Source organism: Lacerta agilis, chromosome 3 (assembly GCF_009819535.1).
Source record: "Lacerta agilis isolate rLacAgi1 chromosome 3, rLacAgi1.pri, whole genome shotgun sequence".
Classification (NCBI taxonomy): Eukaryota; Metazoa; Chordata; class Lepidosauria; order Squamata; family Lacertidae; genus Lacerta; species Lacerta agilis.
The window spans coordinates 13632394-13776572 of NC_046314.1; the positions used below are offsets into that span (position 1 = coordinate 13632394).

The 144179-nt window shown below is 43.2% G+C and overlaps 2 protein-coding genes across 2 annotated transcripts; both read left to right on the forward strand.

The window, feature by feature from the left end:
* Positions 1 to 7674: 7674 nt before the first annotated feature.
* On the forward strand, positions 7675 to 70629 carry SPTLC3 (serine palmitoyltransferase long chain base subunit 3). Its single transcript, XM_033142873.1, has 12 exons — positions 7675 to 8180; positions 35219 to 35410; positions 39123 to 39277; positions 41254 to 41402; positions 47555 to 47679; positions 48487 to 48580; positions 50902 to 51007; positions 55302 to 55521; positions 57547 to 57673; positions 66839 to 66974; positions 67715 to 67844; positions 68651 to 70629. The coding sequence occupies exons 1-12, from the start codon at positions 7935 to 7937 to the stop codon at positions 68762 to 68764; spliced, it is 1794 nt and encodes a 597-aa protein (XP_032998764.1). The 5' UTR covers positions 7675 to 7934; the 3' UTR covers positions 68765 to 70629.
* Positions 70630 to 97763: 27134 nt separating this feature from the next.
* Positions 97764 to 129868, forward strand: ISM1 (isthmin 1). The gene is made up of 6 exons (XM_033142874.1): positions 97764 to 97987; positions 118044 to 118283; positions 120694 to 120967; positions 121784 to 121927; positions 125243 to 125332; positions 127144 to 129868. Exons 1-6 carry the CDS (start codon positions 97865 to 97867, stop codon positions 127659 to 127661), a joined length of 1389 nt encoding a protein of 462 aa, XP_032998765.1. The 5' UTR covers positions 97764 to 97864; the 3' UTR covers positions 127662 to 129868.
* The last annotated feature ends 14311 nt before the right edge of the window (positions 129869 to 144179 follow it).

A 144179-nucleotide genomic window follows, 5' to 3' on the forward strand; every position in this document is an offset into this window, starting at 1 on the left:
TGGGCTTTCCATTTCGCATGCCGTTCAGTAAGAATACACATAGATCAGGGTTTCCCAAACTTGGGTCTCCAGCTGTTTTTTGGCCTACAACTCCCAACAAACAGTGGTCAGGATGATGGGACTTGTAGTCCAAAAAAAAACAGCTGGAGACCCAAGTTTGGGAAACCCTGATTAGATACTGGTATTTGCCGGCTTTTAACACTAAGCTTTTCTGTGCTTCCTGCTTCCTGCAGTGTTTGGGACTTTTTAGTTTAGAGAAAAGATGGGTGAGAGGTGTCAGGATAGAAGTTACAAAAGTATGCATTGCATGGAGAAATTGGAGAAAGAAAATTCTGCCCATCCGTCCCTGCTACCTCCTCTTATAAACACTAAAATTTGTGGACCTCCACTGAAGCTGAATGTTGGAAGATTCGGGACAGATAAAAGAAAACACTTTGCCATTCAGTGCACAGTTAAACTATGGACCTAACTACCACAAGAGGCAGTGATGACCACCAACCTGGTTGGCTTTCAGAGAGGATTGATGGAGAGAAATAGCTTTAAGAAATGGCTGGTGGTGGCAACTGGCCATGACAGCTATGCTCTGCCTCCGCAATCGGAGGCAGTAACACTTCTGAATGTCATTTGCTGGAAACCACAGGAGAGAGTACTCTTGTGCTCGAATCCTGCTTGCAGGTTTCCTACAGGCATCTGGTTGGCCTCTGTGAGGGAATAGGATACCAGACAAGATGGGCCATGGGCCTGATCCAGCAGACACTTATATTCTGTTCTGACTGTATTGTGGATTGCTGTAGTGGCTGTATTTAACAGTGGTGCATTGAGGTTTTGTGCATACCGCCCTGAGTATGTATATATAAAAGAGATAGCTTGCATCCACTGAGACTGAGCTTCCCAAGTGTTAAGGCACTCACAGTCGCTATGGGTGATGGGGAAACAGGGAGTCCAAACAGGCTGTGGGGGTTGAGGTGTGGGAGGCAGGTTTGAAAAGGGAAAGGGAAAGCAGAGATTCAAGCTGCTATATGAGCAGTGCTAACAGGGAGCCTTCTAGACAAATTATATTTGAAACACGCATAATTTACTTGACTATGTGGCATACCAGAAACTAATTTGGGGTGGGGTGGGGACAGAGAAAGAATTACCAAAACTGGGTATCCACACTAGAACATGACCCAGAATCCTTTGCAAGGTAGGCCTCAATGGGAAAGTAGGCCTCAATGGGAAAGAAGAGAAGCAGGACTTCCACTTGCTGATTCTTGCCTTGCCTCCTCCTCTGGCCTTATGGCTGCTTTTGAGGTTACTTTCATGGATATCCGATTGATTCACATCCGTCACGGTGCCTTGCGGCATTATTCATTCAGATTTCTATATAAATTGCCCAACAACAGGCTAATAAATTTACATGCTTATCCTCCTCTACTGCAACAATACAGTTGGGTAAGTAAAGCTGAGAAACAACATCCCATAGTTCACTGTGAGAACAGGATGCTAGACTAGATGGTTTAATCCAGGCACATCCAACAGGCAGATCGGGATCTACCTGTAGATCATTGGATGTCTGTGGTAGATCAATGGTAGATCACTGGCTCCCCCCAAAGAAGCTAAACAACTTTGGCTCCCCTGAAAAAAAGCCCTGCACCCCCCCCCAACAGGCTTTCCTCCGCCCTAAAAAGGGGTAGATCACTGCCAGTTTTTAACCCTGTGAGTAGATCGCAGTCTCTTGAGAGTGGGCCACCCGTTAATCCATTGGTCTAATCCAGCAGGCTCTTTTTAATTTCACCTAAAGCTACAGAGTGAGTTTATTGTTATACCAGGCATTTTAATTAGGAAATAAGTGGAAGCATGAGCAAGCCTTCCCATTAATCCCAAGCAGAAGGTAAACATTTTCCACCGCTAGTTTAATCATTTGTGGTCAAAGAGAGCTCCATTTTACTACCTGAAGCTCAAAACAGAAAGATCAGAACATGTGGAGCTGTGTCTCTCCCTGTCTCTGTATGATTAGAAAATATAATTATCACCCTATACCTGGACTGTAATAGGAGTTTCACATTACATTTTTAACATGTGCTATTCACACAAAATGTGTGGGGGTTTTTCAACCCCTAAAAATGTGACATTTGCGCTTGTAGTTCCGCAATTGTGTGCCAGAGCACATATAAGAGGGATTGACGTGAGTGTCCAGAAATTAAACTGCCATGTTTGATGCATTCACCACTCTAAACCCATTACATTAATGGAAGCCCAGGCGGCCTTGATTTTTCACCACTACCAATATAAGGGCAGTGACATCACTGCAAAAGGTTGAACTGAGATTCCTTAACACAGCCTCCGGTACAGCTAACAGGGATGAGAGAACCGCAGAAGAACCACTATTGCCAAAAAAACATAGTCTCGCCCCTGACCTCTGACTGACTATCCAAAAAAAGGACAGTGGGGTGCTGGGAGGCAAGGAACTTTTTGCAAGTAGAATGTCTGCCTGATTTTTTTAAATTTTTAATTAGAAAGAGAGGGAGAGACATGACAAACTATGTGTCTGTGTCTGCATGTTTTGAGGTGGGGTGGAGTGTGTGTCTAATCTGAACCAAGAAAAGATGTTTGGGGAAACCTGCATCGATGCACAGCAAAGAGGCGGTTCTTATTAACATATGTATTTGATTTTTGTCCCACCTTTGGATCCAAAAGGATTCCCAACACAGCTTCCATTAAAATAATACAATGCTATCACATATAAACGTGCTTACAAAAAGGAATCTGACTTGATTGCTAAATGCACACATGATAAACATTCTTTTACTTCTGTGTATAGGATTGCCCTAACTCCCACTTTTATCTGACAGCAAAGTTCAGGAGAGGTTTAGGGTTCATCCACACCGACTTTTGCTCCGAGTGATTAGTTTCAGTGCCAAGTCTGTGATTCTACTGGTTAAGTTTTCTTCCCTGTTCCACCGGGTCACGGCGGAGCAAATCTGAACTTCGGTTGAAGGATCCAATGAGTGTTTGTCATAGACTTGACTGGATCTCCACATTAACAACAGCCACCATGTTTAAAGTTTTTTATGTGTATCTACCCAGTAGTAGTAGTAGTAGTAGTAGTAGCGTGGGTGGCGCTGTGGGTTAAACCACAGAGCCTAGGGCTTGCCGATCAGAAGGTCGGCAGTTCGAATCCTTAAACAGTGTTTCTGTGCGCTGCTCTGGTTTGCCAGAAGCGGCTTAGTCATGCTGGCCACATGACCCGGAAGCTGTACGCCAGCTCCCTCGGCCAATAAAGCGAGATGAGCGCCGCAACCCCAAAGTCGTCCACGACTGGACCTAATGGTCAGGGGTCCGTTTACCTTTACCTTTTACCCACTAGTAACTTCTGCGGAAGGTTCTGCGATCTTCCAGTTCAGAAGGAAATATTTCACTTGGCCAACCTTTTTGGTCCAAGAACACAACTGGATTTTTTTTGGGGGGGAGGGATCCTATGGGCACCACCTAATCTGGTTGCTTCTCTCCCCACCCAGCAAACATTCCACACCCCTAAGACAGAAAGAGAGACAGCACAGGCACACATTGCTTTTCCATGGGATCTGTGTGAATATCAGATCCAATAGATTTAAAATATATCCTTTTGAATTTGCATGATTTTACAAATACATACAGTTGTACTTCGTGTTGCGTTCACTGCGGATTGCGAACGGCACGGGTTACGAACGCGCTGAACCCGGAAGTAACAGAACGGATTACTTCCGGGTTCGGCGGGTCGTGCATGTGCAGAAGCGGTGCTGCAGGTTGCGGACTTCTCAGGATGCGAACGGGGCTCCGGAATGGATCCCGTTCGTATCTAGAGGTACCACTGTAAAAATTAAAAAAACCCACCATCAAATTAAAGCTTACATTGAATGAATGAATGAATGAATGAATGAATAGTCAGTCTTTATTACGGCCAGCTTACATTGGTAAACTGCACAGTAAAAATCACAGATCTGGTGAATTCCAAGACCGCAAAAATATTGACCCACGGCATAGGTCCTCATAGGTCTCCACCAACAAATCAGTAAATACATAAGTATACACAGAGGTAACCTACAATTACCCAAAGCAGCCATTGAGTGGTGGCTTTTGTCTGTTTCCTCCAGTGGGCCAGCGTCAGATGTTGGTGTTGGCCCGTCTTTTCCTGTTTATGGTTATAACTGGATCACTTTAGGTCTGTGGAAATACAATTTGTATACCAGCCTATGAGAACTATCAGGTTTGCAGGGATCCTGGAAAAGACTTTGGTGGCCCTCATCCAATTCCTAATGAAGTTTTGTTGTGAAGATGCACTTGTTCTCTGCCACTTTTGTGGAATTATTTTAATTGTGCTGTGGAACTGCTGAATCTGCTTTTATTCAGCAGTATTGTTCTATGACTGAACAGAGCAGAATGCTTTTGTGGCTATTTTATGAATATTAGAATCATAGAATTGTAGAGTTGGAAGGGACCACAAGGGTCATCTAGTCCAACCCCCTGCAATGCAGGAATCTTTTTGCCCAATGTGGGGCCCGAACCATGTCCCTGAGAATAAGTGTCTCATGCTCTTCCTGAATGCTTTAAAGTTTTAAACTATGTCATTTTTATATTGTTGCTATGTGTTGTTTCGTTCACACATTGTGCTTTGTGGGGATACTTTCTTGAAAAGGGGGATTAAAATCTATTCAATTGGATTAAATTAAAATTGCACAACTGCATACCTTCTGGAGAAAAGACTTCCAGAAAATTTTCTAGGAATAAGATCCTGGCATTCATATGAACTTGGGCATAGTTAATTTGGGAAGTGAATACAGGTATCTGAAAGTATAAACTAATAAATATCATAGTGCGTAGGAAGAGTCCCTGACATCAGCATCCCATTAGCCTGGATGCGATATAGCATGGTTGGGAAACTAGCAACAAAGCAACGCGGAACAAAAAAAGCTAGTGATTAGGTAGGAGTGTTCCATGTGCTCACCAGAAGTTTCTAGGCACCCAATTTGTAATAGCAGATATTAAGAGTGACTGTGCTACAGGAAAAGACCCATTCCACAGAGCTTGCTTGCTTTTGTCATCTGCATTGTTAAATACCTTCAGGAAAAAAGGTAATATACCTTGGAATCTTATGTCTTCACATCTGCCCAACCCTGACTTTTGAAATGCTCTTACCTTTGACATTTCTTTCCTTATAATAGCAACAGAAGGATAGCAACAGAAAGACACGAGGCATTTCATTTCTAATGTAAATATTACCTTCCTGATGTATGTAGGCACTGCAGATGTGTGAGCCTTAAGACACTACATACCCGAGCATTCATCCTGGTTTGCTTGCACAAGCTTACATAGAGGTTAGATTATGTCTAGTCTTTATTGAGCATTCGTTCTGATTTATGTGGAGGTTATGTTATTATGAGCATTCATCCCAATTTGCTTGAATAATGTTTATATTACTCCCGTTACTCATTTGCTCATCAAAACCTTTTCAGTACATTTCTGTCACTTTCCTTACTGCAAAGTTGTTGTTTTTTTAGTGTATTTGTTGTGGTAGTATGCCAAAACACTTTAATATACTTTAATTATGCAAACCTTAATTTCTGGTACGCGCTTTAATTCCTCCTACAGACCATCTGGAGGCAACCTTTTTCCTTGCTTTTTCCTGTAAGACCAATTGCAGTCATTAGCAGTCGTCAACAGGTTTTCCACATCTATCAGCCAATCACCCATTCCCACCACCCTTCTGAGTAATACCCCTTCCCACTCTCTCACTATATATTAGGGTCTGGTGACTTCTGTTTCAGTGTATCTGAAGAAGTGTGCAGGCACACGAAAGCTCATACCAAGAACAAACTTAGTTGGTCTCTAAGGTGCTACTGGAAGGAATTTTTTATTTTATTTTCTCAGTATTCAGTTGATTTTTAAGATGATCTATGAAAAATAATAATAGAAATCAGAAAAAGAGTAACAAAAATCAATAGGAAAAACTTGAAACATTTTGAGTGGAGACCCAGATAAATCATCCCTTTGCATAGTACAAAACAACTGGAAAGTACATCAATTTCAAATAATTAAACTGTGTCTCCGTTGTTGAAGATCTTGGACTTCGAAGGAACCATTAAAAATCCAGACTTCTGTTTTATTTATTCTCTATATTTTCATTTAGATGGATACAAATTTAGTATATGTCTGCCACATGAATAATAATAATAATATTTATATCCTGCCCATCTGGCTGCGTTTCCCCAGCCACTCTTGGCGGCTTACAGCATATATAAAACATACTAAAATATCAAACAAAAACTTCCCAATACAGGGCTGCCTTCAGATGTCTTCTGAAAGTTATGTACCGGTAGTTATTTATCTCCTTGATACCTGAAGGGAGGGCGTTACACGGGGAGGGTGTCACTACCAAGAAGGCCTTATCCTGAAAACACAGGATGCAACCCTGCACTTAACTTTGCATAATAAGCTTAAGGGTAAATCCTACTAGGATCAGCAGGAAGGATATGAGACACATGTATAGGATCATGGCACACATCTCATTTGTTCCAATGAGTAAACATGTCCGTATAACCGTTAAGTGCTGAATTAACATACCGAGGCTTGGGGCACCTGTTCTTTTCCTCAGAAATGGGGGATTTCTTTCTGTGAAGGCTTTCCTTAAGGTGCTGGTGAGGACGAAATTGCGCTTGCCAGAATCTTGACCCAGCAAAACCCCATTGCCAGGCTGGCGCCATTAAAGAAACATAGGGAAATGATATCCCTGGGATACAGCTTGCTTTAAATAAAGAAATAAATAAAGTTGCCTATTGACAGCTAAGGGGTGAGGGAAAGGCCTCACTCAACAGCATTTGCTCACTGTTTTATTTGTATTTGTTTATTACATTTACACGCCTCCTTTATCTTCCAAGGAGCTCAAGGCGGTGCATATGGTTCCCCTCCACACACACACACACACACACCTTTTCATCTTCACAACAACCCTGTGAGCTAGGTTAAGGTTAGGTGACCCAAAGTTAGGCACACCAGGCCAACCTTGGGCCTAGGAGGGAAGCCTGAAATGCCGCCTGGAGAGTTCAAGCATGGTAAAAAAAGGGGGGGGGTTGCAACGGGCTCTTTGCAAGCACCTCGAACCCAACTTCGCTCCCCACCATCCGAATTAACATCGAAATCGAGCTAAGCCTATTGTTTAGCAGCTCTGACATGACCCGAAACTGACCTACTATTCCTAGGCTTTAAAAGGAGGCGCGGTGCTCAGTGGAAGCTTTTGAGGTGTTTACTTCTTGCAAATAAACTGATCGAATTGGGTTTCTCCTTTCCCCCCTCTCTCTCTTTTGGTGGGGGAACAGAAAAGCGAAGAAACCCAACTGTGCAGATTAGGGGCCAAGAGATATCAGGTGTCAGATTTGGATGTGACCTCCTTGGTCTGTTCCCAAAATAAAGGGCTAGTTTCCAAACGCGTAAATTTGACGCTGAAGCTACATAATCCTAATCGCGCAGATTAAAAAAAAAGTGAGAAACAATCGCTGTGCTCCCCTGCTTTTAAAAAAATAACTAAATACTGTAAACTTCGGATCTTGCACGCCCTCTTGGCGCGAGACCAAAAGGCGCGCACAGGTTGCGCTTTGCACAACGCGGAGCAGGGCGTGTGCATTTGGAGCGTTCCCGCCTTCCTCTCCACCCCCTTTCCTTCTTCTCCTTCTCCTTCTCCTTCTCTTCATTTGTACGATCTTCGCGACTCCAACTGAGTCACGCAACTCAGGTGCCCGGGAGGACCCAGCATGGGCTTTGCGTCTTGCTCCCTGATTTCGGGAACAGCAACTGCTCCGCTCCGCTCTGGCCCCGCGCAATCCGAGGCAACCACCACCACCACCACCGCTCGCCTCTCGGCCGCTGCGACTTCGCTAAAGCGATAGCTATCTCCTCGAAAAGCCAGCCGGACCAGTTGGATGCCTTCTTGCGCTGCAGGTCCCTCTCGTCGGAAACTTTCGCCTGCTGCTGCTCATCCCCGCTCCGGCTTGCTCGACTTCGAAAGCTCCCGGGACCCTCCGCACGGCTTGGCGGCCGCCTCTCCTGCCAAGCAAATGGCTAACCCTAATGCGCTCTCCAATGGACACTTGCACTGCCACCAGAACGGGCACACCTTACGCAAACGGGACATTCGCAAGAAAAACGGGGTGGTTAAAGAGACCAAGGTGAGCTTTGCATTTCCGGTCCCACTCTGGGACCCTTGGCTAACCAAACTAAGCCATATACTTTTAAGCATTCTACTTGTGTGTATTGGGGCGATTTAGCCTTCTTCCCCACCCCTTAAAAATAATACACTGTACATAGGAATGGGGTTAACTCTTCCAATGTACCAGAATCTTCAGAGCAGAAAGGCTTGATTTGCATCTGTTTTAGGCCCATCTTTCCTTCCCCGCCCTCGTTCTGATTAGTTTTTGGCATGACACATAGCTGTTATACATGTTTTAAATATATGGTTATTCTCCTAGAAGCTCATATGGGGTTAGCGCATGAGACTCTTAATCTCAGAGTCATGGGTTCGGGCCCCCACGTTGGGCAAAAGATTCCCGCAATGCAGGGAGGTCGGACGAGATGACTCTCGATGTCCCTTCCAACTCTACAAATCTACGATTATTAGTAGCTTGAAACACTGCTTTTGTAAAAACAAACAAACAAACAAAACCTGAAACATCTCCCACCCCCAGCATATGAATGCAGGGTGGTCTTATTGTTTTGATTGTCACATACAAAAACGAGGGGCAACTTGTGTGTGATGCGTATTTGTGTTCGTTTCACAGCTGGACCCCAGATCAGGGTTCTTGTTAAACTATACTGTCCTCATTTGATGTCTCATTGAGTTGCCTCCTTCGCTTTATCTTCCTCTGATTCAGCTTCTCACCGGCTGTCACACCTCTCCACGGTTTTCTGATAGGTTGCCGGGTGTCAGCTTGTAAAACAGGTCTTTGCTGAAGTTTGAGAAGCAGGTGTGGGTGGGTTGGAGGGAGGGAGGGAGAGATCTTCCCCATATAGGAAAAAAAAACACAACAATGCTTGTGTGGTTGTGGTGAAGATGAAAGTGGAACATGGGGAAGTTTCCCATGTCTGCCCGGTGGTCCACCTACCTAGCAGAGGCGGATTTAGAGCAGTGTGACTGGTTCCGCCACACTGGGGGCCGAGCCTAGGGGGCGTCACAACTATGACGTAGCAAATTGAACAGAATGGAAGGCTGGGGGCATGTGTGCCGAATTTTGGCGCCGCACAGGGCCAAAGTCTGCCCCTGCTTCAAGCTTGGTGTGGTCTACGTGATGGGTCTTCAACCAGTGTGTTTGGAGTCGCTAATGTGTTCCAGCGACGTACTGCCATACAAATCAATGGTGTGTGCATATTTGTGTGTGTTTGGTCTCCAGACGCATGTTTGGGTTAACAGCGGGCCCCAGATCTGAAAAGACTACTGCTGCAATGATGGTTAGTAACTCTTCAGAGCTTCAGGCACAAGTCTTTCCCACCTGGAATTGGATGGAAACTTTGTGCCCTTTCCATGCAAAACACTTGCTCTTAACACTGAACTACAGCAGTTTCCCCCCCCCCCCAAGGCAGGAGATGGGGAACCTGTAGCCCTTGTGATGCCGTTTCACTACATCTCCCAGCATCTCCAGCCAGACCGTGTGGTGGTCAGGGATGATGGGAGTTGCAGTTCAAAATCTGGAGGGCCTAAGGTGAAAACCGAGTTTCTTTATAATAAGTCACAGCTTCAAGAGGTAGAAATAGATTGTGTATGAGGCTTCAGCGCTGTGGTTTTGTTCAATGAAGTAAAAAAAGGTGTTAGTTCATACACTAGTGTTGCTTGTCGAATAGTATCTTGTTTCTTACCTGTGAAGAAGCAAAATACCATGGTGGTAGAACAGCTGTTGATTAGATGGCTTTCCAAACTTGGAGGCTTTCCAAACACAAACTTCCTATCTAGAGTCTCTTCCTACTGTGAACTGCATACATGGCTATGCTTACTAAGTAGACGCACCCAATGCCTTGTTCAAGGAGTGTCTATGGGTGTCTCCTGCTTGCTTGGCATAAAACTTTAGTGTGAAGATGGGATGGAAGAATACTTGTGCTAAATGTAGGTGTGGTTAAGGTTGTATGTTGTTATAAGTAAAAATGTCAATAAATTCTTATAAAAAAAAGGAAGAATACTTGTGCAACTTATGTGGAGAGATGTTCTGAGTGACTTCAGTCTGCGAAGTTCAGGATTCTGATACTGTGCTCAGCCAGCAGCAGAACAATGGAAGAGGACTCTATGCAAGGAAAGAAATCATTCAACAAATCTATTGATCTGCCTTAAGGGAGATACAGGCAGTCAATCAAATTTTATAAGTGATCAGAATTAGTTTCTAATAGGAGTATAGTTGCAAACCCCCCCCCCCTTTTGGGGTACCCTTTAAACAGTTTTATAGATGTGGACGCTTCCTGACAATTATTTCACCAACAACAACAGGAAAAATTGATGTAGAAGACAATTGTGTTCTGAACTCCTCCTCTCCAAACTATTAAGCAGATGGTGGTACAAAGTGTTGTGATTCCGTAGTAAGATTTTATTCCCATTGTTAAATCTACCCTAAATAGGATGTGATTTTTTAAAACTGCTTCATAAATCCATGGAACAGACATATCACTCACCACACTTAAGTTCCAAGTAAGTGTTGTGTGTTTTCAATGTGATATGTACACAAATATGTTCAGAGTGATGGGTGAGCCTTGAACAGGGCGGCCCAACTTTACATACCAACTGGGCCTCAAGAGTACTTCGACATGGAACTGCCTTGTCGCACAAGGGGAGGAAACAAGGCCAAAATTTGACGTACGCCCCAGCTTTGGGGGGGGCCTTAATGGAAGTTGGTTGGGCATGTATCACGAGCATGTACTGGATATTTCCAGTATAATATAATCATCACTGCCTATACCTTTCTGCATTTCATTTCCTTCTGTCCTCATTGCTTGCTGCTCCTGCCCCAGTTGTGTATATTGCGGGTGAGTGATCTGTGGTCCTCCAGATATTGCCAAACTAAAACTCTCATCAACCCCAGCCATTATGCCCAGTGACAAATGAGGATAGGAGCTGGTGTCCTTCGGTTCCCCATCTTTGGTGTGCGTGCATGTTATCTGAAACTCGGGATAACACTTCATGCGTTTGACAACGTTCATTCTAGCTTATGTCACAATGTGTTAGTCTTTAAGTGTTTCCACAAGGGTATTTGTGTTAGTCTGTTGTAGCAAAAACAACTTTGGATATTCCCTGTAACCTTTTACTAGTAATGTGTGGCACAACTCTTCATCTACCTCCTGATAAGCCTAGAACACTTTCTGAACAATCCTGTTCACCATTTTTACCCCTTTGCTATTCTGTGAGCCTTTAGGATAACTAATTTTTGACTCAACTGTTTCTGGAGTCTGTGTACTCCCCATTTCCTGTTACAAAGCTTGGTTTCAGAGGAGAGCAGAGGGTCGCCCGCAAACCATACCTTTAAAGCACATGGCTTTCCCCCAAAGAATCATGGGAACTATAGTTTGTTAAGGGTTCTGGGAATTGTAGCTCGGAGAGGGGTAAACAGTTGTTCCCAGGATTATTTTCGAGAAGCCACGAGCTTTAGATGTATGTGGTGGATGTGACCTAAGAGGGTGATTACAAATTGCAATGAAGTTCTCCCTTCCCATCAGAATACTGAGCATATGCTGCAAGACTGAGTGACGCTTGTTAGAGCTTCGCGTAAAGGAACATGTGTTGTTAATGCACAGGTGGTTTGATGAATGTTGTAACGGTGCATTCCTTACTTTTATAGTATTGGGCTAGACTGAAAGTCTGTTCTCAACGGTTTAGCTTGAAGCTACATGTGGGAATGATCCCGACCACCAAGTTACCTAGGGAAAGTTTTGCCCATCCAACTCGTTTGCTCTGAGACACTGTGAACCAATGCTATTTTAAGTGAAGCAGCAGTCACATCAACTAGGTGTGTTCCTTCTCAGTCTGGAATGCCAACCTCAAACCAGTCAAGGATCTGCTGCTCTCCTTTGCCAAAAGAGGGCATAGCTGTTTTGTAGGATGCCTCTTTGATGTAGTTCCACCTTGCTTCAACGCTGTCTCTGGGACAGTTCAGTAGTGCTTGTTTGACAGAATCGGAGAAGCGTTCACAAAGTTCAGATATGACTGATCGGGTAGTGTTGATTTGAGGCCTCGCTTTGTGCTTATGGGTCTTCTGTGGCTGGAGAAGGATCTTGCTCGTCACTGGGGAGTGATCCATGTCGCAGTCTGCATCATGGTAGTTCCTTGTGACAGTGCCAATCACCTGGTGACAAGTCCAGCCAGTGCCCATGGTGTGACCTGGGATGTCTCCAGGACAGTCACTGTTTTGCCTTAGTAGAGGAGAGCATGCTTGTCTGTTCACATTCATGCTGTCAATACCAAAGTGGCCTACAGAGTTGTCTCATATGTGATGGTCGCCCTCAACTCTGCCACTGAAATCTCCTAGCAGGAATAGGCGCGGCCAGCCTGGTCTAGTTCCTCATATAATAGGTATTTGGTCTGTACGTCAGAGCACATACTGGGAGCATAAATGCTCAAGGTGTTAACCGGACTGGAGGTGGTTGAGAAATGAATGGAAAGCAAGCATTCTGAACCCTCAGTTGGCAGTTCTATTGCAGACAGAAGGAAGTTCCTTACTGCTAATCGTATGCCATGAATATGTGGTTCTTCGGGATGCCCTCCTTGCCAGAAAAAGGTGTAGCTCTTCTCTCAGAGGCTGCCATTCAAAGCAAGTCTGGTCTCCTGTAAAGCGTTGATGAAAGAGTTGAACATTTTCAGCTCACAGTCAATGATGGCCATCTGTATATGTCGTTGACCTGCAGCAAGGGGGGTTGTTTCTTTTCTTTCTTTATTGCCTTGTGCAGTTTTTCGGGTAGATAATGGCGGGTCAACATTAAGGCTGCCTGGCTTAAGTCAAGCAGTAGCTGACACTGAGACATGATGAGCTCTCCCACTGCCGAAAGCAATCCATAGCGCTCGTACCTTATGCCAATCTGATCGAGCTTATAACTCGTGACGGCTGCCTCCCACATTGCTTTTGCTGCATTAGCAGCACCAAAGTGACCTCTCTGGGGTGCAAGCCTGGGCAGTGTATATGGAGGTCCTGGGCTGCCCAGAGGACAAGCCCCCCACCCTCGGCCTCACTGATGTCGTCCAGAGGAAAGCAGAGCAATGCGTTTGGCACCAGCTTGGCTGCAGGAGTTGCCAGAAGGAGGCGTACAAGGCACCATCCAACTGTCTTAGGGACTCCACTCTGGATCTACATAGAGTTTACTCCTTAGCCTTTTCTTTTCCCGAAGATGTCCTGCAAGGCAGTGCTTGATTCTTAACGGAAAGCACAACTAAGCTTATCATATGATCATGGGACATCCAGAAAGGGCAGCTACGTAAGGACATGAATCATGCCCCAAATATAATATTAATTGTCCTTGAATCTTCCTGCCACACTTGAAATCCTCAAAGCACCACATCCTTTTGAGAACCACTGGATCAAGACCTTGGTTTGAAAGGGACCTGGAGTTCCCCTGCTGAAGAAGACATGCTTGCAGACAAGAGTTGCCATATTTTGATTTCATAAATATTGTTTGAGACCAGCAGGTTTTCCTCACTTGCCAGGCTTCGGGAAGGGAGTAGAAGGGCTCTGACAGCATCCCAGAGCTCTCTCTACACCTTCCCAGAGAGGGAGGGCAGTTCTGCGGGTTCCAGGCTTTGTGCGATGTTGTCTTTGTGCAGAAACCCCCAGAGCCGAACCCTTGCACACTTGGCAGGCCCACTGTACTCCTTTTCTCCTCCCATTATTTTTAGTTGCTGTTTTTTGCCTTTTTGTACATATGCAACAATGGACATGTTCAGTTCAGATGGTGGCTTGTTTAAATACGACAGGTGTCTTTGTCTCCCTTTTTGCCTAATGCAATTACTTTTTTCGAAAAAATTACTAAACAAATTTAACAAAACAAATTATCAATCATTATAATCAATTACATTTCCCCCTCTTTTTTTGTTCCCTCCCTCTCCCACCCTCCAAAGACTTCCCTAAGCTCCCCTCTCTGATTTGTTTATACATATCATTTTCTGCGTGTTATAAATTTGTACATATCATTACTTTATCTGTCATAAGTTCTACTAATAAGTTTGTGAATGTTTATTTCAAAACCTGCCAAGGAGTCCAAACCCTTTTGTTGTCTTTTTAAACAGTTTGTAAAAAGTTCCCATTCTTCCTTAAAGTCATGATTGTCCTTCTCACGCAGTTTATATGTTAACTTTGCCATCTCTGATAGTTCATCAGTTTTGCTTGCCATTGTTCTTTCATTGGGATTTCCTCTTCCTTCCTTGTGCTAACAAGACTCTTGCTGCGGTTGTAGCATACATGATTAAGTTCTTTGTTTTCCCTGGCAGGTCTTTTCCTAAGATCCCTAACAAAATGCTTCTGGTTTTTTTTTTTTTATAAATGTCATTTTAAACATTTTTTTCAATTCATTGTATATCCTTTCCCAAAACTTTTAAACTTCTCTACATTCCCACCACATATGATAAAAAGTACCTTCTTTACATTTCCAACATATGTTTGACTCGGTTTTGTACATTTTTGCTATTTTTACTGGTGTAATATACCATCTGTACATAATTTTCATGTAGTTTTCCTTCAAAAGAGAACAGTCTGTAAATTTCAAATCTACCTTCCAGTTTTTCCCAGCCCTCAAACTGTATATTATGTCCAATGTCTTGTGCCCATTTAGTCATAACCAATTTAACCTCCTCATCTTTCGTTTCCCATTCTAACAGAATGTTATATGCTTTCTTCAGTAGCTTCACATCTTCTTCTATAACTTCCTTTTGGTGTCTAGAGATTGTGTAACTAAATCCTTTTTTAAAAAATCTTCCTTATACATCTCATTTAATTGTCTTTAGTGCAACCAACTCTGAAAATGTTCTTTGATTTCATCATAGTCTTTTAATTTCCATCTTCCTTATTGGTCTCTCAGACCACCTTCCTTTTTTGCCAAGCGGTTTGAGCAACGAAGCTTCGATTAGTGATAACCACAAAGATGTCTTTTGTTCTATTAAGTCTTTATACCTCTCCCTTTCCAATACCATAAGTATGCATGCCATCCATATCTGTTGTCATGACCTCCCAGATCCAATGCTTCTTCTTTCTCCATTTTTATCCAGTCCCTGATCCAAACCAAACATCCAGCCTTGCCTAATGCAATTACAGGTGGAACCTGCCCCCACAGGAGATCATATTGTCATGAGGGCTTGGCAAAGCAGATGGAGGGACTAGCTATTTATGTAGGGCAGGGGTGGCCAACTCCCAAGTGACTGCGATCTGCTCACAGAGTTAAAAACTGGCAGTGATCTACCCTCTTTTTGGGGGTTCGGGTCAAAGTTGTTGAGTTTTTTTTCAGGGAGGAGGTAAAATGTTGAGCTTTTTAGGGGAGCCACAGTTGTTCAACTTCTTTTTTGGGGGGGCAATGATCTACCAGTGATCTACCGCAGACATCCGGTGATCTACTGGTAGATCATGATCTACCTGTTGGACATGCCTGATGTAGGGCATCTACAATTATACAACCAATTTTTATGACTCAGCAAACTGCAGGGAAGAAGGTTTGAAGAAACCCTCACAACCACTTAGTTTTGTTTTCGCAAGAGCTATGTGCAAAAATAAAAGTGTAACGTGATCTCTGCCCAGAGGGTTGATGGCCTTCATGAGATATGAAGAGGCCAAGCAATTGCCTTATGTACAGGCAATCCTTCCAACTCTCCTAATCCATTTGCGGCTCTTGTTAAGGATTATCTACCGGTATGTTGTAACAAGGTGAGTTTAAAATGCATGACAGTTTTAATGGATGTTCTCTGTGCTTACCTGTGAGGAGCAGACTGTGTTTGGAAACTGAAATGGATTAACGGAATGAGCCAGAGCCTACTGTTTCTCTCCATGCATCCCGTTTCTCCATTTGTTTCTTTCTGATTGGCTTCTTGGTGGCCTGCCTTCTTTTTTTGTGCAGGTATACTCTGCCTCTCAGAGATATTAGATTTCATGATCTAATTGTCATTGTCTGCTCCCTCGATGACTTTACACAGGGACACATGAATCCATTTGCCAAGTTCACCACTGCAAGGCCATCACTTCTCTCTGGCAAACGCCACAGGTCACCAGCACTCATTCACGGAGCTACAGGCTGCTACTTTCTCCCTTGACCCTGCTGTCCAGTGTTAGAAACTCAGATATATAAGCTAGGTGCCAAATGGCTCCTTAAACCAGGGTTACAGTCACCAAAATGGAATGCCTAGTGGCTATTTTGGGGCCAGATGACTCGAAAGCCTTATACAGCCGTACCTTAGTTCTTGAATGCCTTGGTACTCGTATGTTTTGGCTCCTGAATGCCGAAAACCCAGAAGTAAGTTTTCCAGTTTTCGAACGTCTTTCGGAAGCCGGACGTCCGACGCGGCTTCTGCTTGAGTGCCGGAAGCTCATGCAGCCAATCGGAAGCAGCGCCTTGGTTTTCGAACGTTTTGGAAGTCGGAACAGACTTCCGGAATGGATTACGTTCGAGAACCAAGGTATGACTGTATTTCAGTACGGCTTTTTGGTTTCTGAAATTCATTTCGGTAAAGTATAACAGGTAGAATTCTACAGGATGTGGGATAAGTGTGTGAAAACAGTCAAGATCCAAGGATCCCCAGGCATGCACCTCCAGATGGTAGAGATGTGAGGCACCATCCTTGTGCCCAGGCACCTTCAGTTGATCGCAAGTGGACAATAGCCAGGTGCAAAATGCACCTGGCACCTGGTGAATTTTGAACACTGCTCCTGGCACCACCATCAGGACTAGCATGTGTTGCATGCTTTCTTGGGAACTTGTGGGTAACAGTAGTGTTATTAAATCCGACTTGCTGTGCCCTTGAGCTCAAGCTTCCCTATGCTGGAGTGTCCTTTGAGTGCAGAGGCAGAGAAAGCACCTGTTTCTCTGCACCCTCTCCAGCTTAGAAGTATTATGGGATGAGAGCTTTTTCTCTGATCCCACCATCCGCTTTCCCAGCTATAGAGCCTGACAGAGGAGCAGATCCACACCCCACAAAAAACCCTCCTGTACATCTGAGATGTAGTATGAGGCCTATGGAGTAAAAGGTCATGGTAACAACCTTTTTTGGGGTTGTGAGGGACAGAGGCAAACCCAGGTGGTAGAGGCTTGTCACCGTGCCTGATGGGCATTCTGAGCTTGGGTTGCGTGTCAGGCACAGAGGCAGGTTAGTAACAGTGCAGCATCAGCCGCCTCCTTCCATTTCTGTGGCGTAATGGTTAGAGTGGTGGACTCTGACCTGAGAGATCAGGGTTTGAACCCCAACTCAGCCATGAAGCTCACTGGGTGACCTTGGGCCAGTCACCATCTCTTAGCCTAACCTGTCTCACAGGGGTGTCATGAGGATGAATCGGGGAGAAGAAAAACCATGCACACTACCTTGAGCTCCTTGGAAGAAAAGGCAGCATAGAAACCTAATTTTAAAAGCCAGACAGGGTTGTTATCATCTGTCTTGCTTTGCGCACTGTGAGCTGCAGAGGCTCTATATTTTTGCCTTTCCCCTTTATATAGCAAGGGTTGTGGGAGAGGGGAGGAAGCGAGACCCCTTCCATTGGCCAGCCTGGGACCAGCTTGCATATGGCTTCTCTCTTCCCATGGCTGTCCTACCGGGTCATCATAAGAAATTCTGTAACATTATTTAAGTATCAGTAGCTAAATTGCCTCTATTTTCCCATGACTCCGGCATCTTTTCTTCTTTTTGCATCATGGGTAAGCCTCTGCGTACAACCTGTGTTGTGTTTTTATATTAGTTTATAAATAAAGAGTACACCTTGTATTCATTCTCCAAGCCATACTTGGAACCCTTACTTTATTAGAGTTTAGCGACTGCTTGTGTCAGAAAACTTGTATACTACAGTACCTAGTGTGCAAAGCCAGCTTCATAATTAAGCTTGAATTAGTCGCTTAGGTTTTTATCTCTATCTCTTAAACACTTCCTGCTGCGCTAGAGGTACTATCAGGAATCTGTGTCCATGCTTTTACTGACAAAAATGTGAGTTGCAACACTCTTTCGTCGCTGACTTTTCTGTAGGTCGGTGTGGGTGTTGTGAGCTATGAAGGAACTAGGCGGTGTTGGCATGGGACCTTTCACGAGAAGCAAAAGGGAGAATTCCGTCTTAAAACAATGGGTTTTTCTAGGTGCTTACTGCCTTTCGCAGGTATGACAAAACTGGATGGCAGTAGGGCTTTATCCCAAAACATGGAGCACTGGATTGACTCCTTTTAAAATATGTCTAGTGAAATGCACACGAGGCAGTTTTACACTTGTGATGTTTGAAAACTTCTTAATGTACCTGACTACATGTCTCTTTTATGGCTTGCTTTGCTTCTTCATATTCAGTTTCCATGGTACACAGGAGCACCAGTTGAATTAAGTGGAACAGGAATTCTTTGTGCTCGGTAACAATAAAACTTGTAGAGCAACCGGTAAGGGTGGCTTAACAAATGCTTGCATAATTTGTCAGCTGAAGAAGAAGAAGAAGAAGAAGAAGAAGAAGAAAAGTTTGGATTTGATATCCCGCTTTATCACTACCCTAAGGAATCTCAAAGCGGCTAACAATCTCCTTTCCCTTTCTCCCCTGTATTTTATTAGATGATATTGTCAGTTTGTCCCTTACCTTGTCATATTCCCTACCTTCGCCTAATGTTTTTTTGTACTGAAATCCATTGAACTGAACAATACTAGGTAGTACTTCAATAAGCTTGTGACAACTCATATCACATTCTCAATATACTGTAGGTTTGTGCAGTTGTATTCTTTGTTTCTGAACATGGTACGGGGTACTCAATATTCATATAACAAAATCATGCTGTGTGTGTGTTTAGATAGATAGATAGGTCATTTGATTTCTACTCTTCAAATACTTTTAATTTATGAGATATCTTTTTAAGAAGAGCAGTTTGTCAAACCTTAGATTACCAACAATTCAAATTATTAAGGCTAAAGGTCTTCCAGGATTTGGCAATACAATCCCTGCCTGTTGTTAAACAATGGGAAATAAGTTCTTTACTGTTCAAATCCTGTTATGTTTCCATAAAAAGATTCAAAACTGCCAGGTAGAAAGATGGAATAATACCGGTAGATAGAATTGAACAGAATTTATTAATTTCGGTCACAGACCAGTTCCAGCTCACATCCAATATCAGGGAAGTCATAAAACATGATAGGGATACATTTGAATTTGCAGTTGGGTATAACGGGGGCAATACAGATATAGCAGCAGTTAAAAATATGTAAGTTAAATCTTAATCACTAAAATATAACCTAAAATTGTCATTTAAGGCCTTAGACATTATGGTAGCGCAAGCTTCTTCCCTAAGTTTTATGGCAGTCACAAAGAATTTGGCCACACTTAGCGTAATTTCTGGGTCCTTGTCCTCTGCCAGGGATTTTAGACATTGAAGTTCGGACCCATTTGGAGATTTTTGTATAGCAGGTGTGATAAATGCTGAGCGTATATCCCTGTAGAAACGATAGCGTAACAAGGCATGAGAGAGTTTCTACCTCCATCAAGCCGCAGGGGCAGACTCGTTCCACCAATGGTTTACCCTCAAATAATTTCACTGTATTCATCAAAGAATAGTAGGTTACCTACCAAACAATAGTTGCAAGATCACACTTGTCCTTGAAACATGTGATGTGATGTGTTGTGCTGGTGCCATCTCAATGTTAGAAGATTTTGTTTATTTATTTTTTTGCTTGTTCTGTATCGTGAGTGCCTCTTAATTTGGTAGAATTGCATGCCTCATTTATTTTAAAAATTTAAAATAATTACCACCTATGTAAAGCAAAGGTCCCTGACACTTTTAGGCCCAGGGGAACCTTTTGAAATTCAAGTAACTCTAGTGAGCACTGCAAAATACCCATTTTATAGCAAAAAACAAAAACAAAACCCAACAACTGGTGGTGCTCAGAAACACCCCCCCCCAAAAAAAAACACAGGTAAAACATTTGCACGCACACCCCAAAAAAACGAAGATGAAATAGTAGGCAACCATATCCCCAGCATAAATAATAATATGAATTAAGTAAATATAAAGAAATGGGTGAGGAGCCCTGGTGGGTGTGTAAAGGTGTCATAATGGCCACAAGCACCAGCTTTGGGATTTCAAACTTATGACAACAATAAACCTAAAAGCTAGTGCAGGGGTAGGCAACCTAAGGCCCAGGGGCCGGATGTGGCCCATTCGCCTTCTCTATCTGGCCCGCGGATGGTCCAGGAATCAGCGTGTTTTTACTGAGTAGAATGTGCCCTTTTATTTAAAATGCATCTCTGGGTTATTTGTGGGGCATAGGAATTCATTCATTTTTCCCCCTTCAAAATATAGTCCGGCCCACCACATGGTCTGAAGGACGATGGACCAGCCCACGGCTGAAAAAGGTTGCTGACCCCTGAGCTAGTGCATAGTATTCTTGTCAAAGGCCTATACCACCATTGTGACCAGAGTATTTGAATGAACTTCATTACCCACTAATAAAACATACAAGGATGAAAGGGTTTGTGTATGTTCATCTTGCAACACAATGCATTACAACATTACCAGCCATACTAGTTAATTTCCAGATGGCATCTGTGGCCTTTGCTCATTTATTGCAATGCATGTACCTAGTTTATATGCTCTAGTAACCTCAAGATTGGAGACTACTTTGGTGCACTCTGTGGGGAAAGTGTTTGGAAACTCAGCACTGCAGAATGCGGTGGCAAGGCTGTTAAACTGGTATCTGCTCAGGAGACTATACAACTTGGACAGGGGTTATTTGGTTAGGCAACCAGTACTTTCTACTAGCCTGGTGTTAGGTTTCACCATAATACTGCCTTGGCCAAGGGGAGTCAGTCTTTGGCCATCAAGACATATCAAAGGCTTCTTCCAAACCTAGGGCCAGAAAGGAGATGAACCCTGCTCCATCTTCATCTCTGTGTTCATAGAGTTGGAAGATGCCACAAGGGAATGCAGGAATCTTTTAACCAATGTGGAGCTCAAACCTATGACCCTGGGATTAAGAGTCTCATACTCTACCGACTGAGCCATCCAACTGAAACCTGGGAATGGTCTTCACTGTGCTTATTAACAGCCATAACAGTGTCTGTCTTGCATCTCAAGCTTCAGAGATGGATGGAGGAGGCAAGGCACTCGCTGACTTGATCTGGCATGCGCTCCACACCCGAAATGCCCACTGGACACAGAGACAAGACAATCAGGCAATGCACCTCCCCCTTCCATTTCCAAGTGAAAAGGAAAGAGGTGTGTGGATTTGCCCACCGAGTCGCACAGGTGCTCTTAGATTTGAGTGCCCAGGGATGTAGGGCCAGAAGAAACTGATGTGTCTCTACTTCTCCCTTCCAGGTTAAGGTGGAGGTGTGTGGGTTTGCTGCACCGCTGCACCCAAGCATTCTCATGTTGGAGTGCCCTTGACTGCAGAGGCAGAGAAAGCATCTGTTCTTCACCCTGCTACAGCTTTTGAATTGTTGAGGGGTGGGAGGCTAGGTCCTAAGAGAAGACCAGGAGAACTTCCTCTCCTCTCTTGTTGTGTTTCAGAGTTGTAGTACAAGATCAGGAACAAGCCTTGAAGTGGGGGTGGGGTGGGGGTGGGAGGAGCCATCCTGGCCATGACAAATTTTTGGTTGGTAAGGTCAGCAAAAATGTGTTGACCCTGTGATGAAGCAAACAATGAAGTACAGAAAACCTGCCCAGTTGTAGATACCAAGCAAATAACACACATTCCTATTCATTGAATGTATGGCTACTAGTCAATATTTATAAACTGCTTCCCAACATGTTTCCGAAGTGGTGCATATTCACTTCTGAAAATCCTACTGAATACAGTAGGGCTTGTTACTGAAACTTGTGCTGGTTATGGGAGAGGAAGCAGGAGATAGCAGTGAAAACTCTTGGATTGCACATCCAGAGTTAAAGTTACATCACCCATTAACATGCAGCACTCAGTATATTATTAGGGATATATAGAAAGCACAGAACATAGTGCAAGTGCCCTGAGAGGTCTATCTCACGGCCCAACATCCAAGCAGCACACTCAATAGTATTGGTGCACAGCTCCATGTTACGGGATGGTACCACTGAATGGCATAGAAATACATTTGCCCTAGCTAGGAGTGCCTTTTGCCAGCTTCAGCTGGTAAGACAGCTGCAGGTGTTTCTGGACCAGGATAGCCTGACAGCTGTTGTTTATATATTATAGGGATGCGGGTGGTGCTGTGGTCTAAACCACTGAGCCTCTTGGGCTTGCCAATCAGAAGGTCAGCGGTTCAAATCTGTGTGATGGGGTGAGCTCCCGTTGCTCTGTCCCAGCTTCTGCCATCCTAGCAGTTCAACAGCATACCAGTGCAAATAGATAAATAGGTACCTCTGCAGCAGGAAGGTACCGTATTTTTCGGCGTATAAGACGACTGGGCGTATAAGACGACCCCCAACTTTTCCAGTTAAAATACTGAGTTTGAGATATACTCGACCACAGATTTTCCACCCGGCGTATAAGACGACCCCCAACTTTTGAGAAGATTTTCCTGAATTAAAAAGTAGTCTTATACGCCAGAATATACAGTAAATAGCGTTTTTGTGTGCTCTGACACTTATCATGGTCCTCTGTGCACCAGTAGTGGTTTAGTCATGCTGGCCACATGACCCGGAAAGCTGTACAAAGGTATGCTGGTAACCTGTAGATTGGATCTCTACAATGCATTTTATGTGGCCTGCCCTTGAGGTGCAAAATGTGGCTAGTGCAAAATGTGGCTGCTAATGGCCAGGGGTCCCTTTACCTTTACCTACCTTTAGAACTCCCTTCCATTACATTTCAGACAAGTGCCACTGTTATTTTCTTTTCGGCACCTGTTGAAGACTTTTAACAAGTGGAGTTTTTAAAAATCCCCATCAGTCTGTGAATTGATTTGAAATTGTTAAAATTGCCAGAAGAAATATCAACAACCTCAGATATGCTGATGACACAACCTTGATGGCAGAAAGTGAGGAGGAATTAAAGAACCTTTTAATGAGGGTGAAAGAGGAGAGCGCAAAATATGGTCTGAAGCTCAACATCAAAAAAACTAAGATCATGGCCACTGGCCCCATCACCTCTTGGCAAATAGAAGGGGAAGAAATGGAGGCAGTGAGAGATTTTACTTTCTTGGGCTCCATGATCACTGCAGATGGTTACAGCAGTCATGAAATTAAAAGACGCCTGCTTCTTGGGAGGAAAACAATGACAAACCTAGACAGCATCTTAAAAAGCAGAGACATCACCTTGCCGACAAAGGTCCATATAGTTAAAGCTATGGTTTTCCCAGTAGTAATGTATGGAAGTGAGAGCTGGACCATAAAGAAAACTGATCGCTGAAGAATTGATGCTTTTGAATTATGGTGCTGGAGGAGACTCTTGAGAGTCCCATGGACTGCAAAAATATCAAACTTATCCATCCTTAAAGAAATCAGCCCCGAGTGCTCACTGGAAGGGCAGATCCTGAAGTTGAGGCTCCAGTACTTTGGCCACCTCATGAGAAGAGAAGACTCCCTAGAAAAGACCGTGATGTTGGGAAAGATGGAGGGCACCAGGAGAAGGGGACGACAGAGGATGAGATGGTTGGACAGTGTTCTCGAAGCGACTAGCATGAGTTTGGCCAAACTGCGGGAGGCAGTGAAAGATAGGCGTGCCTGGCGTGCTCTGGTCCATGGAGTCACAAAGAGTTGGACACGACTAAACGACTGAACAACAACATTATATATGTAATTGTTTCGTATATGGTTTTCATTTTATTGTGAAATGGCTTCAAGATACTTCATAGGCAGCAATTCATAAGTGAAATAAATAATAAGAATGTGCTTGAAGAGGAGGCAAAAATGATGTCTTCCCTTGTTCTAGTTTGTTATTTCTAGAGCAGCTGCAGAACCAGCCAGAAAGTGGTTCCTACAGAAAACTGAGCTTACTACAGAAATGCTTCTACCCTGTTGGAATCCTGGTTTCTGTTTGAATTCTGTTGTGGGTGGAGCTCTGTTCAGACCTTCATTTTTGATAATCCTATTGCTGTGGTGACATTACAGTAGTTTGTTTTGATGGACTACTTTTTAAAAATCTTAAGAACATTTTAATTTTAAAAAATATTGTTGAACTTGTTCTATTTTAAACAAGACTTATGGTATCTTTAAGTAAAACTGTATTTCATAACAAGTACAATGGAAGTTGTTATGCCCTAACCTGTTGTTATCTTTTTATCCTGGCTTCATTTGGAAATTCAACTCTTCATTTCACTCTTCTTTACTATATCAGCATCTCCAGCTTTATGGATACCACAGTTCTACTAATGCTGTATGTACTCTAAATGTATGATACTTCTGAAGTATTAAATCTATGTGAAATCAGCATTCACTACAAGGAAAAAAAGAAAAGAAATACATTTGCCCCAATTGAGGTGATATGCCAAAACATATATTGTTGGGTATATTGCATTTTTAGCATTATTTTGAAACTTGGCTTTTTGTTTTCTGAGTGCTGCCCTTCACTTTTATTTTGAGCTTTACTTGCCTTTAAATTATCTGGGCACTGGATGTCAGAATGTCTGAAGGAGTACCACTTAATGTGTATACCACCGCCACCCCCAACCTTGTGGTCTGGCACCTTGACGTTTTCTGTAGATGCTCAGAATTGGGCCCGAACCATTTCCTTACTTGCAACTTCCCTTTGAAACTCCTTTCTGAAATAGGTATGTCTTCCAGGAGAAAGGTTAAGTCTTTTTTGTTTTTGTTTCTTATAAAAAAATATTATATAGATTGATGCTGGTGCTGATTTTATTTACCGGTATCTACAGTATTTTGTTAGTTTTGTTCAATTGAACTTTAAATGTTTTGTGAGTTGGGTTGCGGAAAAAAAGAATAAAAAGATCTGTCTTGTGCTTCTGTAACAATCTATAGCTTAGCTTCCTCATTTAGTTTTATGTCTGTTTAACGTCCAATTTGTGTCTTTAGTCAGCTGATTACATGTTACGTGACTACATCAGTCTCTCTCCCATGGCTTTTTCCAGAACCCACGAATGTGGTTTCTGCCTACAACAGTATTCATGCATTGTGTTCATTTGTATGCCTTGAACCCTTTTAGGAGCCTCTGCTTTGCTTTGTTTTGTTTTGTTATGTTATGTTTTGCTTTTTTTTCTTAAACCCTAATTGTGTAGTTCTAGTATCCTACAGCAAATAAATAGGGTGACATTGCCAACAAATACAGCAAGTGCTCATCCTCATGTCATTCTAAAGTTTGTGTAGAATGGGGCCAAGATGCATAATACAGCCTGTTCATAAGACATGATGTTTGATCACACTCTGCTGACCCATTCAAAGGTGAGAGCAGGATACTGAGAAATGTGTGCTCTTTCAATCAGTGTTGTGGGTTTTCCAGGAAAAAATGTTGCATTTCAGAATATTATTTTCAGTCACTAACATGTTTACATGATGGATTTCAACTGTATTGAGTAATGCAAGTATACCACATGGTTGATTAAAAGCAGCTGAACTACTAACATGATTTAATTAATGAATTGCCATTTGCTCCAGTTGAGCGCTAAAGAGCAGTCTTCCCTGAGAAAAAAGCAACGGGACTAAGAGGAAGTGTGGATAAGCCCTGTGTGGGAGCACATATGGTAGAAAACATTCTGCTACACATCATCCTTTCGACCTACCTAGGACAGTAAAACACTTTTCCATGACTGTACAGAATATCCAGATAGCATGCAAACTTTTTTCTAGTCCCTATTAGGCATGCACACATACACTTATTTCAAGACTTTCTATAGACCTGGATTATGTTAAACATAGTGACAAAACAAATAAAAGAAATGAGTGTGTGTATAACCCAAATCGCCAACCAAGTCTAATTAAAGTTTGTCAGCATGCATGGGCTAAACTATCTCTACAGTTGCTGGTCCATGAATGTATTGCCTCTGCGTTCATAACTTTAAAAAAAAAGTGTGCAAGTCTCTAATCGTTTGTTTTTTAAGGTCTTTGAATGAAAACATGTCTCTGTTTCGCATCAGGCCTGCATATATTATCATATAAAGATAGGTGTATTGGATGTATGTTAATAGCCCAGCAAATTTAAAAACGCCTTCCAAGTATGTACACCTGACCAACACTCCTGCTTTTCTCGGTGGAAATGTGTGATCAGGGTGGATTTAACTATGAACAGTGCTGTATAATGCGCCAAAGCTAGTAGAATTCTTTCTGAGCAAACTTCAAGCGTACATTTCATCTGAAGCAAGTGCAAAGTGTTCCGTCTTTCTGAAGGGTTAATGGATCCACGAGCAGCTACTATTTAATATTATTATTATTTATTAAATTTGCATTCTGCCCTTCATCTATAGTAGCGCTCAGAGCGGTTCGCAACAAGCCACTAGGCCTGTTACTATGGGAACAGGCGGGCCCTCCTATTTACCCCTCAGGGACTCCTCAGAGTTTAGCACAGGCTTTTGTAGGTTTCCCACCCAAAAAAAAGGGTGCTGTGAATTTGACGTCTCGCCTCCCAAGAGACAGTTCTTCTAACGCCGCTCAGAAGATGAAGGGAGCCTTAAGCGTCCCTTTATATTGTTTATATAACTAAGTTATTTTTAAAAAAAAAGCCTGAAGGGATGAGAAGACACAAAAGAGCCTTCCCCTCCCCTTGCTGCCGCCTTTCCTTGAAATGAGCCATTTTTAGTGAGGGTCCTCGTTTTCTAATGAAGGAGCTTGTTTGAATCCTAGAAGAGCTTGAAGGAAAGGCTGTAAAGGAGGAAAGGTTTATAAAGGCCTGAGGAAGGTGAAGAAGAGAGCCCGAAGGCGCCAGTTCCTTAAAAAAAAAAAAAAAGCGTTTCTCAATGGGGTTGAGAGGACTGGAGAAATGGATGGGCCGTCTCCCCAGGGATACATGGAGGGAGATCATGGCCTACGTGGAAGGAGGGCACGCGCCTTCGCGGCAGGGAGGAGAACGCCAAGAAGCACCCAGGCAGCACGGGGCAGAGCTGGTGATCGACGTTTTGAAAGAGAAGAGCGGGCCGAGCTCGCTGAGGAGAGGCAACGAAAAGGAGCAGCCCCGAGGCGGGGGAGAGGGGCAACCCAACGGCCAGAGCGGAATAGCGTTGTCTTTGGAGGGATCCGCAGAGGTAACCCGTGGTCCCAAAGGGTTTTAATGCAGGCCTTCTCAACGTGCCACGTTATTGGCTTCCGTGGTGCCCAGAATAATGTTCCCATCACACGCCGTCCTGTTTGCAGGCTTTCCTTCATCATCCTCTGAGGACAGGATGTTGGGCTAGGTGGGCCTTGGGCCAGATCCGGCAAGGCTCTCTTTACGTTCTTAATGCGCCATTTGGGGGGCACCAAATATGGAGAGTAGTATTGGGAGAGTGCCTTTCAGCGCATTGACGGCTAAGTTACGTGGTGCTGCAGGACACTGTCTCCCTCCGCCCTCCCAGTGCTATCTAATATCTATATGAAACCTATGGGAGTGACCGTTGGGATCATTGCCATGAGTATGCTTTGTCTCTTTAATGTCTGAATTGAGAAAGGTTGCACGGCCCCTGGGGCATTGTTTGGATGCAGTGGTGAGATGGATGAAGAAGAACAAGATGAGCTGAAATCCTTTCAGAACAGAGGCACTGTGGGTGAGCAGTTCCCACGTCCAATAGATTGGTCAATTGGTTGCTCTGGATGGGGCTGCATTCCTCCTGAAGGAGCAGGTTTGCAGTCTGACAGGTGCTCTGTCACTGGAGGTGCAAGTAGCTAGGAGTGCCCTTTACCAACTACAACCATTCCTGGACCAGCAAAGTCTTGCCGTAGTAGTTTATGCATTCAAGAACGAATTAGTGGAATGTGCTTTATTGTGGCACCTGATCTGGAAGCTGCGGTTCAGTCAGAATGCTGCAGTGTGGTTGCTGACAAGAGTGAGGCCTTGTCAGCATATAACACCTGTGCTCAGAGGTAAGCACTTGTTGCCAGTTTGCTGCTGGGCCAGGTTCAAGTGTGTTAGTATTTTTCAAGCCCTTAACAACTTGGGGCCATTTATTTGTCAGATTGCCTTACCCCATATATGCCCACTTTGACAGTTTTGATCTGTAGAACTGGTCCTGTTAAAGGTGCCACATAATACCTGTTGCACATTTGTAAGAAATTGATATTTAGTAGTGGCAGCACCTACTCTCCGGAACTCCCTTCCTATTGACATCAGGCAGGTGCCTTCTAGAAATGTGCCTGTTTCAGCAAACACTGGTAAGACCTGTGTAACCTTAATAAACCCAGTTACAATAAGGAAGTGCCTCAGGGCAGTTCAATGATTTTTTGTGTTTTATATAATGGAAGAATCTTCAAAGCACAGTACTAGGGTGAGGGATACTTGGCCTCCAAGGGAAGAAAAAAATGCATAATAAGGAATTTGAATATGAAGATAGCAGAGAGACGAGGACGAGGTAGAGTACAATAGGCAGAAAGTAAGACAAATGGAAGGTCCCCTTGAAAAAAAGGAGACATTCACCCAGTGAGATCATGTCATTTTGTTAAATCAATGCCGGCTTAATAATAATAATAATTTATTTATACCCCACCCATCTGGCTGGGTTTCCCCAGGCACTCTGGGCAGCTCCCAACAGAATATTAAAAACACCAAACATTAAAAACTTCCCTAAACAGGGCTGCTTTCAGGTGTCTTCTAAAAGTCAGATAGTTGTTTATTTCCTTGGCATCTGATGGGAGGGCATTCCACAGGGTGGGTGCCACTACCGAGAAGGGCCTCTGCCTGGTTCCCTGTAGCTTCACTTCTTGCAGTGAGGGAACCGCCTGAAGTCCTCGGAGCTGGACCTCAGTGTCCAGGCTGAACCATGGGGGTGAAGACGCTCCTTCAGGTATACTGGGTATATTCCAGCCTTGATGCAACTTTGCTAATACAGTGGTACCTCGGGTTACAGACACTTCAGGTTGCAGACTCTGCTAACCCAGAAATAGTACCTCGGGTTAAGAACTTTGCTTCAGGATGAGAACACAAATCGCGCGGTGGCGGCACGGCGGCAGCAGGAGGCCCCGTTAGCTAAAGGGGTACCTCAGGTTAAGAACCGTTTCAGGTTAAGAATGGACCTCCAGAACGAATTAAGTTCTTAACCCGAGGTACCACTGTATGGTACATTTCTATGACTAGGGGATATTGTATTTATATATTTTGAATTGGAAACTAAACCACTCATCGCTTGTAATCTTTCTGATTAGGATCGAAACATGATGTTTATTTATAGATGGTGAGGGTTCGATCTTTCATGACCTAAACAAGACAATTGCAAAGTACATGTTGGCACTTCCAGTTGAAGGCAAAGTAAGGTGACTGCCTCTGGTGACTGCCTCTGTGTGGGGCTGGGGCAGCACCTGAACCTTTCTGGCGCCCTTTTCTGGCCTGCTGCTTCAGATGCAGTGAAGGACACTATGCTGTCACCAGTGTTCAGCCCAGCTAGTTTTTGTGCACCATGTTGCCCTTTAGCTTTGAGCAGCGAAAACAGGATGGACCAGGTGGGTTATAAGCCTGATCCAGTACATTTCTCCTTAGACTCTATTTAAATATCAGGTATTGCTAGATACCAGGTATTGTTTCCAAATACTAAATTGAACATAGAAACACCTGGCATGCAGGGCTGGCCCAAGGCATTCTCACAGTGGCCAACTAGGTGCTGATGGGAAGCATCAACACACAAGTTCAACAAGGATAACATACACAAGACTTCTATATGCAACTATGTTCTTGGTTCTTTATGTTCTTTATTCTTATTGTTCCTGGTATCTCGGGCATCTAGTTCTCAGCTAAATGAAAAAGTCCAAGTTGCAGGCTGTCAAACTTAGCTCTTGCTTAAGAATTGTCATGAAGACATTTTTGTGCAGATCAGCTTGTCTAAATTCAGAGTCTCCCTTTTGTCATGGTGAAACTAAATTAAAAGTCCATTCCATCTTATTGTCAGTAGCTGGTATCTTGCTATTCCTAAACATCAGGCGGCAATGCAGTACTTTTCTCTGACATTTGAAAGAGTTCAATATCTGGATACCCTGGGTCTATTTTTTGGTATAAAAGGGGGCAGCATCCAACAATATATATGAAAAAAGGATACCACCAGGACTATTGGTGTATTTAGGCCAAGCTTAGTGTACTCCTTCAGGAGAGAGTGTTTCAACGCTCCTTGATAGATAATCTGAAGCAGTTGTTTTGTTATGCCATCAACAATTTCATGTATGGCCTAATGATCTAACAAGTGATTTCCTGGGAACAACAGCATAAGGAGAAAAGCATTGTGATGTAGGAATTCATACAGAAGAATGCCAAGTGGATGGGTGCATGGTGAATCTGTAAAAGCAGGGGTTTTTACTAGACAAAGCTTGTGCAATTTGTGATTAGTGTTGCCAGATTCTGAGTTCAAAAAGTCCAGGTTTTGTCCCCAGGGTATCTCAAGACTTGACAAGTGAAGGTGGGACTAATAGCACAAACTTTTGGTTTTGTGCTTGGTATGGTGGGCACATTGGTTTGTTCTTGAAATTGAATTCTGATGGACAATGTTATGTACTGAGTTGAATAGGATCCAAAATGCAGCAGTCTGATTGGTCCTAGAACAATAGGATTGAGATTGTAGCAGTCTGACTGGTCCCAGAACAATAGGATTGAGATTGCAGCAGTCTAATTGGTCCCAGAACAATAGGATTGAGATTGCAGCAGTCTGATTGGTCCGCAGGAGCCACCCAATCCAGCTCCAGGTGGAAGTGAACCCGCACTCCGATTGGCATACAGGAGTATCCCGGAATTAGCCAATCACGTGGGGCCCATTGTGTAAATAGTGTATATAAAGCAAACGTTTTGGGGAAAACTGCATTCCTCACTACTATGAGCTGAATAAAAAGCATGAAATTCACACTTGACTCCGAGTATATTTCAGACAAGTTCGGCCAGCAACAAATGGTTGTAGTGTTTGGAATGCTCCTATTCAGAATTCCTTCTGGCTATCTCTGCTCTTTTCCTCAGTATTCTACACCACTTGTTACTTCGCTTACTCGGTTTTCTATTTCCTTCCTTCTCCCCCAATAGATGGTCAATATTCTGAAGCTACTGAGCATGTTTAAGTCTTCCTTGTGTTGTTTTGGGGTATCCCCCTGCACTGGGTTTTTTTCACCCTAAAGATGTTTGTACTTCTGTAAACATTTGGGTTCCCCCCCCCCCACCTTCCCTCTTGTGCATGGATGGTGTGGTTGTGGCTACATAAGGATCCACACTCAGAAGTGAGTTTTCTGTTAATATAAAAGAAAGAGGGACATGCAGGGAGGTGAGCATTAGATTCAAGTAAATATGGTACTTCAGAGTAATAAAACATAGGTAAGAATTGTGTTGCATAACAGGCACCTTTGCATCGAAATCCAAAAGGACTTTTCAGATACCTGTTCCAACAAGAGCAGTGAAAAGCCCTAATCTATTCTTCCAAATAAGACACTTGTATGACATTTTTAAATTTGCCACGGCCATCTGTCAACAAGTAATAAAGTTTAATTTTGCAGACTTGACTATTGAGAAACATACTAAATAATCTGGCAAAAGTAATTTCAAGATGTAATAGGAATAGAAACTTGTGTTTGAAAGCATCCATTTGTCTTTTATAGCTATGTGGTCAAGTCCTATAAATCGCCAAAAAAAAAAGGAAAAGGAAAAAAAGGTTTATAGCTCCTTTTCAAAAGCCTTGAACTTAAATAAAGGGCCCTGCACCAAAGAATATTTTGTTGCATACTGGGGCTACTGATAAAGTACCGGTACTCTAGTTTACTAATAATCTCAAGTTTTTGCAAGAAGGTGCTTTTAAGTTTCTTTGCCTTAATTAGGGGGTTAATACAATCATATCCAGCCAAATAATTCTATATGCATGTGTAATAATGGTTCATTTTTAAATGATACTGGAACAGAGTAGACCAAGAGCAGATTTATTAATTGCTAGTGTTTCCTTCACTGAATTGAAGATTCTGGCCTGTTGTATTTCTCCAGGAAGGCAAGTTGCTGACTTGGGGTTATACAAATTCTCTTACAAGGGAGAGAATGGCATGTAGAGTTTTGCTGCTTTCAGGTTGTTACATAAGCATTTTTAGGGTTTCTGGTGAACTTTGGAAGAGAACAAAACTAGAGAAGAATCCTACACTGGCCAGTGATTTCACCTTGTCTTGGCCGCTGGTTGCTCTTCAGGGAGATGGGCGGGTGTGACCTGCAACTGTTTGTAAAAATGTGGAGGAATCTAGATCTTCCTGAACAAACCTCAGAGCCCTCACAATTAATTTGCCCATTGCTTCATGTGGAAAGTTTTAAACAGCACATAAATAATTTTAGTTTAATACTGAAACAATATTAGAAAGATGCTTACTCCAGCAAGATTTGTGTAATGTTGAAGATATATGTTAATTTTACAAACTTGTTTAGGTGTGTATGGGCTCATTCACCCATTGGCAAATCTAAAAATAGCTAGCCAAATACCAGATCTCTGTGTCTCATTATTAGCACAAAACCAAGCTCATTTTAATGTATGTTGAACACAATTATTTACCTTGAAGATCAACCATTAAAAGCCTCTTAAGGTTCACCTGAAGAGACCCCTTGCTCTTACAAACTTTGTGCTAATATACAGCTTGGGGGAATATGTAATCTACCTGGTTAAGCAAGATTCCTACCACGCCTGTAGTTGTTACTTTTTATTGGATTTCTTCTATGAATTAGTTTTTGTTCTAAGCTACATGGCATTATTTAAAAATTACCCATGTTGCTCAAAAACAGAGTGCACTCAACAAAACACTCTCACCCCATGCAGGAGAGACTGCAACAAGATAGGAACCACATTCCACGTGGTGGACGTGTGACCACATATATAGCATTTCTGGAAATAAGCTATCTCACAGGTCAACAGGTGGAATGTACCCCAAGTTTGGGACTGCTAACCGTTTTCAGAGTAAAGCAACAAAGAATTAACCACTTTTTCTGTGGCAATAAACATATTAGTAGCGCATAACTGGAAAGAATTGGAACATTTGCAAATATCTCACTGGAAACAGAATGTCTCACTGGAAACAGACAGTTGCTATATCAGGTGTGGAAACAAAGAGACTACAAGCACTGAACAGTACAAGAGACGCAGATGATGTTATTGAAATTTGGCATCCTCTTTTAAAATATTTCATTGATAATCCTAAAGAATAGCATTGACCCAAATCACAAACTGGACTTTGGTAAAACTTAACGGACTGATTTACCGTGGGGGGTAGATAAGCATGGTGGAATAAAACCTATTTTAAAAAAAGAACAGAGTGCACTTGTGTATTAATCTGCATTAGTTTACATAAACTTTAGATCCTTGGTAGTCAATGGCACTAATAATGCATAAATAGTAAGCCGTACTTATTAATATTTATCATTACTATTGCACATTTTCATGGAGGTTAGTCATTTCAGTACCAAATCTTGTTGCCCAAGGTACAAATGGTGGTTGTAAGCATGTGTTTCCAAATGCTGGAATATTGTGACAGTTCTGCTCTGCAGTTTGATATGAAGAGGAAGTATGTTCCCAAGCTGCAGCCATTAGTCATTAGATGCCCCTGTCAATGAACTATTTCCTTGTGCTGATGTATTAAATCCTGCCTTCATCATAGAATCATAGAGTTGGAAGAGACCACAAGGGCCATCCAGTCCAACCCCCTGCCAAGCAGGAATCAATAATCATGAAGCAGTGCAATAATAATGCTTCAAGGTAGCTCTGATTTCTGAGATTACAACATGCTAATAATTATTTCCGAAAGCTTTAGAATCCTCATTCTCCCACCCCTTCCCCTTTTGCACTTATCTCCTTAGTGTAAATGTTTTTGGGCTAGCTAAAGGCAATAGTGCTCTCCTGTGTCCATTAGGCTGTTTCTCACATTATAGCTATCAACATAAATAGTAATGCTAGCTGTTTTCCAGGCTAATTATTATGAAAATGTGCTTGAATTTCTCTTTACATTTGATACTGCGGCAGGCCAGTGGTGCATCTAACTCAGGGCTCATCTAGACTTCCTTTTGAATTACGCTTTCCAGATGAGTGACCAGGCGGTTCTTTTTTTATATCCTGTTAATTTCCCCGGAAAACCTGGTATTTAGTGCTGAATCAGTACAAATCTCAATCTGCAGAAAACTTGTTTGGCATTTATTCCAATTCAACAGTAAACAGTGGGTTTTCCTTGAGGAAAGCGGTGGGGCTTGTTCCTGGAAAGCACACAAGTCTTGAAGAGTCCTCAGCTTCTCTGCTATAATGGGCAGTAACTCACCAGAGTTGGATGCAGGGTTTTCTCATCACTGTTTTGAGATGCTGGGAATCAGACCTGGGACCTCTCTGCATGTTAAGCAAATGTTCTGCCACTGAACTTTGGCATATCCATGATTAACATATTTGCATATTCATAGACCCTTTGTATTTGGGGGGAAAGACCATGCTGATAGAAGACAAAGGAAGAGAGGGAGAGAGCAATATGGAGTAAAGTTTCACCAGATTCCATAGAGTAAATGAAGGCATGTGAACGAGAGTATTCATTTTCACTGAGATGGAGCAACTCCTAAGGAACCCACTCTGGGATGATTCAGTGTGCTCTTTTAGAAGAGTGTGCTCTTTCCTACAGACATGCTATTTTAAACCAACAGAATCAAGATTATTGATAGATTGTTCCTCCTAATTCAGACCGAAAGTGCAAATGAAGAGGCAAGCATCAAGTTGGTTCTAGTAAGCAGTAATTTATTTCAAGAGTACTATGTTCCATGCATTTCCATCCATGTCTTTTTGGTACAGCAAAAAGGGCTCACTCAAGAAGTATACCAACATGCTCAGTCCCATCTAAGTATCTACTTATATCCCAGCCAAGACTTAATTTCAAATGGAGGGCAGGCATATTTAGACACAGGACAACCAGCAATGTGGCCGAGAATCAGACAATTGATGTATTACTGTGTTTAGAGCAAGATTTGTTTAAGGAACGCAGTAGTTTTATGCCCAAATGAAATAATTATTGCTATAACTTGCTTTATTTCCATTTTCAGGAAAATGGCGTCCCAAATGGAGGCATCTACAAACGAACATTTAATGAGTCCTTTGAACAAGCACCAATGTATGTGTCTATCCTTACGTATGCGGGTTTTGTCGTAGCAACGTCATTTGGCTACCTGCGAGACTTCTTGAGAGCTTGTGGACTCCAAAAAACTATTGTTGCTGTAGAGCGGGAAGAACAAAAGGTATATAGAATCAAAAACTGCTGAATGCTCTGATTCCTTCCCAAGCAGGAAGGGAATGTCCAGAACAGGGTTGTAGGTGGAGGATTCGACTGTCACTTGACCTTCAGATCTCAGGTTCCCATACTGCTTTCCATCCATCCCCCGACATAGGATGTCTCAAGACACATCTGTGGCAGAAGTCTGCATGTGTCAGGCCGCAGTTGGAGAAAGATCCCTTACTGACAGTGAACCACCCATGTTTTAGATGCCTGCCTTTTTCATTTTTGAATTTATATCTAAAATACCCAAGTCATCTGACTAGTGTACTAAATAATGTGGAGGAAGATATACTGTATTTTTCGCTCCATAAGACGCATTTTTCCCTCCTGAAAAGTAAGGGGAAACGTCTGTGCGTCTTATGGAGTGAAGGCTCCCTGTCAAGCCTGCTTTTGCGAGCGACAGGCAGTGGTGGTGAGGGGGGGAGGAACGAGCAGCGTCTCCTCCGCTGCCTGCCACTTGCAGGCTTTTGCGAGCGGGAGGTGGTGGGGAGGAGCAAGAAACATCTCCGCTGTAGTGAAGGGGATGCTGCTTGCTCCTCCTTCAACCCCGCCCGCAAAAGGCTTTTGCGAGCGGGGGGTGGCAGGGAGGAGCGAGAAACATCCCCTCTACTGTAGCGGAGGAGATGCTGCTTGCTCCTCCACCACCCCTGCCCGCAAAATCTACAGCGGAGGGGATGTTTCTCGCTCCTCCCCGCCCTGCCCCTCGCTCGCAAAAGCCTTCTTTTGTGGGCAGGGGGTGGTGGAGGAGCAAGCAGCATCTCCTCCGCTACAGCATCAAGGCGGCTCTCCCCCCACTTGCTTTAAAGCCAGTCGGGGATAAGGGGAGGATGTATATGCTATTTAAAAAATTTCTTGTTTCCCCCCTCAAAAAAATAAGTGTGTGTTATGGCGCGAAAAATACGGTAAATGGGTGCAGCCTGCTCTCCACCTTCCCCTGCAAAACAACAACCTTAATAGTATTTCAGATTTAGCACGTGTGATGTGAATATAATGCTTTTTTCTTTAAAATAAAATCTTCCTTAAATTGGATCTTATGAAGGATACCGGTGTGTGCTTGCAAGTTTCCATAAGAATCAGGTGACACCAAAGTGAAATATTTTCTTGCACTGGTCAATAATTCTGGTGAGGTTCATTCAGAGGTGTTTGAAATCTGGGGGGTGGGGAACAATACCTTGGTAGTAAAGCAGCTGCCTTGCATGCAGAAGATCCAGGGTTCAATCCCTGGCCATCCCTAGGGAGGGCTGGGAGAGACAGCTGTCTGAAACCACAGAGAACCTCTGCCAAGTGAGTGTAGACAATACTGAGTTGCATGAACCAGTGTCCTAAATCTGTATAAAAGCAGCTACTGGTGTTCCTCTTACAGGTAGGTAGCCGTGTTGGTCTGCCATAGTCGAAACAAAATTAAAAAAAAATTCCTTCCAGTAGCACCTTAGAGACCAACTAAGTTTGTTATTGGTATGAGCTTTTGTGTATATGCACACTTCCTCAGATACCAATGATGTTCCTCTGTGATAGGAAAGAACTCTGGCAAAGGTCCTGGAGAACTGCTTCCAGTTAGAATAAATAATACTTGCTGACTTGGACAAATAGTCCGATCTGGTATATGCAACTTTTTCCCAGTATCCATTCTGCAGATTGAGTTAATTTGCATCTATCAAGTTCTAGGGGAAAGGCTGTTCAACATAGACATAAATAAATATGAATGATCAGACTTGTCTTTTGAGTGCCACCCTATGAATGCATATTCATAGCTGCATGACTTGCAGATGGATGGTCTCACATGCAGATTTCAAGAGGTTCTGAATCTCAGCAAATAACTTTTAAAGGGATAGGGATAGTTGACACATTCTACTGAGAATCTCGCCTCTCACCATTATGAAAATGTAGGTGTGAACCAGTCGTGGGGATGTGTCTGAAAAGCATAGGGTGTATTCCTATTATGCATGTGCTCTTTTCTCTTCTTACCCTTCCTACACTCACTGACCTCCACCTGAGAAACTGTGTGTTGTCACCTCTAGTTACAGATAGTAAGGATGATCTCTTCTTAAAGACGGCAGAGCACATTGCATTTTCGCCTGTTTATGTAAGAAAAATGCAACTTAGCATCATTGTCTGAAGCGTTATGTTTTTGCTTTTGCAAATTGGTGGATCTGGCAGGGAATGCTTCCAGCACAGGGGGGAATGCAGTGTTGAAGTAGTTTGGTTTCAGGGGGCAAGTATATTATGCATGCCTAAAGGAAGAGGGACACGGGTGGCGCTGTGGTCTAAACTACAGAGCCTAGGGCTTGCCGATCAGAAGGTTGGTTCGAATTCCCGCGACGGGCTGAGCTCTTGTTGCTCAGTCCCTGCTCCTGCCCACCTAGCAGTTCAAAAGCACATCAGAGTGCAAGTAGATAAATAGGTACCGCTCCGGGGGGAATGTAAACAGCGTTTCCATGCACTGCTCTGGTTCTCCAGAAGCGGCTTAGTCATGCTGGCCACATGACCCGGAAGCTGTACGCTGGCTCCCTCGGCCAGTAAAGTGAGATGAGCGCCGCAACCCCAGAGTCGTCCGCGTCTGGACCTAACAGTTAGGGGTCCCTTTACCTTTACCTTTAAAGGAAGCAAGGAAGCAGACTTCTTGCTAAACATCAAATGCCTCGTTAGAAGGTCATTGTTAATTTGCTTATTAGTCTTCAAATCACTTGTCAGGTAAATAGAATGGCAACCCATTTGATCTAACAGATAGCTTACTTTTCATTGTGAAAGCTTCCCTTTTAAATACCACATGGCTGGCTGGCTGGCTGACAGACACATGTAGACTGTCCCTAAAGTATGGTGTTACAATCTCACAAAAATCACAGAATTGTAGAATTAGAAGGGACCATGAAAACCATCTGGTCCAGCCCCTTGCAATTCAGGAGTCCTGCCCACAGCCATCCCTGAGTGTTCTCAAACCACCAACCTTCTGCTTAACAGCCAGCCACACTGACCCATTGCACCACTGCTAGTTTGCTAAGCTCCCTTTTAATTTTACAAAGTGCTTTTCAGTCTTGCCTTTTTTGATAGAGGTATACACATACATACCGGAACGCCACCAATGAAAGTCTTAACTCTTGCCCGTCTAGATCGCACTATATTTATCTTACTAAGACTTACAGCCTGCTCTAGTGTGGCAGACATGGGGGTCGGTGACAAGCCAAAACCCCTCCATAAAACAACTGAAATGTGCCCATCTTTAATCTCCAACCCCGAAGGCCAAGGAGGTAGATCTTAGAATGCTTCAGAGATGTCAAAGTTTTAACTCTGTAGCAGGATGGAATGCTATAACTGGAGGACAATATCAGTTGTGCAGGGGGGGGGGGAGTTAATCCCACCTTCCCTCTAAGGAAATTAGAACTACTGTTCTCTTATCATTGTTTTCCCCATCCCCATTTTATCCGTGCAGCAGCCCTGTAAGGTAGGTTAGACAAAGAAAGTGACTAACTGGCCCAATGATATTTGGGGAGCTTCATGGCTGAGTAGGGATTTGAACCTAAACTTCCTAATCTTACCTTAACACTGTAACTAGCAGACCACATGTAGTCAGTCACGTGTACAGCTGTTGTTGTTTTTTATAATAATAAAAACCTTAGATGATGCAGCTATCCTTGAGATGTAACTTTTCACACTTCTTTTCCCTTTAAAAAACCTAGGATTTTGTACCACTTTATCAAGATTTTGAAAACTTTTTTACAAGAAACCTCTACGTGAGAATAAGAGACAATTGGAACCGCCCTATCTGCAGCGTTCCTGGACCAAAGTTTGATCTGATGGAACGTGTTTCAGATGATTACAACTGGACATTTAGGTGGGTCAGGCTAGTAAATACAGGTGGTGATCGATGAAGAAAAATGTGTTTCTCTCATTCCGTAGCTATCAGTGGAATTTTGTAATTACCTACTTTGTGATACCACAGAAATTATAGAATCACAGAATTGTAGAGTCTGGACAGTTCTGTTTGGGAGGTCTTTTTATGAAGACTGTGTGCTTGAATTGGGACTCAAACCTAAAATTATTAATGGTTTCAACGTAAGCCCTGTTCCTGTGTTAATTCACTTGCACAGCACTTGCATCTTGAAGCAGGGTTGCATTTCTGCCCTTGGTGGTAGCCTGGCTGGCACATCACACAATGGCCCAGGGCTTATCCCCACCTCCATTTGACCCCCTACTTTTGTCTGGGCGAAACCTGATATTTAGTTCTGAATTGGAACAAACTGCAACTGAGTTTTCCATGGATTGTTGTTTGCTCCGATTTAGCACTAAAGAGTGGATTTTCAGGGGGAAAGTGGCAGGGCAAAGGCAAAACTGCTCAGACTTGTGCCTGGAAAGCATGGGACAAGCAGAAAACCACTTGGACCCTTTCTTTATAGGCACGGGATAAGCAGAAGTGTGGGCAAGCCCTTAGTATGAGCATACACGCTCCCAAAGAAAATATTGCAATCATTTGCTGCTGCTCTCCATTTGTTCTGTTGCTAATGCACACGGTTTAGCTTATTGTGGTGTCCAAACCAGGACTAATCAGTTAGATCTCCTGGACAAACCATGAGTTTTAAAACAAATAACAAACCTTCTGCTGACCCCACCAATCTCTCCAGGGAGTACAGTCAGATATATGTAAAAGCTGGAGGGGGACAGCTTCTATTTCATTAGCAAGTGCATGTATCATGTATACACTAAACACTATACCAGCCAGATTAGAGTATCAGGATTGAACTCTGAGCTACCACAAACTTTAAACATAAATGCTATAGGAGATCCATGTTGTTAATCTGGAATTAATCCGAATTCTTTATTTTGATCGCAACAGAGAAAGGAACAGAATACAAAGGGTATTGATCCTGGTGGCCAATTGCACTGGCTGCCAATTACCCGGTAGCTTCTGGGCCCAATTCAAAGTTCTGTTTTTCACCTATAAAGCCTTAAATGGCTCAGGACCGCAATACTTCAAGGACCACCTCTCCCCATATAAACTGCTCCAGAGTCTGCTTTCATAATCTGAGGCCCTTCTTCATGTGCCTCCTCCACTTGAGGTCTGGAGGATGGCAACATGAGAACGGACCTTTCCTGCAGTGGCTCCCCATTTGTGAAATACTCTCCCAAGAGAGGTCCGCCTATATATTTTTAGGTGACAGGCGAAAACGTTCCTCTTAAACAGGCCTTTGGCTGATTTATATTCTACAACCTTTTAAATGTGTTTGTGGGAAGGGAGGTTTATTTTTTTAATTTATTTTTTGCTGTTTTAATTATTTACTTGTTTTTATCCTGTATTTTGTTTTGTGAACCAACATGAGATCTTACGATGAAGGGCAATATATAAATCTAATAAATAGCAACATCAACAAGGGATGTAACAATTGCTTTTGGGGGGAAAAAGATTGTAACTTTTATAGATTACTTTTCAAATTTGAGGAACTGTCACTGCTCAAGAAAATAAATTTTGCAAAATCTTCTCCAGAAGACATTATTCAAATAAATTGACTGAGAGAAAAACAACCATGGAGCTGCTTGTGTGTTTGATGCAGGTGAAAAAGGACTTCATTTGTTGGCTGAAATGTAGTTCCTTGTGCAGAGTTTGCCACTCGCACATATGCTTTACCAATGACCAGGTCTATTAAATAAAAGGAAACAAGGGCAAGGTTTATAGGGTCACTTCCATCGTATAGTTTTTTCATGTTGGCCTAACTCAGATCTTCAATTCAGGAGGTTTTAATAATGCCATTTATGTGTTATTACATCAACATTGTGATTTAAATATTGAAATACTTTTCTTTTTCTTGGCTGTAGGTTCACTGGAAAGATAATGAAGAATGTAATCAACATGGGTTCATATAACTACCTCGGCTTTGCAGAAACTGATCCTAGCGCTTTGAAAACTGTGAGCACTATGCTGCATAAATACGGCACAGGCGCATGTAGCAGCAGACAGGAAATGGGTAAGGAACAGTTTTTCAGTTACTACCACGATCTTTAGCATTGGGGGCACTTTTTTGGAAATGGCTAAAAATCCATTTGAGAATACAGATTATACTTTTTAGAGGAATGTTATTCTCACTGCAAGGAAGTACACATTGAAATCAGTCCACTCAGACAGTTGCCTCCCCACCCACCACAGATCACGCACACAAGAAGCTACCTGTTGAATTCTGGAGAGGCGCAAGACTGGATTGCTCAGTTAGAGTGCAGTGCTGATAACACCAAGGTTGCAGGTTCAATACCCGTATGAGAAAGCTGCATATTCCTGCATTGCAGGGGGTTGGACTAGATGATCCTCGGGGTCCCTTTCAACTCTACAAGACTTGTGTATGCTTGGTTTAGTCTTAACATCAAAGGAAATTTGCAGTGGGGGTGGGGAATGAAACAAAACAACTTAATGAAGACTGAAGCGCAAAGTAGCCAGCCACATACTTAGTAATGCAATCTTCTAACTGAGATGTTCCTATACTCCATATGTACTCTTGCATCTGCCAAGCTGCATCACGGTGCTTCTCCCATGCTATGCAAGCAGCTCAGGGTTTGTGCAGCCTTTCAAAGACCTGGATATTTTTATTTTAAAAAATGTTTAAAAGAGAAGCTCAACAACTTTTTCGGGGCGGCCTTACTTCATCTTAACACAAATAGTACAATCGTACCTTGGAAGTCAAATGGAATCGGTTCTGGAAGTCCATTCAACTTCCAAAACGTTTGGAAACCAAACACGGCTTCTGATTGGCTGCAGGAAGTTCCTGCAGCCAGTCGGAAGCCCCATCAGACGTTCAGGTTCCAAAGAACGTTCGCAAACCAGAACACTCACTTCCAGGTTTGCGGCATTCGGGAGCCAAAACATCCAAGTACCAAGGCATTCAGGATCCAAGGTACGACTGTATATTAAATATCCAAAATAATTCAGTTTCTGTTGTGGAAATTGCTTTCTTTATACGTGTGTTGAGATTGCCACCAGCTTCTTTATTTGAGTAGTAGTTTTTGGCTTTGTGGCACATAAAATTGGGTGGGATTGAGCATAGCGCTAAATAGGGTGTGTGGACAGGGAGGCAGCTCCATTCACACAATAGGACTATGTCCCTCCCCCCGCACGTCCCCTAAATGTGTTCTGGACTTCCTCTCCAGGGCAGATTTAGGGGGCGCAGGAGAAGGAAGGGGGAAATTGCATTGTGCAAGCGAACCTTGTTCCATGCACACAACAATTTTGTTGAATCCCGCCCTATGTTTCCTGTGGCCTTTTATATTTTAAAGGTGCTGCTTTAAAAGTCTAGCAAGACAAACAAACAAACAAACAAAAAATCCTGTAGCAAAGCCCAGTTAGAAAGCCTCAGGGTAGTATTTAAAATGCTACCTTTTGTCCATGTACTATTTTAACAGGTGCCACAGAGAGAGTGGAGAAAGCTAATAGAAATGATGGTTAACACAGTGAATTAGTGTTTATAAACTCATGCTGATATAACCATCTACCAGTAAATGTCCATTGTTAATCTTACATCTATTGCTGCAGCTACTTTTCTTGTTGCCATACAGCAAGGTCATATAATCAAATTTTTGCTGCTCATGTTGTACCAAATGAATGTGATTGTTATCAACTGTGTAATTTATAAGAGCTTAGCTATTTCTTAACTATACAGTGTGAAGAGTATCACTTTCCATTTGTCATAAGGGCATTTCTGGCTCCATTTCAACCAACGAAAACATTTTAAAAAGTACAGTAGCTGTCATGCAGATTTGTTGCATTTATAAGCACCTTATGTTATAAGCACTTTATGTTCTCTCATAAAATCAGCTGACAAGAATGGAACATACTTTGTATCAGTCACACGCAGTCTTGGGCAACGGTATCCAGAATTAGTTTATCTGCTCTGGATCAGTTATAATGCCTTCTGTGACGCTGAGACTTAAGTCTTTCAGTATCTCTAAGGAGTATTTGAATAATATGCAGATGCTTCACTGGAGGTATAAAAGTGCAACGGGCACAAAACAGACTAGCAGGGGCACTATTATCCTGGAACACTATCTCCAGAAAAAGCACAGTGACATTTGGCGACTGAAGTCTGACCCACACAACAGAATTAATAATAATATTTGGCGACTGAAGTCTGACCCACACAACAGAATTAATAATAATAATATTTATACCCTGGCCATCTGGCTGGGTTTCCCCAGCCACTCTGGGCAGCTCCCAACAGAATATTAAAAACACGATAAAACATCAAACATTCAAAACTTCCCTAAACACGGCTGCCTTCAGGTGTCTTCTAAAAGTCAGATAGTTGTTTATTTCCTTGGCATCTGATGGGAGAGTGTTCCACAGGGCAGGTGCCACTACTGAGAAGGCCATCTGCCTGGTTCCCTGTAACCTCACTTCTCGCAGGGAGGGAACCGCCAGAAGGCCTTCAGAGCTGTACTTCAAGGCCGAGCCATTTAGGGCTTTAAAGGTCACCACCAACACTGAATTGTGCTCAGAAATGTACTGGGAACCAATGTAGGTCTTTCAGGACTGGTGTTATATGGTCTCGGCGGCCACTCCCAGTCACCAGTCTAGCTACTGCATTCTGGATTAGTTGTAGTTTCCGGGTCACCTTCAAAGATAGCCCCACATAGAGCGCATTGCAGTAGTCCCAGTTGGAGATAACCAGAGCATGCACCGCCTTCTCAATACTGAGAAAGTACTCTTGAGACAAGAAATTAAGTTTATTCATCTTCTTAATACAATCATACCGCATGGGTTGAATAGATCTTTTGATTTGGGCTGTTTCTTTTAGTACCTCCTTAAGAAACCCTCAGTGTTTCTGTCTCTACTCATAAATGTCTACTAGTGGGCTTCCTCTGTGCTCCGCTAGCCAGCAAGCAGCAGTTGTCTCTACCTGTACCCAATGTGGGACCTTGTTAACTTCACACAGTGAGTCAGCCTGCTCGTGATCTGGAATAGTTTACACTACAGTGGAACCTCAGTTGTTGAACACTTCGGAAGCCGAACAATTCGGAAGCCGAACACCGACAACCCGGAAGTGAATGCTTCAGTTTTCGAACGAGCCTCAGAAGTCGAACAGCTTCCCAGGCACGTTTCTCCATTTTTAAAAAGGAATTTGCCGACTGGCAATTGCACCTCAGTTGTCAAACATTTCGGAAGTCAAACAGTCTTCCAGAATGGATTACGTTCAACAATGAGGTTCCACTGCATATATTCTTCTATATTGTCAGTTGAAGGAGGAGTTTATCTTCGAAACTGGGATCACCGGCCTCCAGTCCTGTTTGCTACAGCTGCTCCACCACTCCCAATAACTCCCTTGCATCAAAGATAATGAAAATATATCATTAGTTGTAATATTGTACTTATTTTGACGATTCTGGAGTACTGCTTGCATGTACTGTATGCCTTGTAATAGCGGGTACATTGTGACGAATACATTCATTGTACTTTGCTTGCCATATATCGTGTCTTTGTATGCTGGCCTGAACCCCTGTGTTTCTATTTGTGTGTGTTTCTATACAGTGGGTTCCTTATTTTTGTGCTTGGAGTAAGGAAGAGGCAGAGTTCCTCAAAACTTTAGCTTTCTGGAATTCCTGACATCCCAAAAAACCTTAGGGGAAAGCTGGTATAACTTGTTCTGAGCTCTGGTAAATAGTTTTTCTACGCATTACCAACAACAGCACCAGTGAACACTTGCTTTATAGTAGTCATACCATTGGTCCATTGTGCTCAATATTGTCAATGTTGACTGTGTGCCACTGTAGGATTTCAGGCAGGAGTCCTTTCCCAACTGTACCTGGAGAATCTAATGTCAAACCTGGGATTCTTTCGCTTGCAAAGCATGCACTCTGCTAGTGAGCTATGACCCTTCCAGTGAGCACAGTGTTGGTCGATGTAGCAATATTTGTGCCTGCCAGCCTACACATGTAAATCCCTGCCTAGATTGAGTTAGTTCTGTCCTTTTTGCATTAAAATTTGGGCTTAGAAACATGTTGAAACTGAACTGGGCATTTTATCCCCACCCTTTGTATCTTGTCACAAACCTCCCAGTGATAAGATCTGGTAGGTGTCTCATGGTTTTTCTTGAACACCTCACCTACCACCCACAGAAGTTCCACTCTAATTGGAAATGTGCAAAGCAAAGGGCTGGTCTTGCACACCCTTGCCAGTCAGGTTTGACTTATGCAAAGATGAATCAGGAATTAGTTCTCGTTATGTTCTGAGAGCCATTGACATGCAAATGTAGCTGCATGTTAATATAGCCTGAAACATATCTGTCACACTGGTTTTTGCCCGTAACATAGACAAGGATGCTTTTGCGACATCATGGAGGTGACCTTGCTAATTGCAGGAAATCGTATTTGGTTAGTTCAGTTGAACAGCCGGGAGTGTTCCATTATCTGATTATTTGTCATAGAGTAATCCGATAGCCATGTCATAATTTCCAGTTTATAGCGGTCACCCGTAAAAATTTCGAAGCTATTGTGGGGAGGCGGGAGTCTTAACAGTAAGCTTGTGTTACCTGTTTTAAGAACGCATTGGTCTGAATCTAGAGTAGCACTTCTGCAAATGGGCTGCAGTCCTGGAATTTTCCCCTGCAGTCTTGCTGTTCCAGAGGGTCCTCCAATCCTCTGGAGCAGATTTTCAGACAGGGGAAATGGGGAATTTGCAAAAACTGTCACACACCCCATAGTCATACACCCCTGGACACAGTAACTGTATGTGTTATAATTCATGAAAGTACAAAGGTAGAAATACTGTTTGTTTGCTTTTTATTCAAACAATAATTACCAATATTTGGTGCTGGCAAACAGCTGTTAACCCACATATACCGTGGCTTTTATCATCAGTTGGGAATATTTTTTAAAAAATTTACTTTACAATACTGCTGTACCACTTAACTGCTGGAGCTCACCAGACAGTTCAGAAAACAGGTTCAAATTATAAAATGCAAGAATATAACAATAAATGTAACATAAAATCTAAAAACCAGTTAAGACAGGCTCAGAATAAAACCAACAGCAGAAGCCAGTAGCAGTGCAAGAATATAAAAAGCACAAAGATATATTGAAACCTGAAGGATTAAAATTGTGAGATGAGATTGACCTCAGCATTTTCTCAGATACTGTACTTGCATTTTCGGTGTGTTTGTATGTGTTGGACATGGTGGAGCAGCCCAGCAAAGCCTTATCATGTTTAGAATACTGACAGACAGTTGGGGGGCAGAGGAGAAACCAACTGAAAACCAGGCAAGGGAATGAAATGATGTATCCTGTCAAAGGGCATGGGGCTGGTTTTCAAAAACCTGGAAGAGGAGCATCCCATGTATTGCAACAGGCTTTGTGCAGGTACATTAGGACTGGCATTCAGGGTAAGTCCACAAGGCCTTCTAGATCAACCACAGGATAACTAAAAGTCTTTGACATTAGTTCCCGGCCACTCCCAATAATTTCCATAAATAGATAAATAAAATTGAGGCGGGATTCCTGAGGGTGGGAAGAGGAGGGCCTAAAACCATCCAAACCCTTTTGTGGGGTCAGCAAACTTTTTCAGCAGGGGCCCGGTCCACTGTCCTTCATACCTTGTGGGGGACTGGACTATATTTTGGAAAAGAAAAGAAAAGAACGAATTCCTATGCCCCACAAATAACCCAGAGATGCATTTTAAATAAAAACACACATTCTACTCATGTAAAAACACGCTGATTCCCGGACCGTCCGTGGGCCGGATTTAGAAGGCGATTGGGCCGGATCCGGCCCCCGGGCCTTAGTTTGCCTACCCATGTCCGACTTCACCTAAGTAAGGAAAAACAGCACTTGAGATTGAACACTTAAATATGTCAGTATATGGGATCTTTTAAATAAAAACATTAAGTACATTTATTCATTTATTATTTCTCTCTAGAAATATTTACCGGTATCCGCCAGTACATCACAATAATATATCAAAGCTCTCTGCAACAGTTGAAATAAAACCATACAATAGAAATATATAAGAAGTTCAAAACCATTCTCATGTAAGATTTGCAGTAATCTGCTGGATATATCCGCTTCTTGCTAACTGTCTGCTTTGATTTTCTTGGGAGGCACTAATATGATCTGTAAAACTATTTTTAATTGTTTCCAACAGGCAACCTCGACAAACATGTTGAGTTGGAAAATCTGGTGGCAGAATTCCTGGGCGTTGAAGCGTCTATGGCATTTGGCATGGGCTTTGCTACAAATTCTATGAACATCCCTGCATTGGTTGGGAAGGTGAGTGAACGTCTTTAGGAATGTCCATATCCCAGGAAACTTACAGACCTTGTGAAAGGTGATGCCCAGGAAAATGTACCTGGACTCATCCTTGCCAGTTTTAGGTGCCAGGCTAAGACATTTATTCATCCAGGCTTTTGATGGTTAAGTTAGCCACTATTATGCTACTCATCTTTAAGCGTGCTAAGGTAGACTCTATCCTTCTTAATTTACTGTTGGGTGAGCGTTTTAGGAATTTTCTACTGTATGGTGTTTTTAATTTGACGGTTAGTTTATTTTACCTGTCTGTCTTTTATATTGTTAACTCTCTATAACACACTTTTTATGAAATGAATAACAAATGCAATTAACAGTGAAAGAGATAATTTTGGGATGGATGACTCCCTCAGGAAGGAAACATTAGCGGTGATAGTGGTTTATGGCAAGTTGAGCAGCAGATTGTAACCCTGAATATTTCAGAACCTTTTAGAAAGTAACCCCCACCCCTTTTAAGAATGAGTGGTTGGAAAAAGATGGCTAAATGTTTCTGTGTTCCATTTGTCAGAAAGAAAAATAAACACCTTAGACCACAAAGACGAAATGCAAAACCAAAGTTGTCCGTTTCACTTCAGTCACCTGACGGTCCGAAGATTAAAGTGTTGCTTACATAAAGAATCATGTTCAGAGCAGGCTTCCCTTGAACCTACTAAAGACCCTTCTAACAATATTTCTCAATCAATAAACGTTACAATAAAAGTAAAAAATTGGACATTGATGACAATTACCAAGACCAAATAACATATTGTGATTCGTTATTTACTTCCACAGGGAAGTCTTATTTTAAGTGATGAACTGAACCATTCTTCACTTGTTCTCGGTGCAAGGCTCTCAGGTGCTACAATTAGGGTCTTCAGACACAACAGTAAGTATTAATACTGGGTATGTTGGGTAAAAGTGGGAAAGTGTTCAAGTGGAATTAAACTGACTTGTGTACACTCAAGGAAACTTCTGTCAATTGACATAGGAGACTATGTCACTGGAGATAATGCATGTAGTAATGTTAAAACGTGTTTGTACTTCTCATACATTTAAAAAGAAACACAGCTTGCTGTTTTGCACAAAAGCCCTTAAATTACCTACATTGATCTGTGGTATTCAGAACTTTTGGAGGAAACTTTACTGACTCTTTGTTGTGAAACAATTCCCATGCTCCGAAGTTATTAGAAAAACTGTTCAAATGAGCAACTAAAAATGGCCCATACTTCAATTGGTGCATCAGTTAAACCTTCATGAGCACACTATACAGCGGCAGAGGAAGCCTCTTCGCTGCCCGGGGCGGTGGTGCGGAGGCACCCCCCTGGGGGACGGGGTCACGATGTGCATCGTGACGTCACGACGCACGTCGGATGCACTGCGCATGCCCGGAATTTCTGGGCATGCGTAATACATCCAGACCCAAAAAAGGCATTGAAGGGGGGGAGCAAAGCAGGCGCTTGAAAGCCCCTGCTTCGCTCTCCTTCCCCCCCTTCAACGGCTTTCTCTGCCGCTCAGCTGGCCTTCCCCACCCCCTTTCAGCGGCTTTTTTCGCCGCTCAGCTCCCAGGGTGGAGCCCCGACATGGAGGCGAGGGGCGGACCAGCTGGCCCTGGGAGGGGGTGATACTTGCTGGCCTGCCCCTTGCCTCCATGCCGCTTCTCCGAAGGCCAGCTGAGCGGCGGGAAAAGCCGCTGAAAGGTTTTTTTCGCCGCTCGGCTCCCTGGGCGAAGCCAGTGTTGCATGGAGGCAAGGGCGGGCCAGCAAGTGTCACAACCCCCCCAGGGCGGTACCCGGGGTGACCCGCCCCCCTTGCTCCGCCCCTGACACTATATATTATATATAGAGAGATGCAGGTGGCGCTGTGGTCTAAACAACTGAGCCTAGGGCTTGCAGATCAGAAGGTCGGTGGTTTGAATCCCTGCGACGGGGTGAGCTCCCATTGCTCGGTCCCAGCTCCCGCCCACCTAGCAGTTCGAAAGCACATCAAAGTGCATGTAGATAAATAGGTACCGCTCTGGCGGGAAGGTAAACAGCATTTCCATGCACTGCTCTGGTTCGCCAGAAGCGGCTTAGTCATGCTTGCCACATGACCCGGAAGCTGTCTGCGGACAAATGCCGGCTCCCTCGGCCTATAGAGCAAGACGAGCACCACAACCCCAGAATTGTCCATGACTGGACCTAACGGTCAGGGGTACCTTTACCTTTTTATAGCAAATTACGTGCCTGACTGACATTGTTTAGGAAAAAGAAGCTACCCATATTAGTCTGTTGCAACAACAACAACAAAAAGTCTTGTGGCACATTTTTAAAGAATAATGAATTTTATCATGGTGTAAGCTTTTGTGGATTTGAATCCATGTCATCAAATGTATGGAATGCTACCACAATCTGGCAGAATGTACATGGGTGTTTGTGTTATGAGCAGCACTGATCTCAACATTTTATATCAAACATGGAATGGTTGGGAACACAAAAACCAGCTTCTGTATAAAAGATCAGCATTAAGATACTTGGTTTACTGAAAATTTAATATGGTTGGATTATAAACTAAAAGTATCTCCTACCCCACTGCTCACTCAAGATAAAATGCACCTCTCACTAATGTGATGCAACGTATTTTGGTTGTTAACTGGGGTTGCTTCTGAGGGTCATGTAAAGCAGCAGGCTTATTAGGCAGCAGAGAGCTTGGAAGTTTGTAAAACATAATAAGACCAACTCACAACTTAACTTGTCCGAATTCATCAGTACATGCTTGGCTGAATTTATTTATTTTTTAAAGGTGGGCATCTGGGGGGAAAACATTAGCATTCTTACCTGCCATTGCACTCAGCTTGGGAGAGCATTCAGAGGTGCAGGGAGAGTGTTTTAACCATAAGCAATTTTGGCTTTATGCAGTATCCCCCACGTAAGTTGAGAGCTGACTGTGTGTTGCAAGAAGACACCCATAAAAACACACCCCACCATGAACAGTATTCTAAATGCTGAAATTCTTGTTCAGGAAAGAAGTCACTCAGACGTGTCCTTGAACAATTAATTTAAAAGGATGAATCCGCTGCTGGTCTCCAATTTTTGAGAAGCACTGACTTTTGTCACCTAGAGCATGACAGGATTACAGTCTTCCTTATTGGAAGGAGGGATATAAATGTTCTGCAAATAAATTACATGAATAAATATCTGATGCACTGCTTTCTTGTGTTTTTGTAACCAGATATGCAAAGCTTAGAAAAGCTTTTGAAGGATGCAGTAATACATGGACAACCTCGAAGTCGGAGAGCATGGAAAAAGATTCTGATTCTTGTGGAAGGCATTTACAGGTATGCAGAAATTGTAACTCCAATGCAAGTTCAAGTTGGCTTTCTTCCAACAAACCATAGGTGATGCTGACTACGGCTTAAAAGTTCAAGCAGCCAAGAGAATACTGTATCTTGAGTGGAAGAATGGTAAGCAAAGAAGCTATGTAAGGCTCTGCCTCCCACCGTCATTTTTCAGATCATATTTGGTATCCCGAAGCAGCTTTTTTGTCAGTTTGGGTGCACAAGGAACATGGTGCTTATATTCTCCCTACAGGCCAAAAATCAGTTGTGGGGGCAGGATCAGTTCTGATCTGTAAAACTTAAGGAGAAAGACTTGAGAAGCCTCTTCCCAACCAACATTCTGCTGTACAAGTGCAGTCTGCCCCAGCTTGCTTTGTGGATTGCTTGATTAAAAAAGAAGAAGCAAGAATTGCAGAACTCCATAGTCTTATCCAGCTGTTAAAAGTAATTTGACTGGTAAATGCTACCCCAATCTCTGAGCAGTGTGAGATTCCAGCGGTTCCGGCACTTACCCAGGGTTTGTGTTTCCTTTTGGAAATGAGACTGTGGTGCCTTTATGATAGAGGGTTTATTTACGCATATATACAACCTGAGCCTGTGATGGAGCCTATTCTGGAAGCGGAATATGGAAATGAGGACTAGAACCCTGACTCTGCCTCCTTGTTCCCCATTCTCTTTCGTTCCCTGCCATGATTTGGAGGACAATGGGTCTGTAGCTTCTCATTCCATAGGCTCCTTGCATTGTTTAGAACCCCCATCTCACGAGAAAACTCCATGAACACGAAAGGCTCCCCATTGCAGACATGAGAGAGCTGAGCTAGCACCTTTCTTCCTGCTCATGCATTCTGCTTCCAGATTATGGCAATACAGCTCAGAATCTTAAGGACTGCCTTCCCCCATTCGATCCAAGTTGGACCCTATGCTTGTCATCCGAGGCCCTTCTCTTTGTTCCCCCTCCCTGAGAGGTTTGGAGGATGACAATACAAGAACAGGCCTTTTCTGTGGTGGCTCCCCATCTGTGGAATGCTCTCCCCAGGTGTGCATGGTTCATTCATTCATTCAGCCTTTGTTGGCATAATGTGTGCCTGGTGCCATTATTACATCATTACACTATCATTTGGATAACAGATGGTTTATTATTATTATTATTATTATTATTATTATTATCAATATAATAAATATGAATAGGGATCATGTAGCATGATTCTTAAAACAATAAAGGATATATATATGTGAGAAAGACACAGATTGCTTTTGGCATTTTTGGAAGGCTTTTCTTTTTTGATAGCGTCATGGATGAAAATCTCTATAGATCTTTTGTTTGGATAATGAATTGCACTTGATCTGAATGTTGTGTTGCATTCCAAACTGGTCAATGTTGTAATGTTTCTTCAAGATGTTTGAATTCTTCATCAAAGCACTCGTGTTATCTCAATTTAGCAAGTAGATGGGTGGATGGGAAATAATAGAGCAATGAAATTATGAGTACACCCACACTTCCTGCCTATGTGTAATGTTGACATGTTTGAACTAAATGATTATTTTAATTGTTTTTGACTGTTGATAATTTTATTGCTCTATTATTTTTGTAATCCACTTTGAAGGTGTGTGGTGGTTGTTGTTTTTTACAATCAAGAGGTATATAAATTTTATTTACGAAATAAATAATCTGGGCTGTTCTTTAGTGATTTGTTGCTTTGTGAGTTTTTATCTATTTGCCTTGTTTTAATCTGCCCCACGGCTTGTGCAAAGCGTGGCATATAAATACTCTAAATGAATAAAATAAAAATAAAACCATTTTGTTACCTAGGGTCCTCTAGTGGTGCACAGTGATATTGCCCCATTGGGTGCCCAAGATGGTCTTGTGGGATGGGGACCAGTCATACTAGGTGCAGCCATCATTAAGCAGGTCCCAGCAGCCAGGAACACCCAGGGTCTCATGGGGGGGGGGGGCAAGAGCCACTGGGAGGGTTACCTGACTTTGTTTGGGACCATAAAGCATTCGAGAGATGTTGGGAATAAGCAGAGAGTGGAATTCTTGGCCGCCGACTAGGGTGGACAGGGCTAGCTGATCCTCAAGCAGGGGCCCCCTGATAAGAACTTGTGGCAGGACTTTGATTTGCTGTTTAGGGCAGGGGATGAAGTGGATTGGCCCAGGACCTGCAAGAGGGGGGGGGGAGGTGAAGGGGATCCCTGGTGTACCAGTGAGAAGGCAGTTGTGTTCCTAGAGTTGTGTCTTGAATCCTTGTGTGCGGCTACAAATAATATTTTGGGACTGGAGTATGAGTTAGGAGCCTCTGATCCATAACGAAAGGAGAGGCCAAAGTGAAATTGAAGCGCTCCAAAAAGACTGAACCTGTTGTTTGAGCCCCAAAGTAGCTGTTGATCTTCTTGGACTGAGAACTCTGAAATTCTAAGGCAAAAAGCCATTCCGGCAATGATATGGCGTGGGGGTTGCTTTTGGGGACACTTTGTTGCAGAGATCCTTCCCGCAAGCTTTTTTGCGCAGGGAATTGAAATCCTGTTAATTTGTGCTTTTTGCATGTTTGTGGTGATAGGAATCATTTAATGATTTTTAGGAATTGTTCTGATAACTGTGTCCAAATGCTGCTTTGTGCTGCAGTAGCACAAAGGAAAGAATGAACAAGGCCTCTGGCTTTGGTTCTGAGACCTGTATCTCACCTGCAGATGTAAAGGAGAAATAGAGCTGAATGTCATCAGCATACTGCTGACAACATACTCCAAACCCCCGGATAACCCCACCCAGCGGTTTCATGTAGATGTAAAACAACATGTGGGATAGGATTGAGCCCTGCAGAATCCAACATTGAAGGTTCCATGGGGCTGAAAAGCATTCCCCAGGCAACACTCTCTGGGAATGACCATCTAAGTAGGTCTGGAACCACCGCAAAGCAGTGCCACTCACCCCTAGTTCGGACAGACGCTCCAGAGGATACCATGGTTGATGGTATCGAAAGCCACTGAGAGATTGAGGAGAATTAACAGTGACATGTTTTCTTTGTCTCTCGACAGAGGTCATAATACAGGGCAACCACCGGGCCTAAATCCCAATTGAAATGGATCCAGAAAATCTGTTTCTTCCAAAAGTGCCTGGATCTGTTCTGTAGCTGCTACTGTACTGGGTTGGGTTAAAAGTGTAATTGTGTTTTATTATCGGTTTGATAATGTGTTTGATAATGCTTTCGCTAATTGGTCTGTTATTTTTCTACAGGAAAGCTGTATTTTGCTGTTTGTTGCACATCTGGAGACAGATTCTGGTTCGGGGGGGGGGGGTAGTGTTATGAGTTTGTGGGAGCCAGGCCTCTCTAATGCCTAGATCCATCATGTGTAAGAATTTAATCAAGCTTGGGGTGTGAAAGTGAGTGCCAGACACTCCTAATCCCTGGATCCAGCAAGCATTAAAAGCTAATCAAGCCAGGCTAGCCTCCTGGGTGATGGGCCATTAAGAGAACAAAGGATCAAGGAGTCTGTGCAAGATAAAAATGAGTGGAGACCCGCGCCCTCAACAGATAAAGCTAGAGTTTAGAGTAGAGAGGTTAGGGAGTGATAGGATGCAAAAAAACGGTAGGCTGGAAATGCAGAGAGAGAGCCATGCTGGATCTCCAGCTGAATCCAGGCCTGTGGCTATGGAAGAAACAAAACCCTTTTGGGATGTTGACGCAGTGAACCTTTCAATCATAGGCTCAGGTTATATACAGAGTGGCCCAAAAGTAGGTATACTGCTTTAGAATCCACTTTCTTTGTTCTTGGACTCAAGTTCTCATCATTCACAATATGGGTAAAGAAAAAGAATTATGCATTGAAGAAGTGTGCATGCATACGAAAGCTCATACCAAGAACAAACTTAGTTGGTCTCTAAGGTGCTACTGGAAGGAATTTTGTTTGTTTGTTTGTTTGTTTGTTTGTTTGTTTGTTTGTTTTTAAAAGTATACCTACTTTTGGACCACCCTGTATGTGTGTAAATAAACTATATATCCTAAAGACACCACAGTCTCCACTGTGCCTCATTCCCTTTTGGGACACTCCTTTGTTGACACCTAAGGAATGAACAGAGTCCCCAGTTAAGCTACTTTTGTTTTGTTGAACTCTAGTGCTTCTTTGTCTCTTGCTGATGGCTGCTCGCGAGTACAAACAAGTATACTTAGGTTTTTCTCCACAGTGGCTTGAGCTGCTTAGATGCAATCAATAGCATTATGTCCATATTAAGCAACAATTGCTGCAGCTGAATCAATTAAGTGCTCATTTCTCAGCTGTTTTCTTTTATTTCCCACAGTATGGAAGGCTCCATTGTACGCTTGCCAGAGATAATTGCCTTGAAGAGAAAATACAAAGCCTACATCTACTTGGATGAAGCTCACAGCATAGGTGCCGTTGGCCCAACAGGAAGAGGAGTTGTGGAGTACTTTGGAATGGATCCCAATGATGTTGATGTACTGATGGGAACATTCACCAAAAGCTTTGGAGCAGCTGGGGGATACATAGCAGGCAAAAAGGTATTGGCATCAATTGTCAGCATTTGTAAGGTAAAGGTAAAGGAACCCCTGACCGTTAAGTCCAGTCGCAGACGACTCTGGGGTTACAGCGCTCAACTTGCTCTACTGGCCGAGGGAGCTGGCGTTTGTCCGCAGACAGTTTCTGGGTCATGTAGCCAGCATGACTAAGCCGCTTCTGGCGAACCAGAGCAGCGCACAGGAACGCCGCTTACTTTCCCACCAGAGCAGTACCTATTTATCTACTTGCACTTTGACGTGCTATCGAACTGCTAGGTTGGCAGGAGCAGGGACTGAGCAACGGGAGCTCACCCCATCGTGGGGTTTTGAACCGCTGACCTTCTGATTGGCAAGCCCTAGGCTCTGTGGTTTAGACCACGTCCCTTCGTCAGCATTTGTAGGTGTGTAAAAACTCAAATGCCAGTGGTTGCTAAGCATTTCAAAAATGGAATAAGACCTGGGTTGCTTCAGCAGTCAGGAAGCAGATATCCTATTCTGGTACCTAGAAAATCCTGCCACTGCTCATACTTTTGCAAGAGTTTTTGCTCCCTTGTGTTTATATTTGCACTACATTTGAAGGGCTTCATGTGGTTCCGTCTGCATCCACAGAACAGATAATATTCCAGTTTTGAGGTCCCCCTCCCCTCCCTGCATGGTTTTACAGAGTTCACATGCTTCTGAATGAATATCATGTCACAAATATACAGCTCTTTGGATTCTCCTGTTGGCAGTAAACATTGCTTCTGCTGCATTTGATAACTGTGCCAATATCTCATCCCACTATTTGCATGCAGGTTGTTCATAGTACACACTTTCCAATTAATGTAATTGAGTATGATGATGTAAGGGGGAAATGCAGCGACAATTTGCACACTGGTAACTGAGTTCTCAAATGTGTTTTTGAATGCCTCTGAATTCCTTTTGTTTTTTGATCTTAAGAAAGTTTTAATGATTTCTCTGTACTGGGCACATTACATGTCTTCAGAAGTCATGTGCTTACTGCAAAAATTGCTCTTTGCTTGAGTAATATTGGGGAAAGGTGCAGTTGCATACAGCTTATATGCAAGTCCTGCCAAAGGATTGTAGCTAAACATGAATGAATTTTACATTGACTGCATAGTTTCCTTAGGGTTGTGAACTTTCAAGTCTTATGTTGCTTGAGTAAAACTGTGAGCATGTTTTGTTTTGTTTTGTTTTTGTCTGCAGGGGAAATTGTAGTCAGATTTTTCACTTGAGTCAGCTTAAATTGGCTTCTATGCTACCCTTTGCATCACATTTAACAAAGATCCCTATTAGCTTTGTTTAATAACCTCTTACCTCTGAGACCGGAGGTGTGCACAGTCAGACACACCTTTGAAAAAGATCCAGGTTGCAGGTCATTTAATTAGGCATTGCTACTGTGACAGGCCTAATTTAGAATTAAACTAATTTGAAACACTGTGTTGAAAAATAAATTTCCTGTATTGGATATGACATAATTGCTACCCTCAGCATTACTGAGTAGCATACACTATATATTGATGTACTTATCCCTTCAAATATTGTGGCTGATTAACCTTTTTCTGAATGAGAGAGCTCTGTGCCTCCTTTTAAGGGACTCTCAATAGAACAAAAACACTGAACCCATAAACAGAGATAGAATAGCAGTTTATTTCTTCTGGGTACAAGGTGCATGGGAAGGGCTATCTCTAGAGATAGTGCATTAAATATCATCCTCTGCTGTTTATGTGTTCTCTCATTACAGGGAAATTTGGAAGCATAATGCTTCTTGTCATGCACTAACTTTTTAAAAGTGTGTCCTTTTGACAGTTGCTGTAAGAGTATTTGAGGGAATCAGTGAAACAAATAGTTGATTTAGCCACTGCTTCAAAAGTGAGGTATATTTCTAAAAGTGTTGCATTTTGGCTTACAGTTGAGTGTGCAGCCATTTCTGGATCTGATTGCTCTTGCCACCTGCAAACCTTTGTTCCAACAGACATAAGGAGGTTTTGATGTCTACGCTAAAACTTTATTCTGTTTATATTCCAGGAACTAGTAGACTACTTGCGAGTTCACTCCCATAGTGCTGCATATGCTTCATCTATGGCTGCTCCAGTAGCGGAACAAATCATAAGGGCAATGAAATGTCTCATGGGACTAGATGGAACCACAAAAGGTAGGATATTGTGCTGACTGAGAAGATTTCCTTTTATAGTTGTTTAAAATGGGAGGGGGAATAACAGCATTTCTCCTTAAGAAAGGCGTGTTTGTGGATGAATGCAACTGATCATTTGTGGTCAATGTATGAGCAAAACATAGCATTTCGGGGAGAAGGCCAGGCTAGGACAATTATTCTTGATCCAAATGAGCTTAAAAGGGACCCTTTTAAAGGAGTGAGGAAATTGTGCTTCTCCTTTAAGCAGGAAGTTGGCAGCTGTGGCATTCCCTCCCACCCAGCCCCAAAGGTACCTGTAAACAGGGCCGTCTCATCATAGGGGCTGGGTGGCGTGGTGCGCCAGGCCCCCCAGGGGCGCCCCCGCGAGCCCATCGGCATACCGGGCGCCCCCTCCCCAACCCACACCCGCCCCCATGGGCGGGCGGGCGAGCTGCAAGCCGGCTGCCCTCCGGAGCCCCAGCTGGAGCGCTGGGAAGGGCTTGCAAAGCCCCGCGCCGCTTCAGCACCACGCCCCTCATCCCCCGCTCGCCCACCTCCCTCCCGCACTGGCTGCCCCTCGGGTGATGAGGGGCATGGCGCTGAAGCGGCGCGGGGCTTTGCGCGCCCTTCCCAGCGCTCCAGCTGGGGCTCCGGAGGGCGGGCGGCTTGCAGCGCCATGCCCCTCATCCCCCACTCTCCCACCCCCCCTCCCGAGGGGCGGCCAGCGCGGGAGGGAGGTGGGCGGAGAGGCGGCCCGCCGAGGGATCGTCGCGCCAGGGCGGCCGATCCCTTTAAGACGGCCCTGCCTGTAAATGGTCTGAAAGGGCATCATGCTCAATAGCATTAAAGGCCTTTGAGGCTATTGTTAAGTATCTGAGATAAGGAAATGGGATGAAACTCTTCATCTAAGCCTACACACCTAAAGCTGATTCAACAGCTTATTTCTGATCTGCTCAGAAAGCTGCTGCATAAAGAAGACTTCCCACTTCACTAGAATGGAATTGCCCCTTCCATATAAGTGAATGGAGTGGCCTGTTTTGCAAAAGTTCCCTGTCCCTGCTGGAGTTTCAGTAGAATTCTGCTTTGAAGCCTTGAAAAGGGAATACTGTGAGCAGGATCCTGTTTTTTATATATCAATAGAACCTCTGGTGTTAGTCCATTGCAAATTATTCTGTTTCAAAGCCTCTGGCTGGGAAATATTTAACTTCTTAGTGTGCTGAATTCTGCAATATCTAGTAGGTTCAGAAATGAGCTGGAAAGTGGGCTTGTTCCATCCGTGTCAATGGAATGAGTTATTGGACTTTGTCTTCCTTCAGTTTACATAGAGAGAAGACTTGTAGACAGGGAATGAGAGCTATGTGCCTTAGCTTCCAGATTTTATGAAAAGTTCATAAGCTGTTGTGAATAGAACTGAAGGAAGATACAAATTCACTTGGGTTGCTTTTTACCCCAACCAAAGATCAAGTACAAATAATCATGCATTAAAGATTCAAAATAATCAGTTAGCTTACTGGGGGTGGGGGACAATTCCTAACCCTGGGTGACAGCTTCACTAACATTTGGGCTCTCTTCCATGGTTAAATTGGCCAAAATGATCCAAGTCAGAGAGGCTAAATAGAGTTATGACCATTTTTCTTAAAAAATTGACTTTTTATTATGTATTGGTGTAACAAGCCAAAGAAAATATAAATCCATATGATTTGTTGGGAATATTATGAATTTAGCAAATTTCCTGGAATAATAGATCTTTACCTAGCTAAATGTACTAGTTTTTTTAAAAAAAAATATTAAATTTTTTTTTCCTCTTGGTTTCTTTCCTTGTACATTGTTTAAAATATAAAAAGTGTGCACAAAAATTGTCCACTCGCCTCACCTGTGATAGAAAGATTGAAAAAGGATTTAATTTCTGTTTGCAATTAAGGCTCAGTTTGTAATCTTGTGACGGGGCAAGATAATGTTTCTTCTTGAGGACGAAAAAGTTCTGTCTGAATAGACATCTTGTGTCAGTATAGGCCTAATTTTCATTGTGGACAAAACCAGTATATTTTGTGCTGCACTACTTCAGATTGCAGGGGTTGGGGGGGGGGGCTCACAGGGTGGAAAACTCCTCTATTGGGGCAGGGGGGGTGTTCTGTAATAGAAAACAAGAATATGAAGGAGAAAGAAGCCTAGGCCAGACTCCTCCTTCCTGACTGACTAGTATTTTGTGGGTGTTTTGTTTTGTTTTTTATTTTATTTTATTTTATTTTTTAATATTGAGGACCTTTTCATCATGTGTGCACATACAGACACACACACACACACACACAGACACACACACACACACACATACACACACCAATCGGAAGGGATAATGCCCAAGCACAGATTTCATTACCTGAGTGAGAATTGTGTCCCACAAAGATGCTTAAGATTATTAGTGAAAACCTGTGCTAACAATAAGGTAGTCCCCATTGCAAATCTACCTATGATGATGAAGAAGAAGAGTTTGGATTTGATATCCCGCTTTATCACTACCCTAAGGAGTCTCAAAGCGGCTAACAATCTCCTTTCCCTTCCTCCCCCACAACAAACACTCTGTGAGGTGAGTGGGGCTGAGAGACTTCAGAGAAGTGTGACTAGCCCAAGGTCACCCAGCAGCTGCATATGGAGGAGCGGGGAAGCGAACCTAGTTCACCACATTACGAGTCCACCGCTCTTAACCACTACATCATGCTGACTCCTATGCCAACCTACATACCATGGGTGCTATAAAGCTTATTCAGAACCACCCAGAGTGCTATATTATTGCTAAGTCTATATTACAATATTCAGAAATATTCAAATAAAAATGAAGGGCAATTCTGGGGCAGTAATTGTAGGTCCCTGGAATCATTGTTCCCCTCTGTTCCCCTCTCCAGCCTATCATTATACTTGCCATACCTTGGTCAGTAGTAAAAAAAGGTAAAGGACCCCTGACAGTTAAGTCCAGTCACAAACGACTCTGGGGTTGCAGCGCTCATCTCGCTTTACTGGCCGAGGAAGCCAACATTTGTCCGCAGATAGTTTTTCCGGGTCATGTGGCCAGCATGGCTAAGCCGCTTCTGGTGAATCCAGAGCAGCGCACGGAAACGCCACTTACCTTCCCGTCGGAGCGGTACCTATTTATCTACTTGCACTTTGACGTGCTTTTGAACTGCTAGGTTGGCAGGAGCTGGTACCGAACAACAGGAGCTCACCCCGTCGCGGGGATTCGAACTGCCGACCTTCCAATCGGCAAGCTCAAGGCTCAGTGGTTTACACCACAGCGCCACCTGTGTACTTTAAACATAGAAATTTAGCGCCATCTAGCTTCTGTGTAAGGCTCTTACTGCGGCTGGATTATTGTGTTTAGTAATGGGAATCTTTCATTTTAACAGTCATTCACTCCGCCACAGTGCTGCTATTTTCTATTTAGGCTTTTCAACAACAGCAAAAAGTATGAGAATGAGTTGAAAGGTCACTTGGGAAAGATCTGTAGCGGATGAAAGTTGCTAAGGCATCTGTATGCTGATTTGGAGTGCTGCCTTAAATTACATGTGCTACAAATTCCTTAGAAAGCTATCTCCTCCTTGTGGCGCAGGAGTAAAACTGCTAGCACCTTTGCAAAACTAAGCCGTCTTTGCTATAATTTCAAGTCGAGTTTCCTACATTGCAGAGGGTTGGTATAGACTGACCCTCAGGGTCCCTTCCGACTCTACAATCCTGTTACTCTATAGCTAAGAAATTAAAACAAGACATCCTGCTTAACTGCCGAAAGTCACACTTTCACAATTTGGTTTAGACAAAACAGACTTAACCATTTTTGTCCTTTAGAAAGTTACCTTGATTTGATGGTTGAGGAGCTGCATCAATCTGCGAGTCTGTAATTGTGTTCAAGCACTGAGGTTTCTCCAAAGTACCTATCACCATAATATCTGTCCTTGTGTGTTAAAATAGCTTGGCAGAACATGTACACAAGGGTTGGGGAGGCAGTCATGGTAGTGTGTGGTCTCTGACCACAAAACACATCATCAGAAATGACAGGAAAGTGCTGAAGCTTGGTAAAGAACAGCTTACACCCTTTCTGCGATCCACTTGAAGTAGGTTTGATACAGCCATAGCCGAAGACATTCAGATTTGGGTAATGGAACATTTTTATATCTTAAAAGTCAAAAGGCAACACATGACTGGCACATAGGAAGTAAGCTAGCACATGGGACAAAATGACAAAATGATGGGCTGGTTGTGAGTTCTGTTCATGTACACAAATCAGCTTTTGAGGTTTTCCCTTTACAGCCAGGAAAAAGGATCTGTGCTTGAACTAACAATTTTTCTTTTCTTTGATACTGGTAGAAAACTGGTGGTATTTTTTTTTTTACAGAAAAAAAACTTTTTTTCTAATCTGTGCATTAAAAATGGATAGTCTCCAGTTTAATATTAATCATGCTAAACAATGCATTAAGCCTCTAAAAATTTCCTGCAAGCTATTCAAGTCCCCCCTCCCCCATTTTCTTCCGAGTTCTTTTAAAATCTGTTGTGCCAAAAATATTTTTGGAAGTACCCCCAGACTATTGTTTTTATTAGCAACTGGAAAGCTTTTTGTGTTTTTGATACTCTGGCACAGCTGTTTTTGTTTCAGTGCCACTGGAGAGATGGTTAAGCTATTTGTCCTCCCTCTAACTCAACGGATTTGTCAAATGGAAACTGGATGACAAACCCAAAGAGTGACAGCCAGAATGCCTGTGTGAGCAGATCTGTGTATAAAAGATACTTATAGACTGTACTAGGCTTTTTGTTCCCATCCCATTCATTCAGCAGGGTGCATCTCCAAAGCATCTTTTTCTATAAGAACATTTCTTACTTGGGAAGTCCATGAGCTCCAAATTACCCTTTATTATGAAGGACAGTCACTGTTTTGGTACTGACTCCTGGTAAATCACAGCTCTTACTTTTGTTCAATTTTTCCCCCTCTGAAGAATGCCTTGTTAAAATTTTGTTAAAGGTAGATTTCTGTCACTTTTCAGGGTTTAGCTCCCATCCCAGGGCCTCTGGAACTTAAACACCAAGAACCCTACACAATACATTGCATGCCACTTCACATTCTTCAGTCTAGTATGGTATATTTTGAACTGTTGCTAACAGGTTGTGTGTGTTTTAGGATTGTTGTTGTTTGTCAAAAATAGCATTTTTTGGCTTTCAAATTCAGTGGAAGACTACTGACTTCTGAGAGTAAAGGGCGGATGATGATGATCATCATCAACAGCAACAACAACAACAATAATAATAATACTGCAGGATACATGGGTCTAGTGTGTAACTGTGATGGCTAAAGGGGATGACTTGGGCAGGGATCCTTGGTAGAAGAACTGAGCTGTTAGAAGCTGACCCTGTTTTCATCTGTAAATGGTGGAGACCTGTTCCAAGCATATTAGGCTCTTTCATCTGCTATCTTAGGAAGACCCATACTCCTCTCTTCATATTTGGGGGACAGGGGGACAGAGCTACTCACCACCCTCTTTCCTCCCATATAGGTTCTTTTTACAATCAAGTGGTATATAAATTTTATGAAATTAATTAAATAAATGTGTATATATAAATATGTGCGTTGATAGCTTTGACTTCCCACTCATGTTTGTCGGAGAGCATACCATCAAACATAGCTCATTTTTTAAAAAATTAAGAAATGAGATGGTGATAGAGAAGGAGGCAGCTTTGCTGTCTCTCTTTTTAAAAAAAAGATATGACTAGATAAGTATGCTAAAGTATGCCTTAGTTCTCAGACACTGAAGAAAGTAATGGTTAAATGTCTTTTTTTTAAATCTAGAGTGTCACAAATGAGGTGCTTATGTAACTGCTGGTCTTTCATGATGTCACAGATAAGTTCCTGTAATTTCCACACAATCACATTTCTCAGGACAATCACACTAATCACCAAGGTGCCCCCTGAGGAAAGCATCATATTTTATTTCTATGAAAGAAATAGGACAGCCAGTACCTGGAAATCTTAATTTTTCAAAATCCTTTGTCAGCTATGTCAGGTATAACAGAGCATACCTGATAAATTCACCTGCGTGGTTCTTTCAAAACTGATGGTATGGAAAGTTCCTAAACAGCTGGTCAGAAAGAGAAATCCTGCAGGGAGACCAGGGTCAGCACAAAATAGGTTGCCGCCTGAAGCAAAGGTCAACATGGTGCCTGTCCACTTTCCCACCCACTGTGTTCCATCTCCCAAAGCTCCCTGGATTGACAGTTGATTCTTATTTTAACACCGGCACCAGAAAACCTGAGGGCGACATACAGTATTCGCTTAAGGAATACAGGACGCACTGTGCAAACTGCTCTGTTTGCCCGCACCTTCCAACACCTGCCTTCTGAGGTGGCTGCCTCACTCTTGCCTAATGGTATGGCCATCTCTGAAGGAGAAAGTCCCCTGAAATCCAGCGAGGGCAATCTGTGAGAGCAGGTTTCGGCATGAGGATCCTCTCTTCTGGCTTCGTGTTTTGAGCAGGGCCTTAAACAGTATTCTGCCCCACCATATCGCTTCATCAGCTACATGCACAATAAGTTCTTCTTAACAGCTGTGTGTGTGGATATATCTGTATGAGATATATTGTCAACGTAACATAAAGGATAGAAATAAGCACCAAGAGTTAAATCTATTTGCAGTCCTGTAAGTTCCAACTGTGTGCCAACGTAGTGTTCTTTGGGACTCCGAAGAACTGTAATGCCTCATTTCTCAAACCAAATGGGATGAAGGGAAGAATCTCAGGATTATGGTAATTACTGATTTATTTTTTTTGAATATAGGGAAATGCAAAATAGTTCGGCTTGAAGTGGTGCCTAAGAGAAGTGCTAATTACAAAGAACTCCAGAGACATTGTAAAATAATAATAATTCTCGGCGGGGTGGAGCAGGATGTGCCGTAGATAGAATTTCTGGAAAGAGTGAAATGCTGTAATGACAATTGTGATGGTGGCCTCCTTAAAAAAGAAATATGGTGGTGAAGTTAGGCTGTTAAAAAGATCAGAGACGCCACAAGATCTGCTACATTGTGATGTACAAAGATTTGCAAACATGTGCTTTGTGTCTGTCTCTTACCAACTAACATTAGAAGTAATCCAGCAAATACTCCCTTGGCTATTGGGAGATTAAAGAGATAGCAAGGTTATTGCATCATCAGTAAAGGCAAGATGTAACAGTCTTGAGTCGGTGAAACGTAGAAATGACTTTGGGTCAAACAGTTTAAATTTTGTTTTGTTCTGTCCGCTCTAAGTTTGCTCTAGATTCTGAACTGTGTTTTTAACTTTTAGTTAAAGCAGGAGTGGTTAACTTGTAGTGCTGCAGATGATGCGGTACTCCAATTCCCATTAGCTCCGATCAAAATGAACTATAGTCAAGGATGATGGAAGTTGGAGTCCAACAACATCTGGAAGGTCAAAGGCTTTGGACATTGCAAAGTACTGTTTACTGAAATTGGTGAAATGTATCTCCCCTTTGCCTTCAAACTCCTTTCTAGCACTCCAAAGAATAGTATTATAATGAGCCCATGGCTATTATCACCTGAGTTGTTGTTGTTTGTGATCCAGATACAGACCCATTATCTTGACTTAGTAGGAATTTTAGGCATGTGGAATGAGGACTTGTGTGTCCTTGCACCAGAAAACCGTTCTGGATATTCACATACTGTTCTCTTTAAACCCATATTGAATGGTGGGTTTGCATGTGAGAACAACATTGCATAACTGTGTTTGTTTATTATACAGTCATACCTCTGGTTACGATAGCTGCGGGTTGCGTTCGGCATGGGTTATGAATGCGCTGAACCCGGAAGTACCGGAATGGGTTACTTCTGGGTTCGGCGCGCCATGCACGCGCAGATTCGGCGCTTCAGGTTGCGAACGGGACTCTAGAACGGATCCCATTCGCAACCAGAGGTACCACTGTACTAAGCAGGGTAGAACAAATGTATCGTAATCAATCATGGTATCTTACTGTTCCTCTCAGACAATTTAAGAGGGGAGTACAGTGTGTATGGGTCAAACTAAGCATAGCAAACCCATCATCCACATAGCCTCCCTGTTCAGATATTTGGGGGGGTCCTGTTTTTAAAGAGTATTAAAAATGGGGGGGGGGGTACTGAACCTCCCTGCCCCTCTCTTCCCCACCCTAGTTGTTGCTCCAAGCACTTTTATTCCCTTCTGACTCCAAAAGCGGAAGTAGAGAATGAAGAAGAGTGCCTTGAGCAACGGACTAGTGGGAGGTAAGGCCTGAGATGTGTGGGTTGGGAAAATGTTTAGTGGTGCTCCTTTTACCACTGGTGTAAGAACCTCCTCCATGTGGATGCATGTCTCATTTGGCACTGCGGGCACTCTTTTATCTTCATAATACTGTTATGTTACCTTGGTAGCCGCCCAGAGTGGCTGGGGAGACCCAGCCAGATGGGCGGGGTACAAATAATAAATTATTATTATTATTAGTAGTAGTAGTAGTAGTAGTAGTCAAACAGCTTGGCTCCTGAACAAATTGGCTCCCGAACGCCGCAAACCTGGAAGTGAGTGTTCCGGTTTGCAAACGTTTTTCGGAAGCCAAACGTCAAACACGGCTTCCGCGGATTCCGATTGAGTGCAGGAATCTCCTGCAGCCAATCAGAAGCCGCGCCTTGGTTTTCGAAACATCCCGGGAGTCAAACGTACTCCCGGAATGGATTAAATTCAAGAACCATGGTACCACTGCATCAGAAATAATCACCTGGGGACACATTAATGTTTGAATGTACCGTGTTTCCCCGAAAATAAGACACTGTCTTATATATTTTTTTTCCTCAAGAAAACACACTATGGCTTATTTTCGGGGGTTGTCTTATTTTAACAGCTCCGCGTCGGTACGCTGCATAGCCACGCCTATCCAGGCCGTCTTAAGGGAGGCGCTGCGTCACTATGTCTTATATTCGGGGTATGGCTTATATTATGCATAGAAATCCTGCTACAGCTTATTTTATGGGTATGTCTTATTTTGGGGGAAACACGGTATGTTTGAGAATGTATCAGCTTCTGAAGCCATCTCAGTTAGCTATTTTACGTGCTGATCAGTCTCTGTTGCATTAAAACTCTAGATCTTGGTTTTGGTCCTTGAAGCAGCAGGTGTGTGATGTTCCTCGATTCACTGGTTTTCTGGTTCTTATTCCAGGACTTCAGAGAGTCTGCAAGCTAGCAGAGAATACAAGGTACTTCAGACGAAGATTGCATAAACTAGGTTTCATTATTTATGGCAATGAAGATTCTCCTGTTGTCCCTTTGCTCCTTTACTTACCAGGCAAAATTGGGTAAGTTAAGCTCCTCTGCCCCGGGCAGCTATGCAAAGTTTTCAGAATTTTGCTGGTAAACACAAAAGATTTTATTTCATAAATGTCTTTTTTTTTCCTTCTACATTGGGGAACATATTCTGACTTGACTTATATGGCAGCTTCCTTCTAGGCCAGTGCTGTCTACTCTGACTGACAACTGTTCTCTGGGCTTATAGGGGAAAGTGTGGCCGTAGTACTTAAGGGTGTGAAACTGGTGGATGCACACTTCCATTCTATGGTGTAATAGTTTTTAAAATTTGTGCCTGAAACTAGTTTATTTCAGCCGGGGGGTGGGGGGTGGGATCCCATGCAAATTAGAGTAATCTGTATTGGAAAATTTTCTCAAGCCCATAAAGTGATCCAATTTAGCATGTTTCATTTTTCTGGTATTTAATCAACAAAGAAAAAAAATGAAGCTGCCAATCTTATGTAATTGCATTTGCAATTCACTCATTGTTCCTAATGAACTGATTAAGTAGGAAGTTTTCCATGGAAAAATGAAGTACTGGTACAGTTCTGTTTGGGGGGGAAATCTCCCCCCCCCCCCGCCAAAATCACTGCTGCCAGCTTCAGGTAGGATTCAGCTAAAGTCCTATCAGCAGAAGCACTGAATATGAGCTTCCACTTGTGCAATGAGGTTTTATATTTACTTCTTTTGTATTTAAACATTGTGCAGTGTGACAGCAATAATTTCAACTTCGCCTCATGTTCTTACCCAGGGCTTTTGCAAGACGCATGCTAGCCAGAAATATCGGGGTGGTGGTTGTCGGCTTTCCAGCTACCCCGATCGCAGAATCCAGAGCTCGGTTTTGCGTGTCAGCTGCTCATACACGGGAGATGTTAGATGCGGTAAGCACAGCAAGCTTGCTTGCAATATCAACTCTACATTTTGGGGGGGGAAGGTTCTAGAAGAAGCCTCACGCTGTCTCTTTATTATTATTATTATTATTAACTCTTTGCCTTCACATTATTGCAGAAGGTTTGATTTTTAAAATAAGTAAATACTTAAGTCTACATGAGAAACATGTAGGCAAATTAATATATTTTACTGGGCCAACTTAGAAGTATGCAAGCTTTTGAGTTTCATAGAACTCTTCACTGAACAAAGTGGAAAAGCAACAAAAACCAGAAATAAAATAGACAGGACCCACACCAGAATGGAGAGTGGTTTGCAATCTGACAGTCATGATGACAAACTAGAGAAGCAATGGAAGCTGGGAAGGAAAATGAAATTTGGAGCCCAGGTGACTTCATGTTTTAGAATGACCAGGGAGAGGAAATTTGTCTTCAGTTGGGAGGTGTCAAAGAGCAGTTGGTCTTCAACTATAAAAGAGCCTGCCTCCTTCTGACAAGCATTTGGTGGAAATGTATACACTGGATTAACTATTTGGACAAAACATCAGAAACAAAAACAATGTTCGCTTCTTCATTGTTGGCCCCAGGTAATACAAGACCTAGAGTCTGTGACTTTTACATTCATAATAGTGTTATGAATATGGAATAACACTCTGGATTTCACCTGGATTCACCAGTGGTCTTAATTCCGTGTGTGTGTGTGTGTGAAAACATACACTTGTGTGACTCTTTGTTCTTGATGCTAATTAGAAGTGAGCGGCACTTTATATCTTTCTGATATCGTACAATTGTATTTACAGGTCCTTGATGCTCTAGATGAACTGGGTGATTTTTTGCAGCTGAAGTATTCCCGGCGCTCCAAGTCATCTCGTCCTGAACTATATGATGAAACATGCTTTGAACTTGAAGATTAAGCTTCCCTCCCATGGAGAAACCATTACAATGTTACAAGAGGGGGGGAGGGAACCTAAACAATAGGAATGTGTTTCTTCTTTTCTAAGGACAGTTTTTGCTTCACAGCTAATGGAACCAAGAAAAGCACTGTGTGTGTTTCTCCGGATTGGATTCTGTGTGCAAGAGACTGAAATATGGTTGCTACAGAGCCTTACCAAGAAATACGAGTATTATTATTATTATTAATATTATTATTATTTGATGCAAAAGACTTTGTCCCATTAAGTCAATTGCAACTGTGCAGCCTTTGTTATGAGCCTTTTTATGAGCAGGCTTTTCATAGTTCTTAATTATGATTACAATAAACTTTTTAAAAGAGTGAATTGGAATGTAGTATGTTGGTTGAAGGAAAAAAATTCACTTGTTAAGCTGGCTTTCACTTGCAGAGCAGCATACTTCCATTTCAACTTATGTGAATTTTGGCAGAGGAAATTACAAGCAGACTTTTCTTCGATTAACAGGTGTCTTAGTAGGAGACAGTGGTCATTCAGTGCCTTACTTAACATTAACTATTACTGCCAAAAGTTTTTTGGGGAGGGGAAAGCTACAACTTCTGTTTGCCTGTTAGTTTTTATGGCCAAAAAAATGTTTTAAGGTTTTTTCATCAAATGTGGCAAGAAAGGGTAAGCCACAAAAATGTCTGTTTTTATTGTTACATTGTTGATGCATTGAATACTTAAAATTAATGGTATAAATTCTTTTTTTTTTTACTTGTTTGGTCTGAAAGCAGGTTTACAGGCTTTTCATGCACAATTTTAATAACTAACATTTCTGTTACTCTTGCATACTTTCACATACATGCCTTCCCTTGTGGTGCACAAAATATAATTGACATTCAGAAGCCTATTTTCTGTTCTTGAAGTACCTTACAGGCTTGATAAGCATACTTGGGAGTAAAGAACACTTTGGTTGTGTGTTGCACAGAATATGATGCTCCAGGAACTTGCTGTTTCAGACTCCTGAATCCTCTTTATAGTGCTGTTTCTATGAGGTATAACACAGTTGGAGATAAGTTGGTTAACATTCTTGGTTTTGCTGTGAGAGTTATAGATCTGTGTTTTTTATTACATGTTTACAATTTTTAACTGGTGTTAGAACATGACCAATGATCTGGAAAGGATAATGGGAGAATAGGTGGATATAGTCCCACTTGTATTGCACCAAATGAATGAAGCCAGAACTCATGGGAAGATATCATCCACTTCCAACTGGGCTGCATGTGAAATGAAGTTCTCCAGTCTCAGCAGTTAAGGAAGGTCTTTGTAGTTTTATGTAGTTTTTTTATATAAAAATAAAATAACTGGTTGAAAGTTGTTTCTGTAGCTTTGAGGGAGCTGCAAACCATTCTGGACTATCTGATGGCACTGTAAACACATCCGATCAAGAGATGGTTAGCTTTCTGTTGCACAGATGTACTTTGCTTTCATGTTCTTGAAAGCTGTGGTATCCACTTAACCCACAGCTGCAAAATTAGATTTAAGAACAGAACAATTAAATTGTGGAATAGCAATTACAGTATAAGACTCCCCTGCTTGTTAAAGCAGCTTTGAGGATGAAGCAAGGCTGATTAGTTATGAGGTCCCTTTTTGTTGTTCAAGTTAATAAAATTCAATGCTGCTATAATGTTAAGAATGGACCGCAACGCATTCCACAATATCAAATGTCTGCTTCAGAAGTATATTGTGGAGGGGAGTGAATTGTACAGTGTTGTATGATTGTTCACTTTGGCAGATGAACTTGAGAAACACTATAGGGGCCATGTTTGTGCATTACATGTATACTAAAACTACTGTATAAAGATTAAAGGATGTTTTTGTTTTTATAATTTTTGAAGTTGGCTCCTTTCTTGTTCAGATAACTTTAATTTCCATTTACAAAATTGCATGGAGGGGCATTCATCCATTGATGAATGATGGTGGGTTATAGAGGAAACATCTTAAGCCATGATCCACAATTCACAGGATCCACAGAACATCCTGGTTTCAGTGGTCATTTTAAGGCGGGGGGGGGATATGGCTTCATACCCCCAGGGCACGCTGCCAAATTGATGCTCTGGCAAAAGGGCTTTCTCTAAAGATGCTGCTAAGTTCTGCTCTTACAAATAAAATAATTCTTCACATCTCCATCTCCTCCCCTTCATCATTCCCTTAATAGATGCATTGTTTAGGTAGTATGGTATGGTATGGAATGGTACCATATCCTGTGTGTTTCCTCTGCTGCAGAGCTGGAAACCTGTTAGTAGCACAGCACTGGATCCAGGTCCCAGATTTGTCTGTTCATTGGAATAGACACATAAGTGTCTTTGGAACTGAAGCTACCATTCCGCATCACAGATCCCCTACTGGTGGCTAATAACATCCACATAGAATAATAGTTTTAATGGTATCTTCCAAATCGTATCCAGACCAAACCATCCCTACCCACAGGCAAAGCATTCCTCTTTATTCCTACCACACATCTCGCATGCACAGTTTTGGTTAGTTTTGTAATCGGGGTTGGGGGGGGATCCTGTATGGTAGGTTAATATTTCCCTATAGTGCATAATCAGCAAAAAGAGACGAGAAGGCCTTACCCTTTGGAGTTTATGACATAGGAATGATTCGACCTTTGCCCTTCATATGTTACTGATTGTCATTGTACCTATACAGAAATGTAAGCCATATGTAAGGACTGGGCTTAGAGCAGAGTAGGTCTCAATAATACTGTGGTGTTAGTTTGTGCCATTAGCCAGTGAGTTGAAAGTTTTGCCTTCTTTTGGTAAGGCAATCTCTGTAAAAGGCCTGTGAACAACTATACTTACTTTATTTAAGAAGTGAATATTTTTCTTCCTAAATTCTTATTGCAGTTCTGATTTCCAGCATACTATCACCCTCTGAGTGGGGTGGAGGGTAAGAGGCTTGAGGAAGGGGCTGTAGAGCCTGGGGAGGAACAAATTACATGAAATGGAACAGCAGTAAACAATGACTGATTTTATATTGTTAAGATGGCATGCCTTAAAAAAACAAAACTTTGGGGGCCATTGAACCTTGAAGGAAGCAGGGCCGGCCCACTCATGAGGCAACCGCCTCGGGCAGCAGTATCCATGGGGGCAGCAAATCCCTATGTAGAACTTAATTCCCCCTTGTTCCTGATGTAGAAAGCAGCCCTCACTTTTTAATTTTACGTTTATTACAAACATCTTGGTTTTTCTGCAGCCTTGCAATAGTTTCCAATTGATCCAGGGTGTGTGTGTGGGTGGGTGGGTGGGTGGGTGGGTGTGTTAGTTAATATTATTCAGCAGGCAGCATCTATACCTTATATTTGCCAGGCTATGTGGCAGAAAGTATTCTAATGGGCTTCTTTAAGAGCAGAAGCAGTCAGAACTCCTGTGCAAGGCAGCAGCAGCAGCAGCAAAGCAAGGCAAATAATCTATTCCAAAACCATTCCAACCCACCCAAACTTCCCTGTTTCCCAGGTTTTGCAAATAATATATATCCTCTTCCTTAACAAGGACCTGTTCCTCTGCAGATTCCAGAACAAGTCTATTATTAAACAATACTGTACATATGCAGTTTTTTGACAGCACAGTGGTGGTGGTCAGACTTAGACCATAAATACTGTGCAAAGTGTAGTTGAGAGATGGCAAGGGGCGGAGAGCCCTCGCTTTTATATTAAAATTGTAAGTGTTATAAATGTCTTGGTACCTGATGCCAGCTGGATTGTGAGAGTTACACACACACACAACTTTTTTGCAAAGCAAATTCTCTTTTAAAGATTCAGTGCCTAACCAATCCCACTACTTAAAATGTAATATTTTTCTTAGTTGGAATGGAAGTAGATACCCACAATTCACTAGTACGTTTTGATCCCCTACTTAATCAGATGCTCTAGAACAAGTGATGTGTGCTAATTTGTAGGCGCCATCTATTGACTTTAAGAAAAGGTGGAGGACCACCTGATGCAGGCCATGAGCGAAACAGATAGCGCTGACTCTGTCCCATTAAAGAAAAGAAAAAGACTGTGATTACAGTGGTACCTTGGTTCTCGAACTTTATCGGTTCTGCAAGTCCGTTCAACTCTCGAAGCTGTTCGAAAACCAAGGCGCAGCTTCCGGTTGGCTGCAGGAGCTTCCTGCACTGAAGCAGAAGCTGTGTCAGACATTCGGCTTCCAAAAAACATTCACAAACTGGAACACTGACTTTGGGAGCCGATTTGTTCAACAACTAAGCCATTCAGGAACCAAGGTACCACTGTATTGACAAATTTAGCTTATCCAACTATTATCCATCGTAAGAGTTTTCCTGTTGATAAAGCATAACTCTGTTTCTGAATATTTTTCCCACTGTGCAATTTATCACACTAATCCCTGCAACCTTGAGAACTAATATTTTTTAAAGGGAGCGTTTAAGAGATCTTAAACCTCAGGATTTTTTATAGGAGTTGTTGCACTCCTATGGAGAGTGTTGGGATCTGTATGATGGATAGGTCACAGTCAAAACAAAATAAAATAAAAAATTCCTTCCAGTAGCACCTTAGAGACCAACTAAGTTAGTTCTTGGTATGGCTTTCGTGTGCATGCACACTTCTTCAGAATGCACACGGAAGCTCATACCAAGAACTAACTTAGTTGGTCTCTAAGGTGCTACTGGAAGGATTTTTTTATTTTACCGGTATTTTGTTTTGACTATGGCACACCAACACGGCTACCTACCTGTAACTGGATAGGTCACAGGTTATTCCATTCTAAACAATTGTGATTTTGCCCTGTTTGGTAAAGGTCTCTAACCTGTGCATTGTAGTTTAAGTTGGTCAATACATTAGCAGTTCGAAAGCACGTCAAAGTGCAAGTAGATAAATAGGTACCACTCTGGCAGGAAGGTAAACGGCATTTCCATGCGCTGCTCTGGTTTCCACATGACCCGGAAAAACTGTCTGCGGACAAATGTCAGCTCCCTCAGCCCATAAAGCGAGATGAGCACCGCAACCGCAGAGTCATTCACAACTGGACTTAACTGTCAGCGGTCCTTTACCTTTTTACGTTCACAAGAGCATTTTACATTGGTTAATCACTAATTAAAAGCACCACAAATGCTAAATAAAACAGACACACCCTTCTTAAATGGCTAAAACTGTTCTTGAAGCACAATGTTTTAAAAAGTAAGAAGGTAGTTTATGGTGGGATGCACAATTTGGGAAGCAGAAACTTGTTTTAAAATAATTGCAATGCTTCAGTTACCTGGCTCAACTTACATATTTAAGTCCAGTTGCTTTCTGGATGGTTTATGATGAATGTTACATAGATCTCAAATAACATTTATTCCCTAAGATTACTTTACGGATTTTTGCAGAAGAATTGGCCAGGTCTTTTGCAAGTGTTAAGATGCCAAATACCTTCTGATTTCTGTCCAGTTACATCAGTTCATACCAGCTGGGAATGAAACTGTCCTACTGTATTCAGGAGGCTGATAACAGTTTTAAGACAATTGCAAGCTAAGCTGCATGACCCCGCAATGCTTACTAGGAAAAAGGCTTACAGAAGTCACAAATGTAGTGGAGAAGACTGCTTATGCAATACACTTTTTGTAACAAACAAACAAAAAAGCAATAAAATAGTATTGTAATCAGTCTCAAATAACACCAGATAGAAATGTATTTTGGATGTAGTTTGGTAGAACTGTAGCTGGTGTTAGTTTTGGGCCTTTACATCTTAAATTCTCCCATGATCTCCCAGTTTGATCATAAAAGAATCCCGCCCCTTTCTTGGCTCCCCTACGTTTTAAAGAGGGATTGTGTTATGTATTTGCCCTACCAAGATGTTTGTGAGCAGTGCAGGCGACAGGAAATGCAGCTTTGCAAGCGGAGGTCAGCCATGGGCTGGATATGGGCAAAAATGGCCAGCAATCTCAGGAATAAGAGCCTCCAGCCTGCCTGTAATGAGCATTCTGGTGATCTGGCAAAGCCGTTCCCAAAACCTGCAGGACGCTTATGGTTGGCCTATTCATTTTCGCCCCAAGTGTCAATGCACTGCATGTGTGTGTGCACTTCACTACCCCCAGGGCGCCTCCTGCATCTCTCTCTCTCTCTCTCGGTTGGGGGTGGGAGGGGGATCCAAGACTAGGAATGTTATGCTTTGGGATTTCAGCCTTTTGGACTCACAAGCTCTACAAGGCAATTGCTGTGAGTTAGGATTGCAACAAAGCAATAGAATTGTTAACCTAAAAATGTCTTGGTCTGCAGTGGGCTGAGATGCTCTTGACAGGTGAGGAGTCCAACTGAAAAGCAGAGGGGAGTAAATGATAGGCCAAAACCTGCCCCTTCTCTAGGATTTTGGTACCCAGAAGGGAGGGGCAAAGGTTAAACCGGGAGGGTTAAGGAGAAGTTTTCTCCAACTTTCTAAAAATGAGGTAGAGTCTTCACTAGAAGTTAAAGATTACAATGACTTTACTTATTACTATCATGTCTCAGCAGGATGTTTGTTATATCCTGGTTTATCAGGAAGTTTCGGGGTAAACAAGTATTTTCCTGTTTGATCAGGTATGTCAGAACCTACATCATAGTGAATCCTGTATTTGGTGAGAGACATGAACCCCATTTCGAGAGATTACGAACTTGCCTTTGGAAAGGTCTGAACCCAGTAATCCTTTGTGTCTGCCAATCATGGCCAATCACTGTCACTTCCAGTTTTATTGCAACAAAGTTGAGTAAGGAGCCTGGTGGTCTCGTCTTAAGCACATGTCAGCAGGTAAAGGTAAAAGGTGAAGGAAAGGGTACTTTCCCAGCATTCCTCACTGCTTTCCCCAACTATCCTGACCAATATTGGCCCAAAGTATAGTCTGCCAGGGGGAGTTCCTGGCAACAGGGCATTCAGAGAGCCAGTGTGGTGTAGTGGTTAAGAGCGGTAGACTCGTAATCTGGTGAACCGGGTTCGCGTCTCCGCTCCTCCACATGCAGCTGCTGGGTGACCTTGGGCTAGTCACACTTCTTTGAAGTCTCTCAGCCCCACTCACCTCACAGAGTGTTTGTTGTGGGGGAGGAAGGGAAAGGAGAATGTTAGCCGCTTTGAGACTCCGGGTAGTGATAAAGCGGGATATCAAATCCAAACTCCTCCTCCTCCTCCTCCTCTTCCTCTTCTTCTTCATGGTGGTCGCATCCCAACAGCAGAGTAGTCTCCGTAGAAAAACTCATCAGACATCTACTTTAATGTCATTTCCGTTCCAGCTCAGTGTTATTATTGGGGGTTTTTTAATTTCCCCAGCTTGTTATATTGAACTATTTTTTTATTTATACTGAGGATTCTATTCCTGCATTGCACGTGTATCTCATCACCTTTTCCCAAGCTGCTTTTTGAAAACTGCTGACATTTTAATTTGCATTTACTGTCGTCATGCCTCTTTTGTAAGCTGCCCTTGGAACTTGTTGGAAGGGCAGAGTATAAATTCCTAAAATAATAAAGACAGCACATGTGGCTAGAGGCTGTGGGGGAAATATACGGAATTAGAGAGAGAGACGTTTTGAATTCTAGAACCTTCCTAAGATGGAGATGCACAGACTGAGACTCTTTTGATGAAGGGCTGTATATAAATCAAATACATACATACATACATACATACATACATACATAATTACATACATTTAGGGTTAGAATCTCCCTTCAGACCTTTTTGCTGGTGTGCAAGATTGTGGGTTCAGGACTGACAGATGTAGCCCCTGTATGTGTCCTCACACGTTCAGCCGAAGTTGCATAATGGATACAAACAGTGGAAGGAACCGTGTTCTTCAAAAGGGGGCAGGGGAGAAAACCTACAAAAACTTGGATGTGTTAGTCATTGCTATGATGTCCACATCTTGGCTTCAGACACTGACAAGCAGGCCCAGAAATTTCCACCAGTGGAAAAAAGCCAGATCAGGAAGGAAGTATGGCCAAGCAACTTTTGGTTGCGAAAATAAGAAACTGCTGTTTGACTTGAGTGGATTTACTAGCAAAACTGGTCCAACCAGAATGAACCTTCTTCCAGGGGTGTTGCTGTGGGTCCTTTAAAAGACTTTGGGCACACGCAAATTTGCAAGTGTATAGACACAGATTTAGGCTGATTTTCAGAGAGAAAGACACTCTACAACACTGCAGGTTTTTTAAAGGGTTTTTAAAGGAGGCCAGGCATTGCAAAACACACTGCCCCTGCTTTCTCCTAATCCACTTCCCATCCTGAAGATCTTGAATAATCTTCCCTTCTGGCTCCCTACAAATTAATATTTTCATTGACACCAGATGTCTGAGGGTCCACAATGGAGACTTAGGGACCTGTGACTACTACCATGTGAGTAACGGGAAGAACAGGCTTGAGGAATGAGGGTAACTCCATTCCAAAAAGAACATCCATGTCGAACTGTTGGGCTGTTGCCCAATCTTACGTGAAGGAATAATAAGAGAAAGGGTGCTTTTGAACATGTACAGAGTGCATTTCCCTGCAGCCCAGCAATCCAAGCCAGTCCTGTTTCCATACCTCCACATATGGATATGTTCTTTGCTGGGATGTGATGGGGGAGATGAAGGAACGCTCCCTTTCCACATATTTTTGCATGGCTGTCCTCACTACACGGTCCCTTTCACACAGGCAGATGCCAACAGCCGAGCTCGTTTGGCCTCTTAATTAGTTTTGCACACACCGTGACTGCTGTGCCAGCGGAGCCCTTTATGGGACTGTCTGTTTCCCAAAGCGCTTCACCCCCCAGCTGCAGTTCTTGTGTTCCCCAGGCAGGAAAGGACTCTGCATCGCCTTTCATTGCGGGATCCACATCAGTTAGCATCCAGTCAGGAGGTCTGCTGGGGATGAAAAGAATATTGAATTGTGCGAGTTTCATTTCTTTCAAGAGAGGGAAATGTCTTTCTTTTCAAAGTGCCTCTACTTAGCTTTCGTTTCCTGTGCACAGACTAGCTTTGTCTTGAGCGGGATAATTAAGTTGTTGACCTTCCGCAGAGGTCAGACAGAGCTTCCTCTAGGAAAAAGATTTAAAAAAAATAAAAATCAAAAAACTGTCAAGAATGGGGTTTGGGACGGTGCTCTAGGATAGGTGACATTGTCATAATTTGCAATGAATGCATCTTCTTCTTAAGGCAATGTGAATGAGTCTCCAACAAGCCAGCTTGCAAATTGTGATACAGAGTTTTCATTTAGGATAAAATCCCACCCGGTTTTGGTTTGTTCCCCCCCCCCTTTCCCCCTGAAAAGTCTCCTCTCATTGTAACATGATTAGGGGGCTTGCTTGAGAAGTGAGATTTTAATCTTCCACAATTCAGTTGTCTGTTTGCAGGGCATTATATATATCTATATAGTCAAAGAATTGGACAGAGCTGAAATGCTACTGCAAAGGTTCCAAACACTTTTCCTAAGTGGGAACTTCTCGATTTCTTGAATAATTTATCCCAACGCATTGAAAATCAAAGTTACAGCTGCATCTGAAAGCCTATATATTGCACTTGATCTTTCTCAAGTGTGTGTAGTTGTTTTGTTTTTTAATCCACTTAAAATCTTCAGCCATCATTTATCTTTTCGTGAATTAAGTTGGAGTTCTTATTGCAAAATACACTGAAATGCCCGTATAAATGCATTTAATCAGGTATTACTAGAGCAGTGTTTTTCAACCTTTTTTGGGCAAAGGCACACTTGTTTCATGAAAAAAATCACGAGGCACACCACCATTAGAAAATGTTAAAAAAAATTAACTCTGTGCCTATATTGACTATATATAAAGTAATTTTTCAGTTTTCCCCACGGCACACCAGGCAACATCTCGCGGCACACTAGTGTGCCGCGGAACAGTGGTTGAAAAACACTGTACTAGAGGACATTAACAAAATGGAAAAAAGAAGACCACCTCCACATAAGAAGAACTTCACTTTAAGAGATAGAGAAATCATTACCAACCTCCAGCAGGATAAAAACATTGTGGAAAAACCGGCAGACAAGGGTGGAGCCATAGTAGTCCTGAACACACATGACTACACAGCAGAGGTGAATAGACAACTCAAAATAGCTCCTATTATAAACCATTACCCAAGGACCCTACAGACAATCATCAACCTCTAAAAGACTTTCAAGAGACTTTTCAATGTGAAACCATTATCTTTATTTAAAACTGTAACTCTTAACAGGATACTATACTTGAATTTACTCACGAGTAAACGTATCTTTGTTGTTGAAACTTGCGGCCAGAGTTCTTAGTATCATTTATCTTTTGGCATTTACTCTTTCCAAACAATAGCTTAGGGTATTTATTTATTTATTTATTTAGACATTTTATAGGCCATCCATTAACCAAGTTCACAAAACCATATCAAAAGGGCACCTTTTTTCCCCCCAGTCAGCTCATGGCTACATAAGTTGCCCCACTCTTGTGAGTGGAAAATAAATAGCTTTTTGATGTGACTACAAGAAAATCTAATGATCCTAAGAGGAGAAGGAACTGCCAGATGTGATGGGTGTTGCTGATCGCTAAATATCCAGGGAATGGGCACATTGCAGACCCTAAATCTTCACTGGCAAGACAAAAATCTTCTAAGAATCCATCACACTAGGGTTATCCCATATCTGGAGCTTCGTTCTGCAGCCAGCACCTTGTCCTTCATGATCTGTCGGTTGTGACCATCTTTTCTGAGGAAAGACCTACCTGGTGGTTCTAACATTGACACAAACTGGCCTTCATGCAAGCCCTTTTGATTTCACATAGGTTGTTGTTGTTGTTCAGTCGTGTCCGACTCTTCGTGACCCCATGGACCAGAGCATGCCAGGCACGCCTATCCTTCACTGCCTCCCGCAGTTTGGCCAAACTCATGTTAGTACCGGTAACTTCGAGAACACTGTCCAACCAGCTCATCCTCTGTCGTCCCCTTCTCCTTGTGCCCTCCATCTTTCCCAACATCAGGGTCTTTTCCAGGGAGTCTTCTCTTCTCATGAGGTGCCCAAAGTACTGGAGCCTCAACTTCAGGATCTGTCCTTCTAGTGAGCACTCAGGGCCGATTTCCTTGAGAATGGATAGGTTTGATCTTCTTGCAGTCCATGGGACTCTCAAGAGTCTCCTCCAGCACCATAATTCAAAAGCATCAATTCTTCGGCGATCAGCCTTCTTGATGGTCCAGCTCTCACTTCCGTACATTACTACTGGGAAAACCATAGCTTTAACTATATGGACCTTTGTCGGCAAGGTGATGCCTTTGCTTTTTAAGATGCTGTCTAGGTTTGTCATTGCTTTTCTCCCAAGAAGCAGGCATCTTCTGATTTCGTGACTGCTGTCACCATCTGCACCATCACATAGGTTAAGGGCCACCAAATGTATTAAGCCCATGGGCATGTTTGAATTTTTGAGCAAGTGGTGTGGGTACTGCCTCCTCTTTGCTGCCACATGAAAGACTGAGCATGTGTATGCACACACTTTGATTTATCCAAGAGATCTGTGTAAAAGTCATATACAGTAGAACTGTTCTGAGCCTTGAAAAAGTGTATAGAGGTGGAAGAGGAAGTGGGAAAGAAGGGCATTCTTCCAACTTCCTCCTTCAGCTCGATGTACTTTTCAAGGGTGAAATAGGCAATAATTTGTTGCCCTCCTGAACTTTTGGGCTCTTTACCGCAGCCAGCATGGCCAAGTGGATGAGAGATGTGTAATCCAAAATGTTGGGATGTTAGGGGAAGTCCCAGCAGAGACTTGGGTGCTATTGTTGTTTAAAAAAAGAATCAAACCACAGGCAGTTGTATGGCATGCTAGCTGTAAGAGTTCTCCAGGTTTTCAGTCAAACTTGGTCAAGCAGCTGAAGGAGTCCTGTTTCCAATAAAGCTTTAAGATATTTCTGAATGACCCTCCATGTGCTTTCCTATTAAATGGCATTAAGCTTCAAAAATCCAGCCAAATAGAGACCTTTTCAACATTCCACTATATTATATTCTCCCACTCTTAAACCCACCACTGAATTCAAAAGGGAGGGGGGATATCCCTTTATATGTTACCAAACATCCTCTTGAGCCATCTATAATCCCAACGCAGCCCACAAAACGATTTAAGCAGTTCAAGCTGAGTGTTTTGGTATGTTCCTGGCAGGATTGCATGTTTTCAAATGCACTCTTAAACAGGAACTCATCAAAAGTCAATATGAAGAGGGTGGTGAAAAGATTTGGGTACGAATTAGAGAAGGAAAAGGGAGAAGTTATTGATGAATTTTCACATAAAAAAATTAATGCACTACTCAGTACTGGTGATTTAATTCAACTAAAATTGGAGAATGGTGGGGAGGAACAATATGGGTATACAAGTTGGATCTGCAACAAAATGTTGCCACATGGAGATCTCCTGCTCTGAATAGTCCATTCCGTTCCCCCTCCCTCCTAGTTTTCATTTCCTCAGCCAGCATTCTGTGCCTGGTCCTCCTTTGGCTGTTTGGAGGAAAAGCTCCCCTCCGCCTTTTTCTTTTAATGTTTTCTTATTCTTCTGCACCTCTTGAGGCTCCTGCTAGCCTACTGATACCTCCCTGGTGCGTGGATGATGATGATGATGAAGAGTTTGGATTTGATATCCCGCTTTATCACTACCCAAAGGAGTCTCAAAGTGGTTAACAATCTCCTTTCCCTTCCTCCCCCACAACCAACACTCTGTGAGGTGAGTGGGGCTGAGAGACTTCAAAGAAGTGTGACTAGCCCAAGGTCACCCAGCAGCTGCATGTGGAGGAGCGGAGACGCGAACCCGGTTCACCAGATTATGAGTCTACCACTCTTAACCACTACACTACACTGGCTCTCCACTGGATGGTGCAATTTTGCTATATTAAAAAAGTTTGTTATAAGTATACATGATCTCCTGAATATCCGACAAAGGGTCTTGCAACGCTTCAAAGACTAAGTCATTACGGCAGGGGTCAGCAAACTTTTTCAGCCATGGGCTGGTCCACTGTCCCTCACACCTTGCGGGGGGGCCGGACTATATTTTTTTTTGGGGGGGGGATGAACAAATTCCTATGCCCTACAAATAACCCAGAGATGCATTTTAAATAAAAGGACACATTCTACTCATGTAAAAACACGCTGATTCCCGGACCGTCTGTGGGCTGCATTTAGAAGGCAATTGGGCCGCATCCGGCCCCCAGGCCTTAGTTTGGGGACCCCTGCATTACGGCATGAGCTTTCAAAGACTGGATTTGTGCTATGTGTGTGGAAGCTAGATTGGTGACATGTCAGTAAGGCAGGGGCAGGGGGTGTGGAACCAGCAAAGAATAAGATGCACTTCATCTCATACCCAGAACCAAATATTTTTTTTCACCTCCTTTCCCACTGACCTCATGTCCTTGAGAGACCTAGGGACTTGGCATTCATTAGGGATCCTGGAAGTGATTTTGAAAGCCTGGTGTCAAGAGCACTTCTTAGTTCAATTCAAAGGGAAGCTCTGCTCATACTGTCGCACTTGGGCCTTGTGATCACCCACAGCGGCCTTATCAGTAATACCATCAGCAGCTGAGATTCCTGGGTTTGTAGCTCACAGGAAACCTGCCTCAGCTGCAGCCTTCCACCTTTTGAACAGCTCCCTCCTGAGGTTAAGTTGGTACCAACATTTTGCACCTTTTTGACTTTCCCTCCAGCCTTTGAGTTATTTTAAAACCTGTACAGTAAAATACAGGGAGATGGATCACCTTGAAATCCTTATGAAATTGTTGAGGTTGACTTGTACAGTCCTGTTTTTATACCTTGGCTTAAGTATTTTGAATGTCGTTAGCGGCTCCAAGGTCTCTTGATGAAGGACTGGATATAACTCTTATGAGTAAATTGAAATTAAAAATTAATAACGAATGGTAGGGTAGATCATGGCCACTGGTCCCATCACCTCCTGGCAAATAGAAGGGGAAGAAATGGAGGCAGTGAGAGATTTTACTTTCTTGGGTTCCATGATCACTGCAGATGGTGACAGCAGTCACGAAATTAGAAGACGCCTGCTTCTTGGGAGAAAAGCAATGACAAACCTAGACAGCATCTTAAAAAGCAAAGACATCACCTTGCCGACAAAGGTCCGTATAGTTAAAGCTATGGTTTTCCCAGTAGTAATGTACGGAAGTGAGAGCTGGACCATCACGAAGGTTGATCGCCGAAGAATTGATGCTTTTGAATTATGGTGCTGGAGGAGACTCTTGAGAGTCCCATGGACTGCAAGAAGATCAAACCTATCCATTCTTAAAGAAATTAACCCTGAGTGCTCACTGGAAGGGCAGATCCTGAAGTTGAGGCTCCAGTACTTTGGCCACCTCATGAGAAGAGAAGACTCCCTGGAAAAGACCCTGATGTTGGGAAAGATGGAGGGCACAAGGAGAAGGGGACGACAGAGGATGAGATGTTTGGACAGTGTTCATGAAGCTACTAACATGAGTTTGGCCAAACTGCGAGAGGCAGTGAAGGATAGGCGTGCCTGGTGTGCTCTGGTCCATGGGGTCACGAAGAGTCGGACACAACTGAATGACTGAACAACAACAAAGGGATATCACTTCATTTTGCATAGACATGTTTGATTATAAGCCCCAGCGGGTAGACGATCGAATTTGCCATTTTTATTTTGTAATAAAGATCATGCTTTTGTGGTCTAGGACATTGTATTGCTCACCTTCTGGTTTCTAAGCACCTGTCGCCATGGCATTTTCACATCAATCTCTTCAGCCAGGAGGGCTAAACATGTGTTTGAGTCTAATGAAACCCGAAAGCCTTGCTGTGTGGATTTGGCTTTGCTGCAGGTTAGAGCCAGCAAGTCAAACAGAGCTATGCACCTCTGTCCAACACGTCAAGAAAACTGATCTCCCACACTAACCTCCATAGCTTCTAAGATGCTGGACGCTGGGTAAAAAGAATGCCTAGCCCACAATGCAGTGACATAGCCCTGGGGTTTGGCTGTTCATGGAATGATTACATGATGCCACTCCTACAGATCCATAGGCTATTCAAGGCCTAGTTTCCATTCAGCAAAAATGGCCAATGGCCAGGGGTGATGGAGGTTGGAGTTCAGCACCATCTCAAGGGCCAAAGGTTGGCCACACCTGGTCTACAGTGACTGTTCTGCAGGGTTTGAGTTGGAGGATCTCAACTAGCCCAACCTAGAGATGCCAGGGATTGAGCCTAGAAAGATGGTCTACCAATTGAGCTGCTGTAGGGGGAAGGTTGGGCATTCAGCAGGCCCATCTCTAACCAGTGGTGCAGCTGGCGCGCTGAATCAGGGTGCTCCCCGCTGCCGAGGGTGCCACGGGGAGTCCGGAGTTGAGTGGAGTCGTCCGCGAAGAGCTGAGAGAGCCTAGCAGCAGGCAGGCAGAGCACTTTTGCAGACGGCTCCCTCTTTGCTTATTCAGCGGCGCAGGCACTGAGGCGGCTGCCCGGCTCCACTCCTTGTGCACCATTGTTGTAGGGCCAGCCCAGCAGCGCACTACTCACGAGACTCCATTGGCCAGCTTCAACAGTCGCCTCAGCTTGTGCAGCGATGCTTGTTTCTTTGCGCACCCGGCCTTGCAGCCTCTGCCGCCTGCTGCCCTGCCACCTCGGGAGTCGGGCTCCTGCTGCTTGACAGCCAAGCAGGAGGCACTGAGGTGCGGCCAGCCTGCACACGCCTCAACCTGACTAGAGGCTGCGCACTTCCCACTAGGCGCACAGCTCGGCCTTGCCTCCGTCGCCCTCAGCCGCCTTGGGCACCTGCCCAGAGTCCGAGGCTGAGCAAGGGAAGCGTGGAGGTGGCCAGCCTGCACATGACTCAACCTGCCTAGATCCCTCAGGCATGCAGTCACGTACTCAAGCTTTCCTGGACAGCCCCGTTGGCACTGCAGAGCGCTTCTTCGGCTCACCGGGTCTCGCCTGATGAATGGGGCTTGGGCTACAGGGCACATACCAAACTTTCTGTGGTTCAGCATTTTTTTCTCATTTTGGTGCCAGGTTAAGCTATGCCATTTTGCTTGGACAATTTAAGACCAGGAGTGACTTGTCAGATTTTGGCTGGCCCACATGCATCTGAGACTACATAAGTGTGTATATAGGTGCATTGTTAATAAATGAGCAACTAAAAAAAGTTTTTTTATGTATCCTGTTTTCTTTTCCCAAGCAGAGCTAATGTGTAAGCGGGTGTCAGCTCCCTAAAGGTCAACAACTCTGGGAAATGGGGTGGGGGCTGCAGGGATCTTTGCACCACAGCGCCGGATATGCTTAAGACAGCCCTGGCATTCAGTTACGTGAGCCCCCACTGGAAGTTGAACATGGTATTGTGTAGACACAGATCTACTACCTCAGTGAGAATAAACTCAGGTCTTACCATCGCCATGCATGTCCTCAAAGAGCAGCAAAAGAGGACTGGAGTTTAACGGAAAGGGAGGAAATAGCCAGACTGGTCTAATAAAAGGTATCATCTCACTTGCTGTATGTTTTTCATTCTGTGGGACCAATGCAACTACCAAACCCTCTGATCTTTAGGCAGAAAGAATTCCACAAATCGTTAAAGACTTCAAACAAGCAAAGGAAAATATTTACAAAACAACACTGGAACTTCGCACACTTCAAAACTCCCCAAACCACTTTCCTCGAATGCTCTTAACACCCATTGTTCTCTTTTTCCTCATAACACTTTCATCATTTTCCTTCATTTTAAGAAGCGGAATCTCTTCATTCCAAACATCTGGTGCGCAAATGAAGCACTTTAAAACAATATTAGAGGCTTTATTGTTGCAAAAAATCTCCCAGCCAGGACCTGCTCCTTGAGAGGGAAGCATTTTAGTCCATTTTCAAGAGGCTGGCAGACATACACTTTGCCTTGAACGTTATTATTGCATGCTATATGTTGTGGTGAAGCAACTCACTGTAATAAATAATAAAAAAACAAAAAAACACATTTATGCAGCAACTTTGGTTACTCGTAATTTCTCCACAGAAAGTAGCACCTTGGGGGGTTCTATTTAAAGGGTTGTTTCACATACACAGCAATTAAACAGTGCCAGTTCTCTCTCACTGTATTGAATCCAATATAAGGTTAAGCATCTGTTACTGCAAGGATTTACGATTGTGCAACAGAACTCCCCGTCTACCTCTCATCCCCCTACAGGCCCCCTAAATCTGTTCTGGGGTTCCCCCAACCCTCTGGAGCAGATTTGGGGAAGGCACAAGGAGAGGAAATGGGGCAAACCTCTACTGCACAACAATAAATCCTTGCAGTAACAGAACAAATACCGTACCTTGCACACTGCCCATGGTCAGGGCCGGATTTAGGTTTGATGAGGCCCTAAGCTACTGAAGGTAATGGGACCCTTTATACGTCCAGCTGTCCTTTGTCAACAACAAATTGTCACTGTTTTTTGTGTTGGATATATGCTATATGGTAATTTATGGACCTAATAGGTATCTAAAGCTATTTTCACATAACAAAATACGTATTTTATCAAAGTAATTGTTGAACTGAAATACAATTAAGAAGAAGAATATTAACCTTTATATTAACCAAGCGTGCCTTGGTTTTGAAAAGCTTTGGTTTTGGAACAGACTTCCGGTACGGATTAAGTTTGAGAACCACTGTATATAGAAATGAGCAAACCAGTGATATTTTAGGGAGCAGTACGCCGGAAGCTGTACGCCGGCTCCCTCGGCCAGGAACGCGAGATGAGCGCCACAACCCCAGAGTCGGACACCTTTACCTTTAACTGCAAAGTAGACATGAGCATCCCTGCACATGTATTGTGTATGTGTTTGTGTGTGTGTGTGTACCATCTCAAGGACTACACCTTTGCTGTTTTGTGCACAACACTAAGAGCTCCCTGTGCTAAAATTCTACATTGAAGTATTGCTTGTTTAAGTTCAACTGGCTGAGGTACTGCACCTCTCTTGCATTCCAGAAGGTGACAGAAGAGAAGACAACTGATAAATGGAATAATTCAGGGCCACATTGTGAGGCTTAACAGGGATACGTAATCCATAGATGCAGGTGGTGCTGTGGTGTAAACCAATGAGCCTCTTGGGCTTACCGATCAGAAGGTTGGCAGTTCGAATCCCCATGACAGAGTGAGCTCCTGTTGCTCTGTCCTAGCTCCTGCCAACCTAGCAGTTCAAAAGCATGCCAGTGCAAGTAGATAAACAGGTACCGCTGCGGCGGGAAGGTGAATGGCGTTTCCGTGCGCTCTGGTTTCCGTCACAGTGTTCTGTTGCACCAGAAGCGGTTTAGTCATGCTGGCTACATGACCTGGAAATCGGTCTGTGGTCAAATGACGGCTCCCTTGGCCTGAAAAGCGAGATGAGCACTGCACCCCATAGTTACCTTTGACTAGACTTGATGAAAACATCTACAGAATCTCCACATGTGCATACCGTGTTTCTCCTAAAATAAGACACCGTCTTATTTTTTTTTTCGCTCAACAAAACACAGTATGGCTTATTTTCAGGGGATGTCTTATTTTAACCGCGTCGCATCAGTATGCTGCATAGCCACGCCTCTCCAGGCTGTTTTAATGGGAGGTACCATGTCACTATGGCTTATTTTCGGGGTATGGCTTATTTTTGGGGAATGACTTATATTTTGCAAATGCATAGAAATCCTGCTATGGCTTATTTTATGGCTATGTCTTATTTTAGGAGAAACAGGGTATTAGGGGTTTGCATCAGCTTTGTCTGTACCCCAAATAAATAAATAAAAACTGGGGTAGTCTTTCATATTACAGTACTGAGTTGGATTGTAACATTAAGAAGGCACTCATGGTGGCTCAGGGAATGCCCAACCTTCCGGGTGGCTTTGCTGCCTCTGTTTTTCCATAAAGTTAAGTGTGCAGCTTAGTGCAACCTTTCCTCTTCTGAGAAACAAAACCCATCTGGCTGTGGGGAAACAGTTTATCTCAGAAGAGACATTATGGCAAGTACCCCCCCCCAAAAAAAACCAAGAAGCTGAATAAGCACCTCAGTTTAATTTGTATGCAAAGAAAAGCATATGTGTATACCTTTTATCAGCTTGCACAATTTATTTCTCTTATTTCTCCAAGAGTACCATGCAGTGAACTACTCTAGAATCTAGAGTCACGTCCATACTATTTGAGGCTGTAGTTCACAGAGGCAGCCACAGCACAGAGGAGAAGAGAGAAGTCAAAAAGATACCTCAGACTGGTAATAATGAAATGAGGGAGCATAAAGTGAGCTTTGTTGCCTTCAGAGTCAGATTACTTTCAAGTCCCCGTGTGTCTGCCTGCTATGTTTGTGTACATATGTTTGTATGTCAACAGCTATACAGCTTGATGTTAATCTGTCTTTCTGTTCCTGGGAGATGAGGAGACAGCAGGAATTAAGTTCTACACATGGGATTCAGCCAGATAGTATTTTGTGGTGATAAGCATCCAAAACAATAAGATGAACACAAAGGAGAAGGAATAAAGGACAAGTACGGTAAGAAAGAAGGAAGAAATAGAGGAGTAGGACAGGTTAAACCTTCTGTTTCACTGTATATGTGTTGTCCACCAAAATTTGAGACACAACTGCAAAGAAACAGAAACAAAATTGTCATCCCTTCAGAACATGGGGATTCATTTGGGGGATTTTCAGTGCCCCACAAAATGCACAGCTCCCTAGTTTCTTCAAAGAAGGCATTACAGTTAAAACCAATTTAAAATTGAGATAGACACATTTGCTTGGGTGTTGCACAATTTTATTCTATGTATGAATCGTACACCAGGTCCTTTGTGCACCTCTGGGCAGCATGAACATTATGGAGTACTGGTGTTCTCTCATTTTCATTGCAGCCAGCTTCCTAGTTTGAACACTAGGAAAACAGAACAAAGGAATAATGAACAAGAAGTAATAATTCTACAGCTTTCAGTTGCTTACCAGAAACGCCTCACTACTTAACCTTTGCTGCCTGAGATCATTCCTGCTTAAAACCTCACCCCTTGCTTTACTTTTAGTATAATTGTGCTTTTGGAAAATTTTGTTTCCTGGTTTTGCATTTTATTTAATTTAGTCAATGGTGTGCACGTTTAGTTCTGTTTCCACAAAATCTCCTGTATTTGAGCTATGAAATGTTGTAGGTTTATTTTTTTAAAGAAAGAAAAATAAATTGCATTAGAAGTCGATTGAAAACTTAAGAGCTAGTACTGGTGCTAGATTTTCCTTCCTTAACCAATAGTACTTTCAAGAAAGATCTGCAAGTGGGAAACAGTTCCCACTCATTATTCTTCCTATGAAGTCCATTTTATCTATATTCCATCAATACATGTTTTTCCTGTATAGTCGTCTATAGGAGATGTCTGTAGTGTAAGAAGAAAGATTGATGTCACAAGGTGAGGAAGGAATATTCTTGACGGCTACTTGAAGCCTACCATTCAGAAGGAAAATGCAGTTATCCTGTAATACATTTTCAATCTCTGTTTATTTTATTATAGCAGGATTTAAACGCGCTTAACTTTATCTGAATTGCATCTTCCTTCTCGAAGTCTGCATGCCTGTAGGGGCACTTACCCAAGAAGATCCGTCTGCAGACAGATTAGTTACCCCTTTGGTGCTGACCTTCTGGTCCAGATGTTCAAGATGGTCTTCCCCATGTGGTGTTATCAGAAAGTAATTCAGTCACGTGGAGAATGTGAACTGAGCTGCTCCACCCCCCACCCTTCTGGAGTTCCAGCTTTATCTTCAACCTCCTTGGGTAGCTTTTAATTTGTCTACATTTTGTAGCTTGCTTTGCACTTCAAATACGTTCAGCTCAAAGCACCTCGTTCAAGTGTAACTTCAAGTGCACGTAATGAGTTTATCCAAGCATTCACTTAGCTATCCATGTGTTTTGGATGTCTCAGTTCCACTCAGTTAAATGACTCATACACTCAAGTAATCATAGAGAGAGAAAATAAACAAAGAGTTTTATAGTCAACAAAAATATTGCTTTCATCATCCTTCTTCTCTTGGGGCTAGGTTCCAAAGACATTTACTTCTGTCTTCTTTCAGCAAGGGGGGTGGGGGGAATGCAAGCTTTTCTAGTAAGATACGTTTATGAATCCATTGCAGAAGGATATTCAACTGAGTGGGGATTCCCCCACTCTCTGTGAAGTCTTAGAGCCGCTTCATACAATATACAAAATGATAAACTGTGGTAACAATGTTTTTAGAGTGTACTGCTTCAGATTGCAGGTGGGAGCGTATGTCGCATATTTCAACAGCATTATGTTAGAAACTCCTTGCGTATATTAAAGAAAAGTAAAGGTAAAGGACCCCTGGACAGTTAAGTTTAGTCAAAGGCAACTATGGGGTGCGGCGCTCATCTCGCTTTCAGGGGTCAAGGGAGCCGGCGTTTGTCCACAGACAGCTTTCCGGGCCATGTGGTCAGCATGACTAAACCGCTTCTGGCGTAACGGGACACCATGATGGAAACCAGAGCACACGAAAACGCCGTTTACCTTCCCGCCACAGTGGTGCCTATTTATCTACTTGCACTGGTGAACTTTTGAACTGCGAAGTGGGCAGAAGCTGGGACAGAACAATGGGAGATCACCCCATTGTGCGGATTTGAACTGCTAACCTTCCGATCAGCAAGCACAAGAGGCTCAGTGGTTTAGACCACAGCGCCACCCACTCCCATATTAAACTAGCACAAAGGGGGGCGGGTGGCATTCACAAACATAGGCCTGGTCTAAACTCAGAGCGGGGACTCTCATCCACACTTCTGCTTGCTCCTCTGAGGTAACCTGCTGTTTACCACTGAATCAGATCAAACATCAGTCAGGTTTTCTCCAGATTGACGTTTATTCTGATTTAGTGCTAAAGAGTGGGTTTTCTGGGGGAAAACAGCAGGGCAAAGGCGGAACCGCTCAGACCCATACCTAGAAGCACACGACAAGTGGGAAACTGCCCAGACTCGTGCTTTTCAGGCACGGAACAAGAGGAAGTGTGGACGAGTCCCAAAATGAGGTGGAAATGACCAAAGCACTTTCTGCCCCTTCTCTCTGCCACCCATCCCACACACAGTACCCAATACAGTGGTGCCCCGCTAGACGAATGCCTCGCTAGACGAAAAACTCGCTAGACGAAGGCATTCGTCTAGCAGAAGGCTGCCCCGCAAGACGAAAAAGTCTATGGGGCTGCCTCGCAAGACGAATTTTTTTTTCCGTCTAGCGAAAACCGCGGTTTGCATTGGTGCTTCGCTGGACGAAAAAATCGCTAGACGAAAATACTCGCAGAACGAATTATTTTCGTCTAGCGAGGCACCACTGTATGTTTTTAATGTGTTAAAACATTTTTTTCAAAAAGTGGTGCTTTCCCATCTGTAATCTCAACTGGTACAGTCCACCTGACTACTTCATGCTTTCCTCACTTCATTTGGTTCCAGATTTAACCTAGGCCATATTCTAGAACGGTTGCAAAGGGAGGTCATGATGGCTTGTATGATTTAATTGTTCTAATCCAAAGAGAATGTCTTCCAACTTTTTAACTTAAACCAGTTCCTGCTCACCTACCCCCAAGTAATGTAAGAACACAGACCAGAACATATTATTATTATTATTATTATTATTATTATTATTATTATTATTATTTATATACTGCTGTATACCCAGAGGTCTCAAGCCACTTCACAGAACAAAATCAAAATATAAAACCACAAAATATGAGTGGCTGGGGAAACCTAGCCAGATGGGCGGGCTATAAATAATAAATAAATAAATTATTATTATTATTATTATTATTATTATTATTATTATTATTATATGAACATGATCTAGATCCTCTGCAAATATTTGTGGTGACACAAGCATAGCCTCTCTCTTAATTAAGGACCACATTTTTGCACAGAAATTATATTCAATTCAACAGGCATCTTTCATTGAAATGATGGTGTGGGTTGCTGATGCAGCAAGCTGCTGTATTTGCAAGTATTTTGTTGCTACAGGCTATGGCCCAGTTCAGACGTCATGGAAAACCATCCTCCCCACTCTGTGAATGAGCTGCAGCTGGTTGTGCCTCACCCCCCCCCCCAACATAGTCTCCCCTCTTTTGCAGCTTTGAGCTAGGAAGCTTTTTCATCTGCTTTTAAGGTAAAGGTAAAGGACCCATGGATGGTTAAGTCCTGTCAAAGGTGATTATGGGGTTGCAGCACTCATCTCGATTTCAGGCCAAGGGAGCCGGCGTTTGTCCACAGACAGCTTTCTGGGTCATGTGGCCAGCATGACTAAACCACTTCTGGCACAACAGAACACAGTGACAGAATCCAGAGCACACGGAAATGCCGTTTACCTTCCTGCCACAGCGGTACCTATTTATCTACTTGCACTGGCATGCTTTCAAACTGCTAGGTTGGCAGGAGAAGAAGAAGAAGAAGAGTTTGGATTTGATATCCCGCTTTTCACTACCCGAAGGAGTCTCAAAGCGGCTAACATTCTCCTTTCCCTTCCTCCCCCACAACAAACACTCTGTGAGGTGAGTGAGGCTGAGAGACTTCAGAGAAGTGTGACTAGCCCAAGGTCACCCAGCAGCTGCATGTGGAGGAGCGGAGACACGAACCCATTTCCCCAGATTACGAGTCTACCACTCTTAACCACACCACACTGGCTCTCACTCCACTGTGGGGATTCGAACCACCGAACTTCTGATCTGCAAGCCCAAGAGGCTCAGTGGTTTAGACCACAGCACCATCCATGTCCCGATAACATCTGCTTTTAAACAAATGACTGTTCCCTATAACATCCAAAATGGGGAAACTGTGGTTTGTTTAAAACAGGGGTAAAACAGGTAGTCTATATGATGCCCTCCAAATGTCATTGGACTCCACCTCCCATCAGCCTCAGTCAGCATGGTCAATAGTGAGGAATGATGGGAGCTGGAGTCCAACAACATCAGGGGGTTGGTAGGGAACCAGGTTGGCTGTCCCTGGTTTAAGCAATGGTTCCACAGGAAGCCATAATCTGACACCATGCTTTGATCATGGCTTGATCATGGTGGCAACATGAAATATGTAAAGATCCGCAAACCTCTTTAATCTAGAAAGCTCACAGTTTAGCATGTCCAAAAGTAATACAGGCAGTGTAACCAGGGACATTAGAACACATGGATTTATCTTAATTTAATCCAAGGTGCTGGACTACAACTCCCATCACCTCTGACCATTGCACGTGCCTGCTGGAGCTGATGGGAGTTGGAGTCCCGTAGCGTTTGGAGAGCAACAGACCCCTCATCACTTTACTCCCATTGGTTTAAGAGTCAAACGTAAGGTGACGTTAAGCAAGTCTTTGGATCCTGGGCTTGGGATTCCTCTGCTCAAAGAAACAAATAAAGTAACAGGAGCCACAGAGAGCCATTGCGGATCAGGGCTGCTACACCAGGGGACGTTTACTCATTCCTGAACCTGGTATTCACGGCGAAAGTGCTTCAATGCAATACTCCACTTTAACTGGCACGCAGACAGATTGCAGCTGCAAAGAATCAGCTAAACTAGAGCGGAGGGTCTCCGGGTTTTCTTTTAGTTTTGGGGTTGTCGTCCCCACCCCCCACCCCCACACGCCAGGAGTAAAGGGGCACAACTCTTTTAAACAACGGTCTCTGGTCCATCGGTTTGTGTCAATGAACTCATCTTGTGTGTGGCTTTGGATTCCGAGTCAAAAGCCACCATGTGTGGGCTTCCCAGTAGGCTTTGACTGTTTATGCCGTCTTTTGTTGCCTAAGTGCTTTTCCATTTCTCCCCAGTCAACCTTGCAATGCCGCTGGCACTGTATCTACAAGAGAACTCTTTAAAAAAAAAAAAAAACACCACCACCATATATGCATATAATAACAATAATGCTTTTGAAACAATGTGAAGTCATTCTTTTTCCGATCATAAGAGAATCCCGTTTCAAACTGCCTGCTCGTCGCTGCCAACAGTAGGGCTCTACAGCTCCTTTACTGCTGTTGCACAACATCTTGACACATAAAAGTTAATGTTGCATCCGGAAGTGCATGCCAAATACAGGCCTGCCTCAGATGGATTAAAGATTTTGTTAAAAATTAAAAAATGGCATCATGGTGAACTTACATTACCCAGAACCCAGCTGCAGCTCATATGTGTGAGGTTTCTTTCTTTTTATTTCACCATGCTGTCACTTAAGCTGGTGTGCATTAGGCTCTTTCCATCATCCCTACCCACCAATTTGTAGCCTTAAAATAAAACGTAACACATACCGAATTGTTTCCCCTCCCTGCCCAAGAACTCAAAATAAATAAATAAATAAAATATCTACCTTTTACACTTTCAGAAAAAGACCTTCCTCAAGGTTTCCTTTCTGGCATGGTCTGTTTCATGGCTAAAGTACAGCTATTTTGCCACTCCACAAAATCATGGAGAGCTCAGCTGGCTACAGTGTGGCGCTCATAATGCCAATGTTGAAGGTTCGATCCCTGTATGGGACAACTGTAGAATTCTATGGCTCTATGATCTCGGAGCCCTTTGGCACTAAATTCAGGAGTTGGCACTTTTGCTTCATTGCACAATGTTAAGAAGTTCCACGCTCTAGTCTAAAGTAGAGGTGGGAAGCCTTTTTGAGGGCTGTATTCAGATGGGGAAAGGTGATCTGGGGCTGCATATTGGTGGTGGGTGGGACCCAAAGCAAAACATGGGCAAGGATAAAGTGAAAACTGGACAGTCTCTCTCTCATATATCCAGTGCGGGTTTTTTCGGGGGGGGGGGACGGACACAGAGGTATGCATACCCCTAACCATTTTGTGAATCTAAGTTTGGCCTCATTGAGTGGCAGGATTTCAATATGAGTAGGAAAATGAGAGTACCCCTAAACCATTTTTTTGGGGGGGGACACTGCATACTGGTATATCCATCCCCTTTCTTTCTCTCTCTCATACACTAGCTAGCTAGCCTCCCTCTGAGACCCTCAACATGTCTCTCCTTTATTCATCCATCGCCCATATTTATATAATTTATATTCTTTGTGTCACTCACAGACACACACACACACAGATCCACACAAGCAAAGATACATGAGGTCCTCTCACCAGCCAGGTCCACTCCTGCCTGCCACCTTCCCTCCCTCCTCAGAAGACACAGGCTGGTTACCAGTGAACTAAATTGGGCTCTCTGTGGCTGGCCCTCCGAAGGTGATCTGTCTGAGAATGGTTGAAAAGGCATGGAAGTATGTGATTGATTGGATGCCGGTGGCTTAACAAATCAGATTCCAAGAACTAATAGTGGAAAATGTTGTTTCGTAGCCAGTCCACTGTGTTTCATTCTACGTCAATCAACTGACTGACCTTTTTTCTGGATCTTATTTATATCAGTGAGAGGACACTGAACTACAGAAGCTTCATCCCTAAATCTCAAATTCATTTAAACAAAACACACACAAAAATGCTTTGAATTGGGCTTGTATACAAGTGAGTTTTTCTAGGCCTGTGTCCTTTTCAGAACCAACATAGATGCCTTTTAAGCTGCCGATGGAGCCATGTGTAATTTCTGTTATAAAATTTAACTCAAGTCAGTCAACTCTAACTGCATTTGCTGGTTCACATTAATATCTAAACATGTTAGATATTAACCACAAAGTAGATTATTTTTACTCCTCCAAATCAAAGCTTTCAAAGGAACGGCAACATACACTGTGATCTCAATGGCTTACAGGTCTTATGTACCAGAGTGCAGTAAAGATTTACTGCTGGTGCCACGAGGATTCAAAAAGCCTGGCCTGCGTTTGATAGCTGCATTGTCAACGCCATTCACATCCATGCAGCCTAATCTTGTTCATATTTACTCAGAATTAAACCCCACAGGCTTAAATGGTATTTATGTCCATTCTGAGTGGGCATCTGTAGGGTTGACCTGTGAGGCAGACATGTAAGCAACTCACACAGTTCTCTCTGCCCCCAGATCAGGAAACAAAAGGCGAAATAAGAGCTTGGTCTTAACATTTAATGGTGTCAGACAAAGGGGATGTAAACATGACCATTCTGAATTGTTACCGTTTAAGGAGAAATGTCTGGGGGGACGACGACTGGTTTCTGGTTTGTTCACGGGGAGGTTAGATGATGCATCAAGATCAAGTGCCCTCCCACGTTTCCCAGTGCATTTGCCCATCATGTTCTTTATCGCAAAAAGCCTAATCTTTTGGGGAAGTAAGTGTGTTGCACAAGGCCTTTCAGCAACCTGAATTTGCACGAGGAGAAAGAAAGAAAGGGGACATCTGAATTAAATGAAGGGGGAGATATGGGCTGGCATTTTGATGAAGCCGGTGTCATGTGGATGCTGCGAAAAACTTGCACACACAAGCAGCGCCAATCCCACAATAAACTCCTGCCTCCAAGCACCCATAAGGCATTTCCAGGCTGTCATTGTTTTCATGTGGGATTCAATCTGGGGCAGCAAACCCACTTCCCCCAAATGTGAGCCTTTTGCAAGAAGGAGTGAAGAGAAAATGCAAGGCAAAAGTGTGGGCTAAGGTTGCTTTGATGCAACATTATCTAACATCACCGCCCCTACCACCCTGCAAACCTATCAGAATGAGTGCTCAACAAAAGCCTGTGTTTTCTGATGTCTAAAACCGACTTATAGAGTCTAGTTCCGTATGACATGGTTTGCTTGGTCAGGGGTCTTCTGTCCACAGGCAACAACCTACTTCATGAAATACAGGAAACATACTACTTAGGGCATCGGTGTCCGCTGCTGTGCTGGCCTGTAATTATCCAAGTTGGCAGTTAGGGGCAAGTAAACAGCAACAGGGAGTTAAGCAAGGAAGGAGGAGAGAGAGAGAGAGAGCTGCTCTGACGAGATCAGAAGAAATAAAAATTTACGAGGAGTGGGGGTTGGGGAGGGAGAGACAGCAGCCATGCAGAGGAGGGAAAGAGCGCGGTATAAAAGCATGAGACCCACGCAATGAGAAAGCCTGGCTGGACGGGGAAGAGAGACAGCCTCTTGCAAGCGGAGACACACCGGCCAGCAGGCGGGGGGATTCGCACACAAACTCTCCGCCGCTGCCGTCTTAGGACCGGGAACAAAGTTCTTCAGCGAAGTTGCCCCTCAAAAACTTGGACGTTTCCTGGTTTCCCCAGGAAGGGAAGAGGTTCGGGAGCCACGCCGAAGACCCCGGGGAGGACCTTTAGCCTGCAAGACGCGCAGAAGCCCCGAGGGGGCGGCCAGGAGCAGCCCCCACCCGCACCCCTGTGACAGCACCCACCACAGCCCAGCTCATGGGCTGAAGAAAACAGGCGCCCGCCGACCGTCCCGGGAGCCCTCTGGTGGGCTGGAGACCCCAGTACGCGCCCCTGCGAAGGCGCCCGGTGGTGGAGACGGGCGGGGAGCACCTGGGAGGCTGGAGAGAGGAGGAGAAGTCGCCTTTCCCGGCTTTGGGGGCAACAGTAGCCCGAGTTAGAGACGAGAGAGCCCTCTGAGCGGGGCGCTCCCTCCGGCCGCCAGCAGGGGCGGACGCCGCCCCCGCCTCGCATGCTGCCTTCGAAGGCAGGCCGGGCACCTCCAGCGCAAGGCGCGCTCCTTCTCCGGCGCCCTCTCCACCTCTTCCTCCTCGCCTTCGTCGTCCGCAGGCGCAGCGCCGACGGCTCTCGGCTGCGCTGCACCACGAGGGCTGCCCCGCCGCCGCTCCGGCTGCCTCGGAAGCGCGCTCGGGGCCCGACGAGGCGGCGGTGGGCGGACGAGAGGCCGGCGGCAGCTGCCTCCCGGTGCGCTCCTGCCGGCGGGCGCGACCCCATGCGGGCGCCGGGCTGCCGGAGGAGCAGCGAGAGCAGCGCCCCCTGCAGCCGGACCCGCTCCCTGCCACGGCCCCGTTGCCGTCGGGCGGGCGCCCGCAGCCTCCTCGCGCCGCCGCCTCGGAAGCCGCCTCCCGTCCCGAAGTGGCTCCGCCGGGGTGGTGGCGGTGCGGCAGCGGCGCGGGCTGCAGCAGCAGCTCCTCCTCCTCCTGTTCCCCGTCGTCGTCGTCTGCCGGCCCGGTTGATCCCGAGAGCGGCGCAGGGAATCCGGCTGCTGCCCCACTAGACGCCGCTGGCGCGGCCGGGGCTCCTACTGCTGCTGCTACTGCCGCCGCCGCGGCTCCTCCTCTCGCTGCCGCTGCTGTGCCGTCGCCGTCGCGGAGCCCTAAAGCCGCCCGCTGCAAGAGGATGGTGCGCCTGGCGGCCGAGCTGCTTCTGCTGCTGGGACTCCTCCTGCTCACCTTGCACATCACGGTGCTGCGGGGCAGCGAGCCCGACGCCGCCACGGGAAACCACAGCCAGCGCCAACCGGTGAGCGAGCACCCCTGCAGGAGCCTCCGCGGTTCCCGGCGAGAGTTGCGGGTTTACATTCTGGGGTGGGAAGGGAGAGGATTTGCCAAGGAACGAGGTGTCCCTCTGTTGGCACCCTCTTGATTCACTCGCCTACCCCCTTCTCTTCTTTCACTTCCACCCACTGGGATTGCCACATATGTTGGTGCAAGGATGCCTGAAGTTGCTCATAGAAGGCACACCGAGGGTCATCTAGTCCAACCCCCTGCCATCTTTCACCCAGTGTGGAACTCGAACCCACAACCCTGAGATTAAGAGTTTCATGTTCTATCAACCTGAGCTATCTGGTTGTTAGTTCAGTTGGTGTTTCTCTAACCTGGTTCCCAAGCTGTTATTGGACTACAACTATAATCCCTAGCAAGTAGGACCAATGTTCAGGGATGATGGGAGTTGTAGTCCAACAACAACTGGGGACCAAAGTTTGAGAAACACTGCAGGAAGAAGAAGGGTTGTGCCCCCCCCCCGTCTGAAACCCATGAGAGCTGCTGCCAGTCAGTGTAGACAGTGCTAAGCTAGATGGATCCAGTGGTCGTGACTCAGTATAAAGCAGCTTACAAGGTTCCCTCGGACTGAGACCGGCTCTTCATTGTCTTGGGTGGAGAAAGGTCTTGCCCAGTGTTTTTCAACCACTGTTCCGCACCGCGAGGTGTTGCCTGGTGTGCCGTGGGAAAAATTGAAAAATTCAAGAGAATTACTTTATATATAGTCAATATAGGCACAGAGTTAAATTTTTTAACATTTTCTAATGGTGGTGTGCCTCGTGATTTTTTTCATGAAACAAGTGTGCCTTTGCCCAAAAAAGGTTGAAAAACACTGGTCTTGCCCACCCCATCTCGTCGTCTTGGAGGAGCACACACTCTGGATGGCCAATTTCCCAAATTCGATTCTCAGCATCTCCAGGTAGGACTGGGAATGCCCTCCCTTGCCTGAAACCCCGGAGAGGCTCTGCCACTCCACATGAAGAATACTGAGCTGGGTGGAACAAACCTAGCTCAGTATTTGTTCGGTGCTTCTCCTTTTAATTGGAGATGCCAGGGATTGAACTCAAGAACGTCCGCATGCAAAGCTTGTGTTTTTCAATAAGTTATGTTCTTTCGGCTTAACTAAGGGTGTGTTCATGTTGCCGCTTTAGAGTGCAAATAAGTTGCCACCCTCCTGGCAGTTAAGTGTTCACACTTTGACTAGAAATGAATTAGGAATGGTTTAAGGACTTGCAGTTTGGATGGCGTTATGTGAGCATGGGTTAAAAACTCAGCGCAGCAGAAATGCAGCAAGTGCACACAGCAAACAGGAGTGTGAACATGGACTATGGCATTCATTTTCGGTCCTGAAAAAAAAATGCCTTGCAGTGTATCCAGTGTGTGATTTCCACCATCATTTTAGAAGACTGGGTTGCTCCAGATTTTGCTGTACTCTTAACTCCCAGCACCCCTGACCATTAGCCATGCTGGCTGGTGCTGATGAGGTTCGTCATCTGGAGGTTCCCCATCTCTGCTTTAGAACTTGTACATTTGGCTCCTTTCCACACTTTCAGTGCCTGCATGAAGAGGAGTAGGATCATGTGTGAGGTCCCTGCTCCAGATTTCCACATGTTCTTCCAAAGGTCTGGATGGAACCTATATGCATAGGCTTTGGGGACATACCTCTTTTGCAAGGTCCCCAGTTTTTACAGCCTACCTGCCTGAAATGCACTGGAGCAGAGACACCGGGTCTTGATCCTGATCTTCTCGTGCTGGCCCCAAGATGTTGTGCATCCTGCAGCGGATCTCAACCCATTCATCTCCACCACTTTAAAATACTTGCTGCATCATTCAAACACCAATCGCCATTACACAGTTGCATGAGAGGTTGTTTCAGCCCAGCAAGGTGTGCTCTGTGCTCCTCCAGTGAATGTTGCAAATCTGTCTTTCCCCTGTGTTGTATTTAAACTCCCATGAACACACACCCTGCCATTTCCTTTCCCCAGTCCAGGTATGATAGGCCTGTATATTTTTCACATGTCCTATGAGCATCTCTAAACCAGTGTGGACTTGGGAGTCTAAAGAATAGAATATATCCCTCTGCCCACAACAATAATAGTAATATTCTTGCAAATATTCCGGGTGACAGCAGGTGTGCTCCATCCCAAATTCTAGAATTACCCCCTCCCCTCCTCTCTACTGAACTGGAAACATTGTGGGAAATGCTAAGGAAGAATGGAGTGGAAGTGGACCAGAGTGTGGGGATAAGATAATTATCATTTGTGTTGATTTGTAGTAATGCTTCTTAGCATTTTTTGATAGCTTTTAACAGTTCTACTGCACAGGGGTTCAGAGGGCTTCCAATAAAGTATATTGTCCTCCTTACAACACCCCTACGAGGTTGGCTGGTGTTGCCATGTTTTAGGTGTCAAAGAGAGAGAGAAAACGAGAACCTATTGCCAGCTAGTAAATTCATGGCAGTAGCAAGATTCAAGATGGGGACTAACTGGTTTGAAGTTAGATTTTTAGCCATGATGTTAAGGGCCACATTCCCTCCTGGGGAACTTTCCAGGGGCCACATGCCAGTGCTGGGAGTGCCCAGGGGAAAAAGTGGGCAAAGCAGTACAGCTGTTCAGAGGCTCCATCCACGTAAGCAAAAGCCATTTTCACAGTTCCAGCCAGGTGAAAGCACTTGCAAGAGCACAGAGGAGGGCTGGTGAGAAATGTGGTCTGGAGAAGCGGGCATGGACTAAGGAAAATTGATTTATATTTATCGGATTTGTATACCACGCTTTATCCGAAGATCTCGGGGCAGGAAGTAAGAGTCACCTGTGTGAGTGACAGGTGCTGCATAGATACTGTGGTGGGAATCTCTCTTCTTATTAGTCTCTACACATGCATCTGTGGATGGGGAATTTTGGAAACTGAACAGCCCAGACACTTCACTATTTTGATTTCTTTCCAGTCCTTAAAGTTTCGGGATAGTTTGTGACATTTTAAAAACCAGCCTCAAAAACCATGTGGACGATTCAGTGTTTTCTAAACTAATAATGTGTGCTTCATCTAGGAGCAAGCAAGTTTTAAGTTCTCCCCATCCAGGTTGGTCTCACCCCTCCTTTGAAACCAATAAATGCTGTCCTCATTTTGCTTTTTTAAAATTCCGAGTAGGTGTGACTGAGTTTGTGCAGATGGGATGCAGGAAGGCCACATTTATATTGCAAAGTTTCAGCCTTCAGAACAGCATAATGTGCTGGGACAATGACAGCTGCGTCCTGCGTATTGGGGGAAAGTCTCTCTCTCTCTCTCTCTCTCTCTCTCTCTCTCTCTCTCTCTCTCTCTCTCTCCCCCCCCCCCCAGCTTCTTAATAGAAGGCTGCATAGTTTCCACAACTGGTCAGTTTTTGACGTGAGGATGTTTCTGCGAGGGTGCTTATTAATCTAAACCTGCATGGCTGCAACTTGAAATTAGGGTATTAAAATGGGACAATATCTCAAAGGAGCTTCCCCTTGTTTGTAAGGACATAAAAGCCCTGCCTGCTTACAGGAGGTTGAGATATCTCAGGTATGTCCAACAGGTAGATCGTGATCTACTGGTAGATCACTGGGTGTCTGTGGTAGATCACTGGCTCCCCCCAAAGAAGCCCAAGAACTTTGGCTCCCCTAAAAAAAAGCTAAACATTTTAGCCCTGCAGACCATAAAAAGAAGCTCAACAACTTTGACCTGAACCCCCCAAAAGGGGGTAGATCACTGCCAGTTTTTAACTCTGCGAGTAGATCACAGTCTCTTGGGAGTTGGCCACCTCTGAGATAGCTGAATGGCATGAAGAGAGACCCTAGAACTTTAAAGCATGAAACCAAATTTAGGCTGCACTTCTGCATGAAGAGACATGGGAAAGAATTATATAGGGAATGGTGATACTTAGGGAGGGTTCTACTGGGCTGTCCAACAGCTGAATTCCTATTTTAAGATGCTTCCTTTTGTTAGTCCAGCCTAAAGTTGCTCCAGGGAGGCCAAGCAGATACAAAATCCCCACCACCACGGCCAAAACAAAGAGAGAGAAAGAGGGTTTGTTAGCAGAGAGCTTGAACGATGTAAGGACAAAGCCAGAACTGGGGAACCTGCTGACTCCAACTCCCATAAGCCCCAGCCAGGATGGCCAGTGGTGAGGGATTATGGGAGCTGTAGTCCAGCAACATCTGGAGGCCCGCTGGACTGTGTTCTGACTGACAAGGGCCATCATTTGACCCATTTCTTGTAGGCTGTCCTCATAGAACAACTTTCACTCTTGCTAACAATATCTTCAAGATGCCTAGCTATAATTTTTTTATATATGAATGATGCTTCCTTTCCTTGTGGGACCCTGAAGTGCCTTCTGTAGAACAGTAAATCTGAGAAAGATTTTGTTGTTGTTTTATGAGGCATTTGGTACCACTGGAATAACCCTGAATTTGCCTCTCTTTACAGGCCAGTAACATAATGAGGGAAACAGCTGGGCAAATGAAAATCTAGGTGAAACGAATTCCCAGCAGAGTTATTTATATGCTACTGAATTGAGGGGCTGGGACTCTGGGAGTGACTTATCTGGGTTAAAAAAAAAAAAATACGGCAAAAGGCAGACTCTGTTTAACAGCGGCTTATGTGTTTGTATATGGACTGCTGATTTCATGAAATCTCACCATTCCTCATAAAACGATCTGTTAAATTAAGTTTCTGCATTTGAGAAACACTGCAGAGCAGGAGCTTCAGTAGATCTTTTTCATAGATTCTGCCATGTGTAGCAATACAAAGTTATATACTTCCTAACTCAATTGATTTTGCAGCTCTGGGATTTGGGAGAGCAGAATCCTGCAGACATTGAAGGCAAAGAGTATATCAGATGTCGCACTAAGCATTTAAACAGATGGAAACTTAAGTTGCAAATTTACTTATTCTCTAGCCAAAATTATAGTAACCTGCCTTCACTGTACATTTCAAAGCACAAGTAAACTGATGCTTTGGGGCCTCCGAAATGTTTGCTAGCTCCCAGTTTTCTAATATTTCCAAGGAGGATTCTGAATTCTCTTAAATCTATGCTATGTTCTATAGGAATATTCCTTTAAAAAAAGGAAGGAAAATTGCACGGAAAAGGAGATTTATTGGATGTGCTGTAAACAAACAGTAGTAAACCAGGTGGCTGATGGTTTTAGCTGGTTGGCAGATATCTGCATCTAATATTGCAGACCGTTTGATTTTCATAGCATTTGGGATTGCTTACCTCTTGCAGCATTTCTGAGGGGTTGTGCGAAGGGGTGGCAGGTGCTCAGAAATGCTCCAGAGCTTCTTGTTTTCAGGGTGCCTCCACAGTGTCATTGTTTGCAACCTCAGGAATGTCTTGACTTTTGCAGCCCAATGCTTTTCAGATTATGATCGCTTATGGGGTTATGATTTCTCAAAAGTAAGCTCCCCTTTGTTCAATGGAGCTTACTCCCAAATAACTGCATAGTAAATGAGGTTATAATCTCAATCAACAAATCGCCAGCCAACTGGTGCTTCAGGGCATGTTTGGCAACTTTCATATTAGCCCTGCTGGGCAACTGCTGCTGGATGAGACAACTCCAGGGGAAACAGAGGGGCTGTCCTTTAAATTTGGTCTCTGCAATCAACATGCAAAAAGTGGAAGGAACGGGGGGGGGGGGCCTTTTATATCTGAATCCCAAGTCTACTGCTAGAATATGACTCCTAGTAAAACTTTTTATTCTAATCCATCCCAGTGTGAGAATTGTAGAAAGGCAGGGAAAGATAGGATCACTTTTGTTAATCTCGGTAGAGACACCCACCCTGTGGAAGGCCCCCCCCATCAGATGTCAAGGAAATAACTATCTGACTTTTAGAAGACATCTGAAGGCAGCTCTGTTTAGGGAAGTTTTCAATGTTTGATGTTTTATTGTGTTTTTAATATTCTGTTGGGAGCTGCCCAGAGTGGCTGGGAAACCCAGCCAGATGGGTGGGGTATAAATAAATAAATTATTATTATTATTATTATTATTATTATTATTATTATTATTATTATTATATGAGAGATTACTAGATTAAGAGGATACTAGGAGCAGATATTTGTGCTTTTCTCTTCGCCTGGGGAATATAATTCTGACATGGTTTATGACTTTGAGTGTAACACACCAATGGCAGGTTTCTTCTGAGCACTGGAAGAAAAATAAAGAGACGTTAAAAGTGTCAGAAGTCTCATTTGTATTGTTATTATTTAACGTGGGAAATAGATTGTGATGATTATGTAAATACAAATTATGGAGAAAATACAGCTGTAAAGATGACCTAACCAAATGGACAGAATGCAAGATCTCCGTGTAGACAAAATGCATGCAACCACTAAATGAGACACTTTTGAAAAAATATATATTTAAAGCACTATTTTATTCTGTCTCTGAGCCCTCTCTATGTAGCTTACATCATTAGTTAAAAACAATGGGTTGTATTCAACAGTTTTTCTCATCTGAAGGCTTCAGCTGCCTGAAGGAGGAAAGCAATTCCAGTGATTCCTCCTCTGTAGCCCTCGTGCTTCCCTAAATCGGCTCTGGAGGCTCCCCCCATCCTCTGGAGCACATTTAGGAGGGGAATCGCTGAAAATTGCTTTCCTAGTGATGGGTGCCTTACTGTCAGCTGAGCGACACCATTGGATAGAATCCAATACAACTGACAAAATGTGAAGACATCTCCCTCTTTAGCACAAACTCCTTCCATCTGTTCAGAAAAGCTGAGCATCTATTTATCTGGGGGAGGTTGGGGGGGGGGTGAAACCTTAAAAGTATGTATTTTATCATACAGGTTTTCAATGCAGTTGACAAAGTAGGCAGAACAGCAGTAACAACAACAATCAAAATACAGTCGCTACAAAAATTAAAGTCATAAACAATAACAGCAGTTTTAAAAAGCAAAGAAACAAGAAGACCACAAATATCCGAGCCAGCAGCAACATGGTAACTAATAATTCTAAGGCCTGGGCAGTTAAAATAGTCTCACCTAAAACTTATTAGGAAAGATGCCAGGAAAGTATCCCGAAGCTGAGGTAGCACCATAGAAAAAGATCCTTCTCCCTAGTCATCACTACCCGCTAAAGCTCTGGCAGCAGGAGTACCTAGAGAGAAAGGGCCTCTGATGATAAACCCACAGCCCTGCTCTATGGCTCGCTCTGCTGTCTTTCTCCTTTCATAGCCAGTGCTGAGCTGAAAACAGGCAGATCAAATCCACTCTGAAGGGAAGTCCCCCCAAATAAGATATAAAATTAGATCAAGATAGCTAAATAAGTGTTTTATGTATTTTTTATGTTTTGTATGAGTTTTTTCCTCTTTTTTATTTTTTGTAGTATGTATGTATACCTTTTTGTAATTTGTAGGTTTGTATTGTTTTTATTTGTTTGTTAATTTTCTTGAAATACCAATAAATTCTTATAAAAAAAACAAACAAAAAAAACAAATGCACTCTGAAGTTCCTGCTAAACAGAATATTTTGCCCCAACACCCAGAAGGAAGTACAGGGCACCATAAATGGGATTAAGAGCAGGGCTTTTTTTCCAGCCAGAACTCACCTCGCAGGTGGGCACCATAAGAGAACAAGGGAGGCGTTCATGGTGAGCTCTGGCACCTCTTTTTCTAGAAAGATAGCATGGATTACAAGCCAAAACTTTATTGTTTAATATAAGGAACCTGCAGTTGGGGAAGGATTGACTTGTGTTAGTTCCCTTTTCCTCCCCCTACCACTACCTAGAGGGGCAGTGCCACCTTGGCTCCAGGAACTGAATGATATTATTATTATTATTATTATTATTATTATTATTATTATTATTATTATTATTATTATTATTCTGCCACTTTCCTCACAAAGTGACTTACAAACACAATATAAACATGAAAACCAATTATGGCAAACACAACGAATAAAACTATTATCTGATATTATCCAAGTCCCTCTTTGCCAGCTCTCCAAATGATGAGCTGAGGGCACTTCGCCACCACCACCAACCCCTACTGTCTGGCATTGGGAAGGGTGAAACCTACTGGGGCCCAAAGGATGCCCCCCCTCCCCACCCTTTGAGCTGGGTTGGGAACAAGGGGTCTATTAGGCAGCACTGAGGGTGCTCACTGTGGCAGCCTGTTCCCTTTCTTCTCCCTGGCCTCACCACTTGCTCATTGTGGCCAAATTCAAACATCAGGTAGCCAAGTAAATAAGCAATGAAGTAGAAACACACACAAAGTGCACCCTTGGGCAATCATGGGAGGCATTAAAAAAAAACTTCTTAACCAACACTAAATTGGCATTTCCCTAGTTCTTATTTGCCACTTTACTGCTAGAAGAACCAGACATAAATATCAAAAAGATGTCTTTTTGTACAAGTTATATATACTTGTTTTTAAAAGCAGCCAGTGTGGTGTACTGGTTAAGAGCGGTGGACTTGTAATCTGGTGAACTGTGTTCGTGTCTCTGCTCCTCCACATGCAGCTGCTGGGTGACCTTGGGCTAGTCACACTTCTCTGAAGTCTCTCAGCCCCACTCACCTCACAGAGTGTTTGTTGTGGGGGAGGAAGGAAAAGGAGAATGTTAGCTGCTTTGAGACTCCTTTGGGTAGTGATAAAGCGGGATATCAAATCCAAACTCCTCCTCCTCCTCCTCCTCCTCCTCTTCTTCTTCTTCTTCTTCTTCTTCTTCTTCTTCTTCTTCTTCTTCTTCTTCTTCTTCTTCTGCCTTGATTCTGGTTTGTGTGGTGGGCAGTCTTACTCTTAAACCAGCTCGGGCAGTGAATACCAACAAAATTGTGACCTACTTTGGGGGCCCGTCTGAAACTCCTGCAAAGCATCTTTGCTATTTTGCCTCTAGTACCCGCAGCTGCCAGTCCTGGTGACTCACCCCAAAGTCTCACCCGATGACCAATAACTGAGGAATTCCTGCCTTTAAAAAATAAAATAAAAAATAGGATATCTGGCAACCCCAGTCTACCCTGGCATAAATTGTTACTACATTTTGTTCTCTCACACCCTGTTTGGAATTCCAGGGACAAAAATGTCCTCGCTCGTTCTCCGGTGATGCATTCTGACACACAAATGACAGATGAGTGAGTGGGTGTTCTGTTCTGGAATTCCAAGTCTCCATTTTAATCCCAGGAATTGGGACAGCATGGAGCCCTTATATACATACAGTATGTGCTGATTCAGTCACTTCAGTCTGTGGAAGTTGCATGCCACACAGAGCTTGTTCCAAGTTTGTAAGGAGTCGTTCCTTTAGTGTGTGCTTTGGAACTCCCTGCCTGTTGACATTAAGGCAGACACTATCCCTGTACATGGGACACGGGTGGCGCTGTGGTGTAAACCACTGAGCCTTGGACTTGCCAATTGGAAGGTCGGCGGTTCGAATCCCCACGACGGGGTGAGCTCCCATTGTTCAGTCCCAGCTCCTGCCAACCTAGCAGTTCGAAAACACATCACAGTGCAAGTAGAGAAATAGGTACTGCTCCGGCAGGAAGGTAAACGGCATTTCCGTGCACTGCTCTGGTTTCGCCAGAAGCAGCTTAGTCATGCTGGCCACATGACCCAGAAAAACTGTCTGCGGACAAACGTCGGTTTCCTCGGCCAGTAAAGCGAGATGAGCGCTGCAACCCCAGAGTCATTCGCAACTGGACTTAACTGTCAAGGGTCTTTTACCTTTTTTAAAAAAAAATCCCTGTACAGGACTCCTGCTGCAGATTTTTTACTTTCAGGAGACCTATGTAGATGCTTAATTTGATTACATCTGGATTGTCGTTTAAAAAATCGTGTTTAACTGTTTAGATGTTTTTAACATTTTAAAAAATGATTTTAAAATGTTTTTAGTTTAACTGTATTTGTATTCTTTTATCACAGAAGTGTTTGGTGCCCTGGGCTCCTTTGGGAAGAAGGGTGGGATATGAGCTGAATAAATCTTTTTTAAAAATAAAAATGAATTATCAAATGCAGAAGTCCTAAGATAAAGGCACAGAAGGCAAAATTGCCAAATACTGTCGTGTAGGTAGAATTCGGCTAAAATCAGTATTGATGTAGACATAAAGACAACATGGAGTCTAAAATCTAAAACAGGATTTGCTGTTGTTATTGCCGGCTAGGAGAAAAAATGCTTGTTAAATATTTTCTCTCCCTTTTCTAACTGATCCTCTGGATGCAGGCAGTTATATTGGAGATAATTGCATTAATGTGTTTCTACAGAGTTTACTTATATGAATGGGATCTGAAGCAGTAGGGACTATCCAGGAAAGAGGTCTTGGGTTAGGGTGGGTAGCTCATTGAAAATGAAAATGCCAGCATTTTAATACCTCTCTATGAATTTTTGGCGCATCCGCCCTTGAAATACCGTGTGTCGTTCTGGCTGCCACACCTCGGAATGAATATTGGTAGAGCTAGAAACGGTGCAGAAAAGAGAAAGCAAATTGACAGGAGCAAGGAAGCAAGGCAGGAGCAAGGAAGTGCTCCCCTTGGTTTGGAACCATTACAACCAGAGGAGGAGATGATAGATGCATGTACATCCAAATGTATGCAGATATATGCAGACGTATGCATGCATGGATGGTGTGGAGCAGAACCAGACCTTGTGCAAGTAAGCAGTTGGCTACATTTTCATCCTTTTAAACAAATAACCGAGGGAACACCGCTTTCAATAGATGAAAAGTTCTGATTCTCAAGGTTCCTGCCTGCTACTGGTTCACTGTGGCTGGTCTAGAGTTCTGCATTTTGGCTAGTAAAACGGACATCAATGACAGGGCATCCTCTTTCGAGCCCTGTTCTTTAAGGAGATGCAGGCTGAATATTTTTTTTTTTTGAAAAGGTATGCACTGTCACTACTATGCCTTTAAAGTAAATAAACGCAGTGGAACCTTGGCTGTTGAATGCTTCGGAAGTTGAACGTTTTGGCTTTCAAACGCCAACAACTCAGAAGTGAATGCTTCCGTTTTCGAACGCGCCTCAGATGTCAAATGGCTTCCGAGGTGTGTTTCTCCATTTTTTCAATGGATTTTGTTGACCGGCAATTGCGCCTCGGTTGTTGAACGTTTTGGAAGTCGAACAGTCTTCTGGAATGGATTACATGAAACAACTGAGGTTCCACTATATTACGTCACAGGTTTTGACTGATACTTTCAGGTCTCTTAGGAATGCAGGTGTTTTTCTGCATCTACAAAGGATATAACTACCGGTATACATATTTTTATCCAGTCCTTCAGAATGGGTGCATGTTCCTTGGCAGTCCTTCACCTCTCCAGCATGAATTCCTCCCCCTGCCTCCCTTCCCTTCCCTTCTAACACTCAACTGTGATTTATTATGACACCTTCATCAGAAGGAACCATGGTTATCACTGACTTAGAGCTTGACGGAAGAGTCTGAAGTGTGTTTGCATGTCCTGATTAAGAGGGACCAAGTTAGCGCAACCTCATTTAAGGCTGATGATGGAATAGAGGAGAATTTGTCGGCGGGGCAGGAAACAGGAGGAGCCATTCCTGAGGCTTGCTGCTGGTTTGCAATCCCAGTTTATAACTGTTGTTCAGCATGCCTGACTTCTTCCTAATGAGCAATATCTGCTTACCTAAAAGTTGGTTGGTTCTAATAAGAATTTGCCCTTTATTTCCAAGGAGCAAAGGAGTTATGGGGAGGAATGGTTTAAACATAATACTTGCTCATAGGGAAACCATTGCAGTGTGATATGACTTGTGAACCACAGCAGGGTTTCACCACTGGTGTATCTCTAGAAGGTCAGAAGAGAAATTTGATTCAGTTTTCATTTCTAGGTGAATCTACCTAATTTGCACTTTGCGAAACAATATGCAAACCAAAACCCACCTGTCCTTGGAAATATGCACTTCTCTGAATTTTGCACTGCAGTTCTCCAACCAAAGGAATGGGACTTCTTTGCTGAATCTATGGGATGCTAGAACTTCTGTTCCTGTTGCTGTAACCAGATTAGCCTTAGTCTGCTTCCTCCTTACTTTCACCATTATCCTTCTCAGATGTATTGAGCCAAGATGATCAGCCCATTTGTCTCTGAGATCTCGGTTATTTTCTACTGTAGGAAACCATTCAGGCCAGGCCACTGAGATGTACTTCACCCAAGGCCACCTGGCTCACCAGGGCAGAAGAGTCAGAGGCATGCCAGTTTCCATGAAACACAAAGGAACGATCTCACCCACGCTTCCTTGTGTTTTCCATTAAGACAATGGGTTGCAAACATTTGAAATTCATCAGCTGAGACGTGCTTTGGAGGTCTTTTCCTTGAAGTATTTAGAGCAGGCTCTAATGATCTAAAATATTTATTACATGCCTGAAGCATCTAGGCATGTACAAGATCTTTTTTTATAAAAGAGATCCTGTCCTCTGATGCCAAAATCCAACCGTTGCGCACTCCTCAGTGCCTTATAGCAGACGTAGGTGTTTGTGGTGAAGATCCACAAACAAAATGCTTTGATGGTGTTTCCTGCTTGGCAGGGGGTTGGACTGGATGGCCCTTGTGGTCTCTTCCAACTCTATGATTCTATGATCCACTAGCTGAATGTACAATCGCTGTATCCATATAACTACAGACAAAATGAGCTATAAGAAGCACTGTGAGCTGAATGGGGAATTGTCTATTCATCCTGCCAGTACCTTTTCTTCAGTAACTTCTGAAGCTACTCTTAGTTATGGACATATTTTATAAACCTGTGGCTTTTGAGCTGCATGCAGGTGAACCTGGAGGTTCCTTGGAAGCTTGCCAAAGGATCCTTAAAGTCAGCTTGCTTGCCCCTGCCCATCCATCCATCCATCCATACAATACAGGGCAGTGGGCTCCCTGTTAACTTGGGCAATGGCAGGTGCTCCCAGGATCTTCTCCAATAGATGAGTTCTGCAGTAAACCTGCAGGAGTCTCTCAGCAGACTCTTTGGTGACGCAAAAGGAGTTCTATGAAGTTACAGTGCCTTAAAACTTCTGATCTAAGTCGTGTCATGATGCCATTCTCTTACAAGAACAAGTGGGCTGCTTCTTTGGAACAAGGGCACAAAGATCTGCCAAACAATGCAGGAATGTCATGATTAATCCTAAAAAACGTCCCTCTAGCACAAACATGCCCAGTGATGCTTAAAAGAAGAAGAAGAAATATTGGACTAAGATGTCAGAAAATGACAGCCCCAACTTCAATTTCAGGTATAAACATCTCAGAAACAGCAGATGACTAATAACACTTTTTGGAAGTTTATTCTACCCTACTGGCAGTTTTGTGCAATACTGATGGGTAATTTTTCATTTATGCATAACTACATGCAGACTATCTTCTGGTAACATTTAAAGTTGTTGTTTTGTGGGTTTTGGCATTTTGTAAAATAGGGTCTAAGCACATTATATTTTAAAACAAAGAGCACTTTTGTTTTTTAAGACTGTTTGCAGGGGCCTCTTCCTGTTCTTCTTTCCCTGCATATATCCAGCTTTCATTTCACAAAGGCTAAGGCTGCAATGATACACTTCCAAAGGAGGGACAATTTGCAAGAGATTAAGGAAAGTATTTCATCCCTGCAGGTCGATAAGTTGTATCTTGGAGAATAGCAGTCATAAACTTTCAGGCAGCTTTCTGAGGATGGAGAATGTTCTTAATTTGCATCCTTTCCTTGGTAAATAGCTCTCCTTGGAATGAAGCCACAATAGGTTACTTTCAGTTTTTAGTATTAACAGCATTGAACAAAATTGCTAATATGTGTTTTTAGAGTAGTAGCATGTGAAAATTAATGGCACATCCACCCAGTATGTAAGTTCCATAGGGTGTTCCCCTGTGTGGATTTTGTTGAGAACAACATTAGAATGGAAACTGCTTCTCACGAACCTCAGGAATGGAATCCATGGGTGGAATTGTGTGGAGTATGTGTGCAGAGAACACATGTTTTAATGGTTTTATTGTATATCGCCTTGATATATTTTATGAGCTGGTGGTTTAGAAATATTCTTATGAATAAACAAACTCTTTCTTCTTTTTCATACTGAGTTGCTTGGAAGCAAATACTGGAGCTGACTCAAAACCCAGGGGGTATTTTGGGTATTTCCTGTTTTTGGGTTTCACCTGCTGTAAACCTGCAGCTATTTTGCATGTGCTGAAGAATTAGAAGATTACTTCCTTTCCTGGAGTTCTTTCATGTGTCAGCTAAGCCAAGCATGCCTTGCTCAAACTCATGTCTACGAATATCATTGGATGTTGCTTCACAAAATTCTCTTCCTCCCAACAAAATATGAACCAGCTAGATAAGTGGATGTCCCATATTGTTTTACTTGAAGATGCTTTTAAAGCTATTTGGGCTGCATGAATGTGAAAGGCATGTGCAAATCTTGTTTAGACATTACATGTATTATTTGCTACTGGTATCAATGCTTAACTCGTAGGATGGCATTTGAATACTGTAACGATAGATGAAGATTTGGAGGGGATCTGTGTTTGAGTTCTCTCTTGCAACTGTCTTCGTAGGAGAGGTTTTGAGAGGGCTCCTGCAGTATGTGCTGCACATATTAATTACAATTCACTTCTGTTCTGGAGCCAATGTTTCCATATATCCTCTCTGAAGACTACATTTGGCTCTGACTGGAAAAGTATTGCACTTTTACTAGTGCTAGCAGCACATTGTTTCAAGGGCATCATAATATCACAAGTCCTTTTTAGATTGGAACCCACATATAAAAATAAATCATGAAACTCAGTTGTGCAGCCCACTCTCTTTCTTGTGTTTGTTCACCACTCGTGCCACTAGACTGCCACCCCTGCAGGTTAGGGATATAAACTTTTACAAATATTTATGTTTTATTAAGGTGATTTCAGTTAAAAGAAATAAAGTGATACGTGGAAAAAAGAAGGAAAAGTAGGGAGGAGAGAAAAAACACAAAGATACATATAAAAATGAAAATATACAAAAAAGAGCAATATTCGATATTCCCATACATTATTGTATAAATCGGTATAGTGTTATTGTCCTAGTGCTTATGTAAATGGTAATAGCCTAATAGGTTAGGGATATGAGCTTGTGGACAATCATATTTATCCTGGGAGAAAATTAGCTTCTTCAGATTATGTGATTTTTAGAACAACAAGGCTCCCATTTCTATTGAGCAAGTCAGTCTAGCCGTAGGAGATCTAGGGCTTAGTTGGCTGTCTATGTGCCAGTCCCAATGTCTATTGGATGATCCTGCTCTTGAGACACAAACTACTACAAACTAAATTTGAAGGAATTCTATGAAATCTGGTTCATCAGGGCAGAAGATTAGTATCTATTCTTCATAAGGAACCTTAAAAAAAACCCCACAAAAAACTCATTTTAAGCACCTGATTTTTTTTTGCCTCCCCCCTCCCCCGCCCAGCCTGCCAGTGGTGCTCTCTTGGGATTTTTGGTTGGTTGGTTTTCTCCTCAAGCTTTTCTTCCCAAGGGCGGCACGAGGCATCATACTACTGTGTGTTTCTCATTTGTCTCAGGCACTCTTAAGTGTGGTGCCTTCCGTACCATTTACTGCACTCAAATGCACTTGCCTACAGGGCAGCAAAGCCACGTCCACCTCACCTGGAAATGCTACACCTGTCTTCACTCTCACATCATGGCAATGTTATATCTCCATTCCTCTTACATCTCCCCCACATCCCGCTTTGCATAATGTCCAGCTTAAGGAAGAGCTCTGGAGAAGATGAAAGCTTGCTCACTTACCTTGTGCCATTTTAGTTGGGCCTCATGGAGGTATTGCCCAACCATGATTTTTAGATTATTATTTTTCCCAAGTGAACCAGCACAGCTGCCTACGCCCCATGGTGCTAATGGAAGTGAGCGGGACCCTCTTCCTGTTTTTCTTGGCTTTCCTGTTCCTGCATGTGCCTCTTCCATGGCCCTTGAAGCATGTTATAGCCCCATTTTTAACATTGCTGTAGCATCTGCAAATGCTAAAATAGCTCCGTAACAAGGATGGATTAAATTTCCCATAGTGAATGGAGATTTAGGTTCTGGCAGCATAATGTGTAACTGATCTTAGGCTTTATTTGAACCAAGTAGCCTTCAAAACATCCACTACTCAAGACTGGAAACAAAATAGTTTTAATAGAGCTGTGGATCCACCCCACCCCACCCCCACATTTATTATTTTTTTAGTTCAATTAGATAAGTCACAATGAAGCATTCATGTTGTGGGGGAGGGAGAAATCTTTTTCTGCAATGGGTAGATTTATGGGAACCTATCTATGGTGAAGAACCCAGCAAGAAGTATTGCCATTTTGCTACATTCCTAATGTTTGTGGCAATCAAGTTTAAATATATATAATTTTCAGAGCATAAAACATGTGAAGTTATAGCCTAGCTAAAATATAATTCAGTTAGTCAGTTAAACAGTGATATATCATCAAGGAGCTTTGAACTATGGCCAGAGTGTACCAAGCATTTTAAAAACTGGTAACCACAGAGATATTTCTATAAGGAATGTTCACCTCATGGGGATTCTTTAAAGGTGCTTCATGTTGTTAGTTTCTTTCTTTCTCTTTTTTACAAAGTTATAGCTGTGCTTTATTGTACATGATGTCCTATAAAGAAGATCTATGTCTGCGATACCTCTTTGAAAGAGGACCACGGTGCTATCCGTTTAAAAGAGAACGCAGTCAAGCAGTAAATTTAGGGGGCCATCTCTTTTCATATTGACTGTATCTGAGCCAGCAGTGGGTCTTTGATGTTGTAACAATAGCGCATAGGCCGAGAGGAGTATTAGGGCTTGAACAATGTCGAAATGAAGCTGCATTCATTAGTTTCAAAGAGAGAGGCTTCTAATGTGTAGCAGAACTTTTATTTCTGCATGCTTCCTTGCTTCTTGCAGGAAGAGATTGTGTGGCGTCTGTCATATACTTTTTGTACAATTTTAGCCTGGAGTCTCTTGTGTTTATCATTTTTAATTATAAACCAGGTGCTTTGGAAACTTGCATTGTACACTAGGTGCCTTACTAGTTACATAAAGGCATCAAGATTCTTTCACCGCAGAGGCCTCTTCAAACCCACTAGCCTAGGCTACATAGCATAGAAGAAAACACTAACCGGTTCAGATAGTTTAGTGTCAGCAACACTTGAGAACTAGGCATGTTATTAGTTTCACAGTCCAGCTAATTCTAGGCCTTAAACAGTCAGATGCTTATTAAAGGCAATGTTGTTTTGTTCTCAGAAATTATTCTGAATAACCATTAGCATTCCTGGTAGTTCCCACGCTTTACATATTCCAGACTGTTCAAAACACTAAACACTGATTCTCATTCTATGTAACAAGGTGCTAGCAGCATAAACTGGGTGTCTGGAGCAGCAAACACTGAGATGGAAACATGCTTTTTGTGGGCACATATGGAGGGAACATATACCAGGAAGGCCCAAAGAATGTACTTTCAGCACCTTTGCCACGTAAAGTGAAAACCAACTTGGAGTTGGCAACATACGGTTGACATACAGCAACCAGAGAAGAATTTGGGGCTTTGAATGCTCACATCTCCTTTTGAGGCGAGCATTACCAAGCCCACAAAGATTGTTTCTGAGTTAAACTCTGGTAAATGCCGAGCTGGACCATAAAGAAGACTGATCGCCGAAGAATTGATGCTTTTGAATTATGGTGCTGGAGGAGACTCTTGAGAGTCCCATGGACTGCAAGAAGATCAAACCTATCCATTCTCAAAGAAATCAGCCCTGAGTGCTCACTAGAAGGACAGATCCTGAAGTTGAGGCTCCAGTACTTTGGCCACCTCATGAGAAGAGAAGACTCCCTGGAAAAGACCCTGATGTTGGGAAAGATGGAGGGCACAAGGAGAAGGGGACGACAGAGGATGAGATGGTTGGACAGTGTTCTCGAAGCTACTAACATGAGTTTGGCCAAACTGCAAGAGGCAGTGAAGGATAGGCGTGCCTGGCGTGCTCTGGTCCATGGGGTCACGAAGAGTCGGACACGACTGAACGACTGAACAACAACAAATGCCGGTGACATTTTCACAAATGAAGGAAAGAGCCCACAGGTGCAATTCCATTGACACCCAGGGCATTTGCTTCTATAAACAAGAGCCCCAAACATCTTTTGTTTAAATAGATTGCCTCTCCCCAGATGACCCTGCTTTTTCAAATATAACACCCTTCTGTTACAGTCAGAAGTTAAAGCCCCAGGAGGACGCATTGGGCAAGTGTTATATTTGAAAAGGCAAGGTTCATCCTGGGAGATGCAATCTGTTTAAGCACAAGATGCCTTTTGGTCTCTGAATCTCTGGTGAAAACCTTGTTCCTCGTGAGCCAGGTCAACAAAATGCTTTCAAGACACTAAGGGAAACACCATTTGACAGGCGATGGATCCACAAATATATTTAGCAAGGAGATGGTGAATGATTTTGGGGAGTGGGCAGGAGGAAGAGGCAAAGAGCAGAGAGAGCAGCTGCCTGCTGGAAACTGCAGACAACTCTGAAAAGCTGCATGCTTTTAAAGCTGCAAGGTTTTTCTACCATCTTGCAAGAAGTGAAGACCCACTTGAAGTCAACCTGAAAAGGAGATAATCTAGAGATATAGCAGTTAACAACTCTCTGCAGACCTCAGTGTGGAGTAGTGGCTAGAGTCTCAGCCTAGGACCTGTGACATCCAGGTTGAAAACCTCACTTAGGGCCTTTCCACACTTTCCATTTAGAGCATAATGGTTGCTGGGTTTTTCAGATTTTTTGACACATTGCTGCATGACGTATTCCAGAATAATGTACTTGGAAATACAGTGGTACCTCGGGTTAAGAACTTAATTCGTTCTGGAGGTCTGTTCTTAACCTGAAACTGTTCTTAACCTGAAGCACCACTTTAGCTAATGGGGCCTCCCGCTGCCACCGCAGTGCCGCTGCCCGATTTCCGTTCTCATCCTGAAGCAAAGTTCTTAACCCAAGGTACTATTTCTGGGTTAGTGGAGTCTGTAACCTGAAGCGTCTGTAACCTGAAGCGCCTGTAACTCGAAGTACCACTGTATGCTGCTTCTTATACCGTAAGGAATCCAACTTGGTGAAAGATCTAGAATAGATCCTCAGTATTTTTAGTTGTGTGGCACTGGGACAAGCATTGTCCTGTTCTTTGTGTGAAGGGTGGTGGGGGTCAATGGCAATAGTTGGGAAGACGATCTGTTTTGTGCTGCTTCCCTTGGAGCACCGCAAGCTGTCGGTTTGAGAGCTGAGTTCAGAGGAGAGTTGTGGCAGATAGAGATGGTGGTACTGAGTCAATATCTGATCCATGACAACAATCATTAGCTGCAGACAAAATTTTGCCACAATAACCGGGTTTGCCAGGCGCGTAGTTCCTCTTTCGATTTCCTATACTTCCACAAGTTCAATATTCTGGGATACTGAGCATTAAAAATAAATTAATTAAAAAGGGCTGGCCTCCTCAGCATACTGATATTTAATGGCTAGAGGAACACAAGGACATTTTAGGAATGTGAATGTAACCACTGAACTTTTCTCAGTTTGGGCAAAGCTCACTAATACCATGGAAAGGAAAACACTGCACTCACCCTTAACATTTGTATCAGCTACAAAGTCAAGTCTTTAAAATGTCGAATCAAACAGTGACTATTCCGCTATAAATGGTCAGTGTGAAAAGCCCCTGAGTTGTGATGCTCATTGGGTAATCAGTTACTATCTTGCAGCCCAAGCTACCTGACAAAGGTGTTGTGATGATAAAATGAGGGGGAATCGCGTGGCTTAAAAGTGAATGTGCAAAACGTTTGTGCATGGGGCTAAACTCATGACTGCTCTGCTCATCTCCTGCTCCTTAAGGGAGCTAACCCATGGTTTGGCGTAGGGTTCCCCCAGGCAAATGGCAAGTGGCAATCCAGGAGCAAACCACTGTTACAACGGGGGAGAAGCAAAGTGAACACCATTTTTGCCAGTGTACCAGCACACCTTTAAAGCATAGTTATTAAGCTTAACTGCGACATGTAAACCAGCCCACTGTGTTCTGCTAACTCTTGTTCGTCTCTCTTATCTGCTGTGTGTAATCTTGCTGTTTGCTTCTTGCCCCCAGGATGCCCTCCACACAGATGGTCTTCCATCACCTGAAGCCAGCTTTACACTAAACCCTGAGGACAGACGGGATTATCCTGACCACCATGTAGCGCACAAATCGTTCACCAAGCAGCGATTCAGGCAAGAGAATGGGCACACAGCTTTGCAGAGAGATGGGCCCAGGCCATTCCTCCTGGATCTCCCAAACTTTCCTGACCTCTCAAAAGCAGACATCAATGGGCAAAACCCAAACATCCAGGTAAAAAAACCCTCTTCTTTCCTATTTAGGCTCTTACTTGAATCATGGAATAAACAGCGTCTAACAAAGGTACAATTTCATTCACGAAACCTACAAACCACATGGAAAACAAGAAATGTATGAAAGGAGTTTTTCCTCCCCCAGGTTTCCATTTGTCGTACAGCTGAGGTGATTGGTGAATGGATTGAATGATCTGTTCAAACAGATGGATTATTCTGTTCAAAAGTTCAAAAGGTATATTGTTGGTGTCAGTATGATAAAACATATTATCAACATAAAGCAAAATACCTACAGACCAGCATCTTAGCAAACCCTGCAATAAAGGTCATGCATTTAAAGTTGAAGTAAATGTGGAGATGTCTGGCACAAGTTCTTTGGAACTTTATTCATCTGACCGAAGATGTTTCGCTGCAATTAAACAGTAAACGTGTGGTGCTGAAACACTCTCACAGCTTCTTTGAAATGGTTTGGACCTGCTTTGCCTAGAATATTGTATAAGAGGGCTGGTTCAAATGTTGAAATGAGCCCAGAAAACAAAACCTTATGGATAAACATTAGCTTGAATGGAAATAAACCACTGAACTGTGGAACAAGGACAAAACGCATAACTTGAAACAAACACTGGACTTTGAGCAAGTTCCTCCAAAGTCATCAGCCAGAACATTTGCAATATTTTAGAGCAGAATTGTTTGCCTGAAAATGGCACATCGCTTTGTATATGTCATTGGTTTAATGTCAGAATCTGCTATGAGTTGCACCCAATGTTAGTTCTATCCATTGAGTGGACCCACTGAAATTAAATAAAAAATGAGTAACTTGCGTATGCTAATTTCAGTGGGTATACTCTTGAGGAGAACAATAATGAACATGGGATACAACGATATACAGAAGATTTTCAGGTAGACATGTACTTATTCTACCTTTCCCCCACACGTACACTTAAAAATAAACACTTCCTTGGGCTTTCTTACAATAAAGGTAGGTAAGTTGTTTTTTTAAATGTTTGCAGTACAAGACAGCAATCAGTCACTGATTGCACAAAATTTCGAGACTTGTTCTACCTAGAGCCTGTTGAAATGAATACAGTGCCTGTCTGTTTACTCATTATTTGGTTCAATCTTTCCCAGAAATGAAATATTTTTATTCAGCCCCTTTTCCACTTGTGCAATTGTTTCAGTATTAGCAAGACAAGGAGACATTTGAAAAGGGTAACCCAAGCAGCTGTTACTTTTGTGCTACGGATGCTTTTTTAAACTCCGTTGCCAAATCAGCAGCCAAATGCACCACTGCACTCAAGTAAATGAATTCACAGGAAGTCCCTGAAAATGAGGTGCTTTTTTTAAAAAGCCAGTAACATATTTCCTTGGGGATCAGAGATTTTCTTCGTTCTTGGTGAAAAGCTCTTTTGTTGATCGCCCATTGATTTGACACATGCCAGCTCATGCGGTCATGCCAGCAGCGCAAGGCTATTCAGGGTGCAACAGCTTCACTTTCTTTTCCTTCGAAACAAAGTGAAGTCATGTGTCGAGCCAATAATTTGGCTGCCAAAATTATTTTCTGTGCGATGTTCTTTTTTTCCCCCCCTTCAGTTTCCCAGCCTATTTAAATGTGTACCAACTGTGAGGAGCTCCTGGGCTTGGATTCCGATACCTCGCTGCTTCTGTTTTTGTGAACTCTCCTCTTCCTCCAGTTTTTCAAGTCACTGTTTCTCACATTTCCAGAGCCACGTTAATTCTATGCGGCATAAACAAGAACAAAGTGTACTGTGGCACCTCTGTCCTTCTTTGAACCTTTGCTCTCTGCCTCTACTCTTTACAAAGAAACCCAAACAAAAAAGTCAATATTAGTGATGCTAGTAGTACAAAACTCCCTAGGCCTAATCTTCTTTGAGTCTTCTTCCACCAACTGAGGACCAGTCTGACAGAAGACAGCAGACATCCTTTCTATCTGGGGTGTGGGTGGGTGTGGGTGGCTGGGTGTGTACAGTGGTACCTCAGAAGTTGAATGGAATCCATTCCAGAAGTCCATTTGACTTCCAAAACGTCTGGAAACCAAGGCGCAGCTTCCAATTGGCTGCAGGAAGCTCCTGCAGCCAATTGGATGCCGCAGAAGTCGCGTAGGACATTCAGGTTTCAAAGAACATTAAAAAATCGGAACACTTACTTCCGGGTTTGCAGCATTTGGGAGCCCAAACGTTAGACTCACAAGGCGTTCAGGATCCAAGGTACGACTGTATATGGATTCCTCTCTCCCTCCCTTACAAGTTCCACTTGGCATTTGCCTTTTGTCTTGGCTTGACAAGATCTTTCACTGGCATGTCAACATATTTTTCTTTCTTTCTTGGATTGGCGTTTGGGACATAGCTGTGGAGACCTGAATACTTATTTGCCTGCTGTCTCAAATTCTCCAGGTGACTATAGAAGTTGTTGATGGGCCAGACTCTGAACCAGAGAAGGATCTCCGGAAGGAAGGCAGCAAACCCAGCTGGCCTGTCCCATCACCAGACTGGAGGAACTGGTGGCAGAGATCAGCACCCACGGTCACCCGCATGAGTAGCGGGGACCAGGATTACAAGTACGATAGCACAACCGAAGACAGCAACTTCCTGAACCCCGTCGGTGGTGGGTGGGAAAGTCACGCAACTAGTCACCGGACATTTGACTCAAAAGAACAGCCAGAGTATGGTGAGTGAGCCTTCTGAATCCCTTGTTTGTAGCACCTCAGGTTGGTAGCAGTGCTCTGCAAGTGAGGAACCATCAACAGTGGAAATGTGAGGTAGGGCAGAGGCACAGGGGGCAGGAGTAGGTGCTTCCGACAGCAGCATTCCTGCTTCTTGCCTGGACTTGGTTGGGGGAGGGTGGCATGAGGTAGGGGGACCAGTCTTGTGCATCTGCACAACTTTGCCGCCACCCGGCGCTGCACTGACAGGGAAGCAGGTGTTGGGAGGGCACCCACCACTGTGGAGAGGGACTGGGCACCACATAAAATAAGAGGGGAGGGAAGGTCAGGTGCAGAGGTGAGAGAGAAAAGGAATTGTGTTTCAGTTATTTCAGATTAACTGATTTCCCGAGGTCTAGATAATATATACTATGCATTAATACCAGTCTTCTCTGATTATCGTGTAGCCAAAGCACACCCACTTACACAGGAGAGGGAAGTATCTGCCGGCCTGAGGGAACCCCAAAATTTGCAGAAGCACACATAAACTTTGTGAAGAAGGGTGGGGAAGCCAAATCAACTCACTAAGGTCTGAGCATGTTCAATGAGCATGGAATGGAAAACTGGGGAGGGAAGCAATAGGATAGAGTACCCCGAGAAAAGGCAACGCTGACTGGCATTGTGAACAGCAGCCAATGTTTTGTCGAAGACACCACTTAATATCCGAGCCAGTCCTCAGGTAGCAATACGTATTGTTTTCTTGCCATTTCTACTTTTATAACCAAGCGTTTTCTTGTTTAGCAGCTAGTTCTCTCCTCCTTTTTCTTGTTCCTCCCTTGCAGATTACATAGATGGGGAAGGAGACTGGAGCCCCTGGTCTATTTGTAGTATAACCTGTGGCAACGGCAATCAGAAGCGCACCAGAACCTGTGGCTATGCCTGCACAGCCACTGAATCAAGGACATGTGACAGGCCCAACTGTCCAGGTTAGGCTCCGCTTAATTGCTTGGACCTGAACAGCACAACTGCTTGCAAGTCTTTGCCGCTGAAAAGCGCCATATTAAAATAATAGGAGGGTGTGCTACCCCATATCTGGAATTATCAGCTTTGTTGTGCCTTCGAGGCAGAGCCAGTTGCTTTTCTTTTCTAAAGGGCCTTCAGGAGCCCTGTGTGCCTCAGATGTCAAGAGAGCCTACAGAGATGTAGGCAAGAGAGACCTGCATTTCTTGCAAGATGCACTAGATGGGGTACTATAGGAAATAAGAGTATCCTGCCTTCCGAAGCTCTAATTGCATTGACCATTGTTGTATTGCTTTAAAAGATAAGTGCTAAGAGAATAAGATGCTTTGGGTTTGTTTGTTTTTTTTGCAGTGACACCAGGTTTCAAAGTGTAAAGAAAGAGAGCAATATGCAAAATGAGATGATCAAGACAGCCATAGCAGTTCAAAGCCTAATGCCTTGAATGTGGTATCCTGGCTAAACTATGACTCTTGCACACACATTACTAGTGGGGTCAGGGAGGCCCTTCACTCAGATGTGAACATGCTGGTAACTATACTTTTGGTAAATCAGTATACAATAAGCAGCACAAAAACGGCGCACACAAATCTACCAAACCATTCCACGTATTGAATTCTATATTGGTAGTCCAATAAAAAAGAGAGCAATGCAAAAAGTCAAACAAAGAGGCCACAAACAGAAAACTCATTCAAGTTAGTACAACAGGACAATTTCAGTCTTTAAATGTCTTTAGCCAGGCTCCTGTAGATATTGATGAAAATAGGTCCAGTCAGATGATACGCACAGATGTTAATAGATGAAAGCAAGTCCAATCAGATGGAATATTGAAGATGTGACGCACAAAAATTAGACAGGGTGCCGGCGTTTGTCCCCTGTTTCGCCCATGGACAATTTTGGGCTTCTTCAGTAAATTCTTTCCCAGGATTTACTGTATATTCATACATACACTGGTGGGATAAGTCAAACCTTATTAGTATTAAAACATACAGTGCAAAGGGTATCAAAGTTTGTAAATAATGTCTGAACAGACAAATACAAAAATCCATACTTACAATTTACATGTTACATCTCATCTAAACTAGAACATCTAATCTTCTTCTTCAAAATATTCTTTCTCAAAGATTTGGTACATTTGCACACTTTCACTGGTGATATAAACCAAACCTAGTAACTATACTTTAGCTTAGGCAATGGAGCCCTCCCCTGATATTTCCCACTCATGCCTCCATCACGGCCTGTATTTAGATGCAAAAGTGCAACTAGAAAACACATTGAGATCTTCAGGGAATTCTTACTTGTGGAGAGAGCATTAGCACTATTTTTTTAAAAAAGTATATTCATTAATCATGCTACTTATTATTATTTCATTGCTTTATTATTTCAAATAAAATGTCTCAGAGCAACATACAGATTCATAAAACTACAAACAGCATTAAAAACTATCAGTTAAAAACCAGATGCAAAAAAACCCCCAACATGCAATAAACACAAATTCAAACAATGCTATGAAAAGAAGAAATCCTTCCCCTGCCCTAAATGGTGAGCACCACAAAAAAGGCCAAAATCATACCAGAGTATGCTCCAAATTAATAACCCAAAGCCAGGGCAATGCGGAGTGTCTCAACCTGGCGCCTGACAGCTGGTGGCATTGACGGTGCCATGTTTGTTTCCTTGGAAGGAGCATGATGTCACGGGAGAAATTGCCCGAGGATTTGCCAAAGAGAATGAACCCTCACTCTCTTTAGAGCTCCACTGAGAATTTGGAAATGTCAAGGGCAAAAACTAAACTGCCGTGAATTTTTGCCTTCATGGTGGGTTCTTGGGTATTTAGCTCAACAAACTTTCCACAACCTGTAGGGAGGGTATGTGTCTGGAACAACAGCAAGGGAAAGCTCAAGGAGGAAAAAAACATTTGTACAAATAAGTGTGTCTTCAACTTTCAAATATAATTTGCTGATACTTCTCCAGAATTGTCATGGAGGCTGACATGCCAATTTGAGGGTGTGCGTTGCAGAATTCGCATAATTTTAGGCTACATAGAAAATGCCATCCTTGCTTTATTTAAGGGATTTTTCCCCACTTGATTTTTTTTATGGGATAGCAACCTTGATCTTCTGGTTCTCCCCCCCTCCCCGGGCATCTCCCCTTTCTGTTGTCAACAGGGATAGAGGCATGAAAATAGCAATCTGAAGTCAACCACTTTAGACTGTGCATCTGTGTGATGCATGTTTGAGGGGGTGGGGAACGCAAGGCTCGGTCTCAAAGGTGCTGCTAATATTGGCCTGGCATAGAGGCACATAGCTTAACAGAGCAGCATCTTTCAGACAGAGGATTGCCTTTGTTGTCCAAATACATTTTCCAAACAATGTAAACTTAGTTTACAAGTCGCTTCCACATGACCCAGCTGGAGCTGAAGGGTGTGTGTGGAATCAGGTGGTTCTTTCTCTGCTCGTGTGGTTAGGTCATTTAAAAATGGCCCTAGATAAGATGTTCCTGCACATCTGAGAGAACATCTGCAGGCATTTTTGTTGTTGTTGTTGTTGTCGTCGTCATTCCTCTCATGTTGGGGTGGTTTCTTAAGGTCTGGCTTTATTAATAGCCCAAATATTTGCACCACCGTGTCTGTCAGTCATATTGTCTTCATCAGCCTGCAACACCAGCAGTACATCCTGTTTTTTGTAAAAATAAAATAAAAATCTGCTTGCGTAGCAATCGAAAACTCCTCTGCTCAGCACTCGTTTGCTGGCACTGCAAGCAGAAAATAATGAAAAACTGTCTTGCGACTTAAGTTTCCAGTCGCTGGCAGTTATAAGCTATTGCTGTGATGTTCAGAGAAACATAACCATTCAGAAGGTACTTAATGGCACCAGCGAGTAGTATCAGGTATTCATCCCAAGTCAATATTAAAATACTTGAGAGAGGGGATGGTGTCATAGAGGGGTGGGAGGACATTTGTCTTGACCTTTGCATTAAAGTGCAAGACTGCTGAGGCTCAGAAGTAATTTTCAGTCTCTTGGGTTCACTCTCATTCTCTCTGAATCTAAAGCGAGAGCTTTAACCGATTTTAGTATTGTATTTTTATATTGCTGTTGTAACCTTCCCCTGGGACCTCATGGTGACAGATGGTTAAGAAATCCAATAAAATAAAAGTGACAATGACAGCATGAATGTTTATAGGAACATAAGAAATCAGTGGGATACTAAATGCAAGCCTAGTTTCTCTACTGCCTTCTATTATGTTCTGTTACTGAAAATATATATACGCACCCTTCTTTCTTTAGGGATTGAAGACACCTTCAGGACAGCAGCAACAGAAGTGAGTTTGCTCGCAGGAAGTGAAGAATTCAATGCCACAAAGCTGTTTGAAGTCGGTAAGCAGATAGGATCAGGGGGTTATCTTCCTTCAGAGCTAGATGATGCAGGCAGGCTTCAATCTGTGTGACAGTTTCCCCCTACGACACTTCTAAGAAGGTGCTGTGAGGGAGCATTCAAATATTTCCCATCTTTGTAATGTGTGAGTTTTGATTGAGCCAGTTACACGTTGTTCAGCAGCCATTCCCAGTGGGCTTTCTAAAGGGAAAACATTGGACTAAAGTTTCTGCTTTCAGCTGGGCCACAGCCTTCTTGAATCATTGTATGTTCGTTATTCAAGGGCAAAAGGGAAAAACTTGAATACTACAGCCGCACATAATATATTCAGGGTGACTGATTATGTTCAGGGTGACTCTGCAACCAACAGATAGCACTACAAAATCTGTCCATGCTGGCGAAGACATGGTTAATCCGGAGCATTGTTTATGGGATGCAAAAGCATGGCTTGGAGCAAGGCTGAGGATATTCTTAAAACTTGCACAAAGGTTTGACTCTGTTCTTTATTCCAGATGCAGATCCTCACTTCATCATTCATGAGTGTTCTGCTAGTGTCATATCCTGATTTGCACAGATATCTTGCTGTCTGCCCACATATTACAAGTCTGGAATGTGAGCCACTTATGGCTTCAGTTATGAAGGGGCTGTTTCAATATCATCCGTTAAGATTATAGTTCCAGTGTCTCTGTGCAGCTGCATGTAAGAGGCCCTCACAGAGGCAGAGGGTTGGAGGTTGCTCTGCCAAATTTTAACCCACATTTTATTTTTTAATCATAAGGGAACCTCATGAAAACTAGGTGCACTCACTCCAGCTTTAGTGTAGCTAAAGAATGCACAGAATATTTTCAAAAGATTGATATTGATATATGGAAGGACAAAAATACAGCCCCCTTTGGTCAACGGATAGATGATACGACAACTCTTGCAACACATGAATGGATTGCTTTCAGATGAAGATTATACATGGACAAATTTAAATGATGTTTGGAACGTATTTATGAAAACCATGGTGACCCATGAGTAAACATATGCTTGAGAGAAACAATAAGTTTAATCCATCGACATATATACTATATAGTTTGGTAACATTAATTATATGTTATGGTTATTTTGTTATTGCTGTTTTCCTCTGCTTTTTAAAAAATTATCATTTTTCTTTCCCCCCTTTCTGTTCTTTTCTTTTCATATTTACTTTTACTACTACTCCCACTACTACTACTACTACTACTAATAATAATAATAATAATGATAAAGAATATATCTTTTCTTCTGACAAGATGCACACTCCATGGGGAAAGGCCATTGACAGTGAAACTGGTACAATTCAAAGTGTTGGTTCTGACCTTTAAAGCCCTAAATGGCCCAGACACTGAAGTCCTCCTCCGAAGGTCTTCTGCTTCTTCCCTCACTGCAAGAAGCAAAGTTACAGGGAACCAGGCAGAGGGCCTTCTCAGTAGTGGCACCCTCGCTGTGGAACGCCCTCCCATCAGATGTCAAGGAAATAAACAACTATTTGACTTTAAGAAGACATCTGAAGGCAGCCCTGTATCGGGAAGTTTTTAATGTTTGATGGGCAGGGTATAAAGAAGTTGTTGAAGTTGTTGTTGTTGTTGTTGTTGTTGTTGTTGTTTTGTTGTTGCATGTTTTCCAGGGCCTCAAAACATTTTAAAAATAATATTGTAATTGATTTTGTGATAGAACACAAAGCAAACTCTTGACTGTGTGATGTTAGCTAAACGCTGTCAAAATCCTGCCTTTTTGCCATCTCTGAAGCACAGTTAAGTTCTCCTTGTGCCCCTTTTCTACTGTCCAGATACTGACAGCTGTGAAAGGTGGATGAGCTGCAAGAGTGAATTCTTAAAGAAGTACATGCACAAAGTGGTCAACGACCTGCCTGCCTGCCCTTGCACGTACCCCACGGAGGTTGCCTACAGCACAGCCGATATCTACGACCGGCTTAAGCGGAAAAACTTTCGCTGGAAAGATGCGAGTGGGCCAAAGGAAAAACTGGAGATCTATAAGCCGACCGCTCGCTATTGCATCCGGTCCATGCTGTCTTTGGAAAGTACCACCCTGGCTGCACAGCACTGCTGCTACGACGACATCATGCAGCTGATCACGAGGGGCAAAGGAGCGGGCACCCCTAATCTGATCAGCATAGAATTCTCTGCCGAACTTCATTATAAAGTGGACATCTTGCCTTGGATCATTTGCAAAGGGGACTGGAGCCGCTATAATGAAGCCAGGCCTCCTAATAATGGTCAGAAATGTACAGAGAACCCTTCAGAGGAGGACTATTACAGACAATTTCAGGAAGCAAGAGAGTACTGAGAAGGAGAGGCGGGGGAAAGAAGCCAACCTCTTTCAGAGTCTGTGGAACACAGGCAGTTGGTCTGCAGGATCCCAAATCAAAGGAACTCTCAGCATACAGATTTAATGTCCCATTCCTCCACCCACCCCAACTACCTGTATATAGTTGTATAGAATACACATTTTTTTCATAAGTGTGTTATTTATATATGCATATAGAAATTGCATACGGACCCCTGTGCAAATAGACATTTATATAATGTTATGCATTCTGCACCAATGTAAGGTTTTGTGTTTTTAAAATCATGCTCCCGTAAGGACTGGGCTATCATTTTTTAATCTGTATGGGAAAAGCTCAGCTTTCAGATTTTTGAAGCAACAGAACTCAAGAGTCCATTTCTCAACTGCAAACCCCAGTTATGGGGATTGTGCTGGTGGGTTATCCATCTAACGCATCTGAGAACTGCATCTGATGGTACTACTTTTGTTCAGAACAGCAGAGAGAAATATCAGCATCCACTGCCACTGCCATTGTGCCTGTGCAGAAGTCAGGGACTTTGATTTGTGTCAAAGACTATGTCTGTGCGATTGACTCTGGTGAGTAAAAGACTGTGATACCTAAAGTGTGGCTTTGATGCAGTCAAATATCCCTTATTCTGCAAAGTGTACAAGCACCTCTGAAATATTTTTTACTAAATCAAAGCCAAGGACTATAACCAGATCATTATTAAACTGTTTCTATACATAAGTTATTTAATACAAATGCAGCATAATTTCCTTAGAGATATATTGATGAAAATATTTAGACATATTTAAGAAAAATAATTATTTTTTTTAAGGGGAAGGGCAGTAATTATTCGAGAGGAGGAACAGAGCTGGTAGATACAATAAAGGACAAAGCAAAAAACTCTTCATTCCCATTTTGGAGTTCTACTTGCCTTGCAATTTCAGCTTGGCAGAGGTCCAGTTACTAAGAGCTCTTAATAGCTCTAGGGATGTAAGCAGATGTAAAGCACATTTTCATTACTCTTATTATTTTGTGCCACCACTCAAAGATAAGGCCTGGGGCGGGAGAAGCTGCATGGAAGTCCCTCAAAGTCTTCTTCACACACTGCTTTATTAAAAGGATGTAAACACAGCAAACTCACGTATCGTATAGCCACATTTGTTCTGGGACCCAGAACTGTCTGCACCTCCCTTTTGAGTGCCCATTTTGTTGACTAACTTTGATTTATCCTGCACAATGTGTGAAGCAGTCCTAAGCAAAATAACCTTAAGCAACTTGGAGCAGGCTTACTCGCTGTGCATAAAGCAAAAATGTGGGCGGCATCTTAAAAACTGGGAGTTGCAATTAAAAACACACACATAACTGGATCAGTTAATTGGAAGTGTGTCAGAAATGCATTTCTGGGTTAAAGGCAAGTTTGCGCGTGCGCATTAGGGTCTGATTCATGTTATGACCGATGTGTTCCCATGTTCAGTTTATTCATAAACAACCACAGTTGCTGATTCTATGAGCTTTCACTCCTAGAGGGTCTGTCTACATGATACAGTCTCCATGTAGAAGCCACATTAATTTCTTCTCTGTAGTAGTGGATTTGTTAGGAGGGCAGGGAAAATTTTCTCCACGCCACTGCAGAGCAAGTCCCAATCCAACCAACTTGAGAACTCTCAAGCCTACTGAATCCTACAGTGAATTTAAGTGACTTGTCTATGTTTACACAGGCAAACTCTACCACAGCAAAAGGAATATGGCCCAATCCACTTTACTGCCCTTGCACAAGCATCATGGTTTGCTAACATGAATGAATCAGCCATGGGAGAACAATTTAAAGCAGACTCCATGTGATACCTTTGTTGTTTGTTCAAACTCATCTTCTGAAGGAACATACTGTAAAGAGATTTGTTCTTAAAATATGTCCTTATTGTTATTTATTCTTGAGTCTATACCAAGTCATTTGGCCATATACCAAATAAATGCATAGTATTTTACGAAAGAAAGTCTATTCCTTAACAAAGTTTTTTTTTATTTAAAAAAAAATCAGTGAAGGGATGGAGTGTTATAACTTTACTGCATTCTTTTGTGGCGTATTTATTAAACTGCAGCTAACATGAATTTGGCAGAGTTAAAAGTGGCAAGCAAAGGGACTTTCTAAAAGGGACAGTCGTGTTCCATAGAGAGCTGGTGCATAAATCCAGGTTTATCAATAAAGCCATGATGAAACATCTGTTAATTTGCATTCTCATTATGTGGATGTTAAACAGGGAAGAAATGTGAAGGAATGCTTATAGCTCCATGAAGAAGGCCTGAACAGGTGAGGGAGGGATGCCAGAAAGAGTGAGCAGGTGACCCACCAACAGTGTCTTCTAGTAAAAGCATCTTAAAACAATTTTTGTATATGCTAATACATTCCATAAGGCTAATACGTTCCTTACCAGGAGTTTGGGGACAGATTCACTGGTTTCTGTGACCAAGAATGAAAAATAAGGAAAATTTAAATGTAGCTTCCACAGCGAGGTCTAAGAAAACATTAATATCAGCCATTGCCACAAGACTTGTCAAGGTGATGGGAGGGAATTATTTTAGAATTTGTCTCTCACCTCATTCATTAAAATCCCATTGCTTCAGACCTGCCAAGGCTAGAAACACTTTGGCAGACCACAACAATATGTTTTCAGGCTCACTATAGCTTTTCCCAGCAACAGCCCTGGAACAGATCAGAAGGAAAAATATTTCTCCCTCTGTGGTCTTCAGGAATAGCATTTTAAAATAATGATAATAATAATAATGTTATTGTTTTTGCATGGAAAAAATGAATTTTATAGCCTGCTAGTTTTAGTATCCCATTGACAACTGTGACAGAGCAGGGTCCAATTTTACTTCTGGCTCCAGCTTGGAGCAGTTCATTGATGGCTACGGCCTGATTTTGTAAATAATGAAGTGTGCGTTTGTGTATAATGTAATTAGATCTTCCTTAACATAACATGGCGTGTCCTTAATCAGAAAACCATAACACCGAGCATTGAGCAACCCACAGAGACATCACTTTGTGCGGGGGGGAATGGCACAGTACATAATTTACAAGAGGTCTGCCTCTTCGGCGCAGATTTGCCTTATGACTGCTCTGTTGTCAAAGAATGGTGGAAAAAGAGCACTGGAGAGGGCAGGGGGAGCTTGGGTATCTATGGCCCAAGAACATTCATACACTGTGAACATGTGTGAGCTGCACTGAGCCAAGGTTCAGCCACCTGTGCGCTTACAGCATTTAGGTTAGACCAGCAACTATTGAATTGAAACCATAGAGAAAGCAACACATCAGCTAGCCAGGAACAAAGGAAGGGCAAGCGGGTGTTGCAAAAGATTATTCAAGAGTTCAAGCTGATGCCGAAAAACGGAGGTAGGATTCAAATATTACCTTGCCTCCCAACTAGTGTGAGTAATCTCTCAGAAATGCTTGCCACAAAAATGTTGTGCAAACTTGGGTGAGAGGGGCAAGGGGGTGCACTGTCTGCAAGATTGAGTTCATACCCCAATTCAGTCCTTGGGAAAACAGCCCGATTTGGTTTGAAGTACTTCAAAGCCTGCCCAGTTTGGTGCACATTTGAATCCTGTTTTGGAGAAGTAAAGTTTTGTGCCCCCCCCCCCCATTCACTGTTACCAGGAAATTTTAAAAATGGCTATATTTCCCCTTCTTAGTAAAATTGGCTGGAATTTGCAGGCATAGTAGCCCCTCCTGAGTGGACAGAGCTTAACAACTTACAAAAAAGATAAGGAAAGATCTATAACCTTTTTTTTTAATTGAGGCAGAAGTAGATGAAATTTGTAGGCTTCTTGGACCCTTTTGAGGGGATGAAACCTGCCAAATTTCAGTATTACTTGCACGGACTATTAGCAGCTCTCCAGGTTTTCAGGCAGGAGTCTCTCTCAACCCCATCTGGAGACACCAGGGATTAAGCCCAGAACATTCTGGATGGAAAACAGAGGCCCTGCTACTGAGGTACAGGCCTTGCACCCGCTCACTCTCCCCTCTCACTTACAGTGTACAGCCTATAGCTGAGGAATACAGCTGCATTTCTGTTATGTGAAGTAAACAAGTGATTCATAGTATGGTGGAAAGCCCAGAAGATGAGCAAGTCACTTCCAGGCTATTTCCTGGCATGCCTCACCAATTTATTTTTATAAAATATTAGCATTGAAATGTCCATTTCCTTACATCTCAGCACGTACATTTTCACCCTTGTCATAAGCCTGTGCCCTTGGGTCTGCTCAAAATGGGTACAGCAATTATGTTCCATTACGAAGACGGATAACATCGCACCAAGCCAAAAATGGATAGTTGTTGTGTGTGCAGGGGGTAGAGATTGCTTGCACACAGGCCGCAATCCAACACGGAGTTGGACGTACTTAAACCTGTTCAAACCCATGACTTTAAGTGGCCCCTGAGCTGTGGGCCTTGGGACTGTGGCCATAAAGAGAAAACAGATGAAGTTTGGAAGTAGATTTGAGGCACATACATCACTGCAAACCTAATGCTGCCATCAGATGACACAGACTTGTTCAGCTGCATTTGCAATAACATAAAGGTGGGGGCAAGTAGAGCACAAGGAGAAAATGCCAGTAACTGTAAAAACATAGCCCTGGAAGACATTCCTCAGCATGTAAGGGAGGGGGGAACCTATTACAATCCCCTCCCCCTACTCCACCCTCCAATTGTACAGAAGATGATAAAAATGTGTGGCATTCTCCCTCCGAACATATATCTGGTTATAATTTTTCAGTGGAAAGTTGCTCGGGCAGTTTCCGTTAGACTGCACCCACATGGTACAAGGCAAATTAAGGGACTGACTGGGTAATTACTAGTGCATGTGTGTGCCCACAGATCTGTAAATAAAGGCAGGAAATCCCCCAGTCTTTCACTCTTCAGCTCACTCCCAGACAGTACGATTGTTAGGAACACATGGAAAATCCACCAGGTAGGCGAGATGATTCCCTTTGTAATTCACAGAAGACTAGTATTTAGTCACAGTTTCAACAAAACTTAGATTCCGTGGCAGCACTTCAAATGACAAGCCGGGCATGAAGAGAAGACCAAGCTTTGATTATTAAACAGCCTTTTTAAAACAACAACAACATCACACATGCAACAGGTTCGTAGCTTTCTAGCCAGCCCCACAGAATGATGAGGGCGTTTTGCTATTTTCTCCCTTAAAAGGGTTTACGCGATTCCCCTGAACACAATCAATGTGACACAGTGCAGTGTCCACAACCAAGCCCTACTTGGAGTTAGACCCAGGGCTGGCCTATCCATGAGGCAGACTGAGGCAGCCACTTCAGGCAGCTGAATCCAAGGGGCACTGCTGCCTCTGCTGCAGAAGTGGCAGCGGCGGTTCGTGGGTCCCAGCGAGACCTCGCAAGAGCTTCATGGGGCTGCGAAATCTCTCCCGAACCCAGAAACTGCAGTCCTGTGACCCTGGGAAATGAGGTTTCGGCGGGGTGGGTAGCAGATAGACATGCAAGGCAGCACTTTTCTGTTTCTCCTCAGGTGGCGAAACAGGATGGGACGCCCCTGAGCAAACCCATTGAGATCAATGGAGTGATGGGTTCAATTTGAGCAGGACTTAACCAATTACATCTCATTGCCTTTTGCCACCTTCTGTCAGGCAAGAGTGGGATAGAACTATGGTCTACTTTGAACTTTTAAGACGGCAAGGGCTGAAAAGGATTGACACCTTTCCTTGACATGTTCTCTGTGCAGGCTGCAAGTACAGGTACCGGTAGCTAAATTGGGCAGAGCTTGACACAAACACCAACAGCTCCCTGGCCATAGTGATTGCTTGTGCTTTATTATATACCATTGACAGGTTCAGATACCAGGAGGTGTCCTTTATTTTAAGAAAAGACAAAGGTTCCTAAATCTTTTTTAAATAAAAAAAATAAAAAAATCAGTTACTTGAATACCCTTCGGCCTATGCCTCATTTCTAAGTGTGTGTTCCAGTAGTTAGTATGTAGTGAATTTGTATCCAGTATTGCAGCATATTTCCATACCTGCTTCTTCATACATCCTGCATTTGGAAATATATAGAAAAGATGGCCTTTGGGAGCTATTTAAACATTTTTGATATTTAGGAGGAGTAAGAGGCAAGGAAAAGCCACTTTTATTGGGGAAATTGGGCATTGTCCATCCCTTACACTTTGGAGCCCTTGTGAGAGCATTATATTCCAAACCAAGCCAGCCTGTTGCAATGAAGGGCTCCTTAAGGCACCATGGGACATTCCTGGCTCTGCCTGGAAATGGAGATGATTTACCACTGAGCTACAGCCCTTCCCTAAGGAGGAGGAACCTGCCTAGAGGAAGCAAAGAGTCTTTGGCACACCAGCATAAATGGGCACCTCATCTTCATAGAATTGTAGAGTTGAAAGAGGCCCTGAGGATCAACTCACTGCGATGCAGGAAGATGTAGCTGTCCCATTTGGGGATTGAACTTGCAAACCTTGGCATTATCAGCACCACACTCTAACCCACAGGTAGGCAAACTAAGGCCTGGGGGGGTGGATCCGGCCCAATCGCCTTCTAAATCCGGCCCGTGGATGGTCCGGGAATCAGCATGAGTAGAATGTGTGCTTTTATTTAAAATGCATCTCTGGGGTATTTATGGGGCATAGGAATTCGCTGGTTTTTGTTTTTTGTTTTCAAAATATAGTCTGGCCCCCAAGGGTGAGGGACAGTGGACAAGCCCCCTGCTCAAAAAATTTGCTGACCCCTGCTCTAACCAGCAGAGCAAGCAGAGTTCTTTACTCAAACCAATGAGCGGAGGTTCAGAGCAAAAAGAAGTGGCAGCTGGCAGGGATAAAGCCTAGAGTTTGATTTCATAGGGTCAGTTATGAAATGCTTTATAGTCAATGAGCCTTTCAAGCCCTGTGGCTGTTAAGTTGCATTTGGATTTTTCAAGGTGATAAACAAAATCATCACCATAAAGGCTGCTCATTCCAGCTATGATTGCTGATAATTTGTCATAGGGCACCTCCTGCCAACCTATGTATTAAGCATTCATCCTGATTTGATGGGGCAAAACCTATGCAGAAATTTGACTATGTGTGGTCTTTATTGAGCCTTTGTTTTGTGGGGAGATTATACAACAATGAGCATTCATCATGATTCACTTGTGGAGTGTTTATAGATCTTCCCAATAATCATTATTTCACCTCGCGCTTTTCAGAGCACTTCTCTGCTTCTTTCCTGACTACAAAATGTTTTGTTTTGTTTTGTTCTATAAGTGTATTTGTTGTGCTAGGGCAACAGAGAACTTTAATTGCACAAACCTAAATTTCCAATGAAGTACACTCTTAAATCCCTCAAGCAAAGTAGCGACAATCTGGAGATACATTGTCCTAGAGCTGTTTGCTAGTACAGAACAAAACACTCTGCTTTGTTGAAACATGTTTACAGCAAAGAAAGCTACACTACACTGCAAAGGACTCTGTGACAAGTCAGAACTCTTTGCCAAGTTTACAAAAAGTCTTTGCTTTGCTCCACTATGCTTGAAAGGGATATGTCTGGGTGGAAAGGGCTATAGAAACATTGCAAACATTAGTAGCAGGAAAGGAGCACACTTTTCTGCAGGATACTGGGCGATAATCCATCATTAATTATACTCAGGTAAAGTACAATGCATGAGATCCATTGATTTTAATGGGTTTACTCCAATAGGATGATTTGTTTTTGTTTTTTTTAAAGAACAGAACACTGTAAAACTCTGAAAAGGCAATTGGTTTCCACCTTCCCTTGTTTCCCATCTGCATTATATGGTTGATCTCATGACTATTTTCATGAGGATGGTGACACTTGTTTTTGTTCCCTTATTTTCCTGAAGCTGATTTGTTGTCCCTGGAAATAATTTACAACTACTGGTGCCAAAAAGAAAAAGGAAAGAATGGAAAATGTTTGCTTGTTTCTTTTTTGGAAAGTGCCATATCCTAAAACATTGTGCTGGGCCTACCCTTCAGAATCATGGGAGTCATCAACGGAGGTGGGGAAAGGAGGAGGGTCATGAAAAGGAGACACTGCCGGGCGCTAAATTCTTCCACTTGTGGCATTATTTTAAGTGTGTTGCTGTTCTGCATTGTGTGCCTTGTTTCTGTTTGTGGAAGATGTTTGCAAAGGGGGGAAATATCATCAAAAAGGGTGAACAGCAAAGGGTTTGTTTGGTTGTGTTTGTGCCTTACACTGGGGGGGGGGGGCTTGTTCTAACTACCTACTGAAGAATGTCCTGTTACCTACTGGAGAATCCCAAAACAAAGCCCTGGCTCTACTCTTGAAATATGGCCATTGATAGTGAAACCCATGAGCACTCAACAAGCCACATCTGGAAAGTCAGAACAGGTCAGTTCCTCTCCTTGCCTTCATTAGTTAGCATGGCTAGAGAGGCCCAATTTCATCTGTACAAGCTCTCCTTTGAAGCAGAGGAAAATGCATGTCTGGATAAGAAAAAGCTCAACTGCTATGTTACCTGCTGTAATGATTCAGTCAATTCCTTTTTCTGCACTTCTGGCACCCTTGGCACCTTGAGTGAGTGATTCTGGGTCCACAAATAAACTAGAGCAGTGTTTCTCAAACTTGTGTCTCCAGCTGTTGTTGGACTACAACTCTCATCATCCCTGACCACTGGTCCTGCTGGCTAGGGCATGATGGGAGTTGTAGTCTAACAACAGTGGGAGACCCAAGTTTGAGAAACACTGCACTAGAGAAATATGTTGGAATGAATTTGTTCCCCATAGTCTTTCCCCAGGGGTTATGGGAATTGTAGTCCCAAAACAGCTGAAGACTAAGTTTGGGAAATTCTACTCTCTGCTATTGAAACTGCCTGGGAGATGTGACTTTAAGACAAGCCATCACATCACCTCACAATCTTGATACTAAAGGAATAACTCAAAATTATAAACTCTGTCATCACACATTCCAGCCATTCTAGGAATGCAGACAAGGGGCTCAAGCCCTTCTTTAGCATCAGGGTCACCAAAGGACCTGCAGTTCTCCAAATGTTGTTGGACTCTCACTCCCATCGTCCCAGCCAGCATGGGCAATAATCAGGGGTGGTGGGAGTTGCGGTTCAACAGCTTCTGGTGGGCCACCTCTGAGGTGGAAAGATTACGGAGAAGCAACTAGGGACTCAGCTATACAGCTGCAAACAAAACATTTAAATGTGTTGCAAACTGCAATATACAAGTGTGACACTAGATGACAACAGTGAGCTATGCCAAATTCAATGTATTTTTTTAAAAAAAAAAATCTTAAAGGCATTTTCGGGTGTGTAGATTCCACCTAAGTATATGTGGAAGGTACCAACTATTATAATGTAGCTGATACAAGGCAAGGCAACAATTTTCTTGTTGCTTTTTGCTTTGTCTGAACTGGCCGCCTCCATCTTGGAAAATGCTGGTCCAAAGAGAAATTGGATATGGAAGAGATAAAGAAAAACAGCAATATAGGGAAATTTGCAGTAGCAACAACCTTGGAATTGGGCTTGACAAGAGGACTTGATTGAAATCCCACTGAGTCTAGCACAAAACCAACATCTGCTGCTGTCTGAAGAATGGGATTTACGCCTTTGCTTTCTTAACATGTGCAGATGTTTTATTCTGCCACAAAATTGCTGCAGTTCTACATTCTGTAGTATCTCTGTGTCAGCCTGCAAATGCCATACTCACGACAGTGGTGTGTTTAGCTGTCCAAAAATTGCCCCTGGTTTTTCTGGGTTCAGTGGGCCCTTCTTACCACAAATGTGCTCGTTGTGCCACAATTGTTTGAATCAGTTGATCTATAACTCCCAGCAGCCCCAGCCGGTAGAGCCAATGGTCAAGGATGATGGGAATTATAGTACAGAAATATTTAGGGGGCCACATTGGGGAAAGCTGACCTAGTTCTCTCAGAGGTGGTTAACCTGTGTCTGGGTTGTCCTACTTTATACCAGAGAGGCCAGTTGATGTCAAGTAGATCGATTCTCACATCTTCTCCCCGATGTGCCAGTTTTTTTGTGCATAGGATCTGCTGTGTGGCTTCCTTTTCCAGCGCCAGATTTAGGGCAGTGTAAGCAGTTCCCCTGCACAGGATGCCAAGCCAAGAGGGTGCAAAATTGAGAAAATCCATAATTGAGAAGATTCATTGCTTCTCTTTTTATGCCCAATTGTTCCTTACAAGGCCAAATTCCTACCTTAAGTCACAGAAAGCAAAGTCCAATAATATTAATGCCTCCCTAGTAAAATCCACTTTCCCTCTTGTAGTATGGCAAAAATAAATTCTCGTGGCGCCTACTGTGCTTTTAAGCACAAATATAAACTCTGCAGTAAAAATTTGTCCAAAGCTTAGAAGGGTCACAAAGTGCATTTGGTCCCTCAAAACTCCTGAATACTTATTTTGATTATAACTTTGAGACATTGAAAAGTGGTTGCTGCTGTCAGGGAGCTGGCAGCCAGTTGAACTCATGCGTGTCTTTCTAGCAGCTTCATGCCTGATAAGTGTAGTAACAGCACTCTGTCTGCTTTGATAAAATCAGATGGGCTTTAAGTTGCTGAAGTATCTGAGCATTTATGACAATCATCTGGCTCTTGGTTTGTTTGCCTGAAGATGGCAGATTTCACAAGAGACATGAAAGGTTTCAGAGTGGCTGGAAAGTCACTTTTTATGAAATCATTCCTGGCCTCAGGGGCTGCATTCTTGAGAATTTGGGCATTTTGAGGATCAGTGTCCTCTGATGATTTTTTGGCAAGTTTACACCAGTGCAGAGAAACCCATCTGGAACAAAGGAGTCGAGTAAACATACACGAACGTGAGGAGAACAAAGCTGGCCCAGAAGCCACATGGAATTTCATTTAAGGAAGCAAAATAACTTATCCATTCATGGCCCTGGCAAGAGCACCAGCAAAAACAATAAAGCCCAAGGAACATTGCAACATTACTAAAAAAAACCTTCAGACAGTGTAATATTCATGTCAGAATTCATGCACACTCAGCTCTTATTGTGGGTCTTCCTCAGAATGCAGTTCTCTGTGCTCCTGTATGATGCAGAAAGACAAGCACTAAGAAGCAGTGCAAATCTGAAACAAAGACTCAGCTGATGGGGTGACAAGTGGAAGTCCAGCTCCCTTCCTCACCAGCCTCACCCCCACCCCACCCCTAGTAAAGGATCTCAATACCGATAGTTAAAATCAAGAAGATAAAAGCTCTATTCTCAATACTAAGACAGTTAACCAAGTTGCCATATTGTTACACAAGAGGTGAGCAGTTTTAGAGACAGAGCTTAGCTTGGTTTGGTTTCCTTTGGAAGATCACTGGGGAAGCACGGTTTTGCAATTGTTAAAGTTATTGGTGGAGAACATGCTTTCCATGCAAAAGGTCCCAGGTGTGCTTCTATGGCTGAGCTGAGTCTGGAAGTCAGGGAACCCAAACTCAAAACCCAGCAGAACTCTCCATTTTGTTTTACAATTTGGGGAATAGACACCTCTTGTCTCTTCCTGCTGGCACTCTCCTCCCCACCCCCCCACCCCGCTAGACATGCATGTGCCGACAAGGATTTTGCCTTGTGCATGGCCACCTTCTTAAGATACACATCAGTTTCTTATTAAAGAGCATTGCATCATTTAAATGTCAGAGGCCATATCATGCCACTTCTTCTTCTTCTTCTTCTTCTTCTTCTTCTTCTGAGTCCTGGCAGCCCTCAAGGGAAACAAATGTAAGGCCTCAGAACAGAGTTGTCAGTGGAGCTCAGCCCACTGGAAAACCAGGCTGAGAACCACAGAACACAAGGGGCACTTGTTTACCCAGAGCCCAGCACATCAGTTTTGCTGTTTCTGAACCTTGGGAGCACTGTGTTCACTTTGCCACATTTCCCCCAGTGCCGCAGTGAAGACAGCATTCAGCGTGGTTCAAAATAGTAAAAGCTGAGGTATTCCAGTTTCTTCATGTAAAAACACTCAGCTGCCTCTCAGCCATTAAATGAATGAACAGCAAAGACTGTCCGCATAAACATCCAGCCAAAAGAAACCTCGGAGGCCGTATGGAGGCTACTGCTTCATACAATCTGGGTCATGTTTCCCAAATGCAAATATTACCCTTGGCACAGGCCAGCCTTTACTTCATGAGTTATGTGGCATTTTCTTGTTGCTATATTTGAGTTGGTGCAAGAAAAAGAAAAAGAGGCATAAATAGTTTTGGATTTTCTCTGAGCTATCAGAAAAAGCCAGGACACAGCTTGTGCTGCAGAGAACTCCATGTTCTTTAAAGGTCCTAGCATTTCCATTACAGCTGCCCGGTCTTCAAAGAAAATCACACATCAGCTGTAAAAAAACATTCAAGAATGAACATCCCATTGGACAATGACTTTCTTAATTCCTTTACAAGGTCATCAGTCCTTTGGATCCAGACTAGGATATTTCATCAAGGGTTTTTTTTTTTTTAAGTCTCTATCAAAAAGAAAAGAGATTCATACAACTCATCCTTCAGTCACACAGTTATTTCACATCTGTTGCCCTGCAATAACATCCACATGTCCAATGGCAGGGATGGAGAACCTGTGGCCCTCCAGATGTTGTTGAACTGATGGGAGTTTGTGTCCATCATCATCTGGAGAGGCCCAGATTCCCTATCCCTGCCATTTGGAAATACCAACATATCTGCGTCGTGATCTAGCCACACGGTACCTTCAAAACATTTTTGAACAGTTCCTCATAGCAGGGACAGCTTCTTTAACTTACAACTTCACAATTCAAGAAGGATATTGACAAGCTGGAACATGTGCAGAGGAAGGCAACCAAGATGATGATGATTAATTATTATTTATACCCCACCCATCTGGCTGGGTTTCCCCAGCCACTCCTGGCGGCTTCCAACAAAATATTAAAATAAAATATTCTATTAAACATTAAAAGCTTCCCTAAACAGGGCTGCCTTCAGATTAAGGGTCTGGAAACCAAGCCTTATGAGGAATGGTTGAAGGAACTGGGTATGTTTAGCCTGGAAAAGAGGAGACTGAGAGGAGATATGATAGCCACCTTCAAATATCTCAATGGTTGTCACATGGAAGATGGAGCAAGCTTGTTTCCTCCTGCTCTGGTTTCCCCAGTCTCCTTCTGTGGTGGAGTCTCCTTCTTTGGAGGTCTTTAAGCGGAGGCTTGACAGCCATCTGTCAGGAATGCTTTGATGGTGTTTCCTGCTTGGCAGGGGGTTGGACTGGATGGCCCTTGTGGTCTCTTCCAACTCTATGATTCTATGATTCTATGACTCTAAGATCAAAACTGTTAACATAAATGTTTGTCCCGCCAGCAATTTGATCTCAAACAGTGGATCCATTGGTAGAGATTCTTGTTGTGCCTCTTGTCCAATGTTTTGGCACTGGTATGTGACATTGCTCAATAAATGCCATGCCGATGCTGTGGTAGCCTTTCTAGAAACGTCCACACAAGCACCAGCCTATCTGTCTCCTTTTCAGTGCAATGCAACCATTGCAAACGACCAGCTCCACAATGGCTGAAGGTAGGATGGGAAGTGCTTGAGGGCAGGAGGCAGGTTTAATATTTCTTCCCACTAGGAAATAGTGGCAGGGGAGGTGGTTTCTTTTATCAGATATATTATGCTGTTTAGTGTTTTATGAGCCATCCTTCTGAAAACGGCTTCTACAAATGTGCTCCAAGGGGAACTGGAGCCTTGGATGAGCGCCATCTCATGTGGCTTGCCGAAGATTAAAATCTAAATGGACAAAATAAATACAGTCTCCAGCTCTCCTTATTGCGTATGAATGAACAGCCTCATTCAGGGTTTTTTTTTAAAATGCGATTGCCCCCCCCCCCAAAAAAAACCAATGCCAGAGAAGTTAAACGACTGCTTCCATTCTTATTTTGCTAAATGCACTGCGTATTTAGTCTGATGTCTATACAAAACCTTTAGGGTGAAATAATTGCTTTAAGATGAGGACAGGTCTTATTGACAAGCATCTTTATAAGAGCACTTGGTTGCGGGAAGACACAGCACTTTGGCAGAATGAATGTACGGGGGAGATGGCGTTTTCAAAGTACCTTAGGGGAACAGGCTCCTGCTTTGTAAGACCAATAAGGGAAAAACAAAGAGAGTAAGATCTATGGGTGTAGAGCAGGTGTACAGAGGTTTTGGCCCTCTGCATGTTGCTGAACTGCAGCTCCCGTCACCCCAGACCCAATGGCTATACTCTCAGAGACTGATGGGAGTTGTAGTTCAGCAACATGTGGTTCCCCAGTCATGCTGTCGACTGAGCATGGATGAGCAGCCAGTGGCTTTCCAGATGCTGTTGGACTCCAACATAGCCAATGGCCCAATATTATGAGAGTTGCAGTCCAACATCTGGAAAACTGCAGCCTCCCCGATTCTGCTCTAGGGTAACTGACATGGAACAGCCAGGCATCTGTTGAATCAGCAGCATGAGAAGGGACATCTGAATGCTGAGAGGAGTCAGGCTCGGCAGATTAACAAGTGTGGAGGAAAGAGCCCAGTAAGGAGATGACCAGCAGCTAGATTCTGGGAACAGAAGATGGTGGAATGCTTGTGATGGGACAATCAAACCTAGAATCAAGGATCAGGTTACAAAGTAATACAGAAGTGTTAAAGTTTGGGCTTCATTTCCTTCACTGTATTGGAAGTCCCATTTATTATTATTATTATTTTGCATTTTGGGCAATATCTAGCTACTTCTGAAGTATACCTATTATGGACAACTGGAAGGCTTTCTGTAAGCAGGACATGTTGTTTTGACTCACATATAGTCCATCACACAAGCAAAGCGTAAGCGATTTTCTACTACCATAGTTGTCCACATAAATCTAGCATATGCTTTATTACACACAGCACTTCTGTCCAGTACGGCAATGGGGGACGACAAATATTTGAAAACTCCAGACGTGGAACTAGGGTGGCCACTTTTGCGTTGCCAAGAAAGAGGAAAAGCATCAATGAAAAAGAGGGCATGGATTTGTATAAATTTTGGGCATGCTAATTAATATGTGCATATTTAGAATTAATTAGTGGGGTTTAAATAGAAACGGGGTACCTAGTGGGCAAGACTATCAGCAAGAGACTGGTGTGTTTCCTCAGCCTGCTCTCTGGGTGCTCATTATTGACGGGCAACTTCTAGGCCTCTCCCCTCCCCACTCTTATGTTTGCTTATCTTTAAACCAAACTTCAATTGGGCAAGTACAGAGGACACATGAAAAGCATGTAAAACGGGACATGTGGCCAACCTGTGTGGAACAAAGTCATCATCCATACAACCCTCACCCCATTTCCGTGAGCTAATAGAGATCCACTTCTTACATCCCCAGTCTTCCAGCTGTTACCCATTTGGAACTGTTTACATTTTTACAGCACTGAACTTGTACTAAGAGGCTGGCTTCTGGCCATCATGAACGGTTGCCAAATGATCTAAACTGTTTCTTTAAAGTCAGTAAACAGAGGTATTAGCATGCTATATAAAAGAGCAGGCACAGACTGGGATGCATCAGACTTCAGAATGGTTTTGGTGAACAGATTGAAGATGGAGAATTCACATAGCCTTCTTTTGTCCAATCAGCTGACGCGCGCGCGCCCCCGCCCTGCCCCGGCTGCCACTTTACAGTGGAACAAACATGCACATGCGCCCTGATCTCTTGTTCAAGGCACAGGATGGGTTAAGAGGGTTGGTAAGCATGCGTTGTACAAAACCCAAATGCCACCTTCAAAATGCTGCAAAAGGTTTCAGGGCAGCAGAAGCAGCAGCCACCTGCATGGATTCATCTTACTTTTGTATATAAAGACCATCAAAGTGTGATTTAATGAGTAAAAAGCACATGGAGCCGAAGATCAGGATTCTTTAATCCAGCCTGTCCCTCCCCAGTCAGAAATTATTAAGAACTTTAGGTGATGGCAGTCATCTGCCCTCTGCAGATGACTGCCATCACCTCAAGAAATATATTTCATTAACTGTTCTTTGATCCTGCAAGCCATTGGCCATGTGGCATAATGAGCAGAGACACATGGTGCTCAAATCCAAGCTCTGCCACAATTCCACTGTCTTCTTTTCTCCATCTGGCCACAGTTATCCATGCTCTGGTAACATCCTGTCTGGCTTAATCCAATGTGTTATACACAGAGCCGCCTTTGAAAGGGGTTCAGAGGCTTTAGATAGCCCGCAATGCAGCAGCCAAAGTCTCTGCTCTCTCTCCTTGTGTATCTCACCTGTTTTTACAGAACTTCACTGGCTGCCTACTTGCTTCTGGGTCCAATTCAAAGTGCTGGTACTTACCTTTAAAGCACCAGATTGCTTGCGGGATTGCCTCCTCCCATATCAGTCTGTCTGCACACTAAAATCATTGACAGATGCCCTTCTCCAAACACGGTCTCTTTTGGAAAGGTGAGGCTTGCATCTTCAGGGAGTGGGGATTTTTTTGGTAGCAGCACCTCACCTACTGAATACCTTTCCCAGCAAGGTATGCCTTGGCACCAGCTTTTCTCTAGAGAGCCAGTGTGGTGTAGTGGTTAAGA

Excerpts from the sequence above, each read along its gene's own strand:
- SPTLC3 (XM_033142873.1), top strand. The coding sequence starts at position 7,935 with ATGCCTTCTTGCGCTGCAGGTCCCTCTCGTCGGAAACTTTCGCCTGCT. Across the intron at positions 48,581-50,901 it reads TAGGGTCTTCAGACACAACA|ATATGCAAAGCTTAGAAAAG; the intron begins GTAAGTATTAAT and ends TTTTGTAACCAG. Across the intron at positions 67,845-68,650 it reads CACGGGAGATGTTAGATGCG|GTCCTTGATGCTCTAGATGA; the intron begins GTAAGCACAGCA and ends TTGTATTTACAG.
- ISM1 (XM_033142874.1), top strand. The coding sequence starts at position 97,865 with ATGGTGCGCCTGGCGGCCGAGCTGCTTCTGCTGCTGGGACTCCTCCTG. Across the intron at positions 118,284-120,693 it reads GGCAAAACCCAAACATCCAG|GTGACTATAGAAGTTGTTGA; the intron begins GTAAAAAAACCC and ends CAAATTCTCCAG. Across the intron at positions 125,333-127,143 it reads CACAAAGCTGTTTGAAGTCG|ATACTGACAGCTGTGAAAGG; the intron begins GTAAGCAGATAG and ends TCTACTGTCCAG.